This window comes from Cupressus sempervirens, chromosome 5 (genome assembly GCF_028749045.1).
Source record: "Cupressus sempervirens isolate cs-2001-9-10 chromosome 5, ASM2874904v1, whole genome shotgun sequence".
NCBI lineage: Eukaryota > Viridiplantae > Streptophyta > Pinopsida > Cupressales > Cupressaceae > Cupressus > Cupressus sempervirens.
In genome coordinates, this window is record NC_143122.1 from 531,807,748 (window position 1) to 531,951,926 (window position 144,179).

Consider the following 144,179-nt stretch of genomic DNA (forward strand, 5'->3'; position numbering starts at 1 on the left):
GTGCACTTTTTGTGGCCTTGTGATTTTATGTAGTGCCTGCCCCTAGTTCACATTTTGTTATCGTTGCTGAACTCTTTTAAAGCTAGTTTCATGTTGTTGATTAGCAACATTCTTTTGAGATTATCTGATATTGTGCTATGGATTTAGTTTATTATGTGATGAGATTACTTAGACTCTACATTTCATGTATGTATGATGATTATTTTTAGTGTTCGCAATTATTGATGATGATTATTTCATTGCTTTCAGTTATTAATGATGATTAGTAAGATGATTTATTATCATATGTGTTTTATTATGGATACTTACCCCATACCTGCATGTGTATGGTGTGTATGTGTTTGCTTTACATGTTTGCTTTTGTATGGCGTGTCTAATGTGGTTAAGGAAGGGAGTCGTAGTCACCTGCTAGTCAGGATCTACACGATGCACCACTTCCTGCCATTGCCTATTTAGTTTAGTATATATTGTGCTTGTACATGCATGGTTTTTATGCAGGTTGTAGGTACCAGGTATCGACTTCCCTAAATTGCTAGGATGAGCGTACCCTATCACACTATCTCAATGATAAGAGAGGGGAGATAAATTCTCAAGTCCAAATTCCAACCTTTTAAGCCATTTGTTCTAATTGGAAAATTAGGACAAGTATCCGAGTTGAGTACCCTCTGAATACGTTGAATAAAATAATTCGTGATTTAAACCCTTGGTTTGATTTTGTATGTATTTTGGCTATGATGGGTTTTCATATTTTTACCTTATGAGTCTTTGATTTATTTTCTATTGATTAAGCCTAATTAAAAGGTTTAATTAATGGCTTAATTAAATGAAGAATTAATATGATATTTTAATATTTATTTTATTTAATTAATTAGAAAATTAATTAAATAAAATAATTAAATTGGAAGATAAAAGTTAAAAGTTTAAATTTGGAATGTGACAATATTTATTTTAATAATAATATATTTGGAGTTCATTTTTAAATAAATGACTAAATAATATTATTATTAAAGCTAATAAATATTTTAGCAATTAAGCTTTGGAAAATGAAATTTAAAAGTGGAAAATATATTTTAAATTATTAAAAGATTCTAAATCTCATGTGATTAAAATATAAATATATTAAAATTTAAAAGTGGAAATTATTAAAGTTTGTGCATGAGATTTAATAAATAAATTAATTAAATATTATATTAATTATTGTGCATTATTTTTAATGTTTGCTCACATAGGAGTTTGCAAATTCTCGAGAGTTATCATGTAGATAACACTGGAGTTTGCACTCTAAGAATGCATAAGTTGTCTACACTTAGGAGTTAGCATTTTTATTTGAGCACATGGTGTCTACAACCTTAAGACTTATCTAGAAGGTTGGAGAAGGCCCATGCTTGGTTGTCATACTTATCTTCTAATTGTTTCTAGAGACACTCTAGATGCATCTTAGAGGCCTTTAAATAGAGGCTCTCCTAGTGTGTTTGGACAAGCCTTATAGAAGCCTTAATGAAAGCTACAAGCTTAATGGAAGCTACAAGCTACAAGCTCATATTCTTCTTCATACTCATATATTTTCTATATGCTTATATGCTTCTTCTAGCACTTCTAGTCACTTGGAGATTCACGATTGGCTTGGATCTTGGAAGGATTGTGAATGACAGAGAAGGAAGGGATTTTCTATGGACTTCTGAGGCATGGTGGATTAGCATCAGTGTCCAAGTGCACTCGTGATAATCTCACACTCTATTTGCACTATTTCCCTTCCTGTCCTTATCATGTCTATGTGTCTGAATACTCTTGTGATTGAATCTAAAATTGAAAATTGGTATTTAGATTTGTTATTTGGTTGAGAAGAAAACATTAGAAAACCCTAGATCCAATTAAGGAGAAATTAGATCTAAACGGGTTTGGGTTTGGATTAGATTCAAATTGAAATAGATTTGAAAATGGTTTCTAAAACTATAGCCAAACTTATTAGAAGAATGGGATAAATTTAGAGAAACAAATATTCTTAGTTTTGGAAGTCTTTTAAAATTGTGTATATGTCCTATACATGATTATTTACCTTTTTGAATTTGTGATATATTTACGCATTTGTATATATTAATGTTGTAACACAAATTTTGCGCATATATATACACACACACACACACACACACACACACACATATATATACATATATACTTATATATATATACATATGTATATATATATACATATATATTTATTTAGTGGAATATCGAATATTTAATCACAGTCGAAATGGAAAACTTGATTTAATAAATCTGAACTGCATATCTTAGCGCACAATAGTAAAACGTTACTACAAACATTTTATAAATGAAATTATATATATATGGGTGGGCAAGGTTTTAACCACCGCATCCCCCCCCTCTCCATCCCTTTACGGGCGGCGGTACTGGATGCAGGCTCTGCGTGATCGCAGAGTACCTGCGTCATCGCAGGGTACCAGCGATCCGCAGGCCGCACGCATTGTGGCCGGCGGTTATCCGCCTTTGATTTAAGGAATGTACATTGTTTGTAATATTATATATTATGTTATAACATTTTTAAATATGGTTTAAAATATATATATATTTATCAATCAATGTTAATATTTTCTATAGTTTGGTTTTAACGTTATAATGTTATAAAGATTTAACATTATAAATGTTATATATATTTGTTTATAATGGAATGTGATAATTAAAATATATATATAATCATGAATTAGCAATAATGCTTGCTACATTACATGTTATACTTGTATGAGTAAACAATTCATCGACTGTTATTAAATTGAGTAAAGAATGATGAAGGATCTAGTGTTGTAGAGCTGTTAACGAGAATTTTAATATAACTTGTTTAATAACAAGTTACCATTAACTTACTAATAATGGATCAGAATATAGTTAATTCTTTACAATTAGCGTTAGTCATTAGTCGATGAATATTCATGGAGCTATATTAAATAATTTATTGGGATAATAATATAGTTGACTTTTAATTTAGAAATGTTAATTTATACTATGGGATTTTGATAAAAGTGGATTAAGATTTAAATTGTCAAGGAGTCATTGTTATAGCATCGCTATGATCTGAGTTATTATTTATTAAGTTGTTGGGTCTACAAACTATTAGTAAATAATAGTATAAACGGTTAATTCAATTAGAATTAATCTAGAAGAGATTATTTAACGATTGGAGTTGTGTAAAGACAATGGTTTTTGGAATTGAAGTATAATTGATTCTAATCAATTAATGAGTTGTCAATATAATTAAATGCGATAGAGATTTAACTAGAAAATGATTATCATTAATACAAAATTGTTAAGAAAGAAGAATGTAGTCATTATGGATAAGATTACCAAAATAACTTGTTAATATTATTATTAAAATATTAATATTTGTGTATTGGATTGAAGTTGACTTTGACGTACAAACTATTGTTAGTCAACTAATACTCATTGAGTTGATGGTTTGGTTGTGAAATTATTAATTAAATCAATTAATAGAGTTAATTGGATTTAATAATTAAGTTATGTAATAGAGATTTAATTGATATAATTCTTTTAACGAGATTGTAGATTATCTATATCGAAGTTGATAGGTCTTATTCTTATGACTTGAATAACGACTTTAGATGTTTTAATGGTGAGACTTAGTAATATTGAATTGAGAATTATTAGAATGATAATAGGTCATAGATGGTGTGCCTATGTTAATTGATCGATTTAATTGATCATTCTAATTAAGTTAAGATATCTTATTCGAAGAATGATAATTGGTTCTCTTATAATTTAACGATTAATGATCCTTGTTTTATGTAAAAAGTTTAAGTAACCCTAAAAGAAGAGTTAATCAATTAGAATATGGATCATAGTTAAAAATAGAGAACAATTTAATATAAAGATCAATGATGATCAATTTAAAGAGTAAATAATTATCCTTAAGTTATTCTTAGAATGTAATTCTTAATAATGGAAGGATAATGCTATCGGGGAACAAATGGGTTGACTGGTAGGTCAAATGATGAAACTTAGACATCTGAAGTATACTTGAAAATGGAAACTGAAACCCCTACACTTGAAAATGGAAAAATGAAACCCTACACTTGATTCAATTATGAGATAATAGCAAAACCTAAACATGTGTCTACATCGTGTATTCTATATGCTTCTTGTTTTGGGTTTTTCGGTTAACTAGTGATGACCAGTCCTAGGTTGTTCCCAGAGGCTCGAGGGTTATGAGATGTGATGGCATGTTGATCTTTTTGGTCTCGATCTTTATAAGCCCAACCATGGTTATGTGATCATATGCTCTATGAAATGTTTTTATTTGTTCATCAGTCTTCATGTGTGAAGCTGAGATGTATGTGTATGAGATACCTGAGCTAATCATTTTTGAGTCATCGATCAGTTATCCCTGGTTTGTTTTCTAGTCGCCATGATGGGACTAAAATGTGGATTTATTTCGTGATGATGTCATGTTGTGACATGTTTTGACTCAACCATTTTGGAGTCTTCGATCAGTATGATTTTGAGATATTTGATCAGTATGATTTTGAGATATTCTTGGTTGCTTGATGAGAACCAATGGATATGGTGATTTATTTTGAGATATATTTTGGTTATTGAGAACCAAAGGATACTTATGATTATCAGTGATGCCTTCAGTTGCCAATATAGAACTATTGTGGTCATGATTTTCTATGGATATTGCTGATGGAGATTTGATGCTTTTATGCATATTTGATGATTTTATCATGGATATTTGATTATTCTTATTGTGGATATTTGATGATTCCTTTTATGGATTATCTTTTTGATTTTCTTTGCAGTTGCTTGTACAAGACTGTGGTGATTTATGATTCCATGAGCATTAGGGTAGGTAATCTACTTGTAGTGTCGGGAAGTGGCTTGCAATGGGGGTCGGGGCCCTAAGTGACTGCCAGGATAACTCATTGTAAGTTTGGTTAATAAGTGATAACATTTACACACTAAATGGGGATTAAATGAACCTAAAAAGATAATTGTTTTGGATGTTCTCGCCCATGCCTTGAGCACTTGTACAGGTTAGGATGGGAGTAGTGAGATGCATGGTTGCGACCTTGCATTCCATAGTATGCCTTGTCAGTATGAAAGGATACTAGTGGCCGCATGAGATCTGTATGGACCCGTGGAGTTTAGCTAACTGCCAGGGTAACTTGTACGAGATAAATGCGATGACACTTTCTCGCTTGCAGAGTAGGTTTCCTACATGTCATTGTGTGCCTCTGGGAAGTAAATGTCTGTTTTGTGATTGGAACCTTTGAGTTAGTGTACTTTTAGGATTCTTGGATTTATAGAGATTTATGCTTTGTGGTTTTGATATCCTGTTTGGGACTTGAGATTATCTCCTCAGCACGGTGGGAGTGGACCATTTAGGTTTCACGCAGTCGGGTGGTAGTGTTTTATCACTCTTATCATTTGAGATCCGTCTCAGACACTGTGGCTGGAGTATTATTGGTTGGTATTTATCTTCATTATGTTCTTGGATCATTATGATAGACAATGTACTTTATGATGGATGTATTTACTGGTATGTTTCTTATATTGATGGTTTGCATGTGTTAGATGATGGTATCCTATGCTTTACTTTGCATGTTAGTAGGATGTTTTAGGAGTGACATTCCTACTATGTTTATAGCCGATGATCTCTTCGGTTCCTTGGAATGTTATGCACGGAGGGATGGCTAGGATCCATGATGGTCTAATGATGCTATTAACGGTTGGGAGGAACTGTGCACTTAGTTATTTATGTTTGTGATATATGGTTATATTTTATGATGAATGTTTATATCTTTATGATGATGATGCATCATGTATGGTTATGGTTTCATTATACATCATGGATTAATATTGGATGATGTTGGATTAATATTGGATGATGATGTACTTTAATTACATGGATGTTTATTGTCTTAAGCTTTTTCATACCTTGTAATATGTATAGTGGATGATTGAGCAATTTAAAATGTACACTTGTATATGGTTTAAGAACATTGGATGCATCATTGTTATTTCATTGTTAAAGATGTAATGTTAGATGAATAAGTTATGATTAGAAGTAATTCAACGTTAAGGGATCTTTAAAGAATGTAATCTGTTATGTTATGTTATTTCAGTTGGATGTTACTATTGCTTCCACATGTGTTATGAATGGTTTATCTTTCATGTTTTAAAAAAAAATTTGTTTGGAAAACTTAGTGAAATTCTTTGGATCCCTTGGCAGGGCATTACATTTGGTATCAGAGCCTGAGTTTCAATATTGGGAGCTCTGGGTATATTGGAATGTCATTAGTTGTTAACAAGATGAACAAAACAAAAATCTTGAACTATCATGTGTATCTCTTTCAAACTGAAAACTTGAAAACTAGGTGAGCTGAAACAAAACATAAAATGTTACTTGCATATTTTTCATACTTCAACACTTGGCTTTAAAAATTGAAAAATTTACTGAAAACCTAAACTTGGGCAAAACTGAAAATTGAAACTTATTCTAGTTGTAAAACATGTATCTTTTATCTATGTTGTAAGGTAGTATGCCTTTGTTTATCTTTGTGAGCATTAAGTTGCTCTTGTTTAGAATGTATTAGGGGATATATTTCAGTAGTTGTTAAAGGAACGATGTTGGATCGATATGGTTTTTGGTTTACCATTAAACCAGAATCATATTGCTCTAAAGGTGTTGTAATGTCTTCAGTGGAATCATGTCTCCGTACAGAGAAAAAGGGTTCAATGGGACTCGCAAAGTGAGTATCTTAGTTTTTCATTCTTGTAGGCTTCTACGAGTAAGCCTAATCCTAGGGGGGGTGGATGTAGTGCCTGCCCCTAGTTCACATTTTGTTATCATTTTTGAACTCTTTTAGAGCTAGTTTCATGTTGTTGGTTAGCAACATTCTTTTGAGATTATCAGATATTGTGCTATGGATTCAGTTTATTATGTGATGAGATTACTTAGGCTCTACATTTCATGTATGTATGATGATTATTTATAGTGTTCACAATTATTGATGATGATTATTTCATTGCTTTCAGTTATTAATGATGATTAGTAAGATGATTTATTATCATATGTGTTTTATTATGGATACTTACCCCATACTTGCATGTGTATGGTGTGTATGTGTTTGCTTTACGTGTTTGCTTTTGTATGGCGTGTCTGATGTGGTTAAGGAAGGGAGTCGTAGTCACCTGCTAGTCGGGATCTACACGATGCATCACTTCCTGCCATTGTCTATTTAGTTTAGTATATATTTTGCTTGTACATGCATGGTTTTTATGCAGGTTGCAGGTACCGGGTATCGACTTCCCTGAATTGCCAGGATGAGCGTACCCTATCACACTATCTCAATGATAAGAGAGGGGAGATAAATTCTCAAGTCCAAATCCCAACCTTTTAAGCCATTTGTTCTAATTGAAAAATTAGGACAAGTATTCGAGTTGAGTACCCTCCAAATACGTTGAATAACGTAATTCGTGATTTAAACCCTTGGTTTGATTTTGTATGTATTTTGGCTATGATGGGTTTTCATATTTTTACCTTATGAGTCGTTGATTTATTTTCTATTGATTAAGCCTAATTAAAAGGTTTAATTAATGGTTTAATTAAATGAAGAATTAATATGATATTTTAATATTTATTTTATTTAATTAATTGGAAAATTAATTAAATAAAATAATTAAATTGGAAGATAAAAGTTAAAAGTTTAAATTTGGAATGTGACAATATTTATTTTAATAATAATATATTTGGAGTTCATTTTTAAATAAATGACCAATTAATATTATTATTAAAGCTAATAAATATTTTAGCAATTAAGCTTTGGAAAATGAAATTTAAAAGTGGAAAATATATTTTAAATTATTAAAAGATTCTAAATCTCATGTGATTAAAATATAAATATATTAAAATTTAAAAGTGGAAATTATTAAAGTTTGTGCATGAGATTTAATAAATAAATAAATTAAATATTATATTAATTATTGTGCATTATTTTTAATGTTTTCTCACATAGGAGTTTGCAAATTCTCGAGAGTTGTCATGTAGATAACACTGGAGTTTCCACTCTAAGAATGCATAAGTTGTCTACGCTTAGGAGTTAGCATTTTTATTTGAGCACATGGTGTCTACAACCTTAAGGCTTATCTAGAAGGTTGGAGAATGCCCATGCTTGGTTGTCATACTTATCTTCTAATTGTTTCTAGAGACACTCTAGATGCATCTTAGAGGCCTTTAAATAGAGGCTCTCCTAGTGTGTTTGGACAAGCCTTATAGAAGCCTTAATGAAAGCTACAAGCTTAATGGAAGCTACAAGCTACAAGCTCATATTCTTCTTCCTACTCATATATTTTCTATATGTTTATATGCTTCTTCTAGCACTTCTAGTCACTTGGAGATTCACGGTTGGCTTGGATCTTGGAAAGATTGCGAATGACAGAGAAGGAAGGGATTTTCTATGGACTTCTGAGGCATGGTGGATTAGCATCAGTGTCTAGGTGCACTCGTGATAATCTCACACTCTATTTGCACTATTTCTCTTCCTGTCCTTATCATGTCTATGTGTTTGAATACTCTTGTGATTGAATCTAAAATTGAAAATTGGTATTTAGATTTTCTATTTGGTTGAGAAGAAAACATTAGAAAACCCTAGATCCAATTAAGGAGAAATTAGATCTAAACAGGTTTGGGTTCGGATTAGATTCAAATTGAAATAGATTTGAAAATGGTTTCTAAAACTATAGCCAAACCTATTAGAAGAATGGGATAAATTTAAAGAAACAAATATTCTTAGTTTTGGAAGTCTTTTAAAATTGTGTATATGTTCTAAACATGATTATTTACCTTTTTGAATTTGCGATATATTTACGCATTTGTATATATTAATGTTGTAACACAAATTTTGTGCATATATATATATATATACATATGTATATATATATATACATATGTATATATATATATATACATATGTATATATATATATATATATATATATACATATGTATATATATATATATACATATGTATATATATATATATATATACATATGTATATATATATATATACATATGTATATATATATATACATATATATTTATTTAGTGGAATATCGAATATTTAATCACAGTCGAAATGGAAAACTTGATTTAATAAATCCGAACCACATATCTTAGCACACAATAGTAAAACGTTACTACAAACGTTTTATAAATGAAATTATATATATATGGGTGGGCGGGGTTTTAACCACTGCACCCCCCCCCCCCCTCTCCATCGCTTTACGGGCAGCGGTACCGGATGCAGGCTCTGCGTGATCACAAAGTACCTGCATCATCGCAGGGTACCTGCGATCCGTAGGCTGCACGCATTGTGGCCGACGATTATCCGCCTTTGATTTAAGGAATGTAAATTTTTTGTAATATTATATATTATGTTATAAAATTTTTAAATATGGTTTAAAATATATATATATATATATTTATCAATCAATGTTAATATTTGCTATAGTTTGGTTTTAACGTTATAATGTTATAAAGATCTAACATTATAAATGTTATATATATTTGTTTATAATGGAATGTGATAATTAAAATATATATATAATCATGAATTAGCAATAATGCTTGCTACATTACATGTTATACTTGTATGAGTAAACAATTCATCGACTGTTATTAAACTAAGTAAAGAATGATGAAGGATCTAGTGTTATAGAGCTGTTAACGAGAATTTTAATATAACTTGTTTAATAACAAGTTACCATTAACTTACTAATAATGGATCAGAATATAGTTAATTCTTTACAATTAGCGTTAGTCATTAGTCGATGAATATTCATGGAGCTATATTAAATAATTTATTGGGATAATAATATAGTTGACTTTTAATTTAGAAATGTTAATTTATACTATGGGATTTTGATAAAAGTGGATTAAGATTTAAATTGTCAAGGAGTCATTGTTATAGCATCGCTATGATCTGAGTTATTATTTATTAAGTTGTTGGGTCTACAAACTATTAGTAAATAATAGTATAAACGGTTAATTCAATTAGAATTAATCTAGAAGAGATTATTTAACGATTGGAGTTCTGTAAAGACAATAGTGTTTGGAATTGAAGTATAATTGATTCTAATCAATTAATGAGTTGTCAATATAATTAAATGCGATAGAGATTTAACTAGAAAATGATTATCATTAATACAAAATTGTTAAGAAAGAAGAATGTAGTCATTATGGATAAGATTACCAAAATAACTTGTTAATATTATTATTAAAATATTAATATTTGTGTATTGGATTGAAGTTGACTTTGACGTACAAACTATTGTTAGTCAACTAATACTCATTGAGTTGATGGTTTGGTTGTGAAATTATTAATTAAATCAATTAATAGAGTTAATTGGATTTAATAATTATGTAATAGAGATTTAATTGATATAATTCTTTTAACGAGATTGTAGATTATCTATATCGAAGTTGATAGGTCTTATTCTTATGACTTGAATAACGACTTTAGATTTTTTAATGGTGAGACTTAGTAATATTGAATTGAGCATTATTAGAATGATAATAGGTCATAAATGGTGTGCCTATGTTAATTGATGGATTTAATTGATCATTCTAATTAAGTTAAGATATCTTATTCGAAGAATGATAATTGGTTCTCTTATAATTTAACGATTAATGATCCTTGTTTTATGTGAAAAGTTTAAGTAACCCTAAAAGAAGAGTTAATCAATTAGAATATGGATCATAGTTAAAAATAGAGAACAATTTAATATAAAGATCAATGATGATCAATTTAAAGAGTAAATAATTATCCTTAAGTTATTCTTAGAATGTAATTCTTAATAATGGAAGGATAATGCTATCGAGGAACAAATGGGTTGACTGGTAGGTCAAATGATGAAACTTAGACATCTGAAGTATACTTGAAAATGGAAACTGAAACCCCTACACTTGAAAATGGAAAAATGAAACCCTACACTTGATTCAATTATGAGATAATAGCAAAACCTAGACATGAGTCTACATCGTGTATTCTATATGCTTCTTGTTTTGGGTTTTTCGGTTAACTAGTGATGACCAGTCCTAGGTTGTTACCAGAGGCTCGGGGGTTATGAGATGTGATGGCATGTTGATCTTTTTGGTCTCGATCTTTATAAGCCCAACCATGGTTATGTGATCGTATGCTCTATGAAATGTTTGTATTTGTTCATTAGTCTTCATGTGTGAAGTTGAGATGTATGTGTATGAGATACCTGAGCTAATCATTTTTGAGTCATCGATCAGTTATCCCTAGTTTGTTTTCTAGTCGCCATGATGGGACTAAAATGTGGATTTATTTCTTGATGATCTCATGTTGTGACATGTTTTGACTCAACCATTTTGGAGTCTTCGATCAGTATGATTTTGAGATATTTGATCCGTATGATTTTGAGATATTCTTGGTTGCTTGATGAGAACCAATGGATATGGTGATTTATTTTGAGATATATTTTGGTTATTGAGAACCAAAGGATACTTATGATTATCAGTGATGCCTTCAGTTGCCAATAGAGAACTGTTGTGGTCATGATTTTCTATGGATATTGCTCATGGAGATTTGATGCTTTAATGCATATTTGATGATTTTATCATGGATATTTGATGATTCTTATTGTGGATATTTGATGATTCCTTTTATGGATTATCTTTTGGATTTTCTTTACAGTCGCTTGTACAGGACTGTGGTGATTTATGATTTCATGAGCATTAGGGTAGGTAATCTACTTGTAGTGTTGGGAAGTGGCTTGCAATGGGGGTCGGGGCCCTAAGTGGCTGCCAGGATAACTCATTGTAAGTTTGGTTAATAAGTGATAACATTTACACAATAAATGGGGATTAAATGAACCTAAAAAGATAATTTTTTTGGATGTTCTCGCCCATGCCTTGAGCGCTTGTACAGGCTAGGATGGGAGTAGTGAGATGCATGGTTGCGACCTTGCATTCCATAGTATGCCTTGTCAATATGAAAGGATACTAGTGGCCGCATGATATCTGTATGGACCCGTGGAGTTTACCTAACTGCCAGGGTAACTTGTACGAGATAAATGCGATGACACTTTTCCGCTTGTAGAGTAGGTTTCCTACATGTCATTGTGTGCCTCTGGGAAGTAAATGTTTGTTTTGTGATTGGAACCTTTGAGTTAGTGTACTTTTAGGATTCTTGGATTTATAGAGATTTATGCTTTGTGGTTTTGATATCCTGTTTGGGACTTGAGATTATCTCCTCAGCGCGGTGGGAGTGGACCATTTAGGTATGGAGTTTGATTCATGCAAGAAGGAAAACACTAGCATTGCTTCCAAAACCCTTGAAAATAGGATTTTCTAAATCCATATAGTATGGACATTACTAGAACACTAGAGCTATAAAATAATCAAGAGGTGATCATAGGGGAAAAAAGTATAGTATACATAAAGGTTCCTTGTTAAGGTTTTTTGTGAGTTATAACCCTTTCCTTGATTTTAGGAGGGCTAATAGGGGCTCTTAGGGCTATAAGGCCTAACTAGACAATTTTATGATTTGGTTGAAACAACCTTAAAATAATGATACAAAATAATGGGGAATGCATTGAAAACCTCATTAGGAGTGTTCCATATTTTTTTTAGGTACTTGGTGTTCTTGGGAAGTTTTGGCCTTTCTAAGCTAGAGAAGTCATTTGGCTAAATTAGGAGAATGACATTGGAGTTTTGAAATGGTCGGTGAGTTTCTTGTGGAAAGGGGATTGTAGAGGGATCCTCTAAGTTAGGGTTGGAAGAGAAGACCCCATAGTGGGATAGGAGTATCTTGGGAAGAGCTAGAAGCTCTTAGTTAAAGAAGCTCTCCATCAAAGTGGTATCAGAGCCATAAGATTTGTCTTGTTGTGGCATGTTGTATTCCAAAAAATCAAGTGGATCTTATAAGATGGTGACCAATGTAGAGTTGGCAAAGGAAGTGGATGAGAAGAAGAAGCTCTTAGAAGAAAAGACTAGGGTTCTAGATGAGACCCTAGAAGAGGTAAAAGACAAGTTGAAAGAGATAGAGGATGCAACCCAAGCTAAGTAATATGAAAACTTTGACAAGGGTAAAAAGAAGGTGAGTTTGGAGAATTAAATCCTTGAAATAGATCCTACACTTGGTGAGCAAGAAGAGTTCCTAAAAGCCCTTAAAGTATTTGAGGGAATAGTCTAGAGAATGTATCCTTATTTCATGGCATGATAGATGTAGAGGTAGTCTTAGAGTGGCTTGAAAGAATTGAGAACTACTTTGAGTATGAAGGGAAAATAGAGGCCCAAAAGGTGAGGTTTACGAAGTCTACATTGAAATGCCAAGCTTTGATATGGTGGAAATTTGTGCAGGAAGAAAGAGAAAGTGAGAGGAAGAAGCCTATAGCTAATTGGAAGGAAATGGTGGAAAAGATCAAAGAAACATATCTACTAGAGGATTATAAGATTTAGATCCATAAGTAGAGGCAGAATCTCAAGTAGAAAGAACTTGATGTGGCTACCTATACTAAGGAATTTCAAAAGTTAGCACTAAGGTCAAGGGTGTAAGAAGTAGATAGTATCAAGGTGTAAAGGTACTCAAATGGCCTTAAATGGTCCATATAGGATGATATGATTTTGTTTAGCCTCACCACTCTTTAGAGTTGTTTTCAAATGCCTAAGAAGGTGAAGGAAAAACTAAGGAAGAAAGGGGACTCTAGTTCTAAGAACAAGGTAAAAGATAAAGACTTTAGAGGAGGTTTAAGAGGAGGCTCTAGTGGTAGGAGTAGTGAGTAGAGAAGCTATGGGGACTCTAAGTGGAGTGATCAGACCAATAAAACTAGTTAGAGAGGAGGCTCTAACAAAGGTAGAGGATCCAATAATGGTGGAAAGGGTAGCTTCATAGAGGTTGACACTTCAACAATATGAAGTGTTACAACTATGGGAAGCTAGGACACCCTACCTATAGGTGTCCAAAAAAGGCATCATCTTCTTATGGGAAAAAGAAGATTAACTATGTCCAAGAAGAGGACAATCAAAAGGAAAGAGAAGTGGACCTTGATGTGGAAAAAGGTAAAAATCTTATGTTGAGGAGGGTATTGGTTAAGGAACTAGACAAGGATGAGCTAAAGTAGAGGAGAGCACTATTTGGAACCACATGCAAGATATTGGAAAAAGTATGCAAGGTAATCATAGATTTAGGGTCTACTAACAATTTTTTGTCAGAGGAACCTATACTAAAGCTTGGTTTGACCAAGATTCCACATGTGTGCCCTTACAAGGTGAGTTGGTTAAATAAGGCTAGAATATCCTAGTGAATGAATAAGTGTGGAAAGACATCACCATTGGAAAGTATCAAGATAGAATCTTGTGTGATGTACTCCACATGAATGCTTGTCACCTACTATTGGGAAGACCTTGGCAACATAATAGAGAGGTAGTGCATCATGGGAAGGGGAACACGTATTCCTTTAAGAAAGATGATGTCACTTATAGAATCTAGTCAATAGTGAAAGAGGAGAAGGTGGAGAAGTCTACTGCTAAAGCATTACTCATGAGTGGAAATTGCTTGCTCAAGGACTTGAAGGAGTGTGAAGGAGTAGGTTATGTTGTTATGCTAAAACCAAAGGAGGAGATGACAAAAACATCCACACCTATGCTTGCAGAAGTACAAGGGATATTGGACCAGTTTAAAGACATCATTTGTGATGGAGTACCACCTACCCTACCACCTAAGAGCGCCATAAGTCATTAGATTGGCTTCATACTAGGGGCATCACTACCTAACAAGGTTGTATACAAGATGACTCTAGAGAAGAACAAGGAAATTACATGGCAAGTTCGAGAACTACTTGATCAACAGTTGATTAGGAAGAGCATCAGTCCATGTGTCGTACTAGTACTCTTGGCACCTAAAAAGGGAAGTAAGTGGAGAATGTGTATAGATTCTAGGAAAATTAATAGAATCACAATTAGGTACCGATTCTGCATTCCTAGAATAGAAGACTTAATGGATTGTCTAAGTAGAGCTAGGTATTTTTCTAAATTTGATCTTACAAGTGGATACTATCAGATTAGGATGAAAAAAGGGAATGAATGGAAGTCTACATTTAAGACTACTAAGGGTCTCTATGAGTGATTGGTAATTCCATTTGGCCTTACCAATGCACCAAGCACCTTCATGAGGGCTATGAATAAGGTTTTTAAAGATTACATTGGAGTATTTGATGTGGTATACCTAGATGCCATTCTCATCTTCAGTAAGACCAAGGAGGAACATATGAAACACCTAGAGTTAGTATTAAGGAAGCTCCAAGAGAGAAGTTGATAGTAAATTTAGAAAAAGGTGAGTTCATGAAAGAGGAACTAGTGTATTTGGGGTTTGTAGTATCACAAGGAAGTCTTAAGATGGACAAGGATAAGGTAGAGGCTATTTTGAGTTGGCCTACACCTAGATCTTCTACTAAGGTCAGGAGTTTTCATGGATTGGCATAGTTTTATATGAAATTTATAAGAATGTTGAGTGAAACATGTGCACCTATGTGGATATAATCAAAGGGGGTATGAAGACTAAATCTATGTGGACCAAACCTATAGATCAGAGTTTTGAGAGATTGAAGAAGGAGGAAGCAACCCAACCTATCTTGGTTCTATTTAGTTTTATGAATTCATTTTTGGCGGAATGTGATGCTAGCAACATAGTAGTTGGGACAGTTTTGAGCTAGGAGGTTAGACTAGTGGTATTTTTTAGTGAGAGACTTAATGAAGCCAAGATAAAATATTTAGCATATGAGCTAGAGCTTTATACACTTTTTCAAGCCCTCAAGAAGTGGAGGCACTACTTGTTACCTAAGGAGTTTATTTCCTTCATAGATAACTAGGGCTTGGGTTTTATTAACTCACAAGAGAAGCTAAGTCTAAGACACAACAAATGGATGGGGTTCTTAAATTCATATAACTTCACTATCAAGCATAAGAAGGGTACAAATAATAAGATGGAAAATTCCTTGAGTAGGAGGTTGCTGATAGTGCATGAGGTCAAGTTGTAGAGAATTGGACTGGATGGCTTCAAAGATCTATACAAGGAGGACACTAATTTATCAGAGGCTTATAAAGTATGCACTGATTTTGCTAACCATTTCCATAGTGATTTTGTTGAATATGCCCTATAGAATGGACTATTGTTCAAGTGTCAAAAGTTATGCATTCCAAGGGGGTCCATGAGGGAGAATATTATACAAGAAAAGCACATTGGGAGCATGAGTGGGAAATTTGGTCTGAACAAGACCTTGGACCTTGTGGAAAAGTTCTATTACTAGCCTAAAATACAGAGATATGTTAGGAGGTATGTGGAGAAATGTATCATATGTCTGAGGGAAAAGGGAACTTCATCAAATGTAGGGCTCTACCGACCCCTCCATATTACTAATAGACATTGGGATTGCATCAATATGGACTTTATAGTGGGATTATCAAGAACTAGGGCAAGGATGGATAGTGTCTTTGTGGCAATGGAAAAGTTTAGTAAAATGAGCCACTTCATATCATGCAATATTGCACATGATGCAAGTAATTTGGCCAAACTATTCTTCAAGGAGGTGGTTAGGATCCATGGCTTGCTACAAAGCATAGTAGCTAACATGGATGTTAAGTTTATGGGGAACTTTTGGAAGACCCTATGGAAGAGTCTTGGGAAAAAAATAGCACATATCTCAACCTACCATCCACAAACTAATGATTAGACATAGGTGATAAATAGGGTATTGGGAAACCTATTAAGGTGCCTCACCAAGGATTATGGACAAAGTTGGGAGCAAGTTATTCCCCAAGCTAAGTTTGCATATAGTTATAGTAGGAATAGGACAATAGGGTTGAGTCCTTTCCAAGTGGTGTATGGTACTCAACCAAGAGGTATAATGGAGTTGATGGACCTACCTTCACAAGGCAAAATCAGTGGACAAGTTGATGACTTTGTGTCATCAATGAAGGAGGTACATGACCAAGTAAATAAAACTTTGATGGAAGCCAATAAAAAGTTGAAGGAGAAGGATGAAGGGAGGAGAGAGTTGTAGTTTCAAGAGGGAGACTTGGTGATGGTGTATCTCAACAAGGCTAGGTTACAAAAAGGAATCCTTAGCAAGTTGCAGATGAGGAGGATTGGGCCATGTAAGATCCTTGACAAGTATGGACCCAATGCCTACAACATAGATCTACCCAAGGACATGTATCTTTCTCCAATATTCAATGTGAAAGACCTAGCACCCTACAAAGGTTCTAAGGTGGATGACATAGAGTATGAGGAAGAATTGAACAAGGATGCAATAGACATGAAGATACCTGAAAAGAAGCAACCACAAGTTAAAAAGATATTGGACTCCAGGGTGAAGAAGAGCATAAGAAATAAGGTCTAAAAGGAACATTTGGTGAAATGGATGGATTTACCTGAGGTTGAGGCAACTTGGACTAATGAAGGTGACTTCAAGAAGCTAGGTAGGAGTATTGAGATCCTATCTCTAGTAGTCCCTTAGTTTCTTCTTGCAAGGAAGAATGGTGCAGGAGCACCTAGGGTAAGGTCAAACCCTAAGTTTAGATTTTATTTTTTTTGATGGTCTAACAAACCATGGGGTTAATAAGGACTAAAAACAAAGTCCCAATGTTTTTTTAAGGGGTGTTAGTTGATACGTTTTGATTTAGGAGGTTAGTTTGGTCAATTAAGTCCTAATAGTTGAAAATTGCCAAAATTGCTCTAGGAAGAAAAATGAGGTAAACTATACTAAAAGAGAGAAAGGAGTGTGTCAAGATGTCCCTTAGGTATTATAAGTTCAGCCTAGTAGGTTTGGAAACATTATTTTCATGTTTGGAGAATCTAGGAGCAAAATTGCAAAAGTTGTCAAAAAGTTGCATTAACAACTATTTAGTTTTGCAAAATTGCTTGACAACTTTTTAGGTAGTTTTATAAAATAAAAAATTTGGGATAGTTATGGTTTGAAATATATTCTATGAGGAATAATTAAGTCTATTTAAGACATTTCAAACTTAGTTCCATGGGTTGGGCGGTTGGATTACGAACAACATTCAACAATAGGATAGTTTGAGCATTCTAAGCATAGTTTTGGAGTTTTGGTTGGATTTTTGGATTGAATAGAATACTATTTTTAATGAATTATAATCATGTGTTCATGCCCTAAAAATAAGTGCAATTATTTTGGTTTCAAGTAGGAATTCAATAAGGCTTTGAAAATCATTTATTTTTGTTGATCTTGCTGTCCAATTTTGAGTAGCAGTCATCAAATGGGCTATAGCTTTAGTGTCCTCCGTCTTATCACCATGGCTCTTGGAGAGCAAGAAATAGACTCTATAAATATTGTAGATATGGTTTTTGAAAGTTTTAGAAGGCCAGTTTTTGTTTTTAGAAGTGATCCCTAGGAAAGCTAGGAAGATTAGAAAGGTGCAAGAAGTTCTTGTGAAGAACAGAGGATTAAAATAGGACAATCTTGAATTGGAAAGGTAGGGGCAATGTGTGAGGAAAGATAAACTCAAAGGATGTGGTTGGGTGGCTAGTCAGTTTAATACCTTATTAATAAAGGATTGGACATCCTATCATAGTGACTCCATGATTTAGATAGAATCATGTGTTTTTCCTAAGAATAACATACTAATTTCATTTTATTTTTTCAACCCAAGAGTGTAAGCTTAGAGGGTGGTTGCAAAGTATATGCTATAATTCCTCTTTAAGTCATTAAAACTAAAACAAAGGGAATGGTAAAGGAGACTTATGCTAGGAACTAAAATGACATCTTATCTTAGAGCTTAAAGTAATGCTACAAATAGTACATCTACCTATGCACCTATGTTGCAAGAATAGTTCATTGATTCTATTATCAATGGCTACAAAAACAATAGAATTCTACCTTGCAAAGAAATAAACAAGGAAATGAAATCTATTCTAATAGAATAGTTCACTCACCAAGTGGGCCCCTTTGGATGAGTGAATAGAAAAGATAATCAAGACAAAAGATGTAAACTTGAACTTTGTATTCTATTCATTCATGGTAAGAGATTACATTTGACTAAAAACAAGATCACTCACTACTGTTATGAAAATAAATTTATTCTATCTCTTTCTTCCCAAAAACTTATTCCAAAGCTACACTAGGTGTTATTTAAAGGAAAACTACAACAACTTCCTACTTCTATGATCACTCCATCAATGAGGATCAATTACAGATTCATAAAGTTTCCAACAGAAATATCATTAACCATGATTAACTCCTCCAAGAATATAGCAATTTGAGGGACCTATATTTTTACAGTTCCATAATAGAAATCACACAATAATCAGCTCATTGTGGTGATTTAGTTTTCTAGTTGACTTTAACTTATCTCTAAAGTGTTGACTTTGAATACAAGTGGTAAGTACCTACAAAAAATTGAATGCATACAACTTCTACATACATATAATCATTTCATCATCAATGTTAGAAAAGGTATAATGTTCAAAATATCACTCTTTACAAATATAATGGCTATATGAAAGAATCTACCCAACATAGCATGGATGAGGAAACATTTATCAGCATATAAAATTCCTTCATTATACCATAGAAGCCCATAAATTTAAGAAATTATATCATATCTGAACTATCTATTCTTCAACTTCATGTCTTAACATACAGATAACATATTCATAAAAGTATAAGTTCATTCACTTAAAACCATACAAACATAAAAGTTACGATAAGATAATTGTCTAAAAAAAGATAAAATGGATCTCAAAATAATGGCCTTTTAGCGGTTCATCACTGGGTATGTATTTTGACACTTGCAAGAAGGAAAACACTAGCATTGCTTCCAAAACCCTTGAAAATAGGGTTTTTTGAATCTGTACAATAAAAACATTACTAGAACCCTAGACCTAAAAAATCTTCAAGAGGTGGTTATAGGGGACAAAATTCTAGTATACACAAAGGTTCCTTGTTAAGGGTTTTTGTGAGTTATAACCCTTTCCTTGATTCTAGGAGGGCTAATAGGGGCTCTTAGGGCTACAAAGCCTGACTCACCAATTTTGTGATTTGGGTGAAAGAACCTTAAAATAATGGTCCAATATGATGAGGAATGCATTGAAAAACTCATTAGGAGTGTTCCATTTTTTTTTAGGGACTTGGTGTTCTTGGGAAGTTTTGGCATTTCTAAGCCAAAGAAGGCATCTAGGTGAATTGGGAGAATGGCATTGGAGTTTTGAAATGGTTAGTGAGTTTCTTATGGAAAGGGGGTTGTAGAGGGATTATCTAAGTTAGGTTTGGAAGAGAAGACCCCAGTAGTGGGGTAGGAGTAGCTTAGGAAGAGCTAGAACCTCTTAGTTGAAGAAGCTCCCCATCACATTACTAGACCACCAATTTTGCTTAGGGTGGTGGATTCCTCTCATGGTGAGACTTTGAACACTATCACTCAAGGGTAGCCTAAATTTTTTCTTAAAGTGGTTAATGATCTAAAACATGCCTTATCTTCCAAATAAATGAATCTACATACTATATCTAGTTATGACCTTGTAAGTCAATTATAGTGGACTCACATGCAAATTTTCATCTTTGAGTTGCTAGAGTTGTCTCCTTTGCACAAATATCTCCTAGAGAAATCTCTATGCACTATTAATGTCCCTCCATATATTGATCCTAAGAAATTCCAAGCTATGGTAAATCAAATTTCCTCTCCCCACTATCTTACATTTTCTAAAGAGGATGACAAAGCCTTGAGTCTTCCTCACACCCTTACTCTCCACATCAAAGTTCAAATCTACCACACCCAAGTCCCATGAGTACTAATAAACAATGGTACATGTCTAAAGATTGTTTCCTTTAGTTTAGTTCAGAAATTGGAAATGTCACAATTTTTAATTGACCCTAGATGAAAGATAACCATAAAATCATATGACAAAGTTGAATGATCCTTCAAGGGTCTAATTGTGCTTCCTATTTGTGTGGGTCCCATAGAGAGAGATGCAGTCTTCCAATTATTAGACATACCACTTGCTTGTAATATTTTATTGGGTAGGCCATGGATTCACAATGTGCAATTCATACCATCAAGGCACCACTAGTGTATCAAATTTCCCTTCAATTATATAGGCATTGTGATCCCAAGTGACAATTTTATGTCTATCAATATGCTTAGTATTGTAGAATCACTAGTACTACATAATAGACCTACTGGTGATATTAGACCACCATTCATAGTAAGTGAAAATAAGCTAAAGATGATGAGTATTAGCATGGAGGAGTGTAACTTGGACTCTATTTTAGCATTTCCTTATTCCCCACGCTCTTATAGAAAACCATCTAAGAAGATGAAGCCTTTGGTTTCTTCTATGACAATGTATGATAATTTTGTCTAGGCCTCAGTCCCCATAGAAAATTAAAGGGAAGAAAAATCAATTAAGGATTAGATATATAGAGAATGAGAGCCAATCATTGAATTTATATTCACTACACCTATACCTGCTAGGAAATATGGCAAAGGTTACTAGTTTCTCAAGAAGATGGGTTACTTGGGTCAAGGACCTTTGAGAAATAGAAAATGTACCCTTATTGAACCTATCCATCACACTAAAGGTCATAAGAATGAAGATAAAAATGGTTTAGGCTTTGGGGTTGAGGATAATCTTCCCATTTATGATAGAGAACCTCCACTTGCTACAAGTGACTCAGAGGATCAGGTCTAGTCTATAGCTACCACTACTCTAGAAGTTGATTTTGACCCTTCTACATCCATTATTTGGGGGGGAGATGTATTATTCAATGATTACATAGCTGAAGTGTCTACTTCTAGATAACCCAAATTTGATGAATCTAACATTGAGGATCCTAATGTAGAAAGAATTAGGAGAAATATTGTCCGACTTGTGGCTTGAGAGAAAAGAAATAATTCTCAAGAATGTGAGTAGGAATCCCTTTGTAATGCCTCTTATTAATTGGGTGTAGATGTGATGCATTCCTATATTACTCAACGTAATGTAGTTAATGAGTCTCATGCAGAGTTGGATGACTAGGATTCACAACTTTCCTTAGTGGACTATGTTAATTCCTCTAGGACTTATCTTGATCTAAATTTATTTGGAGCCTTCTCTATAGGCTCGACCTCTCTCCTTAGTATAGATGATTCCTTTTATGTCAATAACCTTAAAGCCTCCACTTCTCTTTCACTTATGCACCCTAATCTCATAGATTGGTCTATTCAAAATTAGACCTAAGCTACCCTTATTTCAAAATGATATTGAGATCACATGCTACCTAAATGCCCTCAAACCCATGGTATCTTCCACTAGTCAATCTAGTATTTAACTTGAACAAGATAGACAACAAGTACCTCAATCAACAATTGAAAAGAAAAATGACAAATAAGAATTCAGATGGAAAAAAACAACTTTATGATGTTGTTTGAACCAAAAAAAAGAGTAAAAATAAATATGTATATGAGGATGAAAAACTCTTTAAGATGTTTGAGGATGAGCTACTAGGTACTCTTCTAAGCTATTTTCACGATAGGTCATGGGTCTTGATAGAACCAACATAAACTATCAACTTGGGTACTAAGGAATCTCCCAAAATTATATATTTGGCTCAATCTTTATTAGCAGAAGAAAAAGAATAATTCACACAATTCTTTAAGAAAAAAAAAAGATTAACTTTGTATGGACCTATGTTGATACTCCTATCTTGGATACATAACTCATTATGCATCATCTCTCCATCTCTCTTGGGGTTAAACATGTTAAGAAAAAATTAAGAAAGATGTATCCTCATGTTGCCTTGTTAGTCAAAGTTGATCTAGAAAAATTGATAAACGCTAAGTTCATCAAAACTATCAATGTCTATGAAAAATGGATATCCAATTGTTAGAAATATAAGGTGGGCTAGGTTACTGAGAGGGTAGGGGTGAATTAGGAACCAAAAAAACTTTATCTTATTTTTACCAATCAATCCTTCATATATTATTCTATTATAATTGTGTGCATGAAAGAATGAAAGCAATAAAACATATATAACACTTTGACACAAGATATGGTAACCCAGAAACCTTCCAATTAGAATGTAAAATTGGGGTGGGGATGATACCCACAAGCTTTAGTACTACATTATAAAGTTAACATATTAAGGCTTACAATTGACCACTTATGGTGATCTGCCCTCTTAGGAGCAATAAGGATTGTGAGGTCCACCTTGCTAAAGGATTTACAAACATACAATGAAGTATGCACTCTATTAGGAGATTTAGCAAAAGATTTTTTAGTTTACCCTAGTAAAGGATTTGACTAATGCACCTGTTAGGATAAATTAGTGGTTGATCTTTGATCTAAACCTTTGATTTGTTAAATGAGATTCCTTGTATTACAATGATCACTTGGTTGTGATAGATAAATATTGGTTGTCCCTTATACTACTTGTAGCCTTCTTCAATTTGCACTCATACCCTCCTTATTCTTCTTCACATATATACATTTGGATATAATACAATGCATTACATATATACCAATCCAATTCATTACCTTCTAGAGTTGGCTACAATACCAAATTCATCATAATTCACAAAGTCAACCCAATTGTTGTAACTTGGATTTTGAAGAGAAACTCAGTCATATTCTGATACATGACAAACACTATCAACATTCAACAAACTCTACCACTTAGTCAAAGTCAAATTTCAATCCATACTAATCACTTTTGACTAGCTCAAACTTGGTCAGCATTGTGTGACTCGATGAACATTGAGAAACTCGATAGCTACTAAATCAAGCTTGGTAGACATTATAGAGCTTGGTCAAAACTATAGAGCCTAGTTAACACTCAAGTCTTCATCACACCCACTAAATAGCTCTATAGACACTACTATGCTCAGGCTATAGTGAAAATTTGGCTTTAATGCTCAGTAGATGTTGTGTAGCTCAACATGAACTACAATTTACCTTTTTAGCTTGGTAGCAACTGAGAGACTTGGTTAACACTATTGGATGAATGATAAGCTTGGTAGAAAATGTAGAGCTTGGTAGAAATGTAACCATTTGACTAAGAGTTGAGTCATTGATAGACAAATTAACCTTAATGTCAACAATCTCCCCCTTTGGCATTAGTGACAAAAAAACTTATCAAAACAAAAAATATGAATACTTCAAATTACAAGTCAAAAACTTTCTTTATCACCATATTGTGTCTTCAACTCAACTTTACTTCCTACTATTGTAGATTGGTAAAATACATTGTTTTTCTAATTTTTTAAAATTGCTTTTGTAAAGATATTTTATTCTTATCTATAACATGTATCTTCATATTACTATATTACTCCCCCATATATATACCTCTCCTATATACATACATCTAGAGTATAGTGATCTTCTCCTTTTATGCAAAGTATTCTCTAGACATATACACTTCTCCCCCTTTGTTAATATTATTCTCCCCCATTTTGACATAAATGCCAAAGGTGTATAAAATCCATAATTTAATACCAAAATGTGATAAGAAATTAGAATGTACCTTCAGAATTAGTACCATAATCTTGTCCCAATTCACTTGAAATACCTTACTTGCATGCAAGGCTATCTATACTTCTATTGACAACTCCATCATGTGGTCAACTATGGAGAAGTTATTATCATGAATGAGAGTCTTTTTATGTGCAATATGCTTTTGCAAGTGCATCCATGTTTTGAAGAATCATGCCTTGAATTTTTGAAAGTGTGGCCCTAATTTTTGCTTCTTCCCTCAATAATTATACCTAGAGATTTGTTACGTATATAATCCTTGTGTAATGTGTAGATGTATAACTTAGATCAAGTGACAACTAGTATGTACTTGCCTTCATATCCTCATCTATCTTGGACAATTTATCCTTGATCTCTCTTTGTGAAGATAAATGTGTCACTCAATTTCACAAACAATGAAACAACATTATTTAGAGATGTTTCTATTGTAGCAAGAATGTTAGATAGTTCTACTTGATCTATTGCAATCTTTAGTGCAACTTTCTCCAACACTTTGTTTTAAAATTGTATTTTAGCTCTTTGTAGTAGTTTTTCTTGTCCATTCAAATCTTCATTATACTTTTGGACAATTTCAGCTAACTAATCCAAAATAGGTTGTTTACTATCAACCTCAATACTCATAGCATCAACAAATATCCTCTTTATGTCCTCAAGGACTTGATTTTTCTTCTTCTTCACTTCTCTAAGCTTCTATTGCTTAGCCCTTTTCTTCAAGAGTTCTCCTAGGGTATCCATTTGATTAGGAGTGAGGGTAGAGATATACCAATTTGAAATAACAATGTCCTCATCCAAATTAATTTCTTCCTCTTCTTCTTTACCCTTAGCCTTTGGAATGGCAAAAATAATTTCTTTACCCTTACTAAGAACTTCAATGCTCAGTTAAGACTAATTCTTAACTATCATTGTACTAGCTATGGATCCATTTGGTATTGAAACTATTATAGAAATAGATGGAATAGAAATAAATGTAGAAATAGCACTAACAATAGGAATACCTTTTTGTTACATGGTTAAGCCTGATGATGGAGGAACTTACTACTTGGTAGATGAAGTCTTCGGCACTTTAGTCAATTTAACACTCATTAGTAGAGATCTAGAGATTGGTTGTGTACTTGATGTAGTGGTTTTGACCTCAAGAATCTTAGTAGAAGCCTTCTTTGAGCCTAATTGCACTTTGGCTTTGCTCAGAGAGTGAGAAAATGAAGTAATAACTAATGCTATAATCTTCTCCACATCAATTTCTTCAATACTTTATATTTCTATAAGACTTTCCTCGATGGCTTCCTATCCTTCCTCCTCATCATCAAGATCAAAAACATCTATTTCATCATCCTTTATTTCTACTTATTTTGCATCATCATTATCACCATCCTTTTCGTCAACATGCACCACAAATTCACTAGGTTTGTGCAACCCATAAATGTTCTTGCATGTGGTAGAAGTAGAATTCATCATAGATTTAATGTCTTTAAGCAATATCAGACATGTGTTGATTTTGAGAGTGAGCTTCTTCTTATTCTACTTCAAGTATCCCTTCACCTCCTTTTCACTGAGACTTGGCATAAGCTATCTCAAATTTTGTTCATAGATGTCCTTCACAATCTTCATTGCACTGTCCCATCTAGGTTTAACTACATTCAAAAGTTCATCAGAAATTTTTTGTGAAAGCTCATAAGGTGAGTATTTCCAATTTTCCAATTTTTCCATAAGTGTATCCTCAATCTTCTTTTTCTCTTTTTCACTTCTAGTCTCATACTTTAGAGACTTAAAACATGCCATACCTACTCCTTCTTCCATCTTCTTCAAATTTTCTTGAAGTTTAGGTATAAATCTTCTAAAGATAATTTGTTTTGCTTCATCTTCACCCAACTTCAGCTTCTTCCTAGACTTAGCTACTCTTCTTGTAAAAACTATAAGGGAGGACTTAGCAAGTTTAGTTATACTAAACTTGCCCTTCTTCTTGGGAGGCTCTTCTTTCTCACATTCAATTTCCTCTACTTCATCTTCATCATCTTCATCTCCTTTTCCCTCAGTAAGCATTAGAGGAGAGCTTAATGACTTGGTATTCTTGATTATTTTCTCTATCCTCTTCCTTCCTTTTCTTACTACTTGAGGTAGCTTTATCTCAAGCTCAATTCTTGCCTTAGCCTCATCATATGTTCCAAAATAAGTATCTTTAGGATCCACAAGCTCATTAAGTAGAGCTTCAATGATATCCTTAGTGTCATCAGTGTTAACCTCATAAACCAGAGGCTTAACCCATGGCACTCTAGGTTTGACTACCTCAATATAAACTTTGTCATAGTCAACCATGAAACAAATGTCTTTCTCATAGTCTTCTACAAGCTTCTTGGGTATCCTAAATATATGTTTCATCTTTTCCTTGAATGACTCAAAGTAATTATCCATAATGCTTCTAAAATTTTCACCTATTTCTGCTATGTATTCATTGTTTTAGTATAATACTGGAACAACCTTTATCCATACTACTAATCCTTTGGAAGGGAAAAACATTTGAGCAAAGAAAAATAGACATTTCAAAAGAGAATTGAACTTACATGGGTTATTCTTTGACACTTTGATGCTCTCCATGATCTTGTTGAATTAGTTCAACAACTCAGCAAGGTCAAAAGACAAGTTATTTTTCAACACCTTGTATGCCAAATCAATAGCCTCACATGACACATTGTTCAACCAACTAGAGTTGTATATCTTGTGACCAATCACATGGATCCCAAACTACAACTCCATGTCTATTATGCCACTTAGCTTCATGCCTCTTCCATCCCACTGGACAAGTGTCCACTTTGTCATTTTTTCCTAACTTAGGGTTTTAGTGGTTTTATCTTTATTCAACATGGGCAATCTAGTGATTATGTGTATCATCTTTTTTGTTATCAAGATAGAGTGATCTAACCATAACTATCCATTATGAACTTAGCTCAATAAATCTGATCCACTTGACTTGAAAGTACATTGACATATGTAGAATATGTGTTAAGCCCTTTGTTTCCAAATAATTATTCTCAAGTTTGAGAATGTCATCCACACATAACTTATAGAACACTTCATTCACTTCCAAGGTTCCAAGATCTTGCATTGAACGATGATAGAATAAATAGATGTCGTGGACAAGAAGTACCTTGGGTGAAATTTATGATTGTGGTCTAGTGGGGTCTAATTTCTTTGCAATTTCTAGACTCAACTTGAATTTGGGAGCCTTGAAATCCACTCCGTGAACCAACATTTATGATACTTTCTTCACTTTGTTGCTTGAAGATGTCATTGCTCGGCAAGGTTTCAAAAATAGGAAAATTATCAACAACAATTATCCAAATTGCTTGGAAACTTTGACTTCACTCTTCACTTTTTGCTCTAAAAATTCACATTGAAAAAATTTGTTTGATTTCTTCCTTATAATGAATTTCCTCTTCTCAATTTCCATTAATGCTTTGCACATATACTCATTTGGTGATAGGCTGTCCTAAACTTAATTTTGTCTTTAATGCTCGAAAGACACCTTCAACTTGGTAAGGTCTCCTAACTTGGTAGGAACTACCAACTTAGAGAACTTCAAAACTTGGTAACTATTGTCACTGAGGTTTGCACCCTTGTCCAAAGCCTATGCATGAGGACAACCTAGTGAAACATGTAAACAACCTCCAAGCTGTAGGACTTGAACTATGAGGTTGAATCTCCAGAGAAGGCCAGCGTCCTCTTACTATTAGGGTGCACCTAACTACTCTTGGAAGGGAAAAGGGAGAAGGAGATGCAAGAAATAAAATCTACCTATTCTAATCTAGGGAGGTGATGCACCAAAATAGAGGATTCAAACCAATCTCTGCCGATACATGCACTATAGAACCAGAATGAAACTAAGGATATACTTATTCAGACTTGCTTTAATCCAATAATCACATGTAGATCAGAAGATCAAAATGAATGACACAAGGAAAGAGAGATTCACTTATATTATCATTCATTGACCAATAGGAGGTACAATCATGCAGATTATAGATTTTCACAAAACACTAGTGGAGGCAAAGAGTTCTTGCACTTTCACACCAATGGTTGAAAGAGATAAGGTAGGAAATCATGCAGTTCAGAGGCATAGGAGAATTTACACTGAACATTTGCAGAGCAATAACATAGAAAACAAAGAAAGGTTGACTTGAACAAAATCTACAAAAATTGCCTTTATAGTTCAGGCATAACTGAGATGTCCTCTAACTGTAATTACTTCACAACCACTGCATTGAAGTCCTATAGAGAACAATCATGGGGATTCAGAAGAAAATCTAATCTGAGTACAGATCCAAATGTCATGATATCTAATCTTGGTTGGAACAAGGACTTGAGAAGACAAAAACAACGTCATCAAACAATTTTGATCAAGTAGATAGATAGGATCAGAGGTGGTGGAGCATTTTCCTATGTTCAACATTCATTTCATGGTGGTTGGGATCGATCATATAGATCAAATCGTGCAAAAAACCCAACTTCTTATCATTTTGGTGCATGAATCAGTAGATTCAATGAGTCGGTTGAATCTCGGAATGAAAACATGCCACGTGGACCAATAGTCTCAATTTTTTATGCCACCTTACGGGTCTTTCCAAATTTGACCAAATATTCCAACTAATCATGCCACCTTGCAAACCTAACCGTGATGGTCATTTTAACTATTAGCACTAATAATAACCTAGTCAGGCCACTGAGACACATGTCTCTTAAGTGCTTCCCTGCATTACTTAACTTCCTCACAACTTCATAATGTGAGGAAGCCTTGATCATTAATCTCTACGAGATCAACAATCATGACAATCCTCCCTAAGTCTACACCTGCCTTTGATCTGAGCCCATGACACTTGGCACAAACCTCAGTATTCATACCACAACTAGCGACCCTCAAAGAGATAAGACCCATAGGGACACGTGGCAGCAAAGTGCATTCTCGCATTCTTTAGTCTCTGTGCAACTTCATAATGCGAGGAAGCCTTAGTTGTAGATCTATTTGCATTGGGTGGTGAGAACTCATCAAGTATCTTCCTACAAGGAGGGTGGGCTAGTGATGTCATCTAGGATAGGTGTCACCAAGGCACATACCCAAAATATTTAACTTACTCATAACTTGATCAAGCAGGGGTGCACCGACTGTTAATCACTGAAGATCTGATGATGCCCAAAACTTGTGCGTTGAAACTTGACGAAGACCTCACATGACATCATGTTGTCCTTGCATCAAAAAGGGAAAATCTCACAATACATAAGATCCTCACAACTCCATATTGTGGGGGAGCCTTGACTATAGATCATCACAAATCTGATGACGGATAAAACTTGCATCTTTGTGGTTGGCCAAAGGAAGATGGACCCACCTGCCACGTGGCACAAAAGGGCTTGCCTACAATATTTAAAACACTTGCATCTATATCTTGTGAGGAAGCACCCACCATAGATCTGGCAAGATCTGATGGTGAGGAAAGTTGTGGGCCTGTGGGGAAAAATATTAAAATACCATTGGTATTAAAATATCATTAAATTTGGTGGGTAGCCATTAGATGGGCTGGATATTCAAATTTGAATTTGGTAGGGAGGTAAAAATGGCAACAATCTAGCAACTCACAGGGAACATGAGCCTACTACGCATCTGATTAATGGCCTTGTGCATCCATTGGGCTATGGAGTCATGGAAAACGTGAATCATTGTTCTGAGAACCTTAACCCTCCCTCTACAGGCATAAAACACTGAAAATCTAGAAAACTTGCCCTCTGTAACTAAAACCAAAGGCTAAAATCCTCTTCTACAACCTTCAAAATTTCAAAACTTGATGTCTCATGGAGACAACCATGTGCTCGTACACTTCTTGGAAAAGTAGGGAACTAGCAAGAAACAAAACTAAGCTAACTATGTACATGGAATCTCAAACCCTCAGAAACATGGCTTGAGATAGATCCCATTGACTAGGATAGGCAGAATCTCACCATCAAACTTGCTTAACTAGAAAGCATTTGCCTATTTACAACTTTCAATCAGATAGGGATCACTCCACAGTGTGTCAAATTTTGAGTGCCTCCCTGGTTTTGCCCTATCTGCATCCCATCTTAAAACCAAGTCCCACTCTCTGAAAGTCCTGACCCTGGCTTTCCTATCAAAGCTCTTCTTCACTTGTTGCTGATGTACCTCTAGATTTTATATGGCTTGATTCCTTTTCTCTTCTAGCTCCATCAATTCTGCCATTCTCACTGTCATGGCATCATCTTCAATCAATTCCAACTGATGAGCTAACTCTACGGCTGGGAACTCCAATGAAATTGAAAGCCTTGCCTCTCTACCATATACCAACATGAATGGTGAGTTCCCTATTGATCTTTTAGGTGTTATCATGTCAGCCATAGAGTTATTCTTAAACTTTTATGCCAACACCTCTAATTATCCTCAATTTTTCTCTTTATGATTCTGATCAGATTCTTGTTGGACAACTCAGCCAGGCCATTACCCTGAGGGTAGTAGTTTGATGATGTGCTCAAGTAAATGTTGTGGTCAATTCCCCATGCACAAATCTAAGCTCCTACAAAAGACTTTGCATTATCTGAAATGATGGTTGAAGGAGTACCAAACCTAGTCACAATTCCATCAAGGAACTCAACAACTAAAGATTATGTGGCACCCTTCAATGCAACTTCCTCTGTCCATCTAGTGAAGTAATCTGTAGCAACTAAGATCCACTTGTGACAAGAATTAGGAGGATTGATAGGGCCTATAAAATCCAATCCCCACTTAGCAAAAGGCTGATCCACCTAGATAGGATGAAGGGGAAGAGCTGCAAGCATTTGCTTGCTAGAGAAAAAGGCACATTTTTCACACTTCCTCACATACTTATGATAGTTATTCAACAAGGATGGCCAAAACTAACCAGCCCTCATGATCTTCATTGCAATTGTTCTAGCTGAGAAGTGACCACCATCAGGACCATCATGAAGTTCCTTGATCATTCTTTTAGCTTGATCTTTGTCAATGCATCTTAGTAGGGCTCCATTAAGATCTTTCCTAAAAAGGATACCATCAACTATGACATAAGGGATTGAGTACAATCTATACTATCTTCTTTTAGCTCTATCTAATCCTTGAGGGTATCCATTTCCTAATAAGAAACTCTTCATGTCATCCACCCAATTCCTTGGGCCCTCATTTCTTGCTTTGGTTCTTCTATTAATACCATGGCGACTTCTTCATCTGATTCTTGAGATGATAACATTTGTTTACACAATCCTTTCCTCTTACCAGCTTGGTGACCTGGATGTCAACATCATATTCCATTACCTTTGTAATCCAACTAGCTCTTTTCTCACTAACATCTTTGCTCAAAAGGAAATCCTTCAGACTGGCATGAGGTACTAACAAATGAATCTTATTATGGGACAAGAGGTGTCTGAACTTCTTCAAAGCTTTGATGACTACAAGGGCTTGCTTCTCAACATAACTGTACTTATCTTCATACTCCTTGAGCCCTTCACTAAAGAAGGCTATGGGCTGCTCTTCATTCTTGTCATTTTTTTGAGTCAAGACAATAGAGATACTTGACTCACCACCTAAGGTATAAAGAATGAAATTCCTCTTAAAATTTGGATTAATGAGAGTAGGGGCTGCGGCTATGGATGCCTTGATTTCTTCAAAACTTTCTCTCCCTTCCTTGGTCCATGCAAAGACCATACTTTTCTTGAGCATAGCTATAAGGGGTTTCACCATAGTAGCAAGATTAGGGATGAATCTTCTCACAAATTTGTCCTACCAAGGAAACATTGCAGCCCTTTCTTGTGTTTAGGAAGAGGAAGAGAAAGTATTGCTTTTGTTCTCTCTAGATCAATGGTTAAAGCATCCTTAGATACGATGTGTCCTAATAATTTTCCTTGATTGGTAGCAAAGACACATTTGCATGAGTTGAGGGATACCCCAAACTCTCTACACCTTAAGAATACCTGTCTGAGATGACCAAGATGATCATCTACATTCTTTGAATACACTGTGATATAATCAAGATAAACTAACACAAACCTTTCAATCATATTCTTGAAACCCATTTCCATTGCCTTTTGGAATGTAGCACCTGCATTAGTTAGTCCAAATGACATTTTACAATAAGCATAGGTACCCCACTTGGTAGTGAATGCAGTCTTGTATCTATCAAACTCCTTGACCAGCACTTGATTATAACTAGAGAACCCATCAAGAAATGAAAATCTCTCTAAACCATTGACCTTGGATAAAATTTTCTCCATGGAAGGAAGAGGATGGTGATCCTTAAGGCAAGCTTGATTAAGGTCCCTAAAGTCCACACACAATCTAATTTATCCATTCTTCTTCCTAATAGGAACAAGATTTGCTACCCATGATGAGTGCTTGATAGGGAAAATTATGTTGGCCTCAATCAATTTGGATAGCTCCTTTCTCATTAAGGGTTCAATTTTAGGATATATTGGCCTCTATTTTTGTCTTACTGGTTTGACATCGTCAATTAAATCTATGGTATGCTGAAACAACCTTGGGTCAAAACCCTTTAAATCATCATATGCCCAAGCAAATACATCATTAAATTCTTGACATAGATGAATAAAATTTTCTTTTTCAATTTCAGAACATACCTTCCCCAAGTTTAAGGACTTTCCATCAACAATCATGACTAGAGTGTGATCATCTTTGTTAGCAGCTAGGTTCATGACTCTACCTCTTGCTTGATCATCAAGATTAAAAACACTCTCTAAAGTAATGAGACCCTTAGGCAGCTTGTTGGAGTTGAGATTAATGATTTGGTCACCATACTGATCCTATAGTCTTGACTGATTTCTCTTTGAAAATTCTTCTTGATTCTGAGGGAAGCTTAAAATTTGCTCATCAGACTCAAACACTTGCCAATGGGTGTTATTGTAAGGGATGGAAGGCCTTACTACCACTCTAATTGTTTCTCTTTCTTCTCTCTAAAATTCCTTGGCACATCATGAGATGCACCTATTGTTGCAAGTCTATCAGCATGTCTATTTTCTTTTCTAGGGAGGCTTTGGGTGTTAAATGCATTGAAACCTTCAAGCAAATCCCAAACTCTATGTTTATAAGACTTGAGCAAACCATTTTTGGTGATATTCTAATTTCTCACTTGATTCACCACCAACTCACTATCTCCATATACATTTAAAGCTTGGATTCCTCTTTTTTGAGCAAGTAGGAGACCTTGAATCAAGGATTCATACTTAGCCACATTATTAGTACAACTAAATTAGAGCCTAAAGGAGAAGTAGTACCTTATTTGTGCAAGAGAAATCAACATCACACCAGCTCCTGATCCATTCTTATTCCTTGATCCATCAAAGTACATACTCCATATGCCACTTACATCTTCTTCAGTCTCCACAAGATTGGGAACTAAAGCATTCTTCTCTAATATACAATATGTGTTGAGGCCTATCTCAAGAGTTTTTGATGTAGAATCAAATTGATGTGCATTAGCCCATTCATCTAAGAGGAAATTAGGTACCTATGTTAGGGGCATGGTAGGCTCATTCAATATGTCATTTTCATCCACCTCTAGGATAGTACAATTCATGTTGAAGTTTTGGTTCCATATCTTGTTCTAAAAAACATATGTGACCAATCAAAAGATATGTAACCACCTATTTGGGCAGTGAAGTCCCTTGATAGACAAATGGAAAAATGTGGCTTAACTTCAACCACTGATATATCTTGAGTTATAGTACAACTAGGGCATGCATGTAGGGCCATCTCTACATTTCTAAGGATCCCTACAGTCTTGATAGTACTACCATCCAACTATAATACATCCTTAATAGTAGGCTCATATTTCATTTCCAAAGCATCAGCAACACACCTAGGCATCACTGAACTACTAGCCCCTGAATCAATCATACAATTGTGGACTAGTTTATCCCCTATAATTAGAGAAACATAGAATGGGGGAGGTCTAACCTTTTTTCTTGTTTTCTCCCTATTTGATGGTTGTACTAGGCTTGTGGCACTTTCCATGTTTGTGGTTGATCCTTTGGTTCAATACTCTCCAATTCTTGCTGCAACAACCTCTTCTACATGGGTATAGTAGCAATAGCATCCCATATAGAGATATTCACATTTTTCTTCTTCATTTTCTCTACCACACTAAATGGCATAGTGGGTGCTTTGGTAGAAGCCTTGGGAGTTGCCCTTGCAAGAGGTTGAGATGGAACAACCAGAGTATCACTCACATCCTTTCTGACATTATTTTGCCTTTGCTGCTGAGAAACATTTGATTGCTCATTGACTACTTGTTCATGAGGTATCACACTTGAAGTTGAGGCCTAATTAGGAGGACGGGAAGCATTTTTATTAGCTCTGCTCTTGATCCTAGTGTTGTGAGTAATAGAATCCTAGTTGACATTGCAACATTCCTCCATCTGATGGTTCATAAAAGAACAATCACCTTGCCCTTGCACATATGAGGCATCCTTAAATTTTCCTTCCTGGTATGATGGTTGTATTGAAGGCTCTTGGACGGTCAAAGCCAAATAAGATTCAACCTTCTAACACATGCAACGAGGATAGGATTAGTTACAGGAGGGACAAAAATCCTGATCTTGGGCCATGTTGTTTTGAAGGACTATGGCCCTACTTTGGTTTACATTTGAAGTTGAAGCACAACTATTTTTTCTATTCTAATCAAAAGGATTGTTCCCATAATTTTGATTTGGAGGCCTACCACTATTTAGAGTTTGACCTTGGACCTGATGAGCCTTATAACCTTGAACTTGTCTTTCTAAACTCACCACGTTATTGCTCATTTTTTGCATCATAGAGAAGTTGTCCTCCAACTTCTTCTCTTGGCCCTACAATCTCTTATGTATGTTCAACATTATAGATTCCATCATCTCCTTAATCTCATCTATTCCATTTGAAGATGTGGAGGCTTGAGGGACTAGGGCAAGGGATTGTGAGGTGGAAGCTATGGGAGGAGGAGCCATTTCTAGTTGATGGTTTGAGACATCAGGAAAAAAGGGCATAGGAGGCCTTAGAGCTAACTTACCTCCTTGTATCAATATATTTTCTACCCTTATTGCTATGTCATAAGCATTAGGTAAGGTATCCCCTCCCATGGTTTGGATTGTAGTAGAAATGTCACTATTAAAGGCTCTAAAGTAATGCAAGAAGGAATTACCAAGGGTAGGCTTCACCAAAATAGGTATTCTATCCATGTCTTTTGAAATCTATAGTTGAAATTAGTCATACCTTCATGGGCTGCTCTTCTTTTTGGTAGTCAACTACTCTAAAAGTGACAAATGGTCACTTTTGTCCTCAAAGCGTTTGCATAGTCCTAATCCTAACCCATCCCAGCCTATTATAGAATCATGAGCTAAGCCTCTATACCATTGTAATGCTTTTCCTTTTAGGGATGAGGCTAGAAGTCTAACTGCAACATCATCTTCTGTAATGCCATGGATATTACAGATATTTGTAACCTCTTGAATATGTTCTAAGGGAAAATGGAGGTTTCACCAGTATAATTTGGTATAATTTTAAGTGCAGCTATTGGTATGTCATGTCTTTGGGCCAATAAAAGAGGATTGCCACCATTAAAGGTGGCAAAAGCATGAGCTCTAGGCAATTCCATATAAGCAAGTGATCTATTAATATGTGTTGATGGCAATCTAGGCCAAGATCTAACAGTAGTAGGAGTAGAGATAGATCTTGCAAGGGTATTTGTTACTATTGCACTCCTAACTGGTGATAAAGATACTCTAGTCCTCCTCCTTGTAGGATTTTAAAATGAAAGCTCTTGGTACTTAAATTTACCTCTAGAAGATGCCCTTGTTTCAGCTTTGGGCATGAATTACTGCAACTTTGGTTTGGAACTAGATGTGTTTGAAGCTTAGAGTCACCAAGTACTTTGAAGAATGAACCTCTTGAAGGCTTGAACATTGAAGCCAGTACTATCTCTTTAGTATTAATCTTGAAATCTTCCTTCTAACACCAATAGACTTAAAATCTTCTCATATATGTCCCACTAGGTGTGCCAAAAACTGTTGTCACTGAGGTTTGCACCCTTGTCCAAAGCCTATGTATGAGGACAACCTAGTGAAACATGTAAACAACCTCCAAGCTGTGGGACTTAAACTATGAGGTTGAATCTCTAGAAAAGGCCAGCTTCCTCTTACTATCAGTGTGCACCTAACTACTCTTGGAAGGGAAAAGGGAGAAGGAGATGCAAGAAAGAAAATCTGCCTATTTTAATCTAGGGAGGTGATACACCAAAATAGAGGGTTCAAACCAATCTCTGCCCATACATGCACTATAGAACCAGAATGAAACTAAGGATATACTCATTCAGACTTTTTTTAATCCAATAATCACATGCAGATTAGAAGATCAAAATGAATGACACAAGGAAAAAGAGATTCACTTATATTATCATTCATTGACCAATAGGAGGTATAGTCATGCAGATTATAGATTTTCGCAAAACACTAGTGGAGGCAAAGAGTTCTTGCACTTTCACACCAATGGCTAAAAGAGATAAGGTAGGAAATCATGCAGTTCAGAGGCATAGGGGAATTTACACTGAACATTTGCAGAGCAATAACAGAGAAAATAGAGAAAGGTTGACCTGAACAAAATCTACAAAAATTGCCTTTATAGTTTAGGCATAACTAAGATGTCCTCTAACTGTAATTACTTTGCAACCACTGCATTGAAGTCCTATAGAGAAAAATCATGGGGATTTAGAAGAAAATCTTATCTAAGTACAAATCTAAATGCAACAATATCTAATCTTGGTTGGAACAGGGACCTGAGAAGATAGAAATGACACCATCAAAAAATTTTGATCAGGTAGATGGATAGGATCAAAGGTGGTGGAGAATTTTCCTATATTTAGCATTGATTTCATGGTGGTTGGGATCAATTACAGAGATCAAATCATGCAAAAAACTTGACTTCTTATCATTTTGGTGTATGAATCAGTAGAGTCAGCAAGTCGACTAAATCTTGCAATGAAAATATGCCACTAGGACCAATAGTCTCATTTTTTTATGCCACCTTGCGGGTCTTCTTGAATTTGACCAGATATTCCAACTGACCGTGCCACCTTGCAAACCTAACTGCGATGGTCACATTAACTATTAACACTAATCATAACCTAGCTGGGCCACTAAGACATGTGTCTCTTTAGCACTTCCCTACATTACTTAACTTCCTCACGACTTCATAATGTGGGGAAGCCCTGATAATTGATCTCTATGAGATCAACGATCATGAAAATCCTCTCTAAGTCTACACCTGCCTTGGATCTAAGCTTGTGACACCTGACACACACCTCAATAACCATACTATAACTGGTGACCCTCAAAGGGACAGGACCCACAAGGACACATGGTAGCAAAGCGCATTCCTACATTCTTTAATCTCTATGCAACTTCATAATGCAGGGAAGCCTTAGCCATAGATTTGTTTGCATCGGATAGTGAGAACTCATCAAGTATCTTCCTACGAGGAGAGCGGGCCTATGACATCATCTAGGATAGGTATCACCAGGGTGCATACCTGAAATGTTTAACTTACTTGCAACTTGGTCAAGTGGGGGTGTGCCAACCATTAATCGTTGAAGATCCAACGATGACCAAAACTTGTGCGTTGAAACTCGACGAAGACCTCACATGATGTCATGCTATCCACATGTCAGAAAGGGGCAATCTTGCAATACATAAGATCCTCACAACTCCATATTGCGGGGGAGCCTTGACCATAGATCATTGCAGATCTAACAATGGATAAAGCCTACATCTCTACGGTTGGCCAAAGGAAGATGAACCCATCTTCCATGCGATGCAAAAGGGCTTGCCCGTAATATTTAAAACACTTACATTTGAATCATGTGGGGAAGCACCTACCGTAGATCTGGCAAGATCTAACGGTGATGAAAGTTGTGGTCCGGTGGGGCAAAATATTAAAATACCCTGGGTATTAAAATATCATTAAATTTGGTGAGTAGCCATTAGATGGGCCAGATATTCAAATTTGAATTTGGCGGGGAGGCAAAAATGGCAACAGTAACATTATCACCATTTGGTCTGACCTAGTCACCAACTTAGTGTCTGCATTATGAAATGATATGTAACCCAACCATGCTTGGTAAGGTCTTGAAGTTTTGTTATCATTCGGTGATCCTTGAGCATCTTGAATGCTAATATGGATCTTTTTTCTTGTTGGCTAGAACTGATGTTAGATGACTTCTTCTAAATCATAGTACTAGTGATCTCCATAGGGAACTAAGTTGAAATTTTTGAGCCACCATTGACTTGGGTTTCATCCACATCATGATTTTTTCTTGCATTCTTAGGAGTTTTTGTTACCCATTGTTGCCTCATTTGTTTTTTGATATTCTTAGCTTTAGCTTTCTTTTGATCTTCAATTCCTCCTATGTTCATATAGTTCTTGGCAAGATGTCCAAGTTTTGTAAAAATAAAACATATCTTTTTAGTATCTATTTTCATAATGTGATGTTTAACATAGCTTCTCCAATGTGCTCAAACTCACCACAGTAGTGACATCTACACCATGTGTTGTAATTCCATCCAAATATTGCTTTCACAATTTGTTCTATTGGGTTCCACTTCTTGGTTTTGCACTTTGAAGATTTGTGTCCTTGCTTCTTGCAAGTGTAAAACTTAGGTTTTAACTATAATAGTTTCCATTGAATTTTTCTTTACCATTGCTCTAGCATTTTTTTGATGTATAAACTATCTTACTACAATGATTGAATGTAGGTCTTTTGTACTTTTGAGCTCCTTGTTGGGATGATTCACCTTCTTCTCTAGATCCTAATCCAACTTTTCCTTTGTGTCTATACTAAACTTTATCATTTAATTGAATCATGATTTTATGAGATTTCATCATTCTTTCATTGGTTTACTTTTCAATGCTGAGATCATTCTATAGTCTTTCATACTCTGTCCTTAGATTGATAAGCTCTTGATTTGTATCATTGAGTTGATTAATAAATTCTGCTTGCTAAAGGGATAGTTGTTGAATTGCATTGTCCTTTTCTTCTATCACTTCTTTATCTTTTTTTTTTCTTCCATAACTTTACATAATCTTACTGATTGGATTTTTTGCTCTCTTTTTAGCTTTCTGACTTCTTCTTGAAGATTGGTATTTTTTCTAATAGGTCTTTGATTGCTACATCAACTTCATTTGAATTTCTTTCTAGACATAAGTCTTTAATTATTCTTCCAACGTAGAGATTTTCAACCATTTGTATTACAATATCTTTCCTTCTTTTCAATCATTGAGAGAGTTTCTCCTTTTCTTTCTTGATTTGTCTAATGGCCAATTTTATATCCAACTCTTCATTCTCAATAGCCTTATCTAGCCTTTATACCTCCATTGCCTCTTAATCTTATCTCAAGGTGCCAAACTTTTGATGTGAGAACCAGTTGCTCTAATACCAATTGTTGGAAATATAAGGTAGGATAGGTTACTGAGAGGGGAGGGGTGAATTAGGAACCAATAAAACTTTATCTTACTTCACCAATTAATCTTTCATATATTATTCTAATCTAATTATATGCATGAAAGAATGAAAGCAATAAAACATTCATAACACTTTGACACAAGATATGGTAATCTAGAGACCTTCCAATTATAAAGTAAAATTAGGGTGGGGATGATAACAAAAAGATTTAGTATTGCAGTATAAAGTTAACCTATTAAGGCTTACAATTTACCACTTCTGGGGATATTCCCTATTAGGAGCAATAAGGACCATAAGGTCCACCTTGTTAAAGGATTTACAAACATACAATGAAGTATGTACTCTGTTAGGAGATTTAGAAAAAGGCTGTTAAGTCTACCTTGTCAAAGGATTTGACTGATGCACCTATTAGGATGAATATATGACTAATCTCTGATCTACAATTCTAATTTTCTAAATGAGATTCCTTGTATTACAATGATCACCTGGCTGTGATAGATAATCTATAATTCCCTCATATTTCTTGTAGCCTTCTTCAATTCACACTCAGACACTCCTTATTCTTCTTCACATATATATATAGACATGATACAATGCATTACATATATACAAATCCAATTCATTACCTTCTGGAGTTGGTTACAATACTAAATTCAATATAATTCACAAAGTCATCCCAATTATTGTAACTCGGGTTCTTAAAACAAACTTAGTGATGTTCTAATACACAAAAAAAACTATCAATTCTTGGAAAATTTTGGTACTTGGTTGAAGTTGAAGTTCAATCCATATTGATCACTTTTGAGTAGCTCAAACTTGGTCAACACTATGTGACTTGGTGAACACTAAGAAACTTAGTAGCTGGTGAATCACTCGGTTACACTGCATGACTCAGTCAATGCTAGGTTCACTAAGTTAACACTGCAAGTTTAGTAGACACTATGGAGATTGGTTAACACTACAGAGCTTTATTAACACTGGATTCTTTATCACATCCACTAAATAGCTTGGTAGAGACTGCTACACTCAAGTTATACTAAAAATTTGCTTTGATGCTTGATAGATAATGTGTAGCTTGACCATAATTGAAAATTGTCTATTTAGCTTGATAGAAACTAAGATACTTTGTTAACATTGTTGTATGAATGGTAAGATGAGTAGAAAATATAGAGCTTGGTAGCAATGTAAGCAATTGACTAAGTGTTGAGTCACTGATAGAATAATTGACCTTAGTGTCAACACCAATATAGTGCATGTTTCTAAACATGAAAAATTCATACACATCTATACATAGTTTAGGGATTTAAAAAATCTATTCCCAAAGGATGATTTTCTGCTACCAAACATCAATATGATAGTATACATGACTATGGGATATGAAATGTGTTCCCTAATGGCCATGACTATAATCTTTCATGATATGATGCATAAGAACATGGAGGATTATGTTGAAAATACCCTTACAAAATCTAAACAATTAAACACTCATCTAGCTGACCTAAGTCTGATATTCAATTGCCTGGACCAATTTTAGCTTAGGCTAAATCTTAAAAGTGTTTTTTCAGTGTTACTTATGTGAAATTTCATGGGTACATAATATCATATAAAGGCATAGAGGTAGGTCTAGAAAAGGTGTAAGTCATTATGGAAATGCCACCTCCCAAAAATACTAGTCAACTAAGGAATATGCAAGGATGCCTTTAGTCCATCAGGAGGTTCATATCTTAACTAGCTAATAGATTTTAGGCATTTAACAAAAATCAACATCAAGGGTGCATATGCATATGGAATAAGGAGTGTGAGAAAAGCTTGGCCCAAATCAAAGAATATTGTTAGCACCTAATATGGACACAATTTTAAAATTTGAAGTGAAGAGTTTTTGAACCACTTCGAACTAAAGTTTGAAATAGTTCAAAGTGGTTCGATAAATCCAAATAGTTCATTCTACATGTTCAGTTCAACAAGTTTAGAATCTCATCATTTAGGTTCAGACTCTGCCAGTTCAACAGTATCGAGAAAGTGTAAAGGTACAGGTCAAGATGGAGAATAGTTTAGTAGTTCAGAAAGTTGAAGATAATGGTAATATGATGGAAGTTGACATAAATGATGTTGAGAAATAGATAGAGCCACAGGTTATTTCAAGATGGCCTTTGGGATTCGCAAATAAAGTTCATCATTCCAAGGCACCTCTTGAATTTTGAAGAGGAGACTTTAGATTTCAGTGGAGATGTTGGTTCTATTGGTCGATTGGTTGTATCTAAATCATCTTCTGGAGATCATGGAATCTTACTAGACCTCAAAGGTGCCATTTAAAAAATAACAATTGTTCCATCATATACATTTCATATTGTCAATATTGAGACCACAGAGGCAAAGACTAAGACCATTGTGGATGGTTTCATATAGCTTGAACCACATTCCAATATCCATGAAGCTGAGACTATGGTCGAAGAAACATTGGATGGCCTTATGTTTGATTCTGATGATGTGGGAAGCTTTGCCAATTTTGAATGAATAATATGTAATAGGCTAACAGTTTACTCAGTGGTAGTCCACGTGTTTAAGTTGAAGAGAGGAACCTCATACCTCCATCGGTTAAAAGAAAAATTGATCCTTCCAAACCAATGAAATTATGGAAGCACAAAGCTGGTAGCAATACAACTGGCAAATTCATAGAGATCACAGTTTGGACACATGTTTCTTATGACCCCTAAGTGGGATTAATGTGGATGCTCATGTACTAAGAAAATGAAGATCATCGTAGGAAAGAGATCTTGAAGTCATGGTAGTCTATATGTTTGCATGATAAAAAGATAACAAGTATGGTAATCTGAATTGTGAACAGAGGTCTTACATTTCATGAAAAACTTCTTTTCAAACCCAATAATAACTTGATAAAGGAAAATTTGAGGATGAAAGTGCTCTCTTACACTTCCTACAATGCAAGTATGAGAAAGATTGATTGCATAGACATAGAGCTAGCAGTGACAAAGTCATACAAAGTCGAGGATGATAAAGGCCTTCAGAAGACACTCTGGTTCATGGTTGCCAGGCATGTGATTAAGCAACAAAGTGAAAAAAATATATCACCAAGACCATACCCAAGCACACTCTGTGTTGGCATAGAAACAAAGAAATGGTATAAAACGGTTTGATAGAACGCAGTCTGAGTACATTTGATGACCTGCGAATGCAATGGAAACATACAGACCCGTGAAGTGCATCCAATTGCTTTGTCTATACCCTGCGCAAGCCATAAGTATCACCATAATAGATGCTCGGGATTCATTTTAGTATCAAGCTTCAACAGTATCTATTCGATGATTTTGCATGATCTTGTAATATAAGAGGCACGAGGAATATCTGTAGAATTCTATGAACCCACACGTGGACATCCAATGACGAAGATAGAAAGAGATCTGCAAGTTTGGGAAGAATTCAATGAAATAATTAGTGGCATCCTTAAGGAAGACTCAACATAATATAATAACATGGTATCTATATAAGAGCAGAATGCCTAATTATGATAAATCTATAGAAGTGACCATATGTGAAGATGCTCTCTAAAAACATCAATAACAGGTGTGAAGCCAGCTATCCGGAGAAACATATTCTTTAAATTATAATGTCTACATAGATTCATATTTATTTACAAAAGAATAATCTCCCCACTATGGCCCATTATTACACCTTAACGACACATTTTCTCATTATAGAGTTGCATTTATAATGTTAAATAAAAACATTGTGAATATCAATCTTGGAATAAAGAAAGTGGTTCGGGAAAGGAAAAAGGTTATTGAAACAGAAGAGCAAATAAGTTTAAAGAAAGGTAAACTCAAGAATCAGTTACCAAAACTCAACAGAACCGACAATAGAGAAGATAAAAGGGTTAGAGAAAGATAGAAAAGGGGTTTCATTCTTCCTGCTTCCAACGGTAGACTTTGGGCTCCAGAAGGGAAGGAGATTCTACAAATTATTCCATTTTTCTTGAGAGGCTGTGAGAGGCAGAGCGTGGGTTATTTCTCTTTTCCAGAACTTTGTGTCTAATTAAGAGATAGGATTTTAATGGTTGATGTAACATTGTGAAAGAAGTTTCCGTCTTTCTTGAAATAGTGATTTGGTTGTAATGTGTACAAGATACTTTGTGATCTTTTGCAGTTAGGGAAGGGAGGCTGGAGGTTAATTACATCAGAAATTTGATTATGGTTTATTTTCCTTCCACTGATCATGAACTTTGCATCATTTTCAGTTTTCTCTGAATTACGTTTCAATATCATTGTTTTCTTGTTGCATCATCTTTTCAAAATGTCTTTTAAAGCTCTAATTTTTTAATTCTCTTAAGAGGATGGAAGATACATTTTCATTTACATTATGTAATGCAGTGTACGATAGATTAACTTTGTGTAATCTATTTTATTCTATTTCCTTTCTTTTTAGTTCTTAGGTTTCGCATCTATTCTGTGTTTATGGATAGATGCTTGTTATCCTTTCATGCTTTCTGGTCAAAAGTACCTATAATTAATTCATTATAAATCTTGCACAGGAAGCTATACTCGATAAAATTCAGAGGAAGGTTATTAATCTAATAATAACCTATCCAACTGTTGGTGCTAATTTGTTCTTTCATTTGGGCAGTCGAGGTCAGATTTGCATGCATTTTCTCGAAGGACAATCTGTTCACTAACAAATTTTTGGCAACTCTGTTGGGGAAGAAGTGAAGATTTAAGTGCCTAACAATTGCTTCCTTAGTTTTTTAATTATCTCTGTGTGTAGGAGATTGGCGACTCTATATTTTGAACCTGTTTAATCTTTGTTGTTGGAATTCCAACGTGTGTTATGGTGGCAGTTGCAATACAGCCATGGGGGGCTCAGATTGGACCATTTGCCCTAGCTCGTTATTCATCTTTACCTAAAAGGTTATGGGAATATCTTCCCAAGTTTGATGGAGACAAAGCACAAGATCTGAAAAATCACATCAAAGCGGTTATTGTTGCAAGCAGGATTCTTGGTGTGTAGGATGAAGATGTGTTCATCAGGTTATTTTTTCAAAGCCTCATGGGAAAAGCAACGGAATGGTTTCAGCATTTGCAAGATGGATGTATTACAACTTGGGATGATCTTAAGCAGAGATTTCTGGAAAGATTTCAGCCCACAATTAATTCCCATCAATTATTGGTGAACCTTCTTCAAATTTAGATGAAAGATGATGAATCTATAATGGAGTTCATTGATAGGTTTAATTAGACTATTGGTAAAATTCCTCTAGCCAACTAACCAAATGAAAGAAATTAGGTATGCTTCTTTATTGATGCTATGGATGTTGAAGTCAAGTTTTGGTTACAATGCTTTGGAATGCAAAATTTGGTAAATGTGCAGAAAGAAGCAACCAGATTAGATGATGCTCTAATTCTTAGTGGTATGAAATCTATAAGGACTCCCCCAACAAAAGAATACCATTGTGGACAGCGACAGTGCCTTGATGAAAAGGCTACAAAGAAGAAGTGCATTCTAAAAGAAGCCAATCCTACTCCCAAGATGTTAGGATTCTACTGCGTCCATTTTGAAAATGATGAGGATGAGCAAAGCAATGTTGAAGAGCTTTTAAATTCAAGTAACAAGGATTTACTGCAATATTTCTTTAGCCCAGAGGCTAGATCTCTCAAATCTACAGGTATGGAATGTTATCTAGTTTCAAATGGTCTAGATGATAAAGATTTTTAGAATGGTATTCAAAAGTTTAATCACACTGAAAGAATGAATATTGCTGATTCTTTGCATTTTGAAAATTGTAATCAACAAGTTAAAGAATATGTCATATGTGATGCTGAAGCTATATCATATTCCTCTTTTGAAACTTGTGCTGATAGTAAGGTGTCATATGCTAATGAGGATAAAATTGTTTGGAGTCACCTTAATCCACTTTTCATGCCAATGGGGTTTGATGAGAATATTGCTATCAAAGAAAATCCTCTTTTCCAGTTTCAAGATTCACACTTAAATAATGAAAATCTGTTCAATAGTCCCCAGCCAGGTGAAAACTCTGTTGAAACACCATGTGAAAATCTCACCTATGAAGAAGAAGAAACCATAGGTATGTCTTTGCCATCACTTAAGTTGAATCATTTTCCTGATCATACCTTAGGTACCTATTCAAATCAGTTCCAGAATGAAGCATGTATTGAAAACTTCCATTCTCATTCATCTATGCATAATGTTGTTGATTTGGAATGTAAAAGAAATGTTGAGATATGTGATGACATTCTAAAAATAGAGAGGAATGGGATTCATGGTATGAATGATGATAGTTGGTTCCTTGAAAGAAGTGAAGGAGATATATACCTGAGAGCTGATCCTATGCTGAAGGAGGCATCATTATGGCTACAAACTAGTCATGGCCATGCACAAGAGTTGAACTTGCATGATGATATTTCTAAGGATTACACATCATCTTTTTGTGAGGCTTTTCCATTTCATATTTTTTAGCCTAAGGTGGAATCAAATCCTACCAATGTGAAGGATCAATTCTTCAATGGAGATGAGTACTATGATGAGTCACAGCTTTTTGGAAAAGAGAATTGTTTCAGCATATGCATGCATCTTTTCATTTTGAAGTTCAGTATTAAAAGAGTCGTCATCAAGAAATGGTTTGGAGTTGTTCCATTGAGGTACGATTTGCTGATTAGAAAAGGCTCCTATTTCTCTCAACCGATAAATGGATTCACTTAATTTCTTCTTTCTTCTAGTCTTTATGGTAGGTTTCTTTTCCTACCTTTGTAAATATTGTAAATAAGTTTTTTTGTGTGTAGTGGTAGTTTGGAATAATGTGAAAACTTTAGGCTTGCTGGTAGTTTTGGTTTGTTGGTGTTGCCCTACTCCCCTCTACCCTCTCTGCAAGTAGCTCTTGGTCTTCTTTTTCCTGTTGACTCTATTTTCCCATTAGATGAGGTACTATTCTTTTCCCAAAAATTGTTGGAGTTCTTTGATTTTTCATCAAAATCAATCCCACAGTTAGAGCCCCTGTTAGCACCTAATATGGACACAATCTTAAAATTTGAAGTGAAGAGTTTTTGAACCACTTCGAACTAAAGTTTGAAGTAGTTCAAAGTGGTTCAATAAATCCAAATAGTTCATTCTACATGTTTAGTTCAACAAGTTTAGAATCTCATCATTTAGGTTCAAACTCTACCAGTTCAGCAGTTTTGAGAAAGTGTAAAGGCATAGGTCAAGATGGAGAATAGTTTAGTAGTTCATAAAGTTGAAGATAATGGTAATATGATGGAAGTTGACATAAATGATACTGAGAAATAGATAGAGCCACAGGTTATTTCAAGATGGCCTTTGGTATTTGTAGATAAAGTTCATCATTCCAAGGCACCTCTTGAATGTTGAAGAGGAGACTTTACATTTTAGTGGAGATGTTGGTTCTATTGGTCGATCGACTGTATCTAAATCATCTTCCGGAGATCATGAAATCTTACTAGACCTCAAAGGTGCCATTTAAAAAATAACAATTGTTCCATCATGTACATTTCATATTGTCAATATTGGGACCACAAAGGCAAAGACTAAGACCATTGTGGATGGTTTTATATAGCTTGAACCGCATTCCAATATCCATGAAGCTGAGACTATGGTTGAAGAAACATTGGATGGCCTTATGTTTGATTTTGATGATGTGGGAAGCTTTGCCAATTTTGAATGAATAATATGTAACAGGCTGAGACTTTACTCAGTGGTAGTCCACATGTTTAAGTTGAAGAGAGGCACCTCGAACCTCCATCAGTTAAAAGAAAAATTGATCCTTCCAAACCAATGAAAGTATGGAAGCACGCGGCTGGTAGCAATACAACTGGAAAATTCATAGAGATCACAGTTTGGACACATGTTTATTATGACCCCCGAGCGGGATTCATGTGGATGCTCATGTACTAAGAAAATGAAGATCATCGTAGGCAAGAGATCTTGAAGTCATGGTAGTCTGTATGTTTGCATGATAAAAAGATAACAAGTATGGTAATCTGAATTGTGAACAGAGGTCTTACATTTCATGAAAAACTTCTTTTCAAACCCAATAATAACTTGGTAAAGGAAAATGTGAGGATGAAAGTGTCCTCTTACACTTCCTCCAATGCAAGTATGTGAAAGGTTGATTGGGTAGACACAGAGCTAGCAATGACAAAGGCATACAAAGTCGAGGATGATGAAGGCCTTCAGAAGAAACTCTGGTTCATGGCTGCCAAGCACGTGATTAAGAAAGAAAGTGAAAACAATATATCACCAAGACCATACCCAAGCACACTCTGTGTTGGCATAGAAATAGAGAAATGGTATAAAACTATTTGATAGAACACAGTCTGAGTACATTTAATGACCTGCGAATGCAATGGAAATATACAAACCCGTGAAGTGCATCCAATTACTTTGTCTATACCCTACACAAGCCATAAGTATCACCATAATAGATGCTCAAGATTCATTTTAGTATTAGGAGTCAACAGTATCTATTCGATGATTTTGCATGATCTTGTAATATAAGAGGCATGAAGAATATCTGCAAAATTTTATGAACCCGAACGTGGACATCCAATGATGCAGATAGAAAGAGATCTGCAGGTTTGGGAAGAAGGCAATGAAATAATTAGTGGTGTCCTTAAGGAAGACTCAAACATAATATAATAACATGGTATCTATATAAGAGAAAAATGCCTAATTATGATGAATCTACAGAAGTGACCATATGTGAAGATGCTCTCTAAAAACATCAATGACATGTGTGAAGCCAACTGTCCAGAGAAACATATTCTTTAAATTATAATGTCTAGGCAGATTCATATTTATTCAGAAAAGAATAATCTCCCCACTATGGCCCATTATTACACCTTAACGACACATTTTCTCATTATAGAGTTGCATTTATAATGTTAAATAAAAACATTGTGAATATCAATCTTGGAATAAAGAAAGTGGTTCGGGAAAGGAAAAAGGTTATTGAAACAGAAGAGCAAATAAGTTTAAAGAAAGGTAAACTCAAGAATCAGTTACCAAAACTCAACAGAACCGACAATAGAGAAGATAAAAGGGTCAGAGAAAGATAGAAAAGGGGTTTCATTCTTCCTGCTTCCAACGGTAGACTTTGGGCTCCAGAAGGGAAGGAGATTCTACAAATTATTCCATTTTTCTTGAGAGGCTGTGAGAGGCAGAGCGTGGGTTATTTCTCTTTTCCAGAACTTTGTGTCTGATTAAGAGATAGGATTTTAATGGTTGATGTAACATTGTGAAAGAAGTTTCCGTCTTTCTTGAAATAGTGATTTGGTTGTAATGTGTACAAGATACTTTGCGATCTTTTTCTGTCAAGGAAGGGAGGCTGGAGTTAATTACATCAGAAATTTGATTATGGTGTGTTTTCCTTCCATTGATCATGAACTTTGCATCATTTTTAGTTTTCTCTGAATTATGTTTCAATATCGTTGTTTTCTTGTTGCATCATCTTTTCAAAACGTCTTTTAAAGCTCTGATTTTTTTAATTCTCTCAAGAGGATGGAAGATACATTTTCGTTTACATTATGTAATGCAGTGTACAGCAGATTAACTTTGTGTAATCTATTTTATTCTATTTCCTTTCTTTTTAGTTCTTAGGTTTCGCATCTATTCTGTGTTTATGGATAGATGCTTATTATCCTTTCATGCTTTTTGGTCAAAAGTAACTATAATCAATTCATTGTAAATCTTGCACAGGGATCTATACCCAATAAAATTCAGAGGAAGGTTATTAATCTAATAATAACCTATCCAACTGTTGGTGCTAATTTTTCCTTTCATTTGGTCATTCGGGGTCAGATTTGCATGCATTTTCTCAAAGGACAATCTGTTCACTAACAAATATCTATCAAATGTACTTATCATCATACCTCTAATTTAGGGAAAGCCTTTGATTCTTTACATCTCAACTACTACAAATTATTTAAGATATTTATTAGCACAACATTATCAGAATGGGAAAGAAAGAGCTATATATTACATTAGCCAAATATTTGTTGCCTATGAGATCAATTTCAATAATAGTGAAAAAGCTTTCCTTGTCGTGGTGTTTGTATCCCAAAAACTATTCCATTACATGCTCACACATACCACATAGCTTTCTGGTAAAAGTGATCCTTTAAAATATCTCTTAAATAAGGTTGCACTTATGGGTAGACTGGAAAAGTCGATTATGATTCTTTCAAAATTTGGCATTCAATATGTCAAACATAAAGATATCAAAAGAAAAGCTATTGTTGGTCAACTTGTTGAATTCCCAACCCTAAATCGAAATCCTATGCAAATTAATTTTCCTAATGTATCCATCATGTATATTACAAAAAGGACCTAGAAGATGTTCTTTGATGGGTCATATACTCAAAATAAAGCTAGTGTTGGAATCCTATTTGTTGCACCTCATGTCTATACTATTCCAAATTCTTACAAGATAATATTCCCATGCATAGATAATATAGTTGAATATGAAGCTCTCGCTAATGGAATCAAGCTATCCCTTCAATGGAAAATAATTGAGCTTCACATCTACAAAGACTCCCAACTTAACATCAATCAAGTTGATAATGACTAACAAACTAAGGATGACAAGCTAAGACCCTACAAGAAATTGGTTAATGTCTTAAGGAATTATTTCACATTTTTAACCTTCCAAATAATTTCTAGGACAAAGAACAAGGTTGCAGATGCTATGGAAACTTTGGCATCTATCTTTTAATTACAAGAGCACAAATCTCGCTTTGAGTTCCTAGTGGAAGAACTGTGTCATCTTACTTACAATTCCCCTAATGACTAGGTTATTTGTATTATTTTCAGTCATGAATCCTCCTATCACTCCACCATGTTATCCTATCTTTGAGACCAAATAATTCCTAAGAACCTTACACATAATGAAAGCATCATCTTATTTTTAATGCTTCTCGGTACACCCGCATCTCTGGTGACCTATATAGGAAGAGCTTAGACGAAACATTTATTAGGTGTCTATAGATAGATGAGTCTTAAAAGGAACTAGCCAAAGTTCATGTCAACATTTGTGAGTCACATTCTAATGGCCTTGCACTTGCTTAGAAATTTCTTAGGGTGGAATACTATTTTCCAACTATGCAAGATGATGTCATTTGATATGCCAAAACCTGTATGAAGTGCCAACTATAGAAAAACTTGATTCATGCTCTTATCTAGGCATGAATTAATCTCCTTTATTACATACCATCCTTTCTAGCAATAGACCTTCACTTGGTTGGAAAGATTCATCCAAGTTCATCTAGTGGACACAAGTTTATTATCACCACATTTGAATATTTCACTAAATGGGTCGAAGCTATTCTTCTTTCTACCACTATAGGAAAACATGTTGCCTTACTTATAGTGAATTACATTATTTGTCACTATTGTATTCCTTCCTCCATAGTCATTGAAAATGGGGGAAAATTAAGAACAAGGACCTTATGTAACTTTGCAAGAAGTTTAAAATCAAGCAACACTGGTCCTCCATCTACTATCCCCAAGGGAATGGCCAAGATGAGGCATCAAATAAAAAACTGCTAAGAATTATGCATGAAACAATCTACAAATAATGAAGGATTATCACTTATAGATTAATCTTTTACTCTAGGCCTATAGGATCAACATACACACTCCTATTGGGGCTACACCCTTTGTACTAGTCTATGCTTATGAGGTCATCCTCCCACTAGAAGTTGAGATTCTCTCTTTGTGAGTTTCTTTGCACAGATTGATCACTAATAAGGATGATACAAGTATGAGGATTTTCAAGCTTGAGACTCTAAATGAGTGCCAGAAGGCCACTTTTGATCATATATGAGCTTATTAAAAGAGGATTTCTACTAGTTACAACAAGAAATTTTATCCTCATGAATTCCAAATGGGTGATCTTGTCCTCAGAGAAAACCCAAAGAATTATCAGAACAAAGAGCATAAAGGTCAATTGGAGCCTAATTGGTTGGGTCCCTACATCATCATTGTTGCATTTGGGTCTAATGCTTATCATCTTTCTACACCTAAGGGAGAGAAGCTCTCTAAGCCTATCAATACACTCAACCTTAAAAAATTCTATGACTAAGGCTCTTATTGCTCAACTACTTGTACATATTAGACCTAAAAAAATCCATAAAATCATATATGATGCTACAAAAATCTTTAAAAGTAGAAAATGTCCTAAAAAAATGATCATCTTAGTGAAAACCTAGCAATAGGTGCTTTGATGCATCACAAAAAAAAATCAAATATCTCAAAAAATACAAAAAAAAAAAAAAAAAACATAAAATGTCATGAAAAATTGCCAAATGGTGAAAACTTAGAAACAAACACTACTTGAGACCCATGCACCTATGTTTGTCAGTGTTTCTTTATGCTCATTCACTTCACTTTTCCTTGCCTAGCTTGGAATTGACTCTCACCTATGTGTAAGGGGCATAAATTTCTTATCTTATCAGGGCCTCTTTATGCATTGGTGTTTCTTTGGCACCTTGTTCAAACAGTGTTCCCCAACACTCCCCTTGACATCGAGAGTTTCTCAACACTTTTCAAATACCTTAGCTATAGTCTAGGATGGTATCATATTTCTCACTATCATATTTGAGTTCTATGGAAATGGTCATGTAATTTATGCACACACACTTGAACATTAAAATTACTTTTATTGGTGTGTTGTCTATGATGGTTTTCTTTGATGAGTGTTATCTCCCTAATAAATTGATAATCTTAGTGAAAACCTAGCAATAGGCATTTTGATGCATCACAAGAAAATGAAATATCTCAAAAAATACAAAAAAAGTCCTAAAAATTTGATCATCATAGTGAAAACCTAGCAATAGGCACTTTGATGCATCACAAAAAAATCAAATATCTCAAAAAATACAAAAAAATCATAAAATATCCTTAAAAAATTGCCAAATGGTGAAAACTTGATAATAGACACTACTTGAGACCCATGTTCCTATGTCTATCAGTCTTTCTTTATGCTTAATTGCTTCACTTTTATTTTCCTAGCTTGGAATTGACTCTCACCTAGGTCTAGGGGGCACAAACTACTTAGCTTATCAAGGTCTCTTTATGCGTTGGTGTTTCTTTGGTAACTTATTCAAATAGTGTTCCCCAACACTCCCCTTGACATTGAGAGTTTATCAACACTTTTTAAATACCTTAGCTATAGTCTAGGATGCTATAATATTTCTCATTGTCAAATTTGAGTTCTAAGGAAATGGTCATGTGACTTATACACATGCACTTGAACATTAAACTTTCTTTTATTGGTTTTTTTTTTTATGATGATATTCTTTACTAAGTGTTCCCCCCCTAATAGTCTCTCGAGGATGTCATGGACTCGAAGACTAGGGGCATGGGGCATGGTTTACTTGTTTTCTTCTTATGGGTATATTTTGTTGATCTAAAGCATCATGAAAATGCATGCTTGTCCTACATGACATTTCAGATCTACAATGCATCGTCCTTATCTATTTTTGTAAGATCATGCTTGGGGGTTATCCTGGCACTCATTGCTTGATATAGGTGTAATATTGTTATATTAAACTTAGGGAACCTAACTATACTATTCATCTTGACCTATATGGCTTTGATGCATAGGTGGGGTTCCCACATAACTATCCGATATAAATCATATTTGTATCCTCAAAGTTATACTAGTGATGATTATATGATCTTTCAATGTCCCTAATAAAGCTTGATGATGAAAATTAGAGTCTACTTATGTGTCCCTTTCAATCACACCTTTTTATACTAGTTTGTATTTTAGGATTCATTCTAGTTTATCTTTTATATTCATCATCAAGATATATTAGGGACATCAAAATATCATAGAACCATCACTAGTATAACTACGAGGATACAAATATGATCTATATCAAATAGGTATTTGGGAACCCCATCTATGCATCAAAGACAAATAGGTCAAGATGACTAGTGCAGTTAGAATCCCTAATGTGATACAATTCAAGAATGGATTAGCACCTATAGATTAATCCTTCACTATGGGGCTATAAGACCACCATACCCACTCTCATTGGGGTTGTGACCTTTGCATTGGTCTATGGCTCCAAGGTCATCCTCCAACTAGAAGTTGAGATTCCCTCTTTGTGAGTCTCTTTTCATAGATTGATCACTAATGATGACCATATGACTATGAGGATTCATGAGCTTGAGACTCTATATGAGCACTAGAAGGCTAATAATGATGACATTCAAGCTTACCAAAAGAGGATGTCTACTAGTTACAACAAGAAAGTTCATCCTCGTAAATTTCAAATGGATGATTTTTTCCTTAGAGAAAACCCAAAGAATCAGCAAAAGAGAGAGAAAAAAGGTAAGTTTGAACCTAATTTGTTGGGTCCCTACATCATCACTTTTGTATTTGGGTTTGGTGCTTATCAGCTTTCTACACCTAAGGGAGAGAAACAGTACAAGTCTATCAATATACTCCACCTTATAAAGTTATATGCTTAAGTCTCCTACTACTCATCTACTTGTACATATTTTATGATCTTAAAAAAATCCAAAAAATCATATATGATGCTAAAAAAATCCTAAAAAGTAGAACTTATCCTAAAAAAATGACCATCTTAGTGAAAACTTAATGATAGGCATTTTTTATGCATCAAAAATACATCAAATTTCTCAAAAAATACAAAAAAAACTTAAATATCCTATAAAAAAATTGAAAAGTGGTGAAAACCTAGAAATAGGCACTACTTAAGACCCTTGCACCTATGTCTATCACTCTTTCTTTACACTCATTTTCTTTAGTTTTCCTTTTATATCTTGGAACTAACTCTGACCTAGGTCTAGGGGGAACAAACTACTTATCTTATCAGGGTCTCTTTCTATGTTGGTGTTTCTTTGGCAGATTGTTAAAACAATGTATCTCAACATTCTCCTTAACATTGAATATTTCTGAACACTTTTTCAGATACCTTAGCTATAGTCTAGGATGTTGCGATATTTCTCACTGCAAGATTTGAGTTCTAAAGAAATAGTCATACAGCATAGACACATACACTTGAACATTAAAATTTCTTTTATTGGTGTGGTGTATACGATGGTTTTCTTTGTTGAGGGTTCCCTCCCTAATAGTCTCTTGAGGATGTCATGGACTAGAAGACTAGGGGCATGTAACATGTTTTACTTTTTTTCTCCTTATGGGTATAGTTTGATAATCTAAAGTGTCATAAGAATTCATACTTGTCCTTATCCTAATTGACAATTCGGATCTACAACATATCATCCTTGTCTATTTTCGTAAGACCACACTTAGGGGTTATCTTGACACTCATTCCTTGATATAGGTGGAATCTTACTATACTAAACTTAGGGAACCTAACTGCACTAGTCATCTTGACCTATATGTCTTTGTTCATAGGTGGGATTCCCACATATTTATCCAATATAGACATATTTGTATCCTCATAGTTATACTAGTGATAATTGTATGATATTTTGATGTCCCTAATAAAGATTGATTATGAAAATTAGAGTCTACTGATGTGTCCCTTGCAATTGCACATATGCATACTAGTTTGCAATTTAGGATTCATTATAGTTTAGCTTTTGCATACTACAAGTTGAGAGAGCTCTCTCTTTATCTTGCATGGATACATCACCTAATTGCGCTCACTTTTCTTTCACTTCCTCTCAATCATGTCCTTTTCTCCTTGCCAGTCTTATTAACTTAATGCTTCTTTAATTCTTGTAATCAAAAGGGGTTAATCTCATCATCATATCTAATCTATCTGAGTGCTAAATTTTTAAATCACAAGTCTACATCATAACATGAGAGGTAAAACATCTATGAGATAGATATATCGATGAGCATAAAAACATAAGGTGATCATGCATAAACATGAGCATACATATCAAAATTACATGGAAACATAAAGACCAATGTTGAAATACACATGAATATCCATCACATGAGAAATAAATGAGACAAGTACACAAAGCCATAAACTGAATCGAGCATCTCATATATAATGATCCATCAAGTACATATACAGTATGGGATCCAAAATCTGGATAATTGTCTCAAAATATACACCAAAATCTAGCCCTAGACCTATGTTAACTCTCTCCCTCATGAGTAGATTTTGGTAGCTACATGTAGAGGGAGTGCCTACATCCTATGGGGGTTGCACTATTCCCTCTTATCTCCTCACTCTCTCTGAATAGAGAGGCACCCATTGTCATGTTGGAATTGTAGCTATGTATACTTCATGATAATATGTTGTCCATGCCCCTTGTCTCTCAAACTCCCATCAAGTCTCTGCTAGATCCTCTTGTGAGGATCTCTCTCACCTATCAACCTCTTCTCTAGCATCCACTAGTTGTTGATCCCTCACTATGATAGTCATCCATAGTTGTTGAACCTCTTCCTCTAGGGCCCTAATCTGAGCATCCTGATGATCCTCTCCCTCTCCACCTATAGGCTACTCCTACCTTTTCTCTTCCCTCTACTTTCTAGCTCTCTCTACATGTGGTTGCCCAATAAATCTCTCCTCCTCATCATCATCCTCTACATCATCCATCTCCATCTGACTCTTTGATTGAGTTCCACTAGTTGATTCACCCCCAACACTACTAGCTCTCTCCCTCCTTTGGATACCTTCTTGATTAGCATCTCTCAATAACACATGGAGAATGGTAAACCAAGGAAATGGGTGCCTCTACCTCTCTCAGGCATAAGCTAGATCCACTCCAACATCTATGATATTTGGGAGGTAATCCCATCTCTCCCATTGAATCCCCACTATCTCCTTGCCCACTATCATGTAATCCAACATCAATATTCATTCAAGGCTCTCATCTCCCTTAAACTTGGCATGGGTGGTAGTCTTAGTATATACTACATGTCATCACCCAAACTATTTCTAGACCTAATTGATCATGAATTTCTCCATGATCTCTAAATTTCATCCCAACAGTGGTTTGCTACAAAACATATATCCAAGATCACTTTCTACCTCCCACGAAATGTCACACCCTTTTTAAGGCCTCCATTCAAGGGCTAACAACTCTTCAAATAGTCATTGGTAGTATGTGATAGCTCTACTATGAGGTTGTACTATGAATTATCCTATGTATCTATAGATATAGGGAAATCTATGCTCCCTTAACTGCACTCTTGATTGGATCACCACAATGTGATCCCACACCCATATCTGAACTAGCACAACCCCACACACCCATTTCCTCCCCTTTTGATTGACTATCTCATGCAACTCATGGTACATGTCTGCAAGGATGGTTGGCCCATATGCCATCTATCTTGGCCACCCCACCAAGTCCATCACTAATCTCCCCTAGCCTAGTGGGAAGCCCTTCTGGCTTCTTCTTATCACTAAGGCCTATGCCACTAGAGAGAATACTATACAAGCCACCAAATACTACTCCACGCACTTCTCTACTAACCTCTCCTAGCTCAAATGTCTATCCAAGATGGTGACATCCTTAAAAAAAATTGCACTACAACCCTCCCCTCTATTAGGATTTGATCATAGTACACCTATGACATGAAAAACTCATGTCATCACTCAAGATAAAGAAATAATTAAGTAAAATAAAACATCTAAACATACTCATCCCATTCACCAAGTCTCTATGACATGACACTCGAAGGATGTGATACACATCCTCTAGTGTAATAGTGCCCTCTTCCATGGGTAGGTGAAAGGTGTTATGCTCCTTATGCCACCTCTCTACTAGTGATGTTAGAAGACCATATTTTTCCCAAATATGGGGCATTCATAGAAAACATTCAAATCCCATGGTTGCCACATCTCTTCCCTACTTAGTATCTAAAAAGAATACTAATCTCAAACCCACAACCTTGGGGGTCCTAATGATCAGCCCTAAAAAAACCATCTACACAACCAAACCATGCAAAAACACATTAGTACCTACCATGATGTATCAAAACAATATCATAAATGCTTCTACTCTACAGTACAAGTGTGAAAACTAAACTAAATGACCAACAATATGAGAAAAAAACTTAAAATAGCACTATGTGATATTTCTTTCTATTAGTGTACAATAATTTTGGATGTATTGTATTGTTTGATACTTCATAGAGTACCCATGCAATACTTTTTCTCTATTTGATACTTCCCATCTTATCATGCGACCAAAGGGTGGTGCTTATACAACAATGTTTCTTATACCCATGTGATACTATATTGATACCAAAAGTATTGTGTGATAGTTTATACAACTATCATGTGATACTTCTAAAGTGTCACATGAAATTATATGAAAAAAACCATAAAATCTATGAATAAAGACCAAAAATGTTCAAAAACATGATCCAAAATGTTCAAAAAATCAAACATTCATTGAGGCACCATACTAAGGAGGTTGGTTATGCAATGAGCTATGCTCAAAATGGTGTTTATCCATAAGAATACCTCCATGTACCATTACTATCTATTTCAATTACTCAAAGCTCTCAAAATCACAAGAAGACAAAATGTATTGAAAATGACCATTGGACCCCTTATATAGTCTTCTAACCTAATTTTGACCTAATTTTTGAACTCCTCATGCTTGTGTGAAAAATGTAACCCTAGCTAATTTTGACATAATAGATCCATTTTTTAGGATCACAATCAAAATCTGAGTTCATCTTGTTCATCAAAATTGTATTTCAAATTTCTTCCTTCTTCTACATAGTTGGCCAACTTTTTGAGACCTAATCTTTGAATTTCACTGGGGTACCATCATTTCTTCATTCCTCCTCATTTCTCATCTCTTTCACTCTTTTCATTCATTTCATTTCATTTTTTTTCATCGGTCTTTTGGTTTTTACCTAATTTCAATTCTTTATCTGTTGGAAATATAAGGTAGGCTAGGTTACTGAGAGGGGAGGGGTGAATCAGGAACCAATAAAACTTTAACTCACTTCTCCAATAAATCCTTCATATATTATTCTGATCTAATTGCATGCATGAAAGAATGAAAGCAATAAAACATTCATAACACTTTGACACAAGATATGGTGACCCAAAAACCTTCCAATTAGAAAGTAAAACTAGGGTGGGTATGATACCCACAAGCTTTAGTGCTACAATATAAAGTTGGCATGTTAACACTTACAATTGACCACTTCTAATGATCTACTCAGCTAGAAGATATAAGGACTATTAGGTATACCTTGTTAAAGGATTTACAAAATATAGTGAAACATGCACTATGTTAGGAGATTTAGCAAAAGACTATTAAGTCTATCTGGTTAAAGGGTTTGACTGGTACATCTATTAGAATGAATCAATTTTTGATCTTTGATCTACAACTTTTATTTACCAAATGAGATTCCTTGAATATATACACTTCTGATGATCTACCTAGCTAGAAGATTTAAGGACTATCAGGTACACCCTATTAAAGGATTTACAAAATATAGTGAAGCATGCACTATGTTAGGAGATTTAGCAAAAGACTATTAAGTCTACCTGATTAAAGGGTTTGACTAGTGCATCTATTAGAATGAATCAATTGTTGATCTCTGATCTACAACTTTTATTTACCAAATGAGATTCCTTGAATAGAAATGATCACCTTACTATGTAGATAAGTCTTTTTTGTACCATATACTGCTTGTAGCCTTCTTCAATTCACACACATCTGCTCTTACTTCTTTACATACTCATACTTGATTATATGTGTGTGTGTGTGTGTGTGTGTGTGTGTGTGTACACATATATACATATATATACCTATATATATATATATATATACATATATATATATATGTATATGTATATATATACATATATATATATATGTATATGTATATATATGTATATATATGTATATATATGTATACATATATATATATGTATATATATAGATGTATGTATATATATATGTATATATATATATATATATATCCAATTGATTACCTTTTGGAGTCAGCTACAATACCAAATTCATCATAATTCACAAAGTCATCCCATTGTTGTAAATCAAATTCGGAAGACAAAATCGATGAATTTTTTACACTCAAAAAATACTATCAATGCTTGACAAACTCCAGCACTCGATTGATGTTGAAGCTCAGTCCATACTAATCACTTTGAGTAGCACAAACTCGGTCAGCATTATATGACTTAGTGACCACTGAGAACTCAGGAAGTATTGAAATGCTTGGTTGATACTATAGCACTCAGTCAACATTGAACTATCTTCATTAACACTATGAGCTCAGTGTATGCAGATGTACTTGGTTAACACTACAAAGATCCGTTAACACTGTACTTTTTCTCTAAAGCTCAGTAGATGTTTTAGAACTTCGCAAGCACCGCAATCTATCTTAGATGCCTAATATATACTATGAAGCTTAGCATGAACTACAATCAAACTATTTAGCTCAGTAGCAACTCAAACTAATTGACTAAGTGTTAAGCCACAAAGAGAAAAATTAACCTTAATGTCAACAATATCCACTTTTGGCATTAGTGACAAAAACACTTACCATACCAGAAACCTAAATTCTCAAAAAATTAGAAGTCAAAAACTTCCTTTATCAACATTCTATGTCTTCAACTTGACTTTGATTTACTATTGTTGTAGCTTAGTATATTACTCTATTTTTCTTTTCAAAATTGCTTTTGTAAATGTTTATTGCTTCGTTGTACATATATCTTCATAATACTACTCCCTCATACATATATCTCTAATAATCTTTTCTATACATATAATCTTCTTCTCTTCCTTTAAACACATCTTCTCCCAAACTCTATATAGATAATATTCTTCTCCCCCTTTTTGACATAAATACTAAAAGTGTATAATATTTATAAGTTAATACCAAAATGTTACAAGAAATCAGTGTGTACCTTCAAAATGATTGACATAGTCTTGTCCCAATTCTCCTGCAATACCTTACTTACATGTAAGGCTATTTGTACCTTTTTTTATTGTTCCATCATGTGGTCAGCTATGGAGAAGTTGTTGTCACGGATGAATGGCATTTCATGTACAATGTGATTTTTCAATGCATCCATGTTTGGAAGAATCATGCCCTTAATTTCTATAAGTGTGGCCCTAATTGTGGCTTCTTCCCTCAATAATTTTTCCTAGAGATTTGTTAGATATATGTTCCTTGTAAAGTGTGTAGAACTATGACTAGGATCAAGTGATAGCTGGTGTAAACTAGTCTTCATATCCTCATCTATCTTGGATAATTTATCCTTAATTTCCCTTGCAAAGATAGAATATGTGTCTCTCAATTTGACAAATAATGAAACAACATTATTGATAGATGTTTCTAGAGTACCAAGAATAGTAGACAACTCTAGTTGATCAATCGCAATTTTTTACGTTACATGTTCCAAAATTTTATTTTCAAATTTTCTCTCAACTCTTTGCTACAATTTTTCTTGTGCATTTAATTCTTCTTTGTTCTTGTGGACAAATTAAGCTAACTAATCTAGAATAGGTTATTTCCCATCAACCTCAACATTTAGAGCATTAACAAATATACTCTTTTTATCCCCCAAGGACTTGATTAATCTTATTCCTCTCTTCTCTAAGCTTCTTTTTCTTATCCCTTTTCTTCCAAAGTTCTCCAATGGTATCCATCTCTTCCAAAGGTTAAAGGTATCCAAATTTGGAATAACAATGTCCTCATCTAGATCAATTTCCTCCTCTTTTTTACCTTTATTTGGAACTTGAGTGCTCAATAGAGATTGGGTCTTAATTGTCATTGCACTAGCCATGGTGGAAACAATAGTTGAAAAAGTGGGAATAGCACTATAGACACTCAAAAATGGTTCACGTCTACAATTTCATCACATTTTCATACTAACTCATCCCATTTTGTCATTTCACTAATTCTAATCTTTTGGGAAAAGTTGAATATCACCCATGAAATTTTTGATAATTTCATTCATCATTTGTATCCCCTTTCACATCATTTGTAGATCATCTCAGAATCTCATCTGCTCAACCCAGAATCATATCAAATCAACCAATAATCACCCCAAATCTACCTAGAATCACAAAAAATCAATCCTAGTCAACCTACAAAATACTAAACATCCCAAATCTATCATCATCTGTCCAACCCTAGACATTGTCATGTCTCTCGATGCCTCAAAAACCTATCAAAACCTATAAAACTTATCAAATCAAACCTTAGCATTGTCATGTCTCTCACTGCTAGGTCAAAATATCAATCACATCATCGAATCTCTAACATTATCAAGTCTCACAGTGTCAGATTAGGGTATTTTCAAATCAATATAATAACATTGATAGTGTCCATCAATGTTATTATGATCAACCCCATTAATCAATCTTGATCCTATAGCATTTACAATGTCAGATAAATGTTACATGTCCTTAATCCATGTCATGTGTCATTGGCATGTTATCAATTTTAATCAATCAATCGATTTGATCATGGCTTTGATCTATTCACCTTCATCCTAATTGATCTGCATAATTGTCCAATTTCATCTTGCACTTATCTAATCAAATTGGCCAATCATCTACTAATTTTCCCTATAGGATTGAATAACCCATAATTTAATCCTATGTCATTCCAATTGTTTTCATCACACATTACTAATTGTTCTCACTAACCAAGCATCCTCAATTAATTAATATTATTAATTAATTGATTCATCATTCATAAACCATGGAAATTCTTGATTTTCTAAGTCACATTTTCCACCTTTAATTTCCATTTGTGTGGAATAATGAATTTTTAATTCAAATATTCCACATAATCTTGACATGACCTTGACATCATCATGACACATGGACATCTTAAGTCATGATTCTATCCTTAAACTTGGCTAAAATATGTCATAATTCATATATTTTATCCCTTATGCATATCTATAATAAGCCTCCATTGTCATAGATTCTTGGCTATAAGTGGCTTTGAGTTGTCACATGATGCATCATAGATCCTTCTCAACTTTTAGCCATGTTCACTTCCACATGTCATGGAATACTACAAATGGCTTTGAGGTGTCATATGAATGTCATAGATTCTCTTCCACTTTTAGGCATGTTGACTTTTGTGGGTCATAGAATCTAACATTCGGCATCTTGTGTCATATATTTCATGGATATTCTAAGGAATATCATGCCAAGTTGCACAATTGAAATGATGAGTGTCCATCCTCTCATTCAATTCCTCTCCTCTTGCACATTGCCTATAAATTGAGTCTTCTTGCTCCCTTTTCTATTCCTACATCTTGAATCTCTAAGTCCTTAATATTTAAGGTCCTTCTAATCTTTTAAAGTCTTCAACATCTATCATCTCTTAGCATCCATTAGGCTTGAAATCACTCTTCTAGTACTCTCATAGCATCATCTCATGAATAGGATTTTACTTTCAATTGTGTGCAATGTAGGCAATTGGAGCTACATAAAATGGAGAACAAAGAAGGACATGGGAGCTACAACTAAATAGGGAGCTTTCACTTTATGTTGCTTTCTTTTTTTTAGTTGGCTTTCATGGTACACTAGAGGGTATTAACATATGTTTATTGAGTTTTGTGATTTTCTCATAGTATGTTAGATATTAACCCATTTTCTAGTCCTACACTATCAATTGGTAATAAAAAAATTTCAAGAAGCTTAGCTTCTTTCCCATACACAAGTTCAAATGGTGAGAACACTGTGGCCTTTTTCCTTGTAATCCTATCTACCCATACTGCAAGATGCAACTTGGAATTCCAAGCTTATTTATTGTTACCTAACATTCTTTTGATGATTTTTAATATACTTTTTTTATTGGATTTTGCCTGACCATTTCCTTCTGGATGATATGGAGAAGAATACAAGACAAAAGTACCATATTTGGCACAAAAATTTGAAAAATCTTTTGATCTAAAACACATGCCATTATCAACAATATTCTTTTGAGGAACTCCAAATGTGGTGATTATGTTTTTTATTAAAAAATATGTAACAACCATGGGTATAGAGTGTCTAGTTTGTATAGCTTCCACTCATTTTATAAAGTAAATTGTGACCACCACAATCCAACTATGTCCACTACTTAATTTTTTATTGATCTCACCTATAAAATAAATTCACCACATTTGAAATGGTTCTTCTTCTTGTAAAGTCTTAATAGGGAAACCTCCATTATATTTTAATCTTCCTAAAACAAATTGATATACTTCACACTTTCTAATATAAGCACAACATTCTTTTAAAAGATAGGGCCAAAAGCATCTTTAAGCATAAAATCTTATGAGCTATTGCCTTTGCAGAAAAATGTCCTCTATAGACTTCTTTATGCATATCTTTTATAATTATAGGTATTTGACCCATATCTAGACAAAAATATAAAATTTCATCTCTATTTTTCCAATAAAGGTCACCTTGAATGAGAATATACAATGGCGTCTATAACTTTATGGTTCTTTTTTTATTCTCATTCAAACCTTCATGATATTTCATGTATCTCAAGTAATATACAATGTCTAAATACCATGGGCACCTTGCTATACTTAATATTTCTCTTCTTTCACTTGATTAAATTATGTTTCTTGCAAGTTAGAATCAGCCATAAGTTTGATCCTAGACCTCTTACAAGCTTAGTTATCTGAATATTGATATTAAATTTCTAAATTTGGTTAATCCACTGACATCTTCTTCCTGTGGTCTATGTCTATCTAAAAATATCTTTGATTACAGCATTAGGAACATATGCTATGATATCAGCACCCACCAATTATGGTCTACCTTTACCTTAGTGTATGCTTGTTTCTCATTGATATCATAATTTACTTTTGAGCTTTGTAAACTCTTTCTCATCAAAAAAATAAATTGGTTTTTTATACCCTTCTTCATTCTTCTGAAGCATGACTGTAGCAATTGTATGATATGATGCAAAATAAAATATTTGAAAAGGTTCTTGAAATCTAGTGCTTTAAGGACTAGAGCCTCTTTTATTATTTTCTTTATATCTAAAAATTATTATAGAGCTTCATCATTCCAAATCAAACTTGTCCCCTTTATTAGCATATTGGACATGGGTTTAATAATTTCTTCAAAATTAGATACAAATCTCCTTACAAAATTAATCTATCCAAAAAATGCTTGAATGGCTTTAATAGTTTTAGGGACCTTTATATTAACAATGGCACTCACTTTTTTAGGGTCTATTCTTGCACCTTCTTTGGACACAATGAATCCCAATAATTTCCTTCTCTGACCCCAAACTGGCACATTTTGGGGTTTAATGATATCCCATATTCAAGAGTCTTCTTAAAGATTTTCTTCAAAAGGTTGTAGTGGTCCTCAACCTTCTTTGAATAAGAAATAAGGTCATCTTGGTAGACCACCAAGATATAATCAATAAGTCCCTCAAAGGAAACATCCATCACTCTTTGAAAATTTTTTGTAGCATTTGTCAACCCAAATGGCATTCTAGTATAAACATATGTTCCCCATGGAGTTGTAAACACTATTTTACATTGCTCTATTTCTTTGACTTTCACTTGGTTGTAACCAGAAAAAATCATCCGTCATAGATAAGATTTAATTTCTTGGAACCTTTTGCAATAAAAGCTCCATATAATTTGGAAAAGAATAATTATCTTTTATGATGATATATTCAAATTTCTAAAATCAATACACAATCTAATTTCTCCATTCTTCTTTCTGACAAGCACCAAATTAGAAACCCATGTGGAATATCAAATGGGTTTGATTATTCCAACATCTCTCATTTTAACCAAATCATCTTTCATTTTGGGAGCTAACATGAGTTTTAGTGGCCTTTTTAATTCTTAAAGACTTGGTATCTAGTTTCAAAAGTATTTCATGTTGGAACAAGTCTTCTCTATAAGCTTTTAAGTCATCATATGACCACACTAATAATTGTCTATACTTCCTTAACAAAGCAATTAATTATAATCTTATTTTTCTGATAAATTATTTCCAATAAAAACTTCTCTAGGAGAATGTGTATTCCCAAGAATAATGTTTCAATCTACTCTTGTATAGAAGCAAGTATATGTTTCGTGAGATTTTCATGATCATCAAATATGCATTCCAAAGATACTAATCCTTTTGGTATCTAATTGGACTTAAGTTGCACAATTTCCTTTCCTAAAACAATCTCCTTGCAATCTTGACTCGCAACAAGACCATTTTAATCAAAACTAATATCTTGATAGCCTCATTCTCATGTCAAAAATTGTAATAGATCCTTCTCATCTCTAAAGACTTTCTGGTTATGCACATTATCAAGGACAGATAGTCTATTTTTCATCTCAATCTAAATCACTTCTTGCACTGAAGTGTTAGTCTGTTTGATGGCTAAATTAGCCATCATACCAACCAAAGAATTATTTCTTCTATTGATCCATTTTTTTTGAAAATGCATCAAACAACTCTAGTAAATCTCACACATAGTTTTTGTACCTTTTTAACCTTGAGTTTTTAGTCATGAATTTATTTATAATTTGATATATTATTATTTTTGAGTCACCAAAAACTAAAAGAAACTTTATATTATGAAAATTGGCTACATTTAATCCTAGAATCAGGGCTTCATATTCAACAATATTATTTGTGCATTCAAAGTTCAATAAAAAGGAGTACCTAAATGTTTTACCTAATGGTGATGTAAGAATTACCCTATCTCCATTTCCCTCTTTGCCATATCTCATTATCTTCTTCTTGCACCAAAACCTTATTCACATATTCTTCTACAACTTGAACTAGTTTACTTATACTCACTTGGAAGTTATCAATATCTATTTCGCATAAATTCAGTATATCATCAGGGTGGAAATTTTCAACTAGATACTCATACCTTGGCTCTTTATCAATTCTGATGTCTTGGCCATTTATGAGAATAGTTGCATAGGAAAAATCTAGTTGTATATGTCCTCCAACTAAATTTAATCTTTGTCTTAAAAGTAACATGCTATAATAGGCAGGAACTTCAACTACATTGGTATTTGTTTTATAAGAGATATCATTGTAGGCTGGGAATCCAAAATCAACATCTTTTATCACACTAGCTACACATACTAATCTATTTTCCATAGCATATCACTTTACATAAGGAATATCTACTTTTAATCCTAGCTCCTTCATAACTTTAGCAGGCATTATATTCATAACTACTCCCAAATCTCCCATGTAATTTCTTACTAATTTATTGTTAATCAATAGAGTTAGATAAAAAAGGGTCCACGTATTGGGCATTTTTATTGATATTTGTCCCAAGATAAATAAATAGTGTCTCACCAACATCAACATAACCCTTTTTGTTAGTTTCAAAAAAAATATTCAAAACTTATTTTCCATATTTAGGAATTATAACTATCTCTAAAAATGGTATTGAAATCTTTAATTGTGACAAAGCATTAGAAATAAATGAATTGTCACTTACCAGTTGCTTACCAACCAAAGAATGAGTTACCTAAGGGTCAGCCTATTGTTGATCCTGGGGCATCACTTTATCCTTATCATTCTTGTGTTGAGTGGGCATCTCAATATCGTTACTTATATCTAGGTTTACAATTTGATTTCTTAATTTATAATCACTCCTCACTTGCTCTACTACTACAAATGTACAAGCCCCTCTTTCTTCTTCAATTGTTTTCATTATTATAGGCCTTTCATCATTATCAAAAAAAACTTACTGAATGTATTGTTTCTTTACTCTATTTGTATGCACATTAGGAATGTATTCTTCTTTAGATGAATCATCTTCTCCCCAAAATGGTTCAGATGATGATGCATTTACTATTTGTTGATCATCTCTTGGGTGAATTTCTTCTTCCAATTTACTTGTTGCTACCAAATTTTTTTCTAGTATATGGGGTAACTTACATGCTTCATACCAAGGACTAGTTTCAACATAATTATTTTTTATTTCAAAGGATCAAGATTTTTGTCGTTCTTTACTAGTCTACCATCTTTCTAAGATGTATTATAAGGCATGCTTTGTAGTTTGTATCTCTTTGATTTGTAATAGAATTCATCATTCCCATTAGACCTTGTTCCCTTATTATTATTATACTTGACATGAAGATCCTTCATCATACCCAAAAAATTTCAATATTATCTTCATCCTTATTTGGCTTAGTATTTTTAGGACCAAATAATCTTGGGTCATCTCTTTCACCAAATTTACCTGTGACCTTTTTATCATTCTCAATTGTCATTGCAACTCTAAATTCTTCTTGTAATGTGTTTGTTCTATGTGACCTTATCTCATAGTGATTCTTACTATCAAAATCACTTAGCTAAATTTTATTAGGAATGAATCAATGGGTCTAATATTTTTAGGTATTCTATTTATAACTTTATTAAACTCAAATACGGATTCATTGACATTTTTCTTAATACTAGCTAATTCATGCGAGGCAAAATAATTGTCGGTATGATTCCCAAATTGCTCAAGAAATAAATTAAAAAATTCTTTCCAACTTGATATAGAATTATCAAGGATCACTTTATACCATTCAACATCATCATTGGTTAATGAATAGACAAATAATTTCATAAAAACATCTTCATTGTGTTCTTCAAACTCTTTGATCTTTAAATTAATAACACATGTTTCAATAGATTGAATTTCTTCTCCAAAAAAATTAGGTATAGAAGTTCTCAAATAATTTGATATAAGGTTTTAAAAAAATACTATCCTAATGAAATCTAATTGTTTATATCTCTTTTTTACCCTTGGATCACTTACTCCTTGACTTATGTGGTGATAGTTTTGTCTTCTTTGATTATTCACCATATTGTTTTAATTATTGGTATGGTCTTTTCTCCAATCACCATCAATAATATCCATTTGATTCTTATTTTGATTAGGGACATGACTTGTCTTTCTACTTTTATAATACAAAAGATCTGTATGTATAGTATTAACTAAGAATTTGTATTCTTATGAGGAGCAGTATATTTAGAGGACTCACCTTTTTCCTTCATTGCTTTCTCTCCCATTCATTTTGGATCAATGATTTCATCCTTCTTGAGACCTACACTTTCCAATAGTTCACTAGGAACCTTCCTTAGAACTTTTGGTGCCTTTCTTGGACATAAAAAAATTTGGAGAGCTTTTGTGAGTCTTTATTAATTTCATCTTCATCGTCTTCTCCCTCATTAGTATCATCATCTTCTTGATGAGTTTCAAGTTATTTTTTATTAATAAATGAACCCAAATTATGAAATGGATTTCCCTCTCCTTGTTCATTACTATTTTGATAATCAACATAGTAGTCTCTTTCTCTATCAAAAAACCTCTTATACTCTATAAATGACATATCAACAAATTTTTTTTTCTTTTCTATTCCTCTTCTTAGGAGTGTATTCAACATATTATATTCTAGAATGAACTAATCTCTTCCCCCACAAAAATTTTAAGGATAAATTTCTATTACTTCTCTATTCTTCAACCACTAATAGTTGACCATTCATGAACACATATATTTATAAATTCAAAATAGATTCACCACCTCTTCTCATAGGATCAATGTTTGGATCTTCTAAGCTCTTCCCTCTAATAGAGTGTGAAAAACTTCTTCTCTAGTCTATAAAATTGGAATTTCTAGGTAACTTTACAATGAGAATTATGAGAAACTCTCCCTTGTTGAGTTTCCATTCTATTGGTTCTCAAAATTATTAGTCAAATTCCTACAAGCCTTGCCTTCTCGATGCTAGGAAATCAACACAATTTTGGTCAACAGAAAAGATTGAATTTTAACTTACTTAATTTCCACACTTGAGGCTTTGCAAAGCCTAGGTGGTGTTGTAAACTTACAATTGGGAAGATTTTTTTTTTGTCATTGATGTCAAATATATTGATTAGACATATTGCTACCTAATCTAAATGTCATATCTATTTGATTGATGAAGAGGATTTGAAAAGTTAATCATAACTATAGCACCTAGAGGAAAGGTTGGAGTTATGAAAAGGAAGTTACAATGTAAATGTTATTAGATAGACTTTGATAAAGAAAAGTAATTCTACATGTCACAAAAGCTAAGCTAAGCTGAGAAAAAGAGTAAAATATTAATGAGTGCCCATTGCTAAGTAATGCTAGTGTCAACCAAGCTACAATTAGTGTTAAGAAAATAGAGTTTTGACTAAGTATTAGTATCAATCAAGTAAATTAGTTGATGCCAAGTAAAAGAAAATTTTTACAATAACTGAGTATTCTAGTGACAATCGAGTATCATAATTCAAAGATTGTCGAGTAATAGTAAGAGAATAATTTCAAAGAAATAGTAAGATCAAGCCAACACAGTTGATTTCTTGGGAGATGTAAAATGTATTGAAGATAAGACTTATGAGTTGGATCATCAAATTCAAGGAGATGATTAGGTAAAGATCTAACATATGGATACTAGAGAAGTTTCTAGAGGATGGTCAAGAAGATGGACTGATACATTAAATCGTGTTGAATCTAATCATAAACCCTAAGATCTATGGTGGATGTAGAAAATGGTAAAGCACAAATTTCCTATTTAAAGAGGTAAAGAGTCAAACAATGAGTGCACTGCAAGTGAGTATTGTGTGTTGGTGTTGTGTTGTAAGCAAGGTTGATCAAAAACTTACAAGTGTGAGTGAATGCGAAGCTAAAGGAGAGAGCTTGTGGATATGATGTTGTTGTTGATAAGTACATTAGAGAAGAATGATTAAGTGTTAATTTGAAGAGTGAATAGATTGCTTGAAGGGCGACCAAGAAAATTAGGATCAGAGATGCCAACAAAAGGCTTATCAATGAACTAGCATAAGGATTGAGTAGACATTTGAATCTGCAAAAGTGTGTTGTAATCATACATATCAAACTACTATTTTCTTTTTTATTTAACCCTTGGGTGCCCAAATTTTATGAACAATATTTGGTTACAACAGTTCAAAAGTTGCTTCTAAGAAGACTAACTTTCCTCTGAATTATTAGTTATAGCTCCCTATTGCATATTTGAAATGAATTATGTTTGTTACTAAATCTAAAAAGGGGTATGTTCTTAACCCATGAACAACAGAGGTAAACTAACCTAGACCTATATAGGATCTAACTCAAGAAAGAAAAGAATTTAGGAGATAAATTATGTTATAAATTTTATGAACTCACACATCTTATGAACTCATAAGACTTTAAAGATTCAATATTTCATAAAAACTAATGCTAACTAATTCAACAAGAAACTAAAAATAGAGGAAGAAATATTAACTAGAAGGAAACATCTAAAGGATCTCTCTCGAACCTATGATGACAATACTTATCATATTCAGTTTGCTACCCCAAAATAGGGGATGAAGCTCTATTCATTCCTTGTTTTAATTTAAATAAAAGAGAAAAATGAAACAAACAATTAACAACTAATAAAATGGAATAGAAAATAATTGATACAAAATACCATTCAATTGACTCTACAACATCAAGTATTTCACACCAAAATCCACTGACCTTTTATTAATCTTTCATTATAATACATATAGGGTTCTGAGATGACTATTACAAAGGAAGTTCAATCAGTTCATCTCCTCAAAATTAACAAATGGAAAGGATCTAGTTTGTCTATTACAATGATTACAATAAAATATGAAAGAGGTAGAAAATTAATCACTTCGCCTTCTTTCCCTTTTTTGCTTTTGTCCTATAGGCCTTAGTAGCTATGATGATTGGCATTAGTTCTTCATGCATATGGACATGTGCATTTGTATATCTCAAGAGACATTTAGAATTCTCTCTAGCCAAATCCTTAATAGCACTCAAATGATCTTCTATTTCCACCATGGCCATTTGTATACAACCACCAAGTCTTTGAAGTTCAAAAACTTTGTTCTAATGACTAGAAGATATATTTATTAGGCTATCTATGAAGTTGGAGAAGTTTGATTGTATGACGAATATTCTAATTATTCCTTTTCCTTGACCACTAGTTTGTGAGTTTGTATGGAAGCCTCTCAGGAGTTCATAATCTCTGTCTTAATATTTCTTAAATTTAGCTTTGGTTTCTTTCAGCCCTTCTTCTACTACTAAGATAATTCTAGACTTGAATTGTATGCTTTGAAGCCATTCAAATAAGGGTTCATCTCCTTTAGGAAAGATCTTTGCTTCTACAACCTCCTTAGTCTTCATATGAATGATCATCTTCAGTAGAGAGACACAATCTTAACTCTTTGTTCTCTCCATGGCCAAAGTGGCTCTATTTGATGAAATATTGTCTTTCTCAATTTCCAGCCTCAGTATAGCATTTCCAATTTTCTCTATAATGGAGAGTCCCTCCAACTTGAGTTTCCCTCTCCACTATCTATCAATCTACCCAAAAAGTTTGTCTTCTTGGATTTGGAAGATGAGTGCTTGAATATTTACAATAATAGGATCACTAGTAATAGGCATCTCAAATATGCTTACCAGTGGGATGACTGATTGCCCGATGAAGCCATTCAATTCTTGTATTTCCAATTTCATCCAAACCTTTGACACCTGAAGGCTCTCTACCTATCCTTCCATCACATCATTTGTTGACTTCCATAAGCCAACTTTGGTATCAAGTTTGGCCTCAACAAGATCCAATGAATGCAGAGTAAAATCATTAGTAGACATATCCTCAATCCTTCCCTCCTTGGTAGGCTTTGTTATCTCCATTTTTAGATGCCCTATTTTAGGGTCTTGTCTAAGGATGGACAAGGTCTTCTACTTCTTGACCTTACTCAATGTTGACCCAGAGGGAACTGCAAGAGATAAGGTATCCTTGTTGGGGGCACCTTCATCTTTCCTTTTTCTCTTCTTGTCTAGAGTATCCTCTAACTATGAATCTGTGCTTATCACTTTGGAGGTCACTCGAAGAGAATCTATGCTAAATATTTTCCTTGACTAGAGTGATTGCTTTCACATTCAAAGAGAAGGGATTCTTTTGGGCCTATGAAATAAGATTTAAAGAATCTTAGCCTTTTTTAGCCTTTCAAGTCTTCTTGCCTTCCTCATTAGATTTAGTGAATTCACTGTCACTGCTTCCTCCATCTCCAAAATCTACTACTTGCACTTGATGACTACTCCACTAGAGAAGTGCAGAACTTGCTGATGGAAATGGGCTACTATGAGCTAAGGGGACTACAGTAGCTATAGTATCTTTAGGCTCTTCTACTTTCTTCTTCGTGGCCTCTATTGGAATTCCAATCACTGGGAGGGAGCCATTATGACAAGTTTTAGCAAAAGGAACATTCTTGTTAGGAGGTTGATTTCCTCTACCTGATGCTTGAGCTAGTCCTTGAGTGATAGCCAAGGTCACACTTGATGTGCCTCCTTGAGAAGAGGAGGTCATGGCAACTACTGGAGAAGCTTGAGTAGATGTACTTTTACTTTGACTCCTAGTTGTGGTCAATTTGACCCACTTCCTAGTCATTTCAATAATTTGGGCCATCATGATCTCTAGCTCTTCTCCAATATCTTCATAAGGTTCTTAGATGATAGAAGTATTTCTTAGCTTTGTTAGATAGTTGTTATTGTACATATTTTTTCCATCATCTTCTACTCCCTAAACATTGATATCAACTTTCTACACCTTTTCTTGATCTACTGTAAGTCTAGAAAAAGCACGATCACAACTCTCAAACTCATCCTTACAATTGGCCGAGTAGTCTTCAATGGTTGTGAAGTGTTTGATCACACTTCCAATCTGCAACACCTCTCTTACATATCCATTCAGCTCAAACATCCATCTTAAGGCCTCATATATTTTCAATTCATATTTTGATTCGAACACCTTTAGCATGTTCTTTACATTTGAACAAGACTCACAGCTGAAAGCTCCCACCTTCATAGGAAACTTGTACCCTTTCTTCTTCAAACTCTCACTCAGCACATTCACTTGGATTTCCTGCCACATGATCTTCATCAACATGATCATATCACTAAGATATCTCGGTAGCTTCAAGGGAAAGTGATCAAATGCTACAAGATGCAAATATGAAAAGGATGAGAACTAGATGAGATAACTCCCAAATTGGCTAATGGCCACCAAATCTTTAGGACTAAATCTCCTCTCTAGATATCCTTGGAGCTCCCTACAAATTCTCATGGTGAATGCATCATTAACTCTTATAAACTCTACATAATTTTTTTCCAATTGTAAAAATGGCTAGAATTCATAAAACTTCACATCATCAAGAAAATTTTCCACTCTTGGGAGGCCTGGCCATAATTGTAAAGAAGAAAACATGTAAATGAGGAAGGAGGACATGTGTAGAATTTTGCAGCACTAAAAGCATTGGACAAAATCTCACTTACCTCATGAGCACAATCGATATATTGGGTATCAGAGTAGATGACTTACACCAAAAAGAAATATTTCTCAACAAAGTTTAAAGTGTCAACCTCACCTTTTAATCTGTGTAAGAGGACCATGATGTTGACAATCTAAGGTTTGATATTAGTCCCAAATAGAGTTTTAGGAACCATACTCTTGGTGCCCCATGGCTTATGGAATCATGATTGCATGATCTCATTTCTCCAAATCATCTTCTTCATGGAGAACTCAGAAATGGCGTCTCCAAATGTCAAATCTAAAAATTCTACTCACTCTAGAACTCATAGGCAATTCATCATAGTGTGCCTATCAATGGAGGTCAACATTGTGTCATCCAATAATACAATTTGTCTAGTGTTAGGGTTGTAATGGTTTATGCATTCATAGATCAATTCTGGAGCCTAGACTACAGTAGGAAAACCAACTACCTCAACAAGACCACATCCTTGGAGCTTCTCAATATTGGGATGTATTGGCTCTTATCTCAATCTCTTCTTAAAATCTTGCATATCATAGAAATGAAGAGAAGTATCCATGAAATTTTGCAATGAATACTTAATTTTGTTCAACCCATCAAAGCCCACAAATCTAGTTGCCATTTTTTTTCAAAAAATGAATTTTTAATCCAAAGAAATAAAAATAATAGCAAATGCATAGCTACTAGCTTTTTGAGAAAGTTATGCAATTTTAATAGAATAATAGTTCAAGAAAGAGTGGTGGTTTTTGTAACTGTTCATGTTTCCATCTATATAGGAACCTCAATTCATCCGTTGATCTTTGATATTCATACCACATGAATGAGTCAAAGGAGAGGTCCATTGAGATAGTAAATGCATGGTTTTAATGGATACCTCAACATCTTTTCACTATTATGTTGGCCCAACTGTAACTTTCTATCTTCCCATACTTACTTTCATGTTTCCCTTTAAGTTTTGGGAAGTTACAAATAGAGCACTACATGAGAAAATATCCGCTATGTTGAATTCTAAATAATAAATCTTTCCCATGATAGTTAGAATATTTCCTATCCTCATCTTGAGAAGTTTTATGCACAAATTATGGGTCCAATCCATTCACAAACTTGGTTTTCTTTAAAATTTGAAAAATTGTCTTCATGGGTTGAAATCCTACCGAGGAGAAGATGACTTCCATTTCTCTACCCAGGCTTCCCTTTTACTTTAGCTTTTGACTATTTCTTCTTTTGGGTTTGGAGATGTCCAAAAGGAGTGAAAAAATTCATTAGGGACCTACCTTTTGTTTCCTTTCCTTTAGAATTGCCTTTTGTGGGAAACTAACTTCGTGGGTTAAAAACCTGCTGAGGAGAAGTTAGTTTTGAGTTTTCCACTTGGAATGATTATAAGAGTTGTGATGAATCCCGAACATTCCCTAGGGTAGATAATCATAAGAGGAACATTAATTTTCCATAGGGCACCCTATTATTTTCTTGTTTTGATCCAACTACATTATTTGGTGCTCTTCATGGGAAATCGCCTTTATGGGTTGAAAACTCGCCAAGGAGAAGAGAAAATCTAGATTTCTACAAGCTTCTATTTTTATGAGAAAATGATAGACCACAAGTAGATGAATTTTTATAAATTATCTTTGCACAAGCAATGTGAATCTCAATCAGATTATGAACTAAGCTACCCACACAATCTCTCCACATAAGGGAAAAAGAAAACCACCTGGCTATGAAATGCAAAAAAGAGGAAAATGAAAAATCTGATGAACACTCCTTCCACTAAGAGGGCTTTGACCTAAACTTGAACATGCCTAGGAAATTATTAAGACACAAGAAATCACTTTTACTACTCGGGTACAAGATGAAAAGTGGGGCAATAGCTAGCTCTATCTGGGGACTTGGGTAAACCATACCCAAGAAAGGAACCTAAAATCTCTGGTTTCACAAAATTAAAAGGAGGGTACACACGAATAATAAAGCAAGGAAAAGCAAGAGAAAAGAGAAAGCAAGGGAAACCTAACTAGGAAAATACAAAAAGGAACTAAACATAACTATAGTACAATACAGGGGTTACCTATTTTCAATTTGAAATCTGGTAGAGCTTCAAATCCTAACCATTGTATATCAAGGGTACCACTTCACCATTTGGATATGCCAATTTAAATAAGCTTTTCTTGAAAGCCCGATTGATAATGAATGGACCTTTCTACAAGGTATCAAATTTCTTATGCATACCTTTTGGTGCTCTTCGCTTATCCCATAGTAAAAAACTATCTCCTACCATGAATTTATGTGGTCTTGCCCTTGTATCAAACATGCTCTTCACATGCATCTAGTGTTGTGTGATATGATCTACAATTTCTTCTCTTTCCTCTTTGAGTTTTCTCAAGTACAAAATCCTCTTTTATAAACCATCTTTATAGATATCTTCTTCAATTACTATTCTCAATTTTCTTGTAGCTAATTCCAAGGGTAATGAGAGATTAGCTTCAATCCCATAAACAAATTCAAAAGGAAATATATCGATTTTCCTCTTAGGTGTCACCCTATCTTCCCATAGTGCCTCATGAATTTTCTTGTGCCAAGTTTTTTGATTATCCAACACAAATTTCTTAGCAATATTCATCAATTTTTTGTTACTAGATTCTGCTTGACCATTTCATTAAGGGAACTAGTCAGATGAATGACTAACCATGATGTCATGCTCAAAAAAAAACTTGTTGATCTCAATTAAAGAAAAAATGTGTCACATTATCCATTACCAATTTCACAAGGACACTGAATCTAACCAATATATTTTCCTTGATGAATTCACAAATTACTTTAGAAGTGATTTTCTTGGTTTTTTTGGCCTCCACCCACTTGGTGAAGTAATCAATCATAGTTATAACATACTGGTAACCAGCACTAGACACTTGGTTGATAGGACCGATGAAATCAAGGCCCCATTGTTGGAAAGGACCTTAAATGATGACAATTCTAAGAGGCAAAGTAGCTAGCTGAGGTCTCCCAATGAACATCTTACATTTTTCACATTTTGACACCCAGGAGTAGGCATCCCTAAACATTTTGGACCAATAGTAACACTGTCTAAATATTTTTAAAGTTGTGACCAAAGATGAGGAATGTTCACAATGTGCTTTATCATGAAAAGTTCTCAACAACTTTTCTTCTTGTTGTTTGTCTACGCATCTGAGAAAAGTACCATCTATAGCTTTCTTAAACAATTTGTCATCCCAAATTACATATTTGGCCACTTTCAACTTGATATCTCTTCTCTACTTTGTCATCATGCCTTTAGCACATTCTCCATATGTCATTAAGTAATATTCTCGAACCAAGAATCTTGCATGCCTACTACTAATACTAACTACTTTTGTCTTGGTTCCTCTATTTCTTCAACAATTCTATTTTCTACAATTGCTTTGCACAAGGCATTACCTCTCACTAGCTTAGTAGGCTTGATTTCAATGTCATACTCTTGCATTTTTTCTATCCACATCCCTCTGGCATTACACCCTACATCTTGTTTCATCAATACACTTTTTACTGCTATGTTCAAAACATAAACCATAGAATATGAGTGCAAGATGTAGAATCTAAAGTTCTTTAGTGCTTTAACTACTGCAAAGGCATGTTTTTCAAGTTGTGAGTATTTCAACTCATGGTTTTTTAGAGGTATACTCATGAAAATTTTAGGGGCTTATATCCCTTCTTTGTTGTCTTGCATAAGGATTTTTGATAAGATGTGTTTAGAGGCATAACAATAAATGATGAAATCCAATTTATAATTTGGATGACATGGTACTGGAGCATTTGCAATGGCAGTCTTTATATTCTAGAAGGCTTTCTTCCCAATTTCATTACATTTAAAATTTTAATTTCCTTTCATCATGTCTATAATGCATTTATTAGTCTTTGTAAAATCTAGTACAAATCTTCTAAGGAAATTCACCTGCCCGAAGAATGATTTAACTCCTATTTTGTTTATCGATAGGCTTAACCTTCGAATGGCTTCAACTTGCTTAGGTTAGATACCAATACCCTCTTGGGAAACTATATGACAAAGAAACTTTCCTTATGTCACACAGAAAATGGACTTTTTAAGATTTAGGGAGATTTTGTGTTCCCAACACCTTTGCAATACTTTCCTCAAATCTTCTATGTGGTTTTTTCTTTTCTTTGAAAATATAGTGAGGTCATCTAGGTATATAACAATAATTTAGTCTTTTAGATCAGCAAACATTTTAATCATACATCTTTGAAATGTGGCACCAACATTAATGAGCCTAAAGGGCATCCTATGATATGCAAATGTACCCCAAGGTGAAAGTTGTTTTATGTTGGTCCTTCTCTTCTACTTCCACTTGATTGTATCCCAAGAACCATTGAGCATGGACATCATTTCATCTCTAGCTATTGTTTGTATTAAGTAATCCATGTTAGGAAGAGAAAAATTGTCTTTCAAGGATGCTTGGTTGAAATTTCAAAAATTAACATAGATTCTTATTTCTCTATTCTTCTTTCTAACTGGTACTATATTAGATACCCAGGTGGAATGATGGATGGGATAAATGATTCTCGCCTTCAACATCTTTTCTACTTCCTAGAATATAGTGTCTACCAATTTGGGTTATTATTTCTTTGTTTCTATCAGAAAGGGACTGCATTAGGTTTCAATGGAATCTGATGCTTTATTTTCCCACCCCTGTAGCTTTTCAAATCTTCATAACTCTAAGTGAAAAAATCTTGATATTCTATGAAAAGTTGTCTGGCAACTTCCTTCTCTTCAGGTGAACAACACTTTCTAATGTTAATCATTTTTGAACTATGAGCATCTCCAATATTCACCCCTTTGTACTCGCTAGTAGTAGGACCTTTTCCCATCCTCTTTCACTTGTTGTAGACATCGTGTCTATTAAATAGTTTTTCCAAAGATAAAAAATATAGGGGAATGATATTACCTTGCAATTGGACTTCATCAGTTTGGTCTTCTTTTTTCCCATGGTTGAGGTCTCCATGATTGTCTTCATTAGATGAGAATTTACAAGTAGCTTTGTCATTTTCTAAGAACAATTATAGACCCTTATCATCTTCAAAGACTTGCCAAAATTTTGCATTGTTAGAAACAGAGGCTCGATATATAATCTCAACTTGATATTTCTTATCTTTGAATTTAGGATGATGTAGCAACAAAGAAGTAGAAACAACCAACGAATTTTCTTTGGTATTCATCTCCCTTGGTACTGATTCAATAGAAAAAGCATCAAGGCCTTCTACTTTGACTCAAACTCTATTTCTATAGTTTTTGAACTTGTGATTCTTCATCAAGTATTGCCTTTTAATTTGTCTCGCAATGAGTTCTATATCACCTTGGGCTTTTAGGATCTTTATTCCTTTTTCCTTCACAACTATTATCCCAAGTAGTAGGGCATTGTACTCTACAGTGTTATTAGTATTTCCAAACTCCAATTTAAAAGCCATGGGTTTAGGTTCTCCTTCAAAAGGTATTAACACTACACCTGTGCCATATCCTAATGAGGAGTAGCTTCCATCGAATTCCAATGTCTATATAGATGATGACTCTTTTCCTTCACTGAGGATTTTTAGTTCTAGGTCTTTGATTCCTTCTCATTTAGAGTATCTTCAGTAAACAACATGCAATTGGCAAACTCTAGTTCATGATAGAGGATCTGTACTTTAGGATCATTTAACTTTAAGATAGTAAATTTTTCCTTTTCTTCAGGTTCCAACTTAACTTTCTTACTCCCTATAGGTATAATTTCTTGAGACCAATCAAGTTTTATTTCTCCCCCTAAATCTCTACAAAAACTTCTTCTTAAGATAAGACCATAGCTTGCCAAGATATCTGCAACTAGAATAGTCAATAATAGTTTCTTTTATAGATGGGAGGCTAAGGCTACTTGAGCATCTTTGATTTGTCCAAGTAATGGGACTTGCTTAGCATCCATTGAATAACATTTATCGTGAACTTTAGTGAGGGTAAGATCCAAAGCTTTAGCTATAGAAAAAGGCATCACATTATCTAACGCACCTAAATCTATTATGCAATTGCTTAATTTACATGCATTGATATATAGGGGGATGTAAAATGGATTGAGTTTTTGTCTAAGGAAAGTTGCTAAGATAGTGGAATCTTCTTGATTAAATAGGTTAGATGTAAAAGATTCATGTACCTCCTCAATGGTAACATTATGGTTTAAATCTGAAGCACCTCCTTTACAATGATCTACTGATCTCTTCAACTTAGAGGGATGAGATTTTAGACAGTCTATAGGAGAGATTTTAATCTTTGACTCTTTACAAAATTTGATAAAATCAATAGGACTCTTATCCTTATTTTTTTGAGATGTCGACGCTTCTTGATCAATGTGAGTGCTATTTGAAGATATGGGATCATTTCCTGGAACATGATTGGGGGAATGGTTTTTTAAATTTTGGCTCCAAGTTAGCACCATGTATGAGGTTCCATCAATAGTTGCATAACATTTTCCCTTTGGCTCAGAGTCTAATTCATACTCCAAAAATAACTTCCTAGAGTCACCATTTGGGCATAAATCTGACTCAAAGTAAGGAGTTATAATGTTCAACTCATTAGTGGATAACAACTACATCATACGAGAAGTTTATGGATAGCTTCCACTATCATGATCTATTGTTAGATGAAACACACACATATTTCCTTTCTTTGGTGCCGCCTCAATTGCCAACCATGGTTGTGAACTCGTACACTATAGAAATTTACCATCATTATTCCTTCTTGGTGGACTTTGATAATTCTATTGATAAGAGTGACTAAACCTAGGTAATTGCCTATTTACTATCACCAATTTGTTTGACAACTTTTGAATCATCTCACCAGATGAGGTAGTGTTACTAGAACTTCCTTTGGTTTGAAGCTCTCACTTCCATTTTCTCGTGGAGATCAAGTCATCCTCAAATTCAACTACCTTCTTTTGTGCATTTGCTAAATTTGTGGGATGAGCCCTCCTCAAATCATAATAGGTATTTGGTGGCATCACACTTATGAACAATGTTTTCAGATTGCCAATAGTAGGTCTATCAGTTGTCAAGATCCTACTAGTGATCTTATTAAAAGTTGCAACAAAATCCCTCATACTCATGGTGGGTTTCTTTTTAATAGATGTCAATTGTGTTAATAGGACATGCTCATTCTTAGCCATTTTGAATCTTGTTTCAAAGGTCATCCTCATCATGTCCTAACTTGTGATTGAGCCATCATCTAAATGATAAAATCAATCTATTGCATTCTCTGTTAGAGTTTCTACAAAAAGCCTCACAGCTACTCCTAAAATGTGAGTAGCTATGAAAAATTCTTTAATGTGTTCATCAGTAGTTACTTTCCCATCACCTAAAAATTTAGGAAAATTCTTCCTTGAACTAGCCAGGAGTAGGTGATAAGTCGTTAATGCTAATGAGCCTATTGTTGTAGCTCAAGGAGTAGCCATGATTATTCTAGCAAGGTATGGCGAGAAATTGACAACTAGAGGAGCAATTACTCCATTTAGGGCCAACACCTAGTAAGTGGTATGTGAGAAAACTTTGATTTCTAATAGGGGAAGGTGGTTTTCTCTTACTTCTCTTTTCACCTTTTCATCTTGGAGGGTCTAGGATAGGGAAACCGAGTTCTCTGAGCTTTTCAAAAATGAGGTCTTGACCACCTTGCTCTTTGGTACTTCTAAGGAACCTGGCTTGTTCCAAGATGTTGGGTTAATTTTTCTTGCATGCTTTGCATTCTAACTATCTTTCTACTCTTCAGATTTCTCTTCATTGAACAACTCTTTCTAAGGCTTCAGTCCTAGATTCTTCTTCTTCCAATACATGGCTTACATTTCTATAGTGTTCTACATTCCTCATATTCCTCCAAAAAAATGTGTTAAGGGATGAGATTATATCTTCTTGGTCATCCTAAAATACAAGATTAGGTTGTAGCACTGGAAATATGTTCTCATGAGGTATATGTTATAAGTTCATTAATCAAGTGATTGTTCATTTTCCTAGTAGAGTTGCCAAAAATCTATTGGTAAATATATTGTTCTTTTGTATTTAACCCTTGGGTGCCCAAATTTTATGAACAATATCTGGTTACAACAGTTGGAAAGTTTATCTTAAGAAGACTAACTTTCCTTTGAATTATTAGGTATAGCTCCCTATTGTAGATTTGCAATAAATTATGTTTATTCCTAAATCTAAAAAGGAGTATATTCTTAACCTAAGAATAGGAGAGGTAAACCAAGCTAGACCTATACAAGATCTAACCTAGGAAAGAAAATATTTTAGAAAATAAATTAAGTTTATGAACTTACACATCTTATGAACTCATAAGACTTTAAAGATTCAATATTGCATAACAACTAATACTGACTAATTCAGCAAGAAACTAAAAATGGAGGAAGAAAGATTAACTAGAAGGGAACATCTAAAGGATCTCTCTTGAACCTATGATGAAAATACTTATAATATTTAGTTCACTTTCTCATAGTAGGGGATAAAGCTCTATTCATTCCTTGTTTTGATTCAGATTAAAGAGAAAAAGGAGACAAACAATTAACAACTAATAAAATGGACCACAAAATAATTGATACAAAATACCATTCAATTGACTTTGTAACATCAAGTATTTCACACCAAAATTCACCGACCTTTTATTAATCTTTCATTATAATACATATAGGGTGCCAAGATGAGCATTACAAAGGAAGTTCAATCAGTTCATCTCCTCAAAAATAATAAATGACAAGGAGCGAGTTTGTCTATTACAATGATTACATAAAAATATGAAAGAGGCAGAAAATGAATCACTTCACCTTCTTTCCCTTTTCTACTTTTGTCCTATAGGCCTTATCAGCTATGATGATTGGCATTAATTCTTCATGTCTATGGACATGTACATTTATCTCAAGAGCCATTTAGAATGCTTTCTAGCCAAATCCTTGACAACACTCAAATGATCTTATATTTCATCCATGGTCATGTGTATATAGCCACCAAGTCTCTAAAGTTCAAAAACTCTGTTCTAATGACCAAAAGATATATTTGTTAGGCTATCTATGAAGTTGGAGAAGTTCGATTGCACAATGAATATTCCAATTATTCCTTTTCCTTGACCACTAGTTTGTGACTCTATATGCAAGCCTCTCAAGAGTTCATAATCTCTATCTCGATCTTTCTTCACTTTAGCTTTAGTTTCTTTGAGTCCTTCTTCTACTACTAAGATCATTTTGGACTTGAATTGCATGCTTTGAAGCCATTCAAATAAGGGCTCATCTCCTTTAGGTAGGATCTTTGCTTCTATAGCCTCCTTAGTCTTCATATGAATTATCATCTTTACCAGAGAGACACAATCTTCACTCTTAGTTCTCTCCATGGCCAAAGTGGCTCTATTTGATAAAATATTGTTTTTCCCTATTTCCAGCCTCAATATAGCATTACCAATTTTCTCTATGATGGAGAGTCCCTCCAACTTGAGTTTCCCACTCCACTCTCTACCGATCTACCCAAAATGTGTGTCTTCTTGGATTTTGGAGATGAGTACTTGAACATTGATAATAGGATCATTGGTAATAGGCATCCCAAATATGCTCTCCAATAGGGTGACCAATTTCCTAATGAATCCATTGAGTTCTTTTATTTCTACTTTCATCCAGATCTTTGACAACTTAAGGCTCTCCAACTATCCTTCAATCACCTCAATTGTTGACTACCATAAGACAACTTTGGTATCATGTTTGGCCTCCCTAGGATCCAATGAATGTAGAGAAAATTGTCAGTAGGCTTTGCTATCTCCATTTTTAGATGCCTTATTTTAGGGTCTTGTCTAAGGATGGACAAGATCTTCTACTTCTTGACCTTACTCAATGCTAACCCAGAGCGAACCGCAAGAGATAAGGTATCCTTGTTGGGGACACCTTCATCTTTCCTCTTTCTCTTTCTATCTAGAGTATTCTTCAACCATGAATCTATGCTTATTGCTTTGGAGGTTTTCCCAAGAGAACCTATGCTAAACATTTTCCTTTCAACCAAAGTAATTTCTTTCATAGTCAAAGAGAAGGGATTCTTTTGGGCCTATAAAATGAGCTAAGAATCTTGGCCTTATTCTACCTAATAAGTCTTCTTGGTTGCCTTGTCAAATTTAGAGGATTCACTATCACTGCTTCCTCCATCTCCTAAATCTACTAGTTGCACTTGAGGACTACTCAGCTGGAGAAGTGTAGTGCTTGTAGATGTAACTGGGCTACTATGAGGTGACGAGACTGGAGTAGCCATAGTAACTTTAGGTTCTTTTTCTTTCTTCTTCTAGCCCTTTTTTGGAGTTCCAATCACTAGGAGGAAGCCATCATGACAAGTTTTAGCCAAAGGAATATTCTTGTCAAGAAGTTGATCACCTCCGCTTGATGCTTGAGCTAGTCCTTGAGTGATAGCCAAGGTCACACCTGATGTGCCTCCTTGAGAAGAGGAGGCCATGACAATTGCTGGAAAAGCTTGAGCAGATGTACTTTTACTTTGAATCCTTCTAGCTATGGTCCATTCAACCCACTTCCCAGTCCTTTTAATAAGTTGGGCCATCATGATCTCTAGCTCTTCTCCAATATCCTCATAAGCTTCAAAGCTGATAGGAGTATTTCTTAGATTTATTAGATAGGTGTTACTATACATATTTTTCCATCATCTTCTACTCCTTCAACATTGATATCAACTTTATACATCTTCACTTGATCTACTATAAGTCTAGTGAAAGCACAACCATGGCTCTCAAACTCATCCTTGTAATTAGCCCAATAGTTTTCAATGGTTGTGATGTGTTTGATCGAACTTCCAATCTGCAACACCTACCTTTCTTTTCCATTCAAATCAAACATTGGTCATAAGGCCTCATACATCTCTAATTTATATTTTTATTTGAACACCTTAGCATGTTCTTTGCATTCGAACAAGAATCACAACTAAAAGCTCCCACCTTCATAGGAAATTCATACCCTTTTTTCTTCAAACTCCCACTCAGCATGTTCACCTTGGTTGCCTACCACATGATCTTGATCAACATTATCATATCACTAGGATATCTTGGCAGCTTCAAGGGAAAGGCATCAAAAGCTACAAGATGTAGATATGAAAAGGATTAGAACTAGATGAAATAGCTCCCAAATTGGCTAATGGCAAACATAGCTTAGGACCCATTAAGATCCCTTAATATCTCATAAGATCTCGTAAAGTTTTGTTTCTAAGTACATGTGCACTGGACCTCTTCTCTCATGACTTGAGCTACTAGTAGATGGTGAGTATTCATCATCATCATCATCATTATTTGACATAGGCTCACATGAATATCTTACTTATTTCCTTTTTCAGTTTTCCCTTCCTAGCTCTTCAAGTTCTTATATGTAACCTTTGTCATAGGTCCAAGAAACTCTTCCAATCTTTCCCATTAATTAGTTTGGCTTTTTCTCTTAATCTTGAGTACTTCAGTAAAAGTTTCATTCTTTACAAAATTCATAACTAGATTCTTCTTACCTATTTTTCTTCTTGATCATTGTCATTTTTTTTCTTAACAAAATTCATAACCCGATTCTTCATAACCACATAAGGGTTGAAATATAGATCTAGTGGAAGAATAGTATTAGACCCATCAAGTGTTCCCTATTGGGTTGTAAGACCCCTTAGGACATAGTTCATGGCTATAATGTGTCGAAAGGGGCAACAATGGGTCTTAGAACTTCTCAAATGGGATATAGCTAACCCCTTAGGACACATTAAAAATATTAAGTGTTCCTTAAGGGATCTTACAACCCATTAGGGCATACTTGATAGATCTAATACTATTCTTCCATCGGATCTAGATTTCAACTCATTTGTGCATCTATAGGCTCAATCAGAGCTTAAAGGGTTGGCCAAGAGAAAATGTGGTTGTATATAAACTGGTTACAAAATGCTTAGTTGAGGAGGAAATATTGTAGCGATCCAGAAGAAAACTAGCTATAGAGAATTTGGTTATGAATTCTATTAAGAATGAAAATATTAATGAATTACTCAAGATTAAGAGACACCTGGTTAATGGAAACGAGTGGGAAGAGATTCTTAAACCCATGATAAAAGTTACAAAAAAGGACCTGAAGAGCTAGGAAGGGGAATGCAATAAAGGAAAGAAGTAAGATATGCATGTGAGCCTGTGTTAGATGATGATGATAACAAAAATACTTAGTGTCTACTAGTAGCTCAAGTAGTGACAAAAGGTCTTCATTGCACATGCACTCAAAAATAAAATTTTTAGATAAAGAAGTGACAAGTGTTGTGTAATTATCCATCCAACATTGTGAACTCTCTCTCTCTCTCTCTCTCTCTCTCTCTCTCTCTCTCTCTCTCTCTCTCTCTCTCTCTCTCTCTCTCTCTCTCTCTCTCTCTCTCTCTCTCTCTCTCTCTCTCTCTCCCCCCTTGCATCTCCTTCACCCTTCCTCTCTATGCATCTCACTCTCATTGCTTCTAGTTCTTAATAATGTGATCACATTTTACTAAGCATAACACAATTGTGTTTGTAATGCGCTCGCATAATGATTAAGTTCAAAAAAATTAATGTTATTTTCTTGGCTTGTTAATGAGCCAAACCCCATTTTTAGATTTGATGGAAAGTACACATAATGCGATCACATTATGTGTACTTTTGAGTGTTTTTCATGGTGTCCACTTTTTTGCACACCATCTTAGTGCATATACCCTAAATTAAAATGAAAATCAATATTGAGTCATTGCATGATATTTATTATTGTATCAATCCTACTAATAGGTAGTATACTAAATTCTTAAAAACTAACACATATTAATAATATGGTTAAATTATCTTGCATGGATGATTGAAATCTATTTTACATTTTACGTCTAGCATGTTTACTTGCAATTTCACCAAAAAGAGGTGCAATGGATATGTTGATAAAAAATAAAAATTTCATAATATCTTACAGATATAAATGTAAAATGTGTATTTAGTGTTGATAATTCTTTGCAATGAATGCAAATACATATAGAAGGTATATATGTGATAGGATTGTGCTCAAGATCAAGGGGTAAAAGTAGCATGGAATGTAGATTCTCATCTCAATCAAGATGTACTTACCCACTCAAATCAACATTAGAAGTTATAGGACCATTAAATAAAACCTTTCACTTGTAAAAATAAAGTATTATTGAACATGAAACTTAATATTAGCTCACAATATCTAGATTATGTATATGAGAGCAACTTAAAAGCTTGTTGACCTTGGTGACTAAACCCATAGTCTAGTAATGCCACAACTTGGGACTTATAGCTTGGGTGGTTGTTTATGAGACAAAAGTGCAAAATTATTAAGATTTAGCATAATTAGACACATATTTAAATTAGAAAGTTGATCCTTTAGAAGAAAATAAAATATATAGTTGACATATTTCAAGGTTCCATTTTATTTCGTCATTCAAAATTAATAATAATGTCTATTACAAACCCACTCATGAATTTAAAATTTGTTTTCATTTTTGTCTCTCTTTCAAAAATGTATAATTGAAAGTAAAATCTTGTTGCTAAATCATAATTGTGAAACCTAAAATAAGGAAAAAAATAAATAAAGGGCATTGGAATTTTAAATTTGATTAGTGTTAAAAGCATGGCATTGTTTTGGATATGCATCAAGATGTGCATGGTACTACCTTTAAGAAAAAGTAGGTGTATAATTTAAATATATTACATTTGAAGAAGCTTTCACATTTTTTCAAAAATATGCATTAGAAATTCTTGCTATAACAAACATTAATCGAATTTGCATCAACATCTTATATGTATTCTTGTCATAAGATTATTGCACCTAGTTTGATACAATGATGTAGATTCCACTATCTCCTTTAACCCTTTCTTATCTGTTGGTAAACAATTTTTTCTTTTTTATTTAATCCTTGGGTGCCCAAATTTTATGAACAATATTTGGTTACAACAGTTGGAAAGTTGCTTCTAAGAAGACTAACTTTCCTCTGAATTATTATTTATAGCTCCCTATTGCATATTTGAAATGAATTATGTTTGTTACTAAATCTAAAAAGGGTTATGTTCTTAACCCATGAACAAGAGAGGTAAATTAATCTAGACCTATATAGGATCTAACTCAAGAAAGAAAACATTTTAGCAGATAAATTACGTTATTAATTTTATGAACTCACACATCTTATGAACTCATAAGACTTTAAAGATTCAATATTTCATAAAAACTAATGCTAACTAATTCAGCAAGAAACTAAAAATAGAGGAAGAAATATTAACTAGAAGGAAACATCTAAAGGATCTCTCTCGAACCTATGATGACAATACTTATCATATTCAGTTTGCTACCTCAAAATAGGGGATGAAACTCTGTTCATTCCTTTTTTTAATTTAAATAAAAGAGAAAAATGAAACAAACAATTAACAACTAATAAAATGGAATAGAAAATAATTGATACAAAATACCATTCAATTGACTCTACAACATCAAGTATTTCACACCAAAATTCACCGACCTTTTATTAATCTTTCATTATAATACATATAGGGTTCTGAGATGACTGTAACAAAGGAAGTTCAATTAGTTCATCTCCTCAAAATTAACAAATGTCAAGGAGCCAGTTTGTCTATTAAATGATTACAATAAAATATGAAAGAGGTAGAAAATGAATCACTTCGCCTTCTTTCCCTTTTTTGCTTTTTTCCTATAGGCCTTAGTAGCTATGATGATTGGCGTTAGTCTTCATGCATATGGACATGTGCATTTGTATATCTCAAGAGCCATTTAGAATTCTCTCTAACCAAATCCTTGATAGCACACAAATGATCTTCTATTTCCACCATGGCCATTTGTATACAACCACCAAGTCTCTAAAGTTTAGAAACTTTGTTCTAATGACTGGAACATATATTTATTAGGCTATCTATGAAGTTGGAGAAGTTTGATTGTATGACGAATATTCTAATTATTCCTTTTCCTTGACCACTAGTTTGTGAGTTTGTATGGAAGCCTCTCAGGAGTTCATAATCTCTGTCTTAATCTTTCTTAAATTTAGCTTTGGTTTCTTTCAGCCCTTCTTCTACTACTAAGATAATTCTAGACTTGAATTGTATGCTTTGAAGCCATTCAAATAAGGGTTCATCTCCTTTAGGAAAGATCTTTGCTTCTACAACCTCCTTAGTCTTCATATGAATGATCATCTTCAACAGAGAGACACAATCTTCACTCTTTGTTCTCTCCATGGCCAAAGTGGCTCTATTTGATGAAATATTGTCTTTCTCAATTTCTAGCCTTAGTATAGCATTTCCAATTTTCTCTATAATGGAGAGTCCCTCCAACTTGAGTTTCCCTCTCCACTCTCTACCGATCTACCCAAAATGTTTGTCTTCTTGGATTTGGAAGATGAGTGCTTGAATATTCACAATAATAGGATCACTAGTAATAGGCATCTCAAATATGCTTACCAGTGGGGTGACCGATTGCTCGATGAAGCCATTCAATTCTTGTATTTCCACTTTCATCCAAACCTTTGACACCTGAAGGCTCTCTACCTATCCTTCCATCACATCATTTGTTGACTTCCATAAGCCAACTTTGGTATCAAGTTTGGCCTCAACAAGATCCAATGAATGCAGAGTAAAATCATTAGTAGACATATCCTCAATCCTTCCCTCCTTGGTAGGCTTTGTTATCTCCATTTTTAGATGCCCTATTTTAGGGTCTTGTCTAAGGATGGACAAGGTCTTCTACTTCTTGACCTTACTCAATGTTGACCCAGAGGGAACTGCAAGAGATAAGGTATCCTTGTTGGGGGCACCTTCATCTTTCCTTTTTCTCTTCTTGTCTAGAGTATCCTTTAACTATGAATCTATGCTTATCACTTTGGAGGTCACCCCAAGAGAATCTGTGCTAAATATTTTCCTTGACTGGAGTGATTTCTTTCACGGTCAAAGAGAAGGGATTCTTTTGGGCCTATGAAATAAGATTTAAAGAATCTTAGCCTTTTTTAGCCTTTCAAGTCTTCTTGCCTTCCTCATTAGATTTAGTGGATTCACTGTCACTGCTTCCTCCATCTTCAAAATCTACTACTTACACTTGATGACTACTCCACTAGAGAAGTGCAGAACTTGTTGTTGGAACTAGGCTACTATGAGCTAAGGGGACTGCAGTAGCTATAGTATCTTTAGGTTCTTCTACTTTCTTCTTCTTGGCCTCTATTAGACTTCCAATCACTGGGAGGGAGCCATTATGACAAGTTTTAGCAAATGGAACATTCTTGTTAGGAGGGTTATTTCCTCTACCTAATGCTTGAGCTAGTCCTTGAGTGATAGCCAAGGTCAAACTTGATGTGCCTCCTTGAGAAGAGGAGGTCATGGCAACTACTGGAGAAGCTTGAGTAGATGTACTTTTACTTTGACTCCTAGTTGTGGTCCATTCGACCCACTTCCCAATTATTTTAATAATTTGGGCCATCATGATCTCTAGCTCTTCTCCAATATCTTCATAAGGTTCTTAGATGATAGAAGTATTTCTTAGCTTTGTTAGATAGTTGTTACTATACATATTTTGTCCATAATCTTCTACTCCCTAAACATTGATATCAACTTTCTACACCTTTTCTTGATCTACTGTAAGTCTGGAAAAAGCAGGATCACGGCTCTCAAACGCATCCTTACAATTGGCCTAGTAGTCTTCAATGATAGTGAAGTGTTTGATCAACCTTCCAATCTGCAACACCTCTCTTGCATATCCATTTAGATCAAACATTAGTCTTAAGGCCTCATATATTTCCAATTCATATTTTGGTTCGAACACCTTTAGCATGTTCTTTACATTTGAACAAGACTCACAACTGAAAGCTTCCACTTTCATAGGAAAATTGTACCCTTTCTTCTTCAAACTCTCGCTCAGCACATTCACTTGCATTACCTGCCACATGATCTCGATCAACATGATCATATCACTAAGATATCTCGGTAGCTTCAAGGGAAAGTGATCAAAAGCTACAAGATGCATATATGAAAAGGATGAGAACTAGATGAGATAACTCCCAAATTGGCTAATGGTCACCAAATCTTTAGGACTAAATCTCCTCTCTAGATATCCTTGGAGCTCCCTACAAATTCTCATGGTGAATGCATCATTAAGAATAAACTCTACATAACTTTTTTCCAATTGTAAAAATGGGTAGAATTCATAAGACTTCACATCATCAAGAAAATTTTCCACTCTTGGGAGGCCTAGCCATAATTGTAAAGAAGAAAACATGTAAATGAGGAAGGAGGACATGTGTAGAATTTTGTGGCACTAAAAGCATTGGACAAAATCTCACTTACCTCATGAGCACAATCAATATATTGGGTATCAGAGCAGATGACTTACACCAAAAAGAAATATTTCTCAACAAAGTTTAAAGCATCAACCTCACCTTTTAATCTGTGTAAGATGACCATGATGTTGACAATCTTAGGTTTGAGATTAGTCCCAAATAGAGTTTTAGGAACCATACTCTTGGTGCCCCATGGCTTATGGAATCATGATTGCATGATCTCTTTTCTCCAAATCATCTTCTTCATGGAGAACTCAGAAATGGCCTCTCCAAATGTCAAATCTAAAAATTCTAATCACTCTAGAACTGATGGGCAATTCATCATAGTGTGCCTATCGATGGAGGTCAACACTATGTCATCCAATAATACAATTTGTCTAATGTTAGGGTTGTAATAGTTTATGCATTTATAGATTTATTCTGGAGCCTAGACTACAATAGGAAAACCAACTACCTCAACAAGACCACATCCTTGGAGCTTCTCAATATTGGGATGTATTGGTTTTGATCTCAATCTCTTCTTAAAATCTTGCATATCATAGAAATGAAGAGAAGTATCCATGAAATTTTGCAATGAAGACTTGATTTTGTTTAACTCATCAAAGCCTACTAGTGATCTTATTAAAAGTTGCAACAAAATCCCTCATACTCATGGTGGGTTTCTTTTTAATAGATGTCAATTGTTTCAATAGGACATGCTCATTCTTAGCCATTTTGAATCTTGTTTCAAAGGTCATCCTCATCATGTCCCAACTTGTGATTGAGCCATCATCTAAATGATAAAACCAATCGATTGTATTCTCCATTAGAGTTCCTACAAAAAGCCTCACAGCTACATCTTCATGAGCTACTCCTAAAATGTTAGTAGCCATGAAAAAGGCTTTAATGTGTTCATCAGTAGTTACTTTCCCATCACATGAAAATTTAGGAAAATTCTTCCTTGAACTAGCAAGGATTAGGTGATAAGTGATTAATGTTGATGAGCCTATTGTTGTAGCCCAGAGAGTAGCCATGATTATTCTAGCAAGGTATGGCGGGAAATTGAAAACTAGAGGAGCAATTAATCCATTTAGGGCAACACCTAGTAAGAGATATGTGAGAAAACTTTGATTTCTAATAGGGGAAGGTGGTTTTCTCTTACTTTTCTTTTCACCTTTTCATCTTGGAGGGTCTAGGATAGGGAAGTTGAGTTCTCTGAGCTTTTCAAAAATGAGGTCTTGACCACCTTGCTCTTTGGTACTTCTAAGGAACCTGGCTTGTTCCAAGATGTTGGGTTAATTTTTCTTGCATGCTTTGCATTCTAACTGTCTTTTTGCTCTTCAGATTTCTCTTCATTGAACAACTCTTTCTAAGGCTTCAGCCCTAGATTCTTCTTCTCCCAATACTTGGCTTACATTTCTATAGTGTTCTACATTCCTCATATTCCTCCAAACAAATGTGTTAAGGGATGAGATTATATCTTCTTGGTCATCCTAAAATCCAAGATTGCGTTTTAGCACTGGAAATATGTTCTCATGAGGTATATGTTATAAGTTTATTAATCAAGTGACTATTCATTTCCCTAGCAGAGTTGCCAAAAATCTATTGCTAAATATATTGTTATTTTTTATTTAACCCTTGGGTGCCCAAATTTTATGAACAATATCTGGTTACAACAGTTGGAAAGTTTCTCTTAAGAAGACTAACTTTCCTTTGAATTATTAGCTATAGCTCCTTATTGTAGATTTGCAATGAATTATGTTTGTTCCTAAATCTAAAAAGGAGTATATTCTTAACCTAAGAATAGGAGAGGTAAACCAAGCTAGACCTATACAAGATCTAACTTAGGAAAGAAAAGATTTTAGAAGATAAATTAAGTTTATGAACTTACACATCGTATGAACTCATAAGACTTTAAAGATTCAATATTGCATAACAACTAATACTAACTAATTCAGCAAGAAACTAAAAATGGAGGAAGAAAGATTAACTAGAAGGGAACATCTAAAGGTTCTCTCTTGAACCTATGATGAAAATACTTATCATATTTAGTTCACTTTCTCACAGTAGCGGATGAAGCTCTATTCATTCCTTGTTTTGATTCAGATTAAAGAAAAAAAGGAGATAAACAATAACAACTAATAAAATGGAACACAAAATAATTGATACAAAATACCATTCAATTGACTTTACAACATCAAGTATTTCACACCAAAATTCACCGACCTTTTATTAATCTTTCATTATAATACATATAGTGTGCCAAGATGAGCATTACAAAGGAAGTTCAATCAATTCATCTCCTCAAAAATAATAAATGACAAGGAGTGAATTTGTCTAGTACAATGATTACATCAAAATATGAAAGAGGCAGAAAATGAATCACTTCATCTTCTTTCCCTTTTCTACTTTTGTCCTATAGGCCTTATCAGCTATGATGATTGGGATTAATTCATCATGTCTATGGACATGTACATTTATCTCAAGAGCCATTTAGAATGCTCTCTGGCCAAATCCTTGACAACACTCAAATGATCTTGTATTTCATCCATGGTCATGTGTATACAGCCACCAAGTCTCTGAAGTTCAAAAACTCTATTCTAATGACCAAAAGATATATTTGTTGGGCTATCTATGAAGTTGGAGAAGTTTGATTGCACAATGAATTTTCCAATTATTCCTTTTCCTTGACCACTATTTTTTGAGTCTATATGCAAGCCTCTCAGGAGTTCATAATCTCTATCTCGGTCTTTCTTCACTTTAGCTTTAGTTTCTTTGAGTCCTTCTTCTACTACTAAGATCATTTTGGACTTGAATTGCATGCTTTGAAGCCATTCAAATAAGGGCTCATCTCCTTTAGGTAGGATCTTTGCTTCTATAGCCTCCTTAGTCATCATATGAATGATCATCTTTAGCAAAGAGACACAATCTTCACTCTTAGTTCTCTCCATGGCCAAAGTGGCTCTATTTGATGAAATATTATTTTTCTTTATTTACAGCCTCAATATAGCATTACCAATTTTCTCTATGATGGAGAGTCCCTCCAACTTGAGTTTCCCACTCCACTCTCTACCGATCTACCCAGAATGTTTGTCTTCTTGGATTTGGGAGATGAGTGCTTGAATGTCGATAGGAGTAGGATCATTGGTAATAGGCATCCCAAATATGCTCTCCAATAGGGTGACCAATTTCCTAATGAATCCATTGAGTTCTTTTATTTCTACTTTCATCCATACCTTTGACAACTTAAGGCTCTCCAACTATCCTTCAATCACCTCATTTGTTGACTTCCATAAGCCAACTTTGGTATCATGTTTGGCCTCCCTAGGATCCAATGAATGCAGAGTAAATTGTCAGTAGGCTTTGCTATCTCCATTTTTAGATGCCTTATGTTAGGGTCTTGTCTAAGGATGGACAAGATCTTCTACTTCTTGACCTTACTCAATGCTAACCCAGAGTGAACCGCAAGAGATAAGGTATCCTTGTTGGGGGCACCTTCATCTTTCCTCTTTCTCTTCCTATCTAGAGTATTCTTCAACCATGAATCTATGCTTATCGCTTTGGAGGTTTTCCCAAGAGAATCTATGCTAAACATTTTCCTTTCAACCAGAGTAATTTCTTTCATAGTCAAAGAGAAGGGATTCTTTTGGGCCTATAAAAAGAGCTAAGAATCTTGGGCTTTTTTTACCTCGTAAGTCTTCTTGGTTGCCTTGTCAAATTTAGAGGATTCACTATCACTGCTTCCTCCATCTCCTGAATCTACTAGTTGCACTTGAGGACTACTCAGCTGGAGAAGTGTAGTGCTTGCAGATGTAACTAGGCTACTATGAGGTGATGAGACTGGAGTAGCCACAGTAACTTTAGGTTCTTTTTCTTTCTTCTTCTAGCCCTTTGTTAGAGTTCCAATCACTAGGAGGAAGCCATCATGACAAGTTTTAGCCAAAGGAATATTCTTGTCAAGAGGTTGATCACCTCCGCCTAATGCTTGAGCTAGTCCTTGAGTGATAGCCAAGGTCACACCTGATGTGCCTCCTTGAGAAGAGGAGGCCATGACAATTGCTGGAAAAGCTTGAGTAGATGTACTTTTACTTTGACTCCTTCTAGCTATGGTCCATTCAACCCACTTCCCAGTCCTTTTAATAAGCTGGGCCATCATGATCTCTAGCTCTTCTCCAATATCTTCATAAGGTTCAAAGTTGATAGGAATATTTCTTAGCTTTATTAGATAGGTGTTACTATACATATTTTTTCCATCATCTTCTACTCCTTCAACATTGATATCAACTTTATACATCTTCACTTGATCTACTATAAGTCTAGTGAAAGCACAACCATGGCTCTCAAACTCATCCTTGTAATCAGCCCAATAGTTTTCAATGGTTGTGATGTGTTTGATCGAACTTCCAATCTGCAACACCTCCCTTTCATATCCATTCGAATCAAACATCGGTCATAAGGCCTCATACATCTCTAATTTATATTTTGATTTGAACACCTTAGTATGGTCTTTGCATTCAAATAAGACTCACAACTAAAAGCTCCCACCTTCATAGGAAACTCATACCCTTTATTCTTCAAACTCTCACTCAGCATGTTCACCTCAATTGCGTGCCACATGATCTCAATATACATTATCATATCACTAGGATATCTTGGTAGCTTCAAGGGAAAGGTATCAAAAGCTACAAGATGCAGATATGAAAAGGATTAGAACTAGATGAAATAACTCCAAATTGGCTAATGGCCACCATAGCTTCAAGACTAAATCTCCTCTCTAGACATCCTTGGAGCTCCTTGCAAATTCTCATGGTGAATGCATCATTAACTCTTATATACTCTGCATAACTATTTTCCAATTGTAAACATAGGTAGAATTTATAAGACTTCACATCATCAGGAAAATTTTCCACTCTCGGGAGGCCTAGCCATAATTGTAAAGAAGCTAACATGTAAATGAGGAAGGAGGATGTGTAGAATGCATTGTAGAATTTTGCAGCACTAAGAACATTGGACAGAATCTTGCTTACCTCATAAGCCCAATCAATATAGTGGGTATTAGAATAGATGATTTGCACCAAAAATAAATATTACTCAACAAAGTTTAAAGCTTCAACCTCATCTTCCAATCTATGAGGACCTTGATGTCAAGAATCTCAAGTTTGAGATTAGTCCCAAATAGAGTCTTAGGAACCTTACTCTTGGCACCCCATGGTTTCTAGAACCATGATTGCATGATATCTTTTCTCCAAATCATCTTCTTTGTGGAGAACTCAAAAATGGCCCATCCAAATGTCAAATCTAAAAATTCTTCCCACTCTAGAACTTAGAGGCAATTCACCACAGTCTTCCTATAAATGGAGATCAACAATGTGTCATCTGGCAATACAATCAATGTGGTGTCTAGGTTGTAATGGTTTTTGCATTCATAGATTAATTCTAGAGCTTAGACTACAACAAGAAAACTAGCCACCTCAACAAGCCCACATCCTCAGAGCTTCTCAATAATGGGATGTATTGGCTCTGATCTCAATCTCTTCTAAAAATCTTGCATATCATAGAAGCAAAAAGAAGTATCCATGAAATTTTGTAGTGAAGACTTAATTCTATTCAACCTATAGAAGCCTACAAATATAGTTGTCATTTATGTTTGAAAATGAATTTTGAATCCAAAAAAATAAAAAGAATAGCAAATGCATAGAACTAGCTTTTTGAATAAGTTGTGCAATTTTAATAGAATAACAATTCAAGAAAGAGCAGTGGTTTTTGTAACTATTCATGTTTCCATCTATATAGGAACCTCAATTCATCCATTGATCTTCAAAATTCATGCCACACGAATGAGTTGAAGGAGAGATCCATTGAGATAGTAAATGCATGGTTTTAACATATATCTCAGTGTCTTTTCACTATTCTGTTGGCCCAACTATAACTTTCTATCTTCCCATACTTACTTTCATGATTCCCTTTAAGTTTCAAGAAGTTGCAAATAGAGCACTTCATGAGAAAATATCCACTGAGTTAAATTATTCCTAATAACTCTTTCCCATGATAGTTAGAATATTTTCTATCCTCATCTTGAGAAGTTTTGTGCACAAATTGTGGGTCCAATCTATTTGCAAACTTGATTTTCTTTAAAATCCAAAAAATTGTCTTCATGGGTTGAAAACTCACTGAGGAGAAGACAATTTCCATTTCTCCACCTAGGCTTCCCTTTTACTTTACCTTTTGAATATTGTTTCTTTTGGGTTTGGAGATGTCCACAAGGAGTGTGAAAATTCATTAGGGACCTACCTTTTGTTTCCTTTCCTTTAGAATTGCCTTTTGCAGGAAACTTACTTCATGGGTTGAAAACCCACTAAGGAGAGGTAAATTTTGAGTTTTCCACCTAGAATGATTATAAGCATTGTGATGAATCCTAAAAATTTCCTAATGTAGATAATCATAGGAGGAACATTAATTTTCTATAGGGCACCTTATTATTTTCTTGTTTTGATCCAACTTCATCATTTGGTGCTCTTTGTAGGGAATCACCTTTGTGGGTTGAAAACCGCCAATGAGAAGACAAAGTTCGTATTTTTGTAGGCTTCTATTTTTATGAGAAAATGATAGACCACAAGTAGATGAATTTTATAGATAATCTTTGTACAAGCAATGTGAATCTCCATCGGACTAGGCACTAAGCTACCCACACAACATCTCCACATAAGGGAAAAAGAAAACCACCTAGCTATGAAATGCAGAGAAGGGGAAAACGAAAAATTCAATGAAGACTTCTTCCACCTAAGGGGGCTTAGACCTAAATTTTAACATGCCTAGGAAATTACTAAGACACAAGAAATCACTTTTACTACTCGGGCATGGGATGAAAAGTGGGGCAACATTATCATTGTAAACAGTTTGTATTGAAAGCCTTCTAATAGAGGTTGTCCTAAAAAGCATTTAAAAGACTTAACCATATGTGTAAATCCTTTCACAAGGTGAAATTCTAAATAGAATGATCAAAGTCCTCTAACAAGGCCACTCCTAACAGGGTGATTAAATCCTCCAACTAGGTAACATTTAATAGTGTGTTTTGTAATCTTTAACAGGGTTGGCTCCTGATAGAGCTCACTTTAAAAGAATGAAAAAGTGTGACATGTTGCTGGTGGTTTTTCCCAAATTATGTTTCCATGTAAAAATTATAGTGTTAAAATTGTGATGAATGTTTTATGAATGAATACATTTGATAATATTTTCATTATGCAATGCAAGTTATGTTTATGACAGTTTGACAATAGAGACCAAGCACCAATAGTATAAGAAGAATGTTGAAGTGTTTATTGTTTAAATTATTCACGTGGTACATATAGACCTTGAGTAATTGATTCACCCCCCCTCTCAATTATTCTAAATATTTCTAATAGGTGGTTGTACCTATATCAATGTTTCTTAAGGAAAGCTTAAAGATTTACAATGCAAAATTTATAACTAATACTCTTGAATTAGTAAGTATCTCCACAAGGAGAAATCAAATTTGAATGTTTTGAGTATATATAAATAATAGGGTGAAGTAGAGTATGTATGCAGATGGATAAAATAAATAATATCACCTTCCAAAAAATTGCATTTTCCTTGGAAGGAACAAAAGACTAGTCCTTTTCTATTGGGAGAATAGAGTCAACTACAATATTTATTGCAAATGTCAAACTGTTTGAAGATAGGCGTGCTACCATCAATTGTTGGACAGAGAAATAAGAGTCATGAAACCTTAGTTAATTGATTTAACTTTAATAGATGAAGACCGATTATGCAAAACATTCGCATGCATGTGAATTTTTGCATATTTATGGTTTGCCCCAATTCCAATCCATGAACAACAATATAAATAAAAAAGGGAAGTTTATAGATAGCAATAATGATGACCAATTCTCAATATTTGGAGTAAAAAATATGGTATTTTTATTGAATATAAAAATAAGTAAAATTAGGCTATGACTAGTTGTAATATCTATCCTATGTTGTATATAATATTTATATATATCTTCTTTTCTTAGTTTGAATTTTTTGCTACTAAATCCTATATATTCTAAGGTCTCAGTACCCTTTCTTATAGAAAATGAAATGTGTAAAAAAGCTTCGGACCTTTACAAAAGAAAATAACTAATAACTAATTGCAATCATCCACCAAAATTTATAATAAATCTTAGAGAATTTTTAAAGAAAACTATAGTTCTCCCATCATGTTGAGAATTTCATCAAAATGTCAATTTCCTTGAAGATCCTGGAACTCAACAAGAATGGGTTAGACTTTAGGCATTTCTTCCTCAAGCTCTAACTCACAAGTATCACTGGCATAACTTGCATAACATGTTTAGAACTCCTAGGTGGTTGCATACATGCTATTCAAAATGTCCAAGTCATCTTCTTGATCCAGAGTTAAATATGGTTGAATGACTGAATTTAGGTCATCCTTTGGTTTGAAATCTTGAATTACCAATCCTATGGCAAAATGTCCTTAGAACTTGTACACAAAAAATTACACTACAAGAATGTTGCTAGTGAATGATCTAATAACATCCTTTTAAAAATGGTCAAGAGATATATTAAATTCGACCAGCTATACACATGTACATATAAAGAAATTATCACATCTAATTCAATGAGAGTTTAAGAAAAATAAAATATACTTAACCATTTCACATAGTTATCATGTCATGAGGTTGAAGATATAATTCCATGTTCCTTTTGAACATCAATTTTTGTGTTTATGGCTCTGAAGAATTCTTCCTCATGCGAATTCACAAAATTGAGATAATATTGCTTTACAATTTAAAAAATCACGAGATTGGGCTGTCGATAATTATGAACCACAAAATCATAAAATTAAACTGATGATATTATTTTTTATGTGAAATTGCAAAATTGGAAAGAGAACATTTGATACTTTAAAAAATCATGAAATTAGAAAAGCATGATTACTTTGCTTTCGAAATGACAAAATCAGAACGTCCACTTTACCATTTGTTTGATACTCCAATTTTCTGGATTTTTTTCTATCCTGCAAATTTCTCTTAGTTGAAAAAGCAAAAATATTTGCTAAATCACAACTCTACTTATTCCAAAGCTCCGAAAATGAGAAATGGCTCATTTTGAAGAACAATTTTTTTTATAGGCCATCACCATCTTCACCACAAGTTTTTCATGATAGTCTGGTAGTTACAAGTGTCATCTTCATCACAAGTTTTCCCTTTATGTTCTCTCTTTCTCTCACTATCTTCCTCTCCCAGTCCCCTTGTACCCCCACCACCCTCTCTCTCTCTCTAGATATAAAGTTAGTGTAGATCCAATGGGTGTATCTCCTCCATTGAAAAATATAAGTTCTTTGAGAGATTTGTTGGCTCTAATGTGTTGAAAGGGGTCATGAGGGATCCTAGTGTGTTGAAACAGACATAACGACCCCTTAAGATCACTTAAAATGTTATTTCTAAGTATATGTGCACTGGAAACCTTCTGTCACTACTTGAGCTACTAGTAGATGATGAGTATTCATCATCATCATCATCTAATATAGGCTCACATGTATTCAGTAAAACCAAGGTGAATGTTAACTAGGCCTTCCCAATCTAACTAATCTAAAGATTCATCAAAGCATGTCAATATGCCACCACCACCAGATTTGGAGGGCATGGAAGAACAATCATTATTATCCTATGTGGTACACTTAATTTTGTGGGTTGCAATATTTTTGTCACTTGTATACATGAGCTTGTTTCCATTGTAACAAATGTTTATATAAGTATTTAGGTTTAAGTTTGTAGTTATGACTCTACATGTTACTAGGATATGTATTTTTGTCATTAGTGCCAGTTTTTTGTAAATATTGGCATATCTATGAAATAAATATTTTTTTTGAATTTCTCATGAAACTTATGTGCAACCATTGAATCCTAATTCACAAAATTCTTTAGAGTGATAAGAGAAAGAACAAGAACAAGCCAGTATAGATGGACAAAGGTATCAAGTCAAGATACTTATAACATTTTTTAATCAAGATGGGTTCGACATGGTTTTTGACAAATGTAATGTTTTATATGTTTTCATCCTTCCTATATCTATTTATAAGATCATGTTAAGTTGTGTTTCAATGCACCTAATTTTTCAAGGTATTTGTAGAGCTTATTATTTAACTTCAAATATCTATTTTCATGTAGGTACTATAAAAGGACAAGGAGGTCTAGTTGGGAGAAAGCTTTAGGACTGGTGACATCAATTGAGGTTAGATGTCTAAGATTGTTGTAGATCCAATGGGTGTATCTCCTCCATTAACAAATATAAGTTCTTCAGGGGACTTATTAGATCTAATGTATCGAAAGGGGTCATGAGGGGTCCTAGCATGTCAAAAGGGACATTAGGACTTTTGACATGCTAGGACCCATTAAGATCCCTTAATACCTCATAAGATCCCGTAAAGTTTTGTTTCTAAGTACATGTGCACTGGACATCTTCTGTCATGACTTGAGCTACTAGTAGATGGTGAGTATTCATCATCATCATTGTCATTATTTGACATAGGCTCACATGCATAACTTACTTATTTCCTTTGTCAGTTTTCCCTTCCTAGCTCTTCAAGTTCTTATATGTAACCTTTGTCATAGGTCCAAGAAACTCTTCCAATATTTCCCACTAATTAGTTTGGCTTTGTCTCTTAATCTTGAGTACTTCAGTAATAGTTTCATTCTTAACAAAATTCATAACCAGATTCTCCTTACCTATTTTTCTTCTCAACAAAATTCATAACCCGATTCTTCATAACCACATAAGGGTTGAAATATAGATCTAGTGGGAGAATAGTATCAGACCCATCAAGTGTTCCCTATTGGGTTGTAAGACCCCTTAGGACATAGTCAATGGCTATAATGTGTTGAAAGGGGCAACAATGGGTCTTAGAACTCCTCAAATGGGATATAGATAACCCCTTAGGACACATTAAAAATATTAAGTGTTCCTTAAGGGATCTTACAACCCATTAGGGCATACTTGATAGATCTAATACTACTCTTCCATCGGATCTAGATTTCAATTCATTTTTGCATCTATAGGCTCAATCATAGCTTAAAGGGTTGGCCAAGAGAAAATGTGGTTGTATATAAACTGGTTACAAAATGCTTAGTTGAGGAGGAAATATTGTAGCAATCCAGAAGAAAACTAGCTATAGAGAATTTGGTTATGAATTCTATTAAGAATGAAAATATTAATGAATTACTCAAGATTAAGAGACACCTGGTTAATGGAAACGAGTGGGAAGAGATTCTTAGACCCATGATAAAAGTTACAAAAAAGGACTTGAAGAGCTAGGAAGGGGAATGCAATAAAGGAAAGAAGTAAGATATGCATGTGAGCCTGTGTTAGATGATGATGATAACAAAAATACTTAGTGTCTACTAGTAGCTCAAGTAGTGACAAAAGGTTTTCATTGCACATGCACTCAAAAATAAAATTTTCAGATAAAGAAGTGACAAGTGTTGTGGAATTATCCATCCAACATTGTGAACTCTCTCTCTCTCTCTCTCTCTCTCTCTCTCTCTCTCTCTCTCTCTCTCTCTCTCTCTCCCTTGCATCTCCTTCACCCATCCTCTCTATACATCTCACTCTCATTGCTTCTAGTTCCTAATAATGTGATCACATTTTGCTAAGCATAACACAATTGTGTTTGTAATGTGCTCGCATAACAATTAAGTTCAAAAAAATTAATGTTATTTTCTTGGCTTGTTAATGAGCCAAACCCCATTTTGAGATTTGATGGAAAGTACACATAACGCGATCACATTATGTGTACTTTTGAGTATTTTTCATGGTGTCCACTTTTTTGCACACCATCTTAGTGCATATGCCCTAAATTAAAATGAAAATCAATATTGAGTCATTGCATGATATTTATTATTGTATCAATCCTACTAATAGGTAGTATACTAAATTCCTAAAAACTAACACATATTAATAATATGGTTAAATTATCTTGCATGGATGATTGAAATCTATTTTACATTTTACGTCTAGCATGTTTACTTGCAATTTCGCCAAAAAGAGGTGCAATGGATATGTTGATAAAAAATAAAAATTTCATAATATCTTACAGATATAAATGTAACATGTGTATTTATTGTTGATAATTCTTTGCAATGAATGCAAATACATATAGAAGGTATATATTTGATAGGATTGTGCTCAAGATCAAGGGGTAAAAGTAGCATGGAATGTAGATTCTCATCTCAATCAAGATGTACTTACCCACTCAAATCAAATCAACATGAGAAGTTATAGGACCACTAAATAAAACCTTTCACTTGTAAAAATAAAGTATTATTGAACATGAAACTTAATATTAGCTCACAATATCTAGATTATGTGTATGAGAGCAACTTAAAAGCTTGTTGACCTTGGTGACTAAACCCATAGTCTAGTAATGCCACAACTTGGGACTTATGGCTTGGGTGGTCGTTTATGAGACAAAAGTGCAAAATTATTAAGATTTAGCATAATTAGACACATATTTAAATTAGAAAGTTGATCCTTTAGAAGAAAATAAAATATATAGTTGACATGTTTCAAGGTTCCATTTTATTTCTTCATTCAAAATTAATAATAATGTCTATTACAAACCCACTCATGAATTTAAAATTTGTTTTCATTTTTGTCTCTTTCAAAAATGTATAATTGAAAGTAAAATCTTGTTGCTAAATCATAATTGTGAAACCTAAAATAAGGGAAAAATAAATAAAGGGCATTGGAATTTTAAATTTGATTAGTGTTAAAAGCATGGCATTGTTTTGGATATGCATCTAGATGTGCATGGTACTACCTTTAAGAAAATGCAGGTGTATAATTTAAATATATTACATTTGAAGAAGCTTTCACATTTTTTCAAAAATATGCATTAGAAATTCTTGCTATAACAAACATTAATTGAATTTGCATCAACATCTTATATGTATTCTTGCCATAAGATTATTGCACCCAGTTGGATACAATGATGTACATTCCACTATCTCCTTTTAGCCTTATATTACTATTATTGAATTGTTTATTCTACTTATTCACTTTTTCCCTTACATTGTTGCTAGTGAAGTTATTCCTAATATAGAAGGGGTAGCCATTGTTTCTTGTAGCTATCGTTTTCTTTTATGGAACATAAAGGAAATTGTATTCCTTTAGTTACTTAAATGCCTTGTATGTTCTTGCTACATGTAGCTATATCACCTCCTATATGGAGTCAACAAAAATAAAAGTGTAATGAAAGGTTCTTGTTGGGTGTTGCTAACTCTATTTGATGTGAGCATCTATTTTATGGTTTATATTGTCAAAACACATTTTATACATAACAAAAATAAAATATTCTTTAACAGCTCTCACCTCTATAATTTTAGTGATTTAAGATTTCCAACCATTGTCATTCCCAAGTCTCTCACTTTATCATCCCTATACTCAGTATTAAATGTTGAAGTTGACTAGTTAATGACAATAGGACATCCCTATTGTCAAAGTAGGACACTCAGTGTACTTTCATAGAAGAAAAGCCCATGTTTCCAAAATCTTGTTAAACATTCTGCTTACAATTTTTAAAATTTTAAAATTATTCTAATATAATTTATTTTTTGTTGTTGTTGAAGAGTTCAAAAATTTCTTGGACCAAGAGCCAAGTACTTAAAGATATCTATTTTGCCAAAATTTGTTCAAGGCACAACCACAACCTCATCTCTCGAAGTATCAAAGTGAGGCACTCCACAAAAAGTTGATCTCCCATAGTCATACACTATTGTTATATTACCCATTTAGAAGACTATCGTTATATTACCCATTTATGTCTAGATATTTATGCGAATGGTTCATGGAAGGCAAATCCCTCACCTGTTTGGAGAATAAATTTTGCTCAAATTAAGAGCACCATAGTGGAGTGGTGGTGTTTGAGAAACTTGGCACTTGTGCCTTTGTGAAGTAGGATGCACGTATGTATGACACAAGGCATTACATAAACAACTCTCCCACCAAAATCGTTTGCAGATAGCCCACTGATGGCCACGTAGGGTTGGAGCTAAATCTGAACCACCAGTCCCCATTCCGTAGAGATTGTGTTTTAAAAATACCCCACAAATCATCTCGAGTGTTGGAGCCACTCTCTCTGTAGTCTGTCCTTTTGCCTGTCCTTGTTGGACCAGACAAAATATTAGAATACACGGGAAACTGAAATGCAATAAGCATATAAGAAGCTAATGATGGGTTCGAATCTCTCCACCGCCTTCAAACATGATGAAGAGAAAAGAATAGCCATAATTCATCCCTGAATACGATGTGCAGGCTTCCGCACAGTAATAATTGTCCCTTCGCCCCCCTGCAAACCCTAAAAACATTCAGACATTTGGCGGGACACCAACTCCGGCGTGCTCCAAATCATCATCATTTCTCTGCCGAATGCAAAGGTGGAGAGAGAATTTCATTCATGGCAGACAGGCATATGTTTTGCCATTTTCTTCCATTTTATATCCAATTTTCCCCTCCGCGTCGACGCCAATTTGATGATCTCTTATGCCCATTTGCAGATATTTTCACCAAGCCATCAAAATATTCCAAATACGGAATCAATAATTGATTTTCATGGCGTTCTCTTGATCAATCAGTCTCATAAATATCAGAAATTCCAGTTCGAAAGCATCGCCGGAATAAGCAACACATAGAATGGAGAATCGAAACGCTAAATCAGAGGATTTAGGACGAAACCCTAAGTTCGAGAATTGTGAATCGAAACCCTAAATTGTTTTAAAATTCTTCTGGATATCAAATTTTCTACTAGAAAAGATAAATAAAAAGATTGAAATGTATTACAAAACTTCACCGACAAGGACGGCTTACGTCCGAGACAGAATCCATGGATTTAATGGGGAACATAATCCGTGGATTAAATGGGGAGCTTACGTTTCTGGAAACACACAGTTCGAAGCGACATGGTCAAGTATCCAGAGCAAATACAAATATTAATTTCTTCATCTGTTGAAGTGAATATATATATTAGTTTAGTCGAGGTCGACAATAGTTACGTATGTATATGAGTGCGTACATCATTTTATCTTCACCGACGGAGTGTCGGAACCCACCTACTTGGATGCCTTCTTCTCCTTTAATTTGACGTTCTAGACGACTTTTTCCTCCTCAATAGAACTTTGTCCTACCAATGTCAATCCTATACTTGTTTAAACAAAAACAATGTAATTAATTCCTTTATTCTTTAGTCAAATTTATGGATCTGTGTTTTATGTGTGGAACACTTAGTACAAATGAATTTAAATATTAAAATTGGAATAGACTATTGAAATGAATCTTAAAGCATGTTAGATAGTTAACAATAATATCTAGTATTTAAAAATCTTAATGTAAATATATCATATTTATATTATTTTCTTTTTAAAAAATGGTAAACAGATTTTTCACTTGCAAATTATGTAAATTATGGTAAACAATAAATGTGTTGAAGATCATTTATTGTTGCTCCACCTGTAATAATTGAGACTACTTCTTCCAGGACTTTTATTCTTGTATGTTGACATATCGTAGCACCGCTATCATCTTTTCAAATTATGTGATCCCTTTGTTGATGTTCACCACTTTCCAATTAATACTCTTACTCCACATCTGCACCTAATTCTCATTTGGATCAACAATAACTTTTTCAAGGATCAAAGTATTTATATATGTATTTAACATCTCTTGGAATTCATTGGTTACTCTTTGCCATCAACTCTTTGTTCATTGGTGGTTTCAATTTCTTTGGACATCTCTTGTTCCTATAAAATGACTTTGGACATCAATTTCTTTGTACAACCCGAGTTGGCCTAGTGGTGGAGAACTTGTACTCTTGAAAGAGAGGTCACAAGTTCAAATCCCACTGGGGTTTAGGGTATGTACACCTCGTTTGTAGCACCAAGCGCCTCTCGAAAAAGAGTACGAGGTAGTCCCATATCACTGTCACCATATGTAAACCGAAAAACTATGCCATAGTGTCATGGACTATAAAACCCACTTACTTTTTTTTTTTTTAAATATTTCTTTCACTCTATTTAAGAAGTTTGAAGCATCTTCTATCATTTTATATATTCATGCTTCTAGCATCATGTTGTGCGACTTGGGTCTGTTTGCATTTTCTATCATAGCTTGATCAAGAATATCTTTTGGACCTATTAGAGTTGGGGAAGTAATTATTGCCTAGGCCTTGGAAGAGTTGCTAGTTGAGTTAATTTATGGCACCAACATTTGAACTTGCTCCTTGAGTTGTTCCTTTGAGCTCTTTTCTTTCTTAGCCCTTTGTAATATTTGTGCTACTGACAACTCAAATTTTGCAAATCTCCTTCAACAGTTGATGGACCAAGATCTACTTTTTTAAAGTGAAATATGATTTTGTAGCTTCTTCTAAATTTTTTTCAGTTATAGGCCTTACTATTTCCACACATAAATTATCTGAAGTTTCATTAATAGCCAACCTAGACATCACTTTAGTTCTCCTTACTTTGGGTGGTTTTTGGAGAAAGCCAAAAATCACATCAAATGGAGGTGGAACTACTTGAACTACCTCTTCTTCTTTTGCAAACTCATTCATAGCCATGAAGGTGTAGGAGCTTAGGATGGTATTTGTGTATTGAATATTTGATGTTCATTTCTCACCATTAAATCTTTGGTGTTGGGCAATTGATTATCCACCTCTGTAATGTCAATCAATGATATTTTTGGAGGAGAAAAATCATGAGGAGAAGCTAATATTGTAGGTGAAGAAAAAATTGGAATAGACTGTTCAATATATCTAGGAAATTCCTAAGTATTCACATTGGATCTATCTTCTCCTTGATTTTCTTTGTTGGCTTTATCTTTTCATTTTGATCTTCTTCTTTTTTAATGTGAATTAAACCTCGCATGCTTTGGATAAATCAATTGGTCGATTTGGATCTTTATCACCACCATTATTACTTAAGTTTAATTGCTGCAAATTCTTTTTTGAGGTTGCTTTGAATGCCATATGAGATGATTCTCCTTGATTGTTGTTCTTTCTAGCAGGATTATTCCCTTTCTTTGAGGTTTGGGGCTATATTTTCTATCCTTCTCTTATTTGCCCAGTCCTCTATTCTCTTGATGAAATAGGCTATCCTTTCCTTTAATTTTTTCAATTCTTGATTAGACCAGTCAATTGGTGCGAGTTCCAACATCTGAATCTTCTCCTAGTAAAAAGGATCAATAAATGAGCATTCATCATCCTTTATGCCTATCACATCAATATCCACTCTTAAATCTATCAACTATCTTATTCATGCCTATGAAGTCACTGTCACAATCTTCCCAACAATCTTCTACAACTAGAAAATGATTGAGGATAAGGGTTAGCTTTAGTTCATTAACTGCATAACCTTTATTGTCATAAGGAAATCACATAGTGTAGGGGTACAAATTGATTTTGGAAATAGTTATTTCTATGATCCTCACATCTACTGGTGTGTCACACTTGTAATATTGTCCAATGCCAATAGGAAAATGAATCTCAAATACTCTCTGATTTCTATAGAGCCTGCTAATATGATTGATTTTCTTGCACATTTCGATAAACACTAGTTTGTAATCGATGAACTTGGGTGCCATGAGGGGGTATCCATCATAAGATGTCAATCTTATATAAGTGAACTTCGAGAATGATATGAAGTAATTTCCATACTTTTGAATTTACACTACTACTTCTAGTGATATTTTGAGTCCAATGTTTCCTTGAAGTTCTTTTGTTGTTAACATTTTGAATGCATCATTCACTCTTCTGAAACAATGTAGGCTATTCTCATACTGCACCTAAGGGAGGTAATTATAAATGAGAGTTACATTGCCACCATTAAGTCAAGGATAACTTTTTGTACCTACTATAGCATAGAAGAGGTAAGAAGTCATGTAGAAATAATTATTAATTTGAAGCTCTAAGAGTTTCCTATGAAGGCTATCACTGATAATCTCTACCTAGTCAATGTGTTATTTCCCTTCACAAATCATATTGATAAACAAAAACATCAAACATCAAACCCTAAAACTCATGTGAGTCTCTAAGTCACATTACTCTACTTAGAAGAATTATCATATTTTCCACATCTTCCTTTAATGATGATATGTGAATAGACTTTGCTAATTGTGATTTATCTCTTCTTGATTGTGAGAACCAAGATTTGGCAATAGTATTTAAGAATTGGGTTTGATTTGTAATGTAATATTCCTTTTCCATCCCTTTGTCTATATCAGTGTATTGTTCTTTGATAGAAAATTGAAAAGTTATGGCAATAAGAACTAGATCCAACCAAACCATCACCTTATCATTTGATGCAGTGACTTCTCTAATGTTTGAGTGATGAGCCTTAATGCATTCTAACACCGATTTGGGGCATTGTGTTCATATGGGGTGAACTCTAGCTCGATCTAGTCCACTTTTTCAATACCCTTGTAGCTAAGGAGGTCTTGTCACCACTTTCCAAAGATGACCAAAAATCTTGCAAGATATTGCCTAAAATGGCATCATCGATGTCTGGTAGATTACTTTTTAGGATTGGAGCATAATCTAGCTTTTGATATTTGTACTCCATGATTCTCAACTCAATTTCCTCTTAAATAACTTTGAATTGATTTTTACACCTACAGAGAAATCCTTAAAGGCTAATAATGTGTTTTCTACCAATTTAGAATACATCCAACCAATGTTAAAAATGGTGACTTCAATGTTGTGATGTGGAGCCTAATCAGACTCAGAGGTTTATTCGATGTAGTTTCCCTCCAAATTATTTCTATGGGGGTTTGGGGGCAGTGCCCCTATGGGGTCTTGGGGTAGTGCCCTAGGTGTGCTCCCTGTCGCAGTACAAGGTGGGGTTGAGGGGAAATGCCCCTATGGGGGATATAGCCAAAAATGACCTTATATTGTAAAAGGCATCAGCTATTATTTTTCTATTATTGCAGAAAAAAAACTTGTATAAAAAGGCTTAGGGTTAGGGATTTTCATAATTTGTGATGCAAAAATTGCTTCTTGTGGCAGTATTGAGTTGTAAGGGATTACAACTTGTAATTAGGTTGTAATCACTGGATAATAATATTATTGGACTTACTGTTGGTAGATGTAGCCCAGGGATTGGGTGAACCATGTTGAATCTTAGTGTCTTGTGTTCTCTTATGTGCGATCTATTATTTTTTGATATTGGCTATATTTGCATGTAATTGTTATTTTTGTCTGAGGTTAATCCTAACAAGTAGTATCAGAGCTAGATGATCATCATTTTTTTAGCTAGACCATTATCAATTTTTTTTAGCTATCCTCTACAGAAAGGTCTCATGGTTGAGTGGGAGTGATGATAGACAAGGGTAAGCTGAGGGTTGACAAGTTTAATGAGTAGAACTTTCAGTTATGGAAGATGCAAATGGAGGACTATCTCTATCAAAAGGATTTATAGAAGCCATTGGGATGAAAAACTAAAAACTAGGGAACTATGAAAAATGAGGACTCAAAGATTTTAGACAAGAAGGCACTTGGAAGCATCTGGTTATGCTTGGCAATATCAATGACATTTAACATTACAAAAGTGAAGACAATAGAAGAGTTGATGGAAACCCTAGCAAAATTGTATGAAAAAACCTCTGCTTCAAATAAGGTATTTCTCATAAAGTGTTTATTTATTATGAAGATGACAGAAGGTGGATTTGTTGTAGATCATTTAAATGAGTTTAATATTGTTACTAGTCAATTATCTTTTGTGTGTATTAATTTTGATGAAGAAATTAGGGCTCTCTTGATTTTGTGTTCTTTGCCTGAAAGTTGGAATGGCTTGGTAATGGCTGTGAGGAATTCTATTTTTTGAATCTAATATCCTAAAATATGATGATGTGATTGATGTTTTTTTGAATGAGGAAACTCGTTGGAAAACCTTAGGTGGATCTACATCAGGAAGTTCTTTAAATACACAAAGCAAAGGTAGAATGACTGAGAGAGGAAATGATTCCAGAAATTGTGGGAAATCAAGAGGAAAGTCAAAGGGGAAGAGGTCTCAATCCAGAGGACAGAGAGATTGCTGGTACTATGGTAAAATAGGGCACAAGAAGAAAGATTGTTGGACTCAAAAGAAAAATGAAGGAGATAAACTAGAAGGGAACAAGGAGGAAAATGTGGTAAGTAACAAATCTAAAGAGGATGCTTTGCTTCTATCTTTAGAAAGTGTTGATGATTTATGGGTTCTAGATTTTGGTGCTTCATTTCATGCTACACCTCATAGAGATTATTTTATTGATTATGTCCAAGGGGATTTTGGGATTTTTTATTTGGGGGATAATGAAACCTATTAGATTATTGGAAAGGGAAAATTTAAGATTCAGTTGCAAAATGGGAATCATTGGCTACTACATGAGGTAAGACATTTTCTAAGGCTGAGTAGGAATTTAATTTCAGCAGGGCAACTTGGTGATGAGGGTTGTGTAGTTACTTTTAATGATAAAAATTAGAAGGTTTCAAAAGGCTCCCTTGTAGTAACAAAAGGTGTGAAAATAGGCACCTCATATATTTGTATAGACATATTGTTCCTTCAACTTTAATTGCTCCAAAGAAAAATGAATGTTCGGGAACAATTGTTGCAGTTAAGCAAGGAGAACAAATAACTACTATAGATTATGATATAGTATTGTGGCATGGGTAGACTTTGGCGCATGATTGAGAAAAGTATGAAAGTACTTCATTCAAAGAAAGTTTTACTAGGTCTGAATTGTGTTAATATGGATTTATGTGAAAGTTGTGTGTATTGAAAATAAAAGAGAGTGAGTTTTGTGAAGACTGGGAAGGAAAATAAAAGTGAAAAATTAGAGATTGTGCATACAAATGTATGGGGACCAACTTAGGTATCTTCGCTTGGTGGCTTTCATTATTATGTTACATTTATTGATTATGCAACTAGAAAAGTATGGGTTTATTTCCTTAGATAGAAATTTGATGTATTTCAAACTTTTAAAAAGTGGAAATGATACTGGTAAGAAATTAAAATGTCTCAGATCAGATAATGATGGTGAGTATTGCAATCATGAATTTGAAGATTATTGCTCCACTAATGGTATTCGTAGACATAAAATTGCTCCAAGGATTCCATAGGAAAATGGAGTGGCTAAATGCATGAATAGGACAATAATGGAGTGTGCAAGAAGCATAAGGTTGCATGCATGGTTGCCCTTGAAAATGTGGGTGGAGACTCAATATTTATGTATATTTGATTAATAGAGGCCCCTCTACTCCTTTGGGTTGTGGTATTCCAGAGGAAGCATGGACTAGTAAGAAGATGAGTTATTGTTTTCGCAAGACCTTGGGTTGTGAAGCATTTTCTTATATAGATTCTAAAAATAGAACCAAGCTAGAAGCTAAGTCAAAGAAATGCATATTTTTTGGATATGGCATTAATGAATTTGGTTATAGGCTTTGGGATTTTGAAAATCATAAAATTGCAAGAAGTAGGGATGTCATATTCAATGAGAAAGTGTTGTACAAAGATTTTTTGTAGCAACATGAGAAGAAAGAAGATGATTATGTAGTGCTGGATGATACTCTGAAAGCTAATATTCCAACAATTCATCATGATCTACAACAATTTTAACAACAAATACTAGTGAGTGTCAGACAGTCATCAAGGATAAGTAGACCTCCAAAAAGATTTTCTCCTTTTGTGTACTCTATTTTCCTAACAAATGTTGGTGAACCTGAATGTTATGAGGAAGCTATGTAGGTAGATATAAAGATTCAGTGGGAGTCTGCAATGAAAGAAGAAATGGACTCTTTGCTAAAAAACAAGACATGGGATTTATGCAAGTTGCCTACGGGTAAAAAGACTTTACAGATTAAATGGGTTTACAGGATAAAAGAAGATGATGGAGGTAAGAAAAGATTTCAAGTGTAGGCCATTCAAGAATAACTTTTACCTTCTTGGGATCCATCTTCAAACCATTAGTTGAAATGAAAAAAGAAAGACACACAATCTCCTCCTTCATGAATGAACATTTCTTTAAGTTAATTAGCAACTTCTCCTTCAATATCTATATTACTTGTTTGATATGCTCAAGGTGTTCTTCTTTAGTTTCACCAAATATCACAATGTCATCAAGATATACAATCACAAATTTTTCCATAAATTTCTTCAAACTTCATTTATCAACCTCATGAAAGTACTAGGTATTTTAGTTAAACCAAAAGGCATAACCAACCATTCATATAAAACTTCATCAATCTTGATGAAATACTTTGCTCCTCTCAAAAAATCCATTATGTCATCCATCCTACACAAGGGAAACCTATACTTTATTGTGATCTTATTAATATCTCTATAATTATTGGAAATTCTCTATTCTCCATTCTTTTTAGGTGCTAACACAATAGGTATTGCATAAGGACTCAAAGTTTCTCTAACTATACCTTTCCCAAGCAATTCTTGCATTTGTCTATCCAACTCAACATTTTTAGCAAGTGTCAATCTATGTGGTGCTTTGTTAGGAAAACTAGCTCCAAGAATTAAATCCATACAATGACTTATGCTTCTTACAAGAGGTAAACCATCACAAAAATTATTAGAAGCAACGACTTGAAACTTTTCCAACAAGGATTCAATCTCAAGTGCATGTTTGAGTTCATCTTGTTTGTTGGTTTTTCAATAAATCAAAGCAAAAAAAGTATTTTGTTCCTTCATATCCTTAGTAAAATTTTTTCCATCAACTAAACATACTCTAACTATGGTACACTAATTTTCATTAGGATTTTCTACCAAAGGTGACAAAATTTTCTTCTTCCCATCAACCCAAATAGTCAATCTACCATCATGGAAAGCTTTTCTATCATACTTCCAAGGTGTACCCAAAAGAATATGAGGACAATCCATAGGCATAATACCACACAAGACTTCATCATGATAATTCCCAATTTTGAACTTAACAAGACATTTTTCATTTACAAGTAAATTATGCTCCTTCTAAATCAAGGCAACATGGTAGGGTTTAGCACATCTCAATCTCTGTAACTATAATTTTCTAACCATCTACTCAGTTGCCAAATTATCAAAGCTTTCACTATTAGTGATTTTGATCACCTAAAAATGATCACCTATAATATTAGCCACCTTCTCAACATTTTGGTTAAATTAATTCATCATTTTCCTAAATCAAATTACAAAAATCAACTAATTTGATTATAACCTATAGTTTGACTATACTATCCTAAGTCCATTATTTAATTAAAAGAACATATCCCATTTTAATTAAATAAAAGCCCCCATTCTTATAACCCACTTAATGTGCACACATAAAGTCCTTTCTCTATTTTACAAATTAAAAGGCTTTGTGACTCCTTTGTCTCATATGGGAAGTCAACTTCTCTTTTCTTGGTTGACTTGTGTGTGCACATGGATCAACCTAATTTTCAAACTCCACCCTTGATCTTCCATCATATTGATCTTGATCTCCATCATGCATATGACTTTGAAAGATAGAGAGCTTCCCCACTTAAAGGATCTACACTCTTGAGTACTATTATGTTGTAGGCGTATTGTTTAAATCTTTGAAGAGCTCTACGAAGAACTTCTATTTCTTGTCTATATTCTCTCATAATATAGCATTTTATCTCAATATCATGTTACATGTTAGTTTATCTTCCAGTTCACAATAATCTAGCTTGCATAGTACAATAGTTCGATTTGTAACACTCTCATTCTTGTTAACATAGATGCATTTTTCATATTCATACTAGTTTTAGCCTACATTTGCATTGCATTCTTAAGGCATTCTTTGTGGACATTTTCATTCTCTCATCTTGTCTCTAAGAGAACCTCTTGTTGCATGGTTTACTAGTAAGAAGAGTATCTCTAAGGCTCAGCTAAGAGCTTTCTTATGCTTGAAACATACTCTCTTGCACTCCATGGATAGGGAGCTCTAAGCTAGCATCCAAGCATTCCAAACTCATGGAATCACTTGGATAGAAGGGTTTAGAGTGGAACACAAATAGTGTACATTTTTGGCACCCATCATGGGGTGGAACGTCTTAGTTTTTCTCTTTGTCTTGTTGCATTTCTGCATTTTTTGCATTTTGTCTGCAAAATTTCTTTTTTTATAGTTACAAATTTTGGGTGATATTTTTCTAGTATCATGTGAAATTTTTAGTACTATAGTGCAATTTTTTTTTGATAAAAGTATTGCATGCTAATAAATCACTTTATCACTCTAGTGTAGAAAGTTTTATCACCCAACTTAGATAGAAATATCGTAGAAGGAAATTCTATCACACGAATATACTACTATCATCTGACAAACTTCCAACAAAAACTATCACCTAGCTTGAATTTGCATTCTAATTGAGTTTTTGGTCAATTTCTTGGTTCTTACTTATTTTTTGGTAGATTTTGCAAGTCTGTGATTGTTTGATAGTAGACTATTTGCAGATTTCATGCTATTTTCAAACTAACTCATGGGGCTAATGGTTGTGTTTGTAGGTTATTGCCTTGATATGCTTGCATAATTACCTTGAAAAGAATGCATGTCAAACTTCAAATGCGCAAGGACTACTAATAATTATTTACAGGGCTACCCAAAGCATAAAAACCAAACTAGCTAATATTTTTCTTTATTTCATGTGCGATAATACTACTAGTTATTTCATTTCATAGGCACATTAAACTTATGATTAGAGTTCTTTGGTGATAGGAGAGTATGCTCTTCACCCTTGTGGTGAATCAAAAATCTTGACTTGCCTTTGAATTTCAAAAGTAAGAGGATAATTAGGTCTTCTTGGCATGTTTGGGGCACACAATCAAGATAGGAGAGTATGCTCTTCACCCTTGTGGTGAATCAGAAATCTTGATTCTTGAAAGTGGATCCAATATGTTTTAGTTAACAACCTTTAAAGGGTATGCTCTTGGGCATCTAAGAGGATGACCCAAGTGGGGACAAGTGAACCTAGCTATTCCAACCCACTATAAACTCAAGGCTATTAAAGACACAAAACATTGGTAGACATATTGTTTATCTTTTCTTAGTGTGATTACTTGTGGGATTGGGACCATGAGGAAAATGCTAAGCAAGAATTCTTAAGGTGCTCTTGCAACTATAAGGTTTGTTACCTGTCACAAGGTGGGGTGTCCCATAATTGGGTGCAAGGGAAACATTACGAATGGAAGCACTTTCTAAACACTCTAAGTTAGTAGCTACCTTATTTTTCCTCTCAACTTCTTGGTGCAAGGATCAATCCTAGTAGTTTACCTAGATCACCCCAAGATTTTACACTCACCATCTATGTTCCCTTGGTTGTGCTTATGGAACTTCCATAAAAAGCCAATATCTTTTGTGGGAAACCACTTGGTGTAAGGCAAAGGATCACTTAGCATGGGCCAAGTTGTTGAGTAATGAACCGCGACTTCTAGGCAATTTCTTGGCAAGCCTTCTCGAATGTGCTAAACTATTTAAATGTTCTCACAAATCAAACATCTTGGTAAAATTGGTAGGAAGGCTATTTTGATATCACAAATGTGTATTGGAAAGGTTGTTTTGACCCTTGTTTAATTGTTTGAGACATGCTAAAAACCCCTACTATTTGAAATCCTTGTTGTTATTCAACACAAACTAAAATATGAAACTGTCTAGTCTAAAAACTATTTGACTGTCAAACCACCGAAACACAACAATTTGGAGTCAAAACTATCCTTTTTTATACAAAACTAGAACTTTATCACACACTCTTTGGAGAAATATTATGTGACATTTATTTTCAAAAATTGTGTCGCCCTGTTGTTTTAAGTTCTATCATCCTACTATACTAAACTTTGTCACCTTGCCTTAGGCAAACTACCACCCAAGAGAAAAGTGTCACCCTAGTATTACAAACTTTGTCATATGATATAATTTGTTGATTCATTATCGCCTTGCTTATGGAGAAATATTTCCTAGTTATTTATCCTTCCAAAACCAAGTTTGCAGTACATTTTAACTATTCTAGGGTCTTGCCACCTCATTCCTTCCTACATCTAGTTTCAAATCTATATGCTAGGTGTTTTCCCAAGTTGAAAAGATGAGTCTAGTTCATCAAATGTAAGTCTCAAAATGTCATTGATGATCACTTGTCAAAATCTAGTTATCATTCTATGCTAGCTATTTTCTATAGAGCTTCTTGCTAGCTCACTCAACTCAAGTCACTACTGCTATAAATTATTGAGCACTTTTGACAAGCCATCTGTTCTACTTTGACCAGTGATTATTATAGATTGTAAGAGCTTCAAATCTGAAACACTTCTCTTGTCCTATTAAGCAAAGACATAATTTTACATTCTAGTTACAACTAGATTTCAAGTTGGTAATGGTAGTCATCCCTCTTTCATTTTCAAACAATTGGAGACAACACTTAGGTGCCCTTGTGGATAACCTTGTGTGGAAGATCCCAATTCTAGTCAAATGTAGACAACCAATGTTTGGTACAATTTTCTTTATAGTTTTGAGAACCCATTTGGAACAACCTTGGACACACCCATGGGTGAAAATATTTTGACCAACATGCATCTTGAAGAAATAAAATGCCACTTAGAAGAGGAAGCACATGAAAAGGAAAGGCTTATGGAAGTCATTCATGCTAGATAAAGAGATGATCAACAAGATAAGCCTAACATGCGTACACATAATGAGGAAATTACAAGAGAATATTATCACAATATATTTTCTCACATTCCCATCAATGACAATGATGCCAATCACACACCTCCAAGGATTCCTAGAGTCAATGTAGGAGCGTGTCCATCACCACCCAGACAATCACATCACAAAAGTGATGATGAGATCACTGGTGAAGATGTTGTAAGATTTCAAAGATGAGCTCACTCAAAAATTGATGCTAAAAGCTTTAGGGAAAAATAGGGACCAATACTTCTAGTATATGACAACAAAAGGATGGAAAATCCCACAAGATTTTAATGTACAATGAATAATAAAAAAACAAGAGCCCACCAAGGCTGAAATCTTGAGAGAAGAAATTCAAGAATTGAAAAAACAACTTGCACAATTACAAACTTCCAAAGAGCCACCTAAAACTTCATTTGTTGAATCAATATGTGCTCTTCCATTTGATAGGATTTTATACATGCCTCCATTTCCTAAGGATATAAAGGTTCCTAAGTATGAAAAATATGATGGAAATGGTGACCCTCACAATCATGTGAGTCATTTCTATGCTAATAGCATGGATTTCATACATTAAGACTCCTATCTTATGTGTTTGTTTCCTAGGAGTCTAAGCTATGAAGTCGTTCACAAAGTGACTCCCTGTCTCAAAATATTTGACAAGATTGCACGACGCTTTATCCAACAATACTCTTATAATATTTAACATCCCATAACTATGTTGGACTTGTGCCAAATTAAACAAAAATAGGGAGAACATTTTACAACATATCTTTAGAGATGGAGATCCATATCCTCCAAGTACCCTCGAAAAGTTCCTAAAGACAAGAAAATTGACATCTTTGTCAACGCACTTGTACCAGATCCATAGTTTGAATTAGGGAAATATTTTTTTCATATTCGTTAACACAATGGTTGGGAGTGCATATCACATTGAGGATGTTGATATTAAGAAGGGTGAAATTGTTGTGAACAAAGAGAAAAATGACAATGAAAATGGCAAGGACAAAAATAAACCTTGAAATAAGAACAAATATGTCATCAATGATGGTGTCATGGATGCTCCTAAAATTAAGGAACCTACATTTAATATTTATAATGCCATCTATGCTAGAAAACAAAAAGAAGGTTCAAAATCACAAACATATGACAAGAACACCAAGTTTACTAAGAAACAATGTGTTTATACACCAATGGTTGAACCTTACAAAGTCATCTTAGAGACATTGATTGCAAACAAACTGGTGAAATTTATAAACAATTCCCACCCCTATGACCCACCTATTAGACCTCCTTGGTGGTGAGAGGATCATATTTGTAGTTATCATAGAAGAAAAGATCATAACAGTGAACAATATTTTAAACTCAAAGACGTTATTCAAGATCTCATAGAATCTGGTAAAGTTGTCACAGATAGTCTTGTTAAAAATTCTTACCACAAAGCCTTAAACAACCCTTTCCTGAATATGAGAAAGGTGAAACCTCCAAGGCTACTAAGAAGAATCATGATGCCAAGATCAATTATTCCTATGCTAACACAAAAAATGTTATAAACATGATTAAGCCAGTTGAGTATCTTTGCATGGATTGTTCTAATGATGACAATCGACCCAATTATAATGTTGAGCATGAAAGACCTAATGTTGTCCTCAAAATGAAAAATTCTCCCTAACATCAGAACACCTAACCTAAGATGGTGCTCTAAGTGGTAGAATCTTCCTCTTCACAAATTGAGCCACTTAATGCTATCACTAGGGGGCAATCTAATGTCATTCTAAAAGTTGCTAATGATCCCAAGAATGCTTCATAATCTAAAAAAGAAACTACCTTAGAAATCTCCAACTATGATCTTGTTAGCTAACTACAACGTACCCCAACTCAAATTTTCATCTTTGAGTTGTTAGAATTATCCCCTTTATACAAGGATATCCTTGAAAAAGCTTTGCATTCTACCAATGTCCCTACGGATATTGATGCTGAACAATTTCAAGCTATGGTGAACCATATCTCTTCACCCCACTATCTCAACTTTTCCAAAGAAGATGACAGAGATCTCAGTCATCCCCACAATCTCACCCTCCATGTTGAGGTTCAAATCTTCCACACCCACATTCACTGAGTTTTAATAGACAATGGTATAGGGTTAAAAATCACAGCTTTCAATGTGATCCAACAATTAGGCATGTTTGAATTTTCCATTGACCCTAGGTGTAAGATTACTATCAAAGCCTATGATGAGGTCAAAAGACCTTCCAAAGGTCTCATTGAGCTCCCAATTCAAGTTGGTCCCATTAAGAAAGATGTTGTTTTCCAAGTCCTAGACATACCACTTTTCTACAATTTGTTGTTGGGACAACCCTAGATTCATGAAATGCAAGCAGTACCTTCTATGTACCATTAGTGCATCAAGTTCCCTTTCAATGGTACTGAGATAGTTTTCCCCAGTGAAAAATCAATGTCTATCAACACATTATCTATTGCAAAAATATTGGTTCCACATAATTGCTCTTCTCATGAGCTAACACCATCCTTTACAAAATGTGAATAGAAACTAAAAATGATGATCCTGGGCATGGGTGAGTACACTCTAGACTCTATTGTTGCTTTAATGGTTTCCACTTGGTCTTATGGGAAACCTTCTTCCAAAACAAAGCATTCCACTTCTACAATGACTATTTTTGATACCTTTATTCAATCCGCTATTCCCCTAGAAGTAGAAAAAGAGGAACAAGCAATAAAAGATTTGATCTATAGGGAAGAGGAAGATGATGAGGAAGTCACAATTACTACTCCCATCTCTCCTAAATGCTATGGAAAAGGGTATGAACTTTTGAAAAACATGGGGTATCAAGGGCCATGGGTCCTTAATTGGTAAGAAAAAATCTCTAGTAGAACCCTTGAGTCATACTGAGGGTTGTGATGCTTAAGGCACTACTAGCCTAGGCTTTGGGTTAGAAGATGAAATACTAACATTTGATAGAAGAGCTCCTATACCTAGTGAATCAAAGGATGATGATAAAATACCAACATATGATAGAAGAGATCCTATAGCTCTACTTTCCAAGATGAGGATTTCATGCCAATCAATTCTCTCCTTTGGCGAGAAGAATCACTAATTACTTACAATGATGTTGAAGCCTCTACTTCTCAACAAAATGAACAAGTTAAATTTGATGATGAGGAATTAAATAGAGGAAGCATTAGAAAAAATATTGCTCATCTAATTGCTAAGAATCTAAGCACAATTTTTGGAGAATATGAGTGGGAAAGTACATCAGATGTATCTTTTAAAGTAGGGATGGATGTCCTTCATAGCTATACTACCCAATCAAACATATTTGACAAGTCTAGTGTAGGGTTGGACAAGTTTGGTTCACAAACTACTTTAGTGGATCATGTTGGTCCCTCTAGGTCTTTTGCTAATTTGGATTCTTTTGCAACTTTTACTATAGGCTCAACTTTGCATGTCACCAGAGATGACTCTTTTCATATCCATAATATTGAAGCTTCCACCTCACTCTCCTTTATTCACCCTAATCTCATAGATTGGTTGGTGCAAAATCAAAGACCTAAAATACCATCTTTTCAGAATGACTATGAGATCGCATGCTACCTAAATGCCATTGAACCCATCAGCTCTTCCACTAGTGAACCCACGGTTAACATGATGGAATTAGATATCAAGTACCTTAGTCATAAACTAAAACGAAAAAAAAATGGTCAAATGGAAAAAACTACTTTGTGGTGGTATCTAAACCTTAAAAAAGTAAAAACAAATATGTATCTAATGGTGAAAACCTCCTTGAGGTGCCTATGGATGAGGTACTTAGTAGTCTACCAAGCTGTTTTTAGGATAGATCTTCAGTTCTCATTGAACCTAGATAACTTATCAACTTGGGGATAAAGGAATCTCCTAAAATTATCCATGTAGCTCAATCATTGTAAACTAAAGAAAAGGAGAGTTTTGCCAAATTCTTTCAAGATAAGAAGATCAATTTTGCATGGACATACTTAGATATGTTGGGACTTGACAAAAATCCTATCATGCATCATTTATCTATCTCTCCTGGTGTAAAACTTGTTAAATAAAAATTGAGAAAGATGCTTCCACATGTAGCCCTCTTGGTCAAAGTAGAGCTGGAAAAACTTCTGAGTACAAACATTATCAAGCTATTATGTGTAGTAGATTCCCAACATTGTATCTATGTCTAAGCATGATAAATCCATTTAAGTCTATATTAATTTTAGAGATCTAAAAAAAGCATGCCCCAAGGATGACTTTTCACTACCAAACATAGACATTATAGTGGATATGACGATAGTGTTAGGATTAAACCATAGACAAAAATAACAATTACATGAAAACATAAACAATATTAGAAAATAACAGATCACACAGAAAAGAATACAAGACACCAAGATTTAAAGTGGTTTACCCAATCCCTGGGCTACATCCACCAAACAACAAGTCTGATATTATTATGATCCAATGGTTACAACCTGATTATAATATGTAATCCCTTACAACTCGATATCACTACGAGAACCAATTTTTACATCATAACAATGAAACAATCCCTAACCCTAAGCCCTTTTATACAAGTATTTTTATGTTGCTTTAGGGTTACAACATGTCAGCCATATGTCAGCCATCCATCAGCTACAACATCAACCATAGTCCAATTTTTTTTTATAAATTATGTACAGTACTTCCTTGATTAGTCACAACAAACTAACAATCTCCCACTCAGGGATTGATTAGACTCCACACTAGACAACAATCTCCCACTTAGAGACTGATCCTATAGCAATACCACTACCACATGGGGCTCCCACTAGATCAAACCATCCTAGACTTTGTTGTTCTTTTATTCATGTTTAGTCTAGAAGACCAATCAAAGTGGAAGAAGAATTCAACTTCTCCCTTGTCACTACCTTGGTAAACATATCTACTGGATTATCATCTATATGTATCTTGTCTAGCTTTAACTGTCCATCATCCAAAATAGACCAAATGAAATAGTACTACAATTGTATGTGTTTGGTCTTTGAATGTAGAGCTGAATTCTTTGCAAGATGAATGACACTCTGACTATCTGTAAACAAATAATTATCCTTTTGAAGGTGTCCCAATTCTTCCAAGAAGAATTGAAGCCATATCATCTACTTCACTTCCTCTATAGCAGCAACATACTTTGCCTCTGTAGTGGATAAAGCATTAACCTTTTTTAACCTAGAAACCCAGCTCATGGCTATCCCACCAATAGTAAATACATAACCTATAGTACTCTATCTAGTATCAATATCCCTTGCCAAAATCAAAGCCAACATAGCCCTATAAATCAGTAGTAGAGCCCCCAAAGTGTAAACACTTATTGGATGTTCCTCTCAAATATCTGAGAATCCATTTAACTGCATTCCGATGCTTAATTCCTAGATAACTCATATACCTGCTAATGACTCCCATTGCATGTGCAATATCTGGCCTTGTAGATACCATAGCATACATCAAGCTTCCTATAATTGAAGCATAGGGTACCTTGGACATCTTATCCTCCTCTTCTTGTGTCTTGGGACACATCTCCTTAGTCAACTTCAATGACTAGGTAAAGGTGTGTTGATAGCTTTAGCATTCTCCATAGAGAAATGTTGCAACACCTTCTCGACATAATCAATCTGAGATAGCACCAATTTCATGCTCTTCCTATCTTTGCAAATCTTTATATCAAGGATTTTTTTTGCTACCCCCAAATCCTTCATAACAAATGCATGTGCTAACTGGCGTTTCAACCCCTTAATGTGATCCATGTTAGACCCAACTACAAGCATATCATCAACATATAAACATAAAATAATGTAGCTATCCTCATCCAACCTCTTAAAATAAATGTAATGATATGAATGAAACCTACTATATCATGCCCATGCGTAAAACTATCAAATTTTAGATGCCATTACCAAGGTGCTTGCTTCAAGCCATATAAACTTTTCTTCAATTTGCACACTAAGTTCTCGTTACCTTTGATCTCAATTCTCTATGGCTGACCCATATATATCTCTTCATCCAAATCACCATGAAGGAAAGTTGTTTTAACATCAAGCTACTCTAAATGAAAATCTTTAGTAGCCACAATACTTAAAACAATACGGATAGAAGTCATTTTAACAATAGGAAAAAATATCTCATCAAAATCAATGCCCTTTTCTATGAAAATCCTTTTACAACTAACCTAGCTTTAAATCTTTTCTTACCTCCATCCTCTTGTTTTAACTTGTAAACCCACTTATTCTATAAAACCCTTTTACCTATAGACAATTTGCATAAATCCCAAGTCTTATTTTTCAGCAAAGAGTCCATTTCATCTTTCATGGTAGACTCCCACTGAATCTTAGTAGCCACCTACATAGCTTCAATATAACATTCAAGTTCACCAGCATCTATTTGTAAAATAGAATAAAAAGAGGAAGAAAATTTGTTTGGAAGTCTACTTAGCCTTGTAGACCATCTAACATTCATGGGGTTTTGTGGTATTTGTTATTGTATTTGTTGTACATCATGATGAATTGCTGGAAAATCATCTTTTGGATTATCATCTAACAATACATAATCAACTTCTTTCTTCTCATGTTGTTGAAACATATCTTTGTACAACACTTTCTTATTGAATATGACATTCCTAGTTCTTACAATTTTATGATTTTCAAAATTCCAAAGACTATAACCAAATTCATTAATGCAATATCCAAAAAATACACATTTCTTTGACTTAGCTTCTAGCTTGGTTCTATTTTCAAAATCTATATGAGAAAATGCTTCACAACTGAAGGTTTTGAAGAGAGAATAACTCACCTTCTTACCAGTCCATGCCTCCTCTAGAATACCATAGCCCAAAGGAGTAAAGGGACCTCTATTAATCAAATATACAACATTATCAATAGCCTCTACCGACATGTGTAAGGGCAACCCAACATGCAACCTCATGCTCCTTGCATGCTCCATTATAATCCTATTCATGTGTTCAGCCACTCCATTTTCTTGTGGAGTCCTTCGAACATTTTTCTATCTAAAAATATCATTATTGGAGTAATAATCTTCAAATTCATGATTGCAATACTCACCACCCTTATCAAATCTAAGACATTTTAATTTCTTACTAGTCTCATTTTCAACCAAGTATTTTTGTTTCTTAAAAGTTTAAAATACATCAGATTTCTATCTAAGAAAATAAACCCATACTTTTCTAGTTGCATCATCAATTAATATAACATAATAATTAGAGCTACCAAGCAAAGATACCTAAGCTGGTCCCCATACATTTATATGCACAAGCTCTAATTTCTCCTTTTTATTTTCCTTCCCAGTCTTCACAAAACTCACTCTCTTTTATTTTCCATAGACACAACTTTCATAGAAATCTATATTAACATTTCAAACCTAGTAAAATTTTCTTTGAATGAAGTACTTTCATACCTTTCTCACTCACATGTCCAAGTTTGTTGTGCCATAGAATTGTATTATAATCTATAGTAGCTATTTGTTCTCCCTACTCAATTGCAACTCCTCCTCTTGAACATTCATTTTTCTCTAAAACAATTAAAGTAGAAGGAACACTATGGCTTGTAAAAAGATATAAGGTGCCTACTTTCACACCTCTTGCTACTACAAGATAACCTTTTAAAACCTTAGAATTGTTATCATTAAAAGTAACTACACAACCCTCATCATTGAGTTTCCCTACTAAAATTAAATTCCTACTCAGCCTTAGAACATGTCTTACCTCATGTAGTAGCCAATGATTCCCATTCTGCAACTTAATCTTAACTTTTCCCTTTCCAACAATATGATAGGGTTCATTATCTCCCAACTAAACAAGCCCAAAATCTAGTTGGACGTAATCAATGAAATAACCTCTATGAAGTGTAGCATGAAATGAAGCACCAAAATCTAAAACCCATGAATCATCAACACTTTCTAAAAATAGAAGAAAAGTATCCTCTTCAGATTTGTTACTTACCACATTTGTCTCCTTGTCTCCATTTTTTTTATCTCCTTCATTTTTCTTTCGAGTCTAACAATCTTTCCTTTTATGCCCTAGTTTCCTACAATACCAGTAGTTGTTTAGTGCTCTCGATTGAGACCTCCTTCATTTTGAATTTCTCTTGATTTCCCATGATTTCTGAAATTATCTCCTCTCTCTATCATTTTGCCTCAACTTTGTGCATTCAAAGCACTTCCAGATGTAGATCTTCCTGAGTATTTCCTACAAGTTTCCTCACTCAAAATAACATTGATCACATCATCATATTTTAGGGTACTAGATCCAGGAACAAAATTACTCACAGCCACTACCAAGCCATTCCAACTTTTAGGCAAAGAACACAAAATCAAGAGAGGTCTAATTTCTTCATCAAAATTGATACCCATAGAGGATAACTGACTAGTAATAGTATAAAAATCATTTAAATGATCTACAATAGATCCACCTTCTTCCATTTTCATATTAAATAAAAGCTTCATGAGGAATACCTTGTTTGAAGTGGAGGGCTTTTCATACAATTTTTTCAGGGTTTGCATCAACTCTTCTATCATCTTTGCTTTTGTAATATTAAATCTCACTGATGGTACCAGACATGATCAAATTCTTCCAAGTGTCTTTCTATCCAAAAGATCTCAGTTGTCATTTGACATAGATCCCTAATTTTTGGTTTTTCCTTCCAATGGCTTCCATAAATCCTTCTAATAAAGATAGTCTTCCATTTGCATCTTTCATAACTAAAAGTTATGCCCATTAAACTTGTCAACCCTCAGCTTACTCTCATTTTCCATCGCTCCCACTCAATTGTGAGACTTTCCTGTAGAGGATATCTAAAATAATAACCTCGCTCTGATACCACTTGTTAGGATTAAATTATAGACAAAAATAACAACTACATGCAAATATAAACAATATAAAAAATAATAGATCACACAGAAAAGAACACAAGACACCAACATTTAACGTGGTTCACCTAATCCTTGGGCTACATCCACCAAACAACAAGTCTAATATTATTACGATCTAGTGATTACAACCTGATTACAATCTATAATCCCTTATAGCTCAATACTACCGTAAGAACCAATTTTTACATCACAACAATGAAACAATCCTTGACCCCAAGCTCTTTTATACAAGTATTTTATGCCGCTTTAGGGTTACAACATGTTAGCACTAGTTCTTAACCAATAAAATTTTTAACTTAAAACAATGCATATATTAACATATTGAAATAACATGTAAAGTAAATGCATCCACATAAACACTTGACACTAGATATGATTACCTAGAAACCCTCCAATGAGAATGTAAAACTGAGGTATGGATGACACCCACAATTCTTCACTACTACAACAATAAAGTGTCACCTGTTAAGGTTACATATTGTGACCATTTCCATGATTTTTCCTATGAAAGGTCTACCCTATTAAAGGCTTACAAATGATTTTAAGATCCCACCCTATTAAAGGATTTTAACACCCTATTAGAAGTGTTCCTGGCTAAAGGACTTTAAAACACTCACTTGGAATGTCACCCTATTAAAGGATTTTACAATGACTGTTAAATCAACCTTAGTCCAAAGGATTTCACCTTGCTAATACAATTGTTTTTTATTAGATAAACATGTTTTACAGGGATCCTAAAACCCAATAGTTAAATCATATAAGGCTAATAATAAGCGTGAAAGCCCAGCCAAAAAAGTATAAGTTCAGAGGCTGATAATAAGCATAAAGCCTAGGCAAAAAGTAGAGTTATGAGAAAAGACTAGGAAAAAAGACAAGTAAAACCACAGCCTAAAGCTAGACCAAAAGCCAAAAGACAAAGAAAAACAAAAGAATAGGTGAGAGTTATTCCTCGCTCTTTCACTCCAGCTCTTGCATAACTTGAGTAGCCTCAAAGGCTAGTTGGTTCTCCTCCGCTTCCAGCTATTGTGCCCTTTGGTCCCCCTGTTCCTGATCAAGAATGGTGTTGTCCTTTGTGGAGTCATCTTCCCTTGTGGCTTCATCCTTGTCTTTTCCTTCCTCATCATCGTGCATTTCTCTATTTTTGATCTAGCCTGTAAGAGAGATGATGTTGTTGCTAATGGACCTTAACAAAGAGAACATCTGATTCGTAAGGTTGTGATTGTAGTTCTCCAGGTTGTGTATGATCTTATCAGCCAAATCCATCCTCCTATTAACATCCATCCCTTTCCTTGTTGCCTCAATATGTCTCACTTGATCTTTGACCTCCTCTAGCTCGTGGAAAAGCCATTTGATTGATCTAAAATTGTCAATCATACTGTTACGAACATTGTTTAAGAGGTTCATCCCTGTCTCCCTAGCTCTTTCTATAATAGCCACTATTGTTGGGTCAATGAGTTCTTCTAGCCACTGTTCCTCTTGATTTTCCATGAGTATTTGGGGATTCATGGCCTCCTTGAAGATGCCCATCTTCGAAGTCTTGACATTAAAGTGTATCCAAGCTTTCCTCCTATCATTAACCTACACTTCCCCTTTCGCATACCCTACATTCTCCTCTTTCTTTTCCTCAAGTTGGGCTTGGAGGTGGATAGGAGATAGGGGCAGCACAAATGCCTCCTCAAACTAAGAGCACACTTCCTCCAAACTCTCCCTCTTGCATTTCTTCCTTCCACTTTCATCCTTAATTTCCTCCTACATCTCCTTAACCACCTCCTCAGACTTCAGCTCCTCCTCATCATCACTGACTCCCTCCTCATCCTTCTTAGGAGGCTTTTTCCCAAGATCCCTAGGGATTTTTCTACTAGGGGTTATGGGGGAGGGTGATTTTTTAGCTTGGTGAGTCGCTAATTTCCTCGAAGAAGAGATCCCACCTTCCTCAAAGCTGAGGCTCTAAATTTCATCCGAGTCAGAGGAGTAACTAGAGCTACCAGACTCCACCTTCTCTACCTGAGGGGGAGTGATGCTTATAGTTTGAACCTTAAAGTGCTCATGGATAAGCAGTAGCAGCCCCCGTGCAGAGCTAGGTTTTTGGTGGGCTTCTTTTTGAAGTTGTCCACCACCTTGCTCATCGAGGTTAACGGCTAATATGGAAAAGAAATATTTGCATTATGCTAGAAATGATTCAATATAACAAAGTGGTGGGTGTGAGCTCTATAAAACCTAGGGTCCAACGTGATGTACTTGATAACAGCTCTTAGAACATATCTCCACTGCTTCTTCATGAAGTCGGGGACATAGTAGGTGTCAATCTTTCTCAGTGCCTTCAGTTCCTTCTCACTCTCCACAAAGTCCCTAACCGCATTGGCCAAGAGCTTCTTATCCCTGAAGAATTTAAAACCCTCAATAGGGATTTTGTTGACAGTCACAATCACCTCCTTCGTTATCTGGAAGTAGACCCCATTCACCTTCACCCTACCATCCTTCCAAGACCCCACCATGCTTTTGGCCACCTCCTGATCAAAACCATGTAGCTTCATGATATAATTGGTAACCCCACTCTCTTCTATCTTTTCCCACACCTTCTCCTTACTTCTCCATTTCTCAAAATCTCCCACCGGCTCCTTTCTACACCTTTTACCTACCATTTCTGCACACTACACACCCTCTTTACTCATGTGTTCCTCACTTTGTGACTGAAAGGGACCACCGAGAGTTAGCAATAACTAGAGAAAAATAGCCTTGCTATTGTTTCAAAAGCGAGTGTGAAAAATAACCCACAAAGCGTGTTGATTAATCAATAATGAATTACTACAGTTAGAATTTCCCATGCTTCCATATTGAAAAGTACCCTTATTACTTAAAACCTTCATAATCATAATTATGGCTTGATTTTCTCTGTACTTCCTTGGATCTTGTCCAAGTCGATCAAACTTTTAACATCCGCTGGCAAACAAATTTTGGGAAGCCAAGTCATTTTTTGGTCTATGTCAACCCCAATGCTCACAAACTTGTCAGTAACCATGTTTGCTTCCCGAAAAATATAAGTAATGTGGATTCTATTAAATTTGGCGAGGGTCTTACGAGTCTCATCAATTAGATTTGCAATCGTTGATGATGGATGTGAGTTGCCAATAATGCACTTTATAATGTTATTCGAATCTTGTTCGAGCCATAAATTGGTGATACCAATTTCAAAAGCCAGTTTGACAACATTGCACGTGGTATTTTCTTCTGCAAAATGATTGGTTTGGAATCCCAGTGAGAGAGAAAAAGTCACAATACTATCTCCATTTTCATTCCTTATCACGCCTCCACTACCCGAGGAGACAAGATTGGCCTTGGAGGCTCCGTCGAAGTTGGATTTGTGTCAGCCTTCAGGGGGAAGAAACCACTTGGCTTCTTGTCTTTTCCTTGAACTGTCTTTAACCTTCTCCTTGATCCTACCTCCTATCTCAAATTCTCCCCCCTTCCCCACAGAAAAGTTTTCCTTTATGTTACTAAAAATATTTCTCCCAACAACTAAAGTCGGCTCCTCCCTATCTCTGAAAATCCTATTGTTTCTCTCCTTCCATATGCTCCAACAAAAATGGGGCAGGATCTAGGAGCTAATTTCCTTTTAGACAGACCCATTGAACAAGCCATGCCATTGATAGAAAAAGTCCAGGAGGTTAGAAGGATAGCACCAGCTATGGCCTAAGTCCTTGGTGAGGATGCCCCATACTATCCTGGAGAAAGAACAGTGAATAACATATGATTGCCTATCTTTGACTCTTCTTTACACAAAACACATCTGTTGGGCATGGTGTCACCTCTTTTGATGAGATTTTCTTGGATTAGAGTTTTGTCTTAAAGAGCCAACCAATTTTTTTTTGACTTTTGGTGTAAGGCTAAGGATCCAAGCCCTCGACCAAGGGGGAGACTCTTTTAAGCTCCATAAAGTAAAGTACCTAGAGGAAACCAAATAGAGCCCATTGGCATTATCCCTCCAAACTAGTTCATCCTTATTGTTGCTAAGGGAAAAGGAATTAAGCATGATCAAGATTGGTTTGAGGTCATCTGAGATAATGGAAAGGTCCCTCCAACCCTGTTTAGTCCTATAATTGCTAACTTTGTGCCCATAAAGGTTGACGCAATCATTAGCCCAAAACCCATAACTAGGGTTATTCATAAGGGGGCCTTGAGAAAGCCAATTGTCTAACTAGAAAAAGATATCCTCCCCATTACCCAGCTTCCAGGAGACTTGTGAGTTAGCCAAGTCCTTGGCTTTTAAGAAACCATTCCAAACAATAGAACCTCTTGGGATGTCCTCACTAAAGAGGGTGAACTAAATAGAGGGCCTCTTTGTAAACTTATTAACTACAGTGTCTCTCCAATCCCCCGTGCTGCTAAAGATGTGCCAGATTTGCTTTGCCAGAAGGGCCTTATTGAGGTGAATGAGCTTCCTGATTCCCAGACCTCCATTCTTCTTGGGCAGGAAAACTTTGTCCTAAGGAACAAGGGGGTACCTTTTGTTCCTTTTAGCTCCCATCCACAAAAAATCCCTTTGGATTTTCTCCATCCTCTCAGCGTATTTCATCGGTATGGTAAAAAGGCTCAGAGCATATATCGGCAAGTTTTGAAGGATGGATTTAACTAGTTGACATTTTCCAACTTGGCTAAGAATGGATCCTTTCTAGCTTGCCAGTTTCTTACTAAACCTTTCCATGATGCCATTCTAGAAGGAGTCTGAAGGGGTCATTACCAAGGGGAGACCAAGGTAGGTAGAAGGAAGCTTCCCCACCTGACATCCCAGGATTTTGGAGATTCTCTTCTATCTTTCCTTTGGAGTATTGATAAAGAAAATAGAACTTTTGTCCCAATTGATGAGCTGCCCTGACCCTCTAGAGTAGGTATCCAAAGTGTCTTTCATAGCCTTTGCCTCCTTGACCGAGGCCTCTCCTCCCATAGTAGTGTCATCTACAAATTGCTGATGCGTAAAGGGGGTGCATTTGGAAGAGGGTTTAAAACCTTTGATCCTTCCTTCTTTCTTTTTCTTCTCCATGAGTCTGCCAATGCATTTTGCTAGGATAATAAAGAGAATAGGTGATAGAGGATCCCCTTGATGTAGGCCTCTGGTAGGTTTGAAGAAATCAGAGGGGGATCCATTAACTAAAATAGCTAGAGAGGGAGTGGTGACTAGCTGTGAGATTAGCTTACACGATTTGACATCAAAGCCAAAAGTCTTCAACACCAAATCCAAAAAAGACCAATCAACCCAATCGTAAGCTTTGGACATGTCTAGTTTGAGTAACATCCCTTCTCTCTTTCCAGCTTCCATAGAGTGAATCACTTCATGCGCCATAATAATCGAATCTCGAATCTGTCTGCCTAGAACAAAACTAGATTGTTGTGAGAAATAATCAGGGGGAGAAGCTTAAGCAGCCTCGAAGTGAGCACCTTCGAGATGATTTTATAAAAGGAGTTGCATAAACTGATGGGTCTGAACTTATCCAAAGTGTTAGATCCTGGCACTTTGGGAATAAGAACTAAGAATGTAGAGTTTATTTCCTTCAGAATACTTCTAGCTCGAAAGAATTCCTAAATTGCCTTCACAATATCTTTCATAATGACAGGTCAGTACATTTGGAAAAATAAGGTGGGAAAGCCATCAGGGCTAGGCAATTTATCCGTCGAAAGAGAAAAAAGAGCTTCTCTTACTTCAAAAATAGAAGGAATGGCCTAGAGAAGATTATTATGGTGTGGTAGGAGGATTTGAGGAATACAAGAAACAATATCATCTTGGTCCTCTTTAGAGAGCAAAGGACCCCAAGACAACAGGGAGGAGAAAAAAGACACAACTTCATTTGATATATCTTCTTCCTTTGTTAGCACACACTGGTCTTTCTTCAAGCTAGAAATCTTGATGTTTGCTCTATGTTTAAGAGTTTTTAAATGGAAAAAATTTGTGTTTTGGTCTCCTTCCTTGAGCCAGTTGATTCTAGATCTTTGCCTCTAGAATTTTCCTCTTTGCTAATAATGTCATGTAAATCAGATCGAATGGACAACTCTTCTTCCCTATTTGATGCATCATACCCATTTTCCTAAATGGAGGCTTGGATAGAAGAGATATTAGTAGAGAGATCCTCTTTAAGGGAGAATATGTGACCAAAATCTGACTTACCCCAAGCTTTAACCATCCTTTTAACATTGCTGAGTTTTCTAGCAACCCTGAACATTGTAGTGCCTTCCACTTCTACGCTCCAGCAGACCTTAATTATTTCTAAAAGATCAGGGTGGGAAGTCCACATTTTCTCAAAATGGAAGGGAGGAGGTCTAAAGGGATCAAAATGAACAATCGAGAGGGAAATAAGGGAGTGGTTAGACCCAACTCTGGGTAAAAGAGCTAACTTGCAAGAGGAAGACTGTAGCCAATCAGGAGAAATGAGAGCTCTATCTAGTCTAACCTGAATAAAATCCTTGCCTATGCATTTATTGGACCAATTGAAGTCACCTCCCATAAGGTTTAGATCCAAAAAAGCCAAACCATTGATGAAGCTAGAAAAGTCATGCTTGTTGTCCCAGTCCTGAGGCACACCACCCTTCTTCTCCTTGTCCAAAAGAGGGGTATTGAAGTCTCCCATAATGATTCCTTTCTTCATGTTTCTAATACAATTTTTAGAAAGTAATAGTACAATGTTTGATCTGATAACTTACAAATTTTCCTTGCTGATTTTAGATTGCAGTTCTATCCATCTTGATCATCTTGATATGTTATAACAATGTTGTATAGCTTCTCCTCTATTCTACAAATTGATTCTGCAATTTTTTCATGCTTCTAAGTCACCTTGAATATTTACTGATCAATTTGCCCCTTTTCACTTCCTTCAATTCTCTACTCACATCACTTCCTTGCATACACACACATTGAATTATGGGGCTTCATCTCCCTTTACAAAGACTTTGGTGGCTTAGGGTTAGGTATGAATCTACACCTAAGATTTGTTCATTTTCTCTCTTAATTCCTTCCATTTTTTTGATTGATTGCATAGGAAATCCAAATGGATTTGATCTTATCTTCAAAGCTTTGATATCTATCCATAAGTTGGCATAAAAATGGTTTACATAGTTGTTTGTACCATTACAAAAAACTAGCTCCATTCTGTGTTACTCAGCACTTGATAATACTGATGCTTGACACTTTTGGTAATTTTGTCTTGCTCGACATTAATTATTCACTCGACACTTAAATTGCTTGGCATATGAGTGACTCAACACTCATTGCAACTCAACATCTATACATATTATACTTGGCATTTGTTACTAGCTTGACATGAACTTAGTAAATATCTTAAGTGTGTTGGCACTCAATTGTCATAACCAATCTGAGATCAACAATCTCCCCCTCTGACATGAGTGTCAAAAACACTTAACTGTACAAATCTAATTTCCTTGAGTATAATATATACATAGTTCATCATATATACAAAACTTCAAGGTTATCAAAACTTTGTTATAGACTCATATATCTCAAAATATTTTGCTCAAAATTTTGTAACTCCCCCTAAGTTAATGTGCCCATTTTGTGTCCAAATTTCTTCTCTTCTTTGAGTAGATTTTCTTTATGATGATACTCTTTGTCTTCAAAATTTTTGACACTTTGTTTCTATCTGATATACCCTATTTCTATTCTTTTTTTGGTTTCTCTCCCTTTGCTTGCTCTCCCCCTTTTTGGATTATCTCCCTCTTTATTATCTCCCCCTTTCATATTTGTCCCCCCCCATTATTTGTTAATATATTCTCCCCCTTTCATATTATCTTCCCCTTTTATGACACTTATGTGAAGGGTCTATACACTGATTGTGTATTTGTCCAAAGGTTCTTGTGAACTTCCATTATAATCTTCAAAGCAACATCCCAATTGTCTAATGCAACATCTAAGGATTTTATTTGGATGGTTGTCTCTACTACAAGATGAACTAGTTCATCCAATGTTGAAAGATTGGGATCTTTCTTTAATACTATTTCTACATATGCTAGTTCCTTTTAGAGTATTGTTATAATCACCTAAAAATGGTCATCTAGACTATTAGCTCCCCTCTTAGCATTTTGGCTAATTTAATTAATCATTTACCTAGACCAAATTGCTATTAATCAATTAATTTGATTTTAACCTATAGTTTGACTATGCTATCCTAAGTTCATTATTTGATTAAAAGAACATGTCCCCTTTTAATGAAATAAAAGACCCAATTCTTCTAACCCACTTAAAGTGCACACATAAAGTCCTTTTTTTATTTTGCAATTAAAAGAAAAGGCTTGTGAAACTTTTGTCTTACATGACAAGATGACTTATTTTCTATTGGCTGACTTGTGTGTGCACATAGATCCCTCCCATTTTTGAATTCAACTATTGATCATCCACCATCTCAATCTTGATCTCTACCATTCGTATGACTTTAAAAGGGATGAGGCTTTCCCCCTTGAAAGATCCACACTCTTGAGTTTTATTATGCTACAGGTTTTTATTCGAATGCTTAAGAGCTTTGTGGAGAATACCATTTCTTGTCTACATTTCTTTCATCCATAGTATTTTGTCATATGGAATCCTAGTTTAGTTGCATGTAGTGTAATTATTTTTGCAAGTAGTTTAGATCACAGAGTCTAATTAGTATGGATGTAACACTTTCATTTGTTTAGCTTAGTTGCATTGTGCATTTCATCTTAGTTTACTCTCATTCTTGCATTGCACATTCAAGATTTCTCTGACACTAGCATTCTTGCTCTTGCTCAAAGAATCTCCCATTTCATGGTTTACTAGTAAGAGTTGCATTCCTAAGGCTCAGCTGAGAGCCATTTTATGCTCATTTGTATGCTTTTTGCACTCCATGACTAGGGAGCCCTAAGCCACCATTTCAAACTTTCCAATCTATGGAAAACCTTGGATAGAAGGGTTTAGGGAAGTGCACTTTTCTTAGTGTACATTTTTGGCACCCACCATGGGGTAGAATGTCACATTTTGTCCTCTACTTTACCATTTTTATTGCATTTTTGCTTGTTGTCTATTCCTTTTTTTTCTTTTTCAAGTTAGTTTATGGGCAACATTTTTCAAATTTTGTATGACAGTTCACATAACTGTTGTGCGATACTTTGTTGGAAAAAGGGTTGCACCACCATATTGAAGTATATTGCCCTATTATAGAAGACTCTGTCATCTAGCTTAAAAGGGAAAATCACACAAGGAAGTTCTATTGCACAACTATGCTAAGAAGTATCATACAACAATCTTCCAGTGAAAACTATTGCCTGATAGAGATTGCTTGCTATTTGGGTGGTTTGGTTAGTTTTCAATTGTCGTTGGCTAGTTTTTTATTTTTACAGGTCTTTAAATAGTTTTATAGAGGTCCATTTACATATTTCCTTTTTTTTTTTAGAGCTAACTCGTGGTGCTAATGGTTGTGGTTATAGGTTGCCATTTTGAAAAAATTGAAACATTGCCTAAAAGAATACATGTGAAAGCTTCAAATGCAAAAGGGTTACTAACGGTTGTTTGCAAGTTTGCCTGATGCATAAAAACCAAATACTTTCTTGCTTTTTCTTTTATTTCATGTGCAACATCTACTAGTTGTTCTTTTTTTAGGCACATTAAACTTGTGATTGAGGTTCTTTGGTGATAGGAGAGTATGCTTTTCACCTTGTGATGAATCAAAAATCTTGACCCACCTTTGGATTTCAAAATCAAGAGGGTAATTCAATCTTCTTGGTGTGTTTGGGGGAAGTAATCAAGGTAGGAGAGTATGGTCTTCACCTTTAAGGTGAATTAGAAATCTTGACGCCTGAGAGTGTATCCATTTTGTGGTAGTTAGGATCCTTTAGGGGGCCTACTCTCAGACAACCCGAGAGGAACACCCCAAGTGGGGAGAAGAAAATTACTTGGCTCTTCTAACCCACTATAAACTCAAGGCTATCAAGGACACAAAACCTTGGTAGATGTAGTATTTGTCTTCACTTAGTGTGATCACTTATGGGATTTCAACCATAGGGAGATCACTAGGCAAGAATGCTTAAGGTGCTCTTATGACTGTAGGTCTTTTGCCCACTAAAAGTTGGGGTGTCCTTTAATTGGGTGCAAGAAGAACACTACAAATGAAATCCCTATCTAGACACCCTAGGTTAGTATCCACCCTATTTTTCTGCTCAACTTCTTGGTGCAAGTATCGATCCTAGTGGACTACCCAAATCACCCCAAGATTTACACTCAACATATGTGTTCCCTTGGTTGTGCTTATGTCACTTCTATGAAAAAGCCAATATCTCTTGTGGGTAACCACTTGATGTGAGGCAAAGGAGCATCAAGCATGGGCCAAGTTTTTGAGTGATGAACCATGACTTTAAGATAGATTACTTGGCTACTATTTTTGAATGTGTTGACCAATGTTAACATTCTTGCACATCAAACAATCATGGTAATATTAGTAGAAAGATTGTTATGATATCACAAGTGCATGTTGGAAATTTTGTTTTTACCCTTGATAAACTATTTGAGACATGTTAAAACACTTACTATTTGCAAACCTTGCTAATAACTAACACGAGCTAGAAACATACACTGTTTGATTTGAAAAATCACTTGATTGTCAAGACTAAAACACAAATTTTGGAGTCAAAACTAGTCTTTTGTACACACAAAAAGCACTTTATCACCTGGTCTCTAAAGAAATATCATGCAACTATAATTTTCCAAAATTGTATCACCTACATGTTATGAGTTATATCACACTTGTATACTGAGATCTATTAAACCGATTTGTGTGAACTGTCATCTATAAGAAAAGTATTGCCTTGTTATTCTAAAGTGTATCAAGAAAAATTTTATGTTGTCCTACTATCACCTGGTAACTTAGAAATTATCCACTAGAACTATTTCTTGCCAAATTAGTGTCTATGTTCTAGTTTTTCTAGTCTAGGGTGCATCACTTCCATCTCGTGGGTCCTAGTTGCACATCCGTATGTTAGGAAATTGTCCTAGGTTGAAAAGATGGGTTTAGTCTATCAGATGTAAGTCTTGAAACATCACTGATAAATCACTTGTCAAAATTTGGTTATTGTTCTTTTTAGCTACTTGCTATTGAGATTCTTTCTCACTCACTTAGCTTGAGTCATCAGTGCTGTAAGTTCTTAAGCATTGTTTGACAAGCCATCTCTCACACTTTGACAAGTGACTAATCTTGATTGTAAAAACTTCAAATTTGACTTACTTTATTCATCCTATTAAACAAAGACAAGTCCTTACATGCTAGTTACAACTAGATTTCATGTTTGGAGTGGTAGCCATACCCCTTTTGTTTTCAAACAATTAGAAACCCCACTTAGACATCCTTGTAGATAGCCTTGTGTGGAAGACCTTGAGCCTATTGAAACACAAATAGCTAATGTTAGGCATAATCTACTTTACAGTTTTGAAAACCCATTCGCACACCTTATGAGACACCTAAGGGTGAGAACAGTTTGGTCACCATGGTACACACCAACAAAGTCCAACATTGTTTAGAGGAACAAGCATGAAAAAATAAAATGATCCTAGAAGCCATGTATGTTAAGGAGAAAGAAAATCAACAAGCTGAAAGCAATAACTATACTTTCCATGAAGGGAACAAGGGGACTTTCTCTTGAAATCCTTTTGATGGAGATGATGGCAACAACACACCTCCAAGAACTCCTAGAGTCATCATGGGTGAATGCCCTTCTCATCATGAAAGTGATTTAGAAGTAACTAGTGAAGATATTATGAAATTCCTACAAGATGACTTTGCTCAAAAATTGATGCTTAGAGCTTTAGAGGAAAATGAAGACCAATACTTCTGATACATGGCAGCAAGAGGATGGAAACATCCCCAAGATTTTGATATAGAGTGCATAATTACAAAATGAGAACCCACTGAAGCTAAAATATTAAGGGAAGAAATACAAGAACTGAGGAAACAATTTGTACAATTGTAAGCTTCAAAAGAACCACCTAAAACTTCACTTGTTTAATCAATATTTGCACTTCCATTTGATACGAGTCTCTACATGCTACCATTTCTTAAGGATATAGAAGTTCCTAAGTATGAAAAATATGATGGAAATGGTGATCCTCATGATCATGTGAGGTATTTTTATGCTCTTAGCATGGATTTTATGCATGAAGACACCTTTCTTATGAGATTATTCCCTAGGAGTCTAAGAGGTAAAGCTATGGAATGGTTCACCAAATTGAGTCCTCCTATTAAAACATTTGACGAGCTTGTAAAATGTTTTATCCAACAATGCTCCTATAATATTCAACATCTTGTAATAGTGCTAGAATTATGCAACATCAAACAAAAACTTGGAGAACCTTTTGCAACATATCTTCAATGATGGAGGTCATTATACTCTCGATATCCCTGGCAAGTTCCTAAGGCTGAAAAAATCAGTATTTTTGTCAATGCACTCATACCAGAATTATACTTTGATCTAAGGAAGTAGCTATTCACATCTTGCAATGCCATGGTTGAGAGTGCATATCATATTGAAGATGTTGCTACCAAAAGGGGTGATATTGTCATAAACAAAGACAAGAACAACAATGGAAATGGTAAAGACAAAGGTAAACCTTGGAATAAAAACAAGTATGTTATCAATGATGGAGTAATGGACACTCCTCAAACCAAGGAACCCACACTTAATATTTCCACTTCCATTTATGCCACAAAGTAACAAAAAAATGTGAAACCACAAACACTTGACAAAAGCTCTAAGTTTACTAAGAAACTATGTGTTTACACACCAATGGTTGAGCCCTATGAAGTGGTCTTAAAAACTCTAATTGCAAACAAGTTGATTACTTTTCTAGATAATTCTCAACCCTATGACCCACTTTTTAAACCCCCATGGTGGAGAGAGGACCATATCTACAGTTACCATCAAAGCAAATGTCACAATACTGAATTTTTTTTTAAGATCAAAGATATAATTCAAGATCTTATTAAGGAAAAGTTGTCATAGATGGTCTCGCAAAAAATGTCGATCACAAAGATTTTAAGCAACCCTTAGTAGAATATGAGAAGGGTGAAACCTCTAAAGCCACTAAAAAAATCATGATTCCAAGATTAGATATGCTTATGTTGACATAGACAATGTTATAGGTATGCTTGAGCCCGTTGAGCATTTATGCATGGAAAGTTATAATGATAATAACCAGTATGTAGATGAATGACCTAAAGTTTTCTTAAAAACACATGATGTTCCTCAATACCATAATGACTCTAGACTTGAGGTGGTTCTCTAGGTGATTGATTCTTTTTCATCACAAAGTGAACCACTTAATGTTATTACTAGGGGGTAATCTAAGGTTGTTCTAAAAGTTGCCTAGGATTTCAAGAATACTTCATCTTCTAAACAACCAACCACTTCCAAGATCTCTAACTATGACCTTATAGATCAATTATAGCATACCTAGGCTCAAATTTCCATGTTCAAGTTATTAGAGTTATCTCCTTTGCATAAGGATATCCTTGAAAAAGCTTTATGCTCTGCCAATGTTCCCTTAGATATCGATGCAGAATGGTTCCAAGCTATGGTGAATCATATCTCTTCACCTCATCACCTCATCTTTTCTAAAGAAGATGACTGAGCTCTCAATAATTCCCACAACCTTTCTCTCCATGTCAAAGTCTAAATCTTTCATACTCACGTTCGCCAAGTCTTGATAGACAATGGTGCAGGGTTAAACATTATTTCCTTTAATGTGATCTAATAGTTGAGCATGTCAGAATTTCCTATTCATCCTAGGTGCAGGATCACCATAAAAGCTTATGATGAGGTTGAAAGACCTTCCAAGGGTCTAATTGTGCTACCAATTAGAGTTGGTCTAGTGGAAAAGGATGTTGTTTTCCAATTCCTAGATATACCTCTTGCATATAATTTGTTGTTGGGACGACCATGGATTCATGACATGCAAGCAGTGCCTTCTAGATAGCATCAGTGCATCAAGTTTCCTTTTAATGGTACTGAAGTAATTGTCCCTGGTGACAAATCAATGGCCATCAACACATTGTCTACTGCTGAAACACTAGTTCCATACAATCACTCTTCTCATGAGCCAATGCTATATCTTATAGAGTGTGAATAGAAAATGAAAATGATGAGTCTTGGTATGGGTGAATACACTTTAGACTTTGTTGCTTCTCTACCTATTTCCCCTCAATATTATGGGAAGTTGTCTAACAAAAAGAAACCTTCTGCATCTACCATGACTCTTTTTGTCATTTTTGTACAATCCTTAGCTCCCTTAGAAGCAAAAAAAGAAGAACAAGCTATTAAAAATTAGATATATAGGGGATAGGAAGATGAAGAGGATATTACAGTCACCACTCCCATTTCTTCCAAATGATATGGAAGAGGATATACGATGCTTGTGAACATGGGATATCAAGTTCATGGGTCCTTAACTGGTCACAAAAAAACTATGGCTGAACCATTAAATCATACTCAAGGTCGTGATGCTCGGGACACTTCTAGCCTAAGATTTTGGCTAGAGGATAATATGTTAGCGTCTACTCAAAATATGCCCATATCTAGTGAATCAGAGGATGATAATTCTCCCTTCATTGCTACCACTTCACAAGATGAAGACTTTATACCTATAACCTCTCTTCTTTGGGGAGAAGAAACATTCATTACTGATAATAATGATGAGGCTTCCACCTCTAGATAGCTATAATAGGATGAATCTGATGCTAAAGATTTAAATAGAGGATGGATTAGACAAAATATTGCCTATCTAATTGCTAGAGATAAGAGTATAGATTCTCAAGAGTATGAATGGGAAATTTTATTAGACACCTCTTGTGAACTTGAGGTTGATGTCATTCACATTTATTCAATTCAATCAAATATAGTGGATGATTCTAGTGTAAGATCTAATGAGTTTAGCTCACAAAATGCTTTAGTGGGTCATGCTAGTCCCTTTAGGACTATTCATGATCTGGATACCTTTAAAACATTCATTATAGGGTCAAATTTGCATATCACTAGAGATGACTCTTTTCACATCAATAACCTTGAAGGTTCTTCCTCACTCTCATTGATTCATCCCGATCTCATAGATTGGTCCATTCAACATCAAACACTAGAAATAAAATCTTTTCAAAGTGACTATGAGATCACCTATTACCTAAACATCATTAAACTCATCACTTCTTCCACCAATGGACTCATGATTCACATGATAGAATTAGATATCAAGTACCCTAGTCATAAAATCAAAAGAAAAAAAAAAATAGTTAGATGGCAAAAATCACATTGTGGTGGCATCTGAACCTATAAATAGTACAAATAAAGATGTATCTAATGATGAAAACTTCTTTGTGGCACCTATGGATGAGGTACTTAGTAGTCTGCCAAGCTATTTTCAAGATAGATCATCGATTCTCATTGAGCCTACACAACCAATCAACTTGGGGATAGAGAAATCTCCTAAAATTATTCATGTGGCTCAATCATTGCCAGCTAAAGAAAATGAACAATTTGCCCAATTTTTTCAAGATAAAAAGATCAATTTTGCATGGACGTACTTAGACATGCCTGGGCTTGACACAGGCCTTATCATGCATCATTTGCCTAATTATCCTAATATCAAGCCTATTAAACAAAAATTGAGAAAGATGCATCGACATGTAGCTTTGTTAGTGAAAGCAGAATTGGAAAATCTTTTGAGTGAAAATTTTATTAGAGCAATTGACTATGCAGAATGCATCTCCAACATTATACCTATATCCAAACATGATAAAACCATCTGAGTTTGTACTAATTTTAGAGATCTTAACAAACCATGCCCCAAAGATGATTTCTCACTACCAAATATTGATATGATAGTGGACATGACTGTGGGGTATGAAATGTACTCCCTTATGGATGGGTTTTCTAGGTATAATCAAATTAAGATAGCTTCAGTTGATCAAGAGAAGATAGCCTTTACATGTACATGGGGTACTTTCTATTAGAACATCATGCCTTTTGGGCTCAAGAATGTAGGTGCTACCTACCAAAGAGCAATGACCGCCATATTTCATGATATGATGCATAAAAATATGGAAGACTATGTTGATGACACATTGGAAAAATATAGAACAAGAGACACACATCTTGAAGACCTTGGTTTGATATTGGACTATATGGAACAATTCCAACTTAGGCTAAATCCAAAAAAGTGTGCCTTTGTTGTCACTTTTGGAAAATTGATAGGCTACATTATCTCAACAAAAGGTATTGAAGTTGATCCTAAAAAGGTCCAGGCTATCATAGATATGCCTCCTCCAAAAAATATAAGTCAACTTAGAAGTCTACAAGGAAGTTTACAATCCATAAGAAGGTTTATTTCTCAATTGGTTGATAAAGCTCAACCTTTTAACAATAATTTGCACAAAGATTCTACTCATATCTAGAATGATGAGTGTCAAAAAAGCCTAGATCGAATCAATTGGTACTTGGAAAAAACTCCAGTTTTGATGCCACCTATTCTAGGAAAACCTTTGATCTTGTATATCTCAGCTACAACTTCTTCTCTAGGAGTGCTATAAGCCTAAAGTGATGAGACTGGTAAAGAAAGGGTTGTATATTATATTAGTCAAACTTTGGTTTCTTATGAGATGAACTATACCAGCATTGAGAAAGCTTGTCTTGCAGTGGTCTTTGCTTCTCAAAAGCTTTGAAATTACATGTTGGCACATATAGTCCACCTAGTTTCTAAAATTGATCCTTTGAAATATCTATTGAGAAAAGCTATGCTTACTAGTTGTCTAGCTAAATAGATG